This window comes from Malania oleifera, chromosome 5 (genome assembly GCF_029873635.1).
Source record: "Malania oleifera isolate guangnan ecotype guangnan chromosome 5, ASM2987363v1, whole genome shotgun sequence".
NCBI classification, from domain to species: Eukaryota; Viridiplantae; Streptophyta; class Magnoliopsida; order Santalales; family Ximeniaceae; genus Malania; species Malania oleifera.
This window is the reverse complement of record NC_080421.1, coordinates 108,394,916-108,539,094: the sequence shown is the minus strand read 5'-3', so window position 1 is coordinate 108,539,094 and position 144,179 is coordinate 108,394,916. Positions and strand designations below refer to the sequence as shown.

General features: G+C 37.7%; 2 protein-coding genes across 3 annotated transcripts; one reads left to right on the top strand and one right to left on the bottom strand.

Moving 5' to 3' along the window:
• The first annotated feature begins 32,801 nt into the window (after positions 1-32,801).
• Positions 32,802-107,278, top strand: LOC131156311 (flowering time control protein FCA-like). Its single transcript, XM_058109896.1, has 16 exons — positions 32,802-33,301; positions 49,024-49,094; positions 49,623-49,701; positions 52,658-52,740; positions 52,866-52,917; positions 62,208-62,305; positions 86,921-86,987; positions 87,375-87,454; positions 87,541-87,605; positions 88,669-88,728; positions 88,815-88,875; positions 104,260-104,526; positions 105,015-105,215; positions 105,314-105,451; positions 106,293-106,352; positions 107,002-107,278. Exons 7-15 carry the CDS (start codon positions 86,957-86,959, stop codon positions 106,350-106,352), a joined length of 963 nt encoding a protein of 320 aa, XP_057965879.1. The 5' UTR covers positions 32,802-33,301; positions 49,024-49,094; positions 49,623-49,701; positions 52,658-52,740; positions 52,866-52,917; positions 62,208-62,305; positions 86,921-86,956; the 3' UTR covers positions 107,002-107,278.
• Positions 107,279-109,262: 1,984 nt separating this feature from the next.
• Positions 109,263-111,224, bottom strand: LOC131156393 (WRKY transcription factor 23). 2 transcript variants are annotated; one of them, XM_058110045.1, is made up of 3 exons: positions 110,483-111,224; positions 110,067-110,210; positions 109,263-109,911 (listed from the first exon to the last, which is right to left on the bottom strand). In XM_058110045.1, exons 1-3 carry the CDS (start codon positions 110,941-110,943, stop codon positions 109,446-109,448), a joined length of 1,071 nt encoding a protein of 356 aa, XP_057966028.1. In that variant the 5' UTR covers positions 110,944-111,224; the 3' UTR covers positions 109,263-109,445. The 2 variants fall into 2 exon arrangements, with proteins under 2 accessions (XP_057966028.1, XP_057966027.1); XM_058110044.1 differs by having other exon boundaries at positions 110,067-110,213; positions 110,483-111,180.
• Between the last annotated feature and the right edge of the window lie 32,955 nt (positions 111,225-144,179).

The following is a 144,179-nucleotide window of genomic DNA, read 5'->3' as shown; positions in this document are numbered from 1 at the left end:
GTTTGGATTGCCTTCAGCTAGTTTTCTTTTTTAAATATCGTCTAAACAAGACTATCAAAGATTATCACTCATACGATTGTTGTCCAATCAAGACTTAGTCATGATTGAAATTTTAATTTTGTATCAAAAATTGAATTGAACCATAAGACTTAGTTCGAAATTCCAAATCAATTCTAAATGAGATGCATGTGTTGATATGTGAAGCAGCAAAGTAGTACAATTAAATATTCATAAATATTCATGCAATTAAATTTACACACATCCAATACTAATTATTTCGCAGAAATCCACGCATACATACATATAACAACCCATCCACACAGGATACACACACACTTCATTCACACCCACACAGGATCCATATCCACGTAGGAACAGTCCAAACATGACTCACATCCACACAGGAATACCGTCCACACAAATTTCACAACCACACAAGTAACTACACAAGCTTCCCAACCACGCAAAGTTACAAGTTTACACACACAACCCCGCTCATAGTAAATCGGTAAAACAAACTCCTCATTCCACTGCCAATGTTTTACGCCCTTAATATAAATGTTCATATAACGATCTTCTCATACCACTGCCAACGTTATATTTCAATTTACATGAACCATAGAACAACAAACATCCAATTCATGTAAACACATCAATGCATTCAAGTTCACAGTATTTATTCATCTAAACCGCATCACAACCAATTAGAATTTGCAACCCAGACAATAACCACAAGAAAATAATAATCGTAATCAAGTAGTACTTGCAACCATTTAATTATGAAAGTTATTTTCATACCACACAGTTTTTCTCAAATATGAAATATAATCAAAATCATTTTTTATCCAAATGCTTAAACCATTCAGAAAATTATAAATAAGCATATAGAATTGTATACTTGAATTTAATCGGTTTAAAATTAATAAAAAGTTGTTATAATGTATTCCCCTCACCTGCTCCTCAAGATTCTGCCTAAACCGAACGGAAAATGAGACCATGTATTCCAAAAATCCCAATTAAATCAATTCAACTCCAGAATACCTAATATTCTAATATTTCAAGTTCAAGCTGTCACATGGCTAATAAACCTTAAAATAACACCCTTATCCTAGTTTCCTCTACTATGCCTGCAGGGTTCCCAAAATTGTGTCTGCGGCGTTCACCCAAATCCTGTATTCCAAAAACCCTAACTTACTCAATTCAACCCCAGAATAATAACTATATTAATTCCTTCTAGGTCCACACACTCCAACATTAACTAATTGAACTCTTTAAAAAAAATAATTAACTATCAAATCCCTAGTTCAATCAACACATTCCCAGATAAATAATCTCTTTCACATTTCCAGGGCCCATAAACTCTAAATAAATAAATAAACTCCCAAAAATAAGAAATTCACCTAATTCCCAAAGCCTCACCCAAGCCTTAGAGCTATGCCTACGACAATCCTATGAAAAATCCGCTCCGCTAGACTTGTAGAGAATCATCCCTAAATCCTCGTGGTGGTATCTGGTCATCGATTTGGCTTACGAATGAAAGAGAAATCTAGAGAGAGAGTGGGAGAGCATGAGGAGAGAGAAAGAAATGGCCTGGCGTGGAGCTCTCTGGACTCCCTAAATTGAAATTGAATCTCAAATTCAATAGAAAGCTTTAGATTGAAATGTACATACATATATATCTATACACTTCAACAATTAAAAGAATATTATATTCCATCCACCAACTTAATCATAATAATATTATATTTCATCGACTAACTTAACAAAATAATATTACATTTCATCCACTAACTTAACATAATAATATTATATTATTTTATATTAACATTATATATATATATATAATTAAACCAATTCAACAATGTTTAATTAATTAATTAATAATATTATTATTTTATTTTATTTTATTTTTTCGGGTCACTACAATCTCCCCTCCTTCAGAAAATTTCATCCTTGAAATTCATTAATCACTCATTTTCACATACTTGGAAGTTAACTAACCACATTTTCCACATTTCAATCTATTCCAACATGTAAGTAATTACATCACGCAGAGTTAAATAAAACTTATTACCTATCTCAACATAAACACGTTAATGTGTAGTGTACCCCTCAGTCGAGGTAAGCATGTAGACACGCACCAAGCTGCCGCCGCCACCGCCGCCGCAAGGTAACGGGTTGTTCCTCCGATTATGATCTGATGCGGGTGCATTGTTCAGCGGTCCCCGACACTCCTTCAGCGGTCCCTGACACTCCTGGGCTATATGGCCATATCTATTGCACCTATAGCACACGATACCTCTACCCCAGCATTCTCCCCAATGCCTTTGATTGCATCTAGAATAGTGGGGGCATGATGAATCGTCCTGTCATCCTCAATCATTCCTTTCTGTCCTCTGACCCGCAATATATCTATCTTCCCTCCATAACCCTTATCTGACATTGCATGGGGGCTGGGAGACATAGGTCTCTTCCTCCGTTCTGACGCCTCTGTACCTCTTTGCATACTCGACTCTGCAACGGTGAAGTCCTGTATCTGCAAACATGTCATATGTTCATGAATCCTCTAATTTAGGCTCCTTTCAAACCATCTCACCTTTTGACTGAGACCATGAAAGGTGCAAAGCGGGAAAGTTCCAGGAACCTAACAACATACTGCTTAATAGTAAGGTGCCCCTAATTCAAGTTGAAAAATTCCTCCACCTTCGCATTCCTAGTAGTGGCGGGAAAATATTGGTCGTAGAAGATCTGCTTGAAATGACCGCAGGTCATCGCTTTACGTACTACTCGCTGCTCTTCCAACAGCTTCACTGCTTGCCACCACCATTCAGCTTCTCCGATCAACTTAAAGGTGGTGAAAAGAACCTTCTGCTCCTCAGTGCAATTTAGCACTGCCAATATTTTCTCCATCTCTTACATCTAAGTCTCGGCCATGATTGGATCAGTGCCACCCGCAAAAGCAGAGGGTTTCGGGGGGGTGAATTGATCAATCGAACAACCACAGTTCACAAGTGGGTAGCTCGTTCCCTCGAGGTCTCAACTCATCTCTTCCCTTACCTACTGAGATATTCCTTGCAGTAGTCTGGAGGTTTTAATCTCATCCCCGCTAACAGCCCCAGACTCGTTTTCCCCTCCAGCATCCACGCTTTTACCTCTGGAATCCATCATGAAGATAAGACAGAGGCAAATTTAAATTCTCCACATCTTAACATAACTACTATAGTTATAAAACAAGAAATCATATTAATATGCAAGTTCTCAATTAAACATCCAACATCTTATTAACGATAATCATCAAATCACAACAATTTAATTATCAAAATTATCTTTTAGAGGCTTATCCCTATAAATCATCCATCCTAACCTTCGAATTCTACTTCCAAGTTCTAGTCTCTCTGCTTGGAAACATCACCATAGATGGATTTATTATGGTTTTTTGTAACTGTCGACTGATTCAGAAAATTACAGAAGTCTATCAAGGGATTTCTGCCTCTAGGCTACAAAATAAAACTTAAATTTCCTATCAATACCTTAATCCACCCGTTCCTACCATCATCCAACTCAAACCTATACTCTAGTATTAATCTTTCTAAAGTCTATAGAATCTATAACCTAAAGCTCTGATACCACTTTGTAACGCCCCCAAACCCGCCAGGTGGGCTCGGGGGTGTGATGAGACCAATCACACGTCTCTAATACCATTCAGGCAGCATAACTAATTAAACAATCTCAAATAAAATAACAGAGTACTATACGCATATATACAAACCCATAAACGAGTATAACCAAATTCTCCATATTACATAATCGAAAAAAAAAAAAAACATAGAACTTTACATATATCTATTCTTTTAACCACTCACAAAACTAAACCCCGCCTTGGAGCTTTCTAAGCTCGATCACCTGAAGGACCTAAAAAGAATAATAAATCGTCGGGGTGAGACACCTCTCAGTAAGGAAGAAATAAACTATAACAGTGTGTGACAGAAGAGTTTTAATAATATATAAAATATGGTCATTTAATAATCAACAACCACCAATAAAATGCATACATACTGTAGTCACACAAACAAGACAAAATTTATAGCAAAAGTTCCCGAGGATTGGGGTGATTACCCGCCCATACAAGTAGCACCCCTCTACTTTGATACCGTTTGTAACCTTACCCTTTTATTTGGGTGCAACTACAACTGATATTGATCAAGACACTCACTTCTCAGTAAGGTCTCGTGCGGAGAGTGTTACTTTGCCATAAATATTCATGCAATTAAATTTACACACATCCAATGCTAATCATTTCATAGAGATCCACGTATACCCGCATATCACAACCCATCTACACAGGATACACACTTCATTCACACCCACACAGGGTCCATATCCACACAGAAAATACAGTCCACACAAGACTCACATCCACACAGGAATACCGTCCACACAAATCTCCCAACCACACAGGTTACAAATCCACACACACAACCCCGTTCATTGTAAATCGGTCAAACAAACTCCTCATTCCACTACCAATGTTTTACCCCCTTAATAAATATGCTCATATAACGACATCCTCATACCACTTCCAACGTTATATGGCGATTTATATCAAGTATGATATGACGACCTCCTCATACAACCGCCAACGCTATATTGCAATTTACATGAACCATAGAACAATGCACATCCAATTCATATAAACACATCAATGCATCAAAGTTCACAGTATTTATTCATCCAAACTGCATCACAACCAATCAGAATTTGCAACCCAAACAGTAACCACAAGAGAACAATAATCGTAATCAAGTAGTACTCACAACCATTTAATTATGAAAGTTTATTCTCATACCACACGATTTTTCCCAAATATGATATATAATCAAAATCATTTTTGATCCAAATGCCTAAACCATTCAGAAAATTATACATAAGTACATAGAATTGTGTACTCAAATTTAACCGGTTTAATCTTAATAAAAAGTTGTTATAACGTATTCCCCTTACCTGCTCCTCAAGATTCTGCCTAAACCGAACCAAAACCAGGCCCTGTATTCCAAATATCCCAATTAAATTAGTTAAACTCCACAATACTTAATATTCTAATATTTCCAAGTCAAGGCCATCACATGGTTAATAAACCTTAAAATAACACTCTTACCCTAGTTTCTTGTACCACGCCTGCAGGGTTCCCAAAGTTGTGTCTGCGGTGCTCACCTAAATCTTGTATTCCAAAAACCTTAACTTACTCAATTAAACCCCAGAATAATAACTATATTAATTTCTTCTAGGTCCACACGCTCCAATATTAACTAATTAAATAATAACTAACTATCAAATCCCTAGTTCAATCAACTCATTCCCAGCTAAATAATCTCATTCACATTTCCAAGACCCATAAACTCTAAATAAATAATTAAACTCCCAAAAATAACAAATTCACCTAATTCCCAAAACCTTATCTGAGCCTTGGAACTATGCCTACGACAACCCTATGAAAAATCTGTTCCGCTAGACTTGTAGAGAATCATCCCTAGATTCTCGTGATGGTGTCTGATCGTCAATTTAACCTACGAATGAAAGAGAATCTAGAGAGAGAATGGGAGAGCATGAGAAGAGAGAAAGAGATGGCCTCGCATGGAGCTCTCTGGACTCCCTAAATTGAAATTGAATCTCATATTCAATAGGAAGCTTTAGATTGAAATGTACATACATATATATCTATACACTTCAACAATTAAAAGAATATTATATTTCATCCATTAACTTAATCATAATAATATTACATTCCATCCACTAACTTAACAAAATAATATTATATTCCATCCACTAACTTAACATACTAATATTATATTATTTTGTCTAACATTATATATATATATATATATATATATATATAATTAAACCAATTCAATAATGTTTAATTAATTATTATTATTATTATTTTTTCCGAATCACTACATTTTTGAGTTAGTAGTCTTCAGAATACTTATACAAAAGGGTGCGCTACATTGATTTTTTAATTTAACATAACTTTTTTTTTTTGGCATTATATAAGGTTCGTGTATTAATAAGCCCAAGGTTAGGAGTAATTCAATGTGAAGATCTTTCATTGCCCCAATATACAATAAGGTATGTGCGTAACCCTAAGGCAATTTTATGCAACTTAAAGTTATAACTTCCATATCAACGGGGGCATTTAAAAGTCATATGGGCATTTAAGTTAGGAGCTCATCATGAAAGGGGAGGTTAAGAGAAGGCAAGAACTCTTTATGATACTATAAAATGACTATAATTATGTTTTTTTATGATTTTATTCTTCTTATGACTTAAGCTTCAAAGAAGACCATCGAATGCTCATAGGTTCCCCCAAGCTCTTTTATTTTCCTTTGTCATAATTAATTATCAATTATCTATAAAAGTGAATATCATTTATCAACTTTTGGCGCAATATGTTAATGTATCAAATACTACTTGTTGACATCGATTCGATTTGGGGTGGCGACAAAAGGGAAAAGGGGTCTACAAATGAGAAAGACAAAAAAGGTGAGTCATAAGATATGGAGTCATCACTTTTTATTTTTTACGAAGGAAAAAATAAAGAAAAATCTTTTAAAAAATGGGTCTGCGAAGATCTTTTTTTTTTTTTTTTTTGTGTTTAAGAGTGAAAGATTGTACAAACACGGTGTAGCAATCGATGCCTACGCCATTCTTTACATGTTTCATTTAAAAAATTGCAAAAACTATACAAGGAAGTTTTACATACAAGGAAAGACTTGATAAGCGTGACATATAAGGAAATTCTAGCTATAGACACATTCTAAATAAGGAAATACAATCATGAAAGGAAACTACGTGTTTGTTGGAGAGAAATTAGTCGAGTCAATCCCCACACGTTGATTGACCAATGATAGCTCCAATCTCACGTTGATTGACCGATGATAGCTCCAATCTCTGAGTTGCTTTATTTAACACTCCCCCGCAATTGAAAGGGGGGGTTCACGCACCATGAGCTTGGACTTGAGAAATTGGAAGCGATTCGAGGTGAGACCCTTAGTGAAAATGTCGTCAATCTGATCTTTGGATGGTATGTGGTGAAGGTTAACATCTTGATTGACCACCTGTTCACGAATAAAATGGTAGTCAACCTCGATGTGTTTTGTGCGTGCATGGAACACTAGATTAGCAACAAGAGCAGGTGCACTTTCATTGTCACATCATATAGCAGAAGCCTTAGGGAGAACAATTTGTAAATTACATAACATCATTCTAATTGCTTAACCTGCCACCCAAAATGCATTGCAAGTTTCAACACAATTCGGACTATAGCTAGCTTTATAACAAGATTGAATGTCTCAGAAAAATCAACCCTAAGAACTTGATGAAACCCCTTTGCCACTAGTATTGCCTTATACCGTTCAATTGGCCCATATAGAGTCTACTTAATCTTATATACCCAGCGCACTAGAGTCACCTTTCTATTCAGAGGTCGGGGAACCAACTCCCAGGTTTTGTTGTCCATCAACACCTGATACTCCTCCTGCATTGCCCTATGCCAGCGAAGGGTGCCTCAAGGTTGCGCGAACTGAAAAATGTGATTAAGTTTGATTTTCATGAAACAATGGTGTGATGGAGTCATCACTAACCTTTTGGAGTGTGGTTAGAACACTTGATTGCTACCCAATTAAGGGTAGAATCGGTCTACGTTACCAAAGTAGGGATCGGGAGTTCGATTACGTGAGGGGAAGGTATTAGCACCCCCTACACGCCCGTTCTATGAACATTACCTAATTAATTAGAAAATTATCCCACAAATTAAATTTAATAGTCTTTTAAAAAATACTCCCTTTGAAATTTTTCAAAAATGCACATGCAAATAGATAAATCACACATAGTATACAATATAAATATTTCCCTCATAACCAAGGCAATACAATACTCCGAAGAGCCATGCCCCTTTTTGAAATCATAGAGATAGGAAAATCGAGAAAATATTTTACAAAATACATTCCCCCAACTTTTTGAAATTTATAGGATTTTTCTAAGTATAAAAATATTATGTTAGAGGGTCTTTTGAATTCTTCTGGGATAGAAAATGATGATTTTCAAGACTCAAAGATATTTTTATCATTTTTTTCTCTAATTTTTATGATGTTTGTGATTTTTCCATATTTTTTTGAAATTTTTTAACTAAATAACAAAAAGACAATTAAGCAAAAATAATGAAAATCTAGTCAAAAATATTTTTAGAATTTTTTCTAATTTTATCTGAATTTTCTGTGATTTTTTTGAGTTTTTTTTTTTTTTTATAATTTGTTTCCTAATTTTTTAATGATTTTTATGAATTTTTGGTGAGTTATTAAATATCTAAATAATATAATAAATAAAATAGGGAAAACCGGGTGGGAGTTAGGTCAAGGGGAAACCAGTCAAATGTCATCTGGTCAGAGGGGATTGGGTAACCAGTTTAAGGTTAGGTCAGGGTCATGTCATGCGTCCAACATTGAGTGAGAGATCTGATAGACCTCGGATTGCTGATGTGTCATCATCGCGACCATTGAGAAGAAAATCAAATTGTATGGTGGGGAAGCAGCCATGTTGCGCCCGTTTCGTGTGGAGGTGGAGATGTCAAGTGTCATACGGCGAGTGGATGGAACAGACCCTAACATGACTCTAAGCATGGCATCATCGTGACTGTTGAGGTGGAGCAGGGATCTGACGACGGGGAGCGATTCCAGACAAATCGCTGACATGGAGCGATCACGTTCGTCTGATGAACAATGGTTCGGACAGCCAAGAGTTAGACACGTAACCCCTCGAATGAGCAACAGATGGAGTTCCACGTGTCATTATCCTACGATTCCTAAGCTTAAGATACTTAAACCAAAATTTTCCTCCTTTCGCCCACTTTCATTATCTTCTCTTTTTAGTATTCTCCCTTGAGCACTCTCTCTCTCTCTCTCCCTAGTCTCTCTTCTTCCCTTTCGTCTCTATTCTCCCCTTTTTCCTCTACGAAACCCTAGATCTCCAACATGCAACCCCTATCTTTGCAACTCCAACCATTTCCTACAACTCCCCATTACTCTCACTAATCTCCCTATTCTTTCAGTCAAAGCCCTATATCTCTCAATTCTTTCCTTCTTCTCTTCCCCTATTCTTTTTAGAGCTGACATGAAACGAAACCCTAATCCCATTCGCCCTTTGCTCTCTGTAACTCCCCTTCTCTCTCAGTCCTTTCTAGAAATCCGAAGCTCTCTGTTTGTGCATTCTCTCGCTCCATCCCTCTTCCTCTAACGGTCTGAAACCAAGTTTAGATCTTTAACCCCCCCCCCCCTCTGAAACCCTAATTGCCTGCCTTTCCTTCTCTCAATGAAACTCTCCTCTCGATTTCCTCTCGCAGCAGGGTTCCTCCCAAAAACCCTGGATCATAAACTGGCGTCCCTCTTAGTTTCTCATAGCAGGGACAAGGTTAATAGTTGTTATGTGGTTTGAATCATGCAAGGTTAAGTAAGGTAAGATTAAACAGAGACCAAAGTGGTCTGATGAAGATAAGTGTTGCCCCAACCCTTTCTCATTTTCTTTTTGTTCGATGTGCGATGTGTGCAATGTTGACTGAATACTAGTTTGATCTTGTGTTTGTGTGCGAGATTCAAGCGTTGGTGCTTGGATCTATTTCAGGCCAATTAGGGTTCAAGGACGAGTCAAACTCGTCTAAACCTGGTGAGTGGGTGTCAAGTTGACTCGCACAAGTCAATCCATGGAGAGTGTGTTGACTCGGGTAAACATGAGTTAGGCTTTGGGTCATTTTCAAAATCGAGCCCAATCTAATTTTTTAAAACAAAGCCTAGTTATCCATTTTTTTTTAAACAAGGCCAGGACTTTAGAAAAACGAGCCCAAATAGATTTTTTTTAAATAAACGGGCCTCAAATGGATTTTTTAAAAAAAGGCCCAATTTGAGTTTTGAAAACTGGTGGGCTTCGAGGTTGAGTTAAAATTGGGCTTGGTTTTAGGTTTTAAAAACAATATGGGCTTGGTTTAAAAAAAAACATGGGCCTCGGGTTTAAAAAATAGATGGGCTTGGTTTTTTTTTTTAAAACAATATAGGCCTCGGGTGAGCTTAAAATTGGTTAATGGGCCTAGTGTTTGAAAAAGAACCTAGGCCTAAAGATTCTAAAATTAAATTGGGCCTGGGTCTCAAGTAACTCAAAAGGGAATGTGGGCTTTGGTCTAACGGGTCTAGACTCAAGTCCGGATTTAGGCTCGAGTCTCTGGTTCGAGTCTGATGGGTGATTCAGATGTAGTGGTCTGAACATAAGTTTGGGTTTGGGTCTACTCCATGCTAAGTTGAAGTCCAGGTTCGAGTATAAACCTGAATCCTGAAAGGGATTATACCTGCATTCATACTCATATACAATTTATTATGTAAATTGAACAAAACAGGAGTGAGAGCTTTAAATTTTACCCTCCTCTTCTTCTCTCCTATGGTCTTCTTTTGTGCTTGTCTAGTTCGGCATTCTGGATATGTGGTGTGCCCTGAGTGTGTTTTGCTTCTTCTTATGAATTGCTCCGCTTCTACTTATGAATTACTATTCTACTTCTGTTTCAGAGGAACTTCTCTGTACTCCTCTGCCTCTGAATGCTCCTTTGTGCTCTGAATTCCAAAAAACTTTCTTCCTGGCTAATCCTCTCTCGCAATTTTTGCAGAGTTTCCTCTCTAAGTGCTTTTCAATTCTCACTTTTCTCTTTTAATTTATGCAAAATTTTCATTCTGCGATTTTCTAACGGTGTCTCTCAATTTCTGCAAGGCTTTTCCAGCTCTCTGCTCGTGTCCGACGCACTGTGCGAGCTTCCCTGTTTATAGGGAGGCTGGGGGTTGATTTGGTGCCAATTTGCTTCCCCTCTAGCGTGGCTTAACAGATTTCCCCTCTTTATTCCCTACGTTGACAAGGAATATTTTCTAATAGACTTGCTCACATGTGAATTGGTGTTTTGCACTTTATTTCATTTTTTTTGAATTTGGCTAACTACCCCTCTTAGTTGTTTCTTTTGGGCGCAAGTGGCTTGGGCGAGGAAGCTCTCGATTGTTCCAGTTGGCAATCCAGGAGTGGAGGGCTTCCCTGTATTTTATTTTTTTTGTAATTTTTTGCATGTATTTTGAATGTACCCATGTACCTCACTTCCTTGCAACATTTGTTTGTACCTACCAGTATGTTTTGATTGTATTTTTTGTAACTTTTTGCACACATCATTTTCGTATTTCTTATTGTATGTACTTGGCAACGAGTGCTATAACATTCTTGTAGTTAGGACACGTCCCCCCTTTTTTCCTTAATAAAAGTATGTGACCTGATGTACTTTTTAATTAGTTTTTGACCAGTTAAGCTCCAAAGAATGCCCGATAATTAAAATGTGACCTTAAGACTCAAACAAATACTCGATTTTGAAATTGAAAGACCCAATCTGAAAATTTAAAAGACTCGATTCAAAAATTTTGAAAGGCTCAAATTAAAATCTAAAAACTCAATTCAAAAGTTTGAATGACTCAATTTGAAAATTCCTAGACTCACATTAAAGAAATGGAAAACTCAATTTTCGAAATAAAAGGACTAAATTTTGAAACTCAAAGAACTCAACTAAAAGTTTGAAGAATTCAATTATGAGGACTCAATTTTTTAAAACCTAATAAAAGAAACCAATTTTGAAATTAACTAAAGTTAGAGAACCTTAGTTTAAAAGGACTCATTTTTTTTCAAAAATATAGGACTCAATTAAAAGAAAACGGTTCTAGGATTCTAATTTAAAACTTAGGACTCGAAAGGACTTAATTTTTGAAACTCGAGACTCAAAAACTTAATTTTGAAAAAGGGTTTGATTTAGGACTCAAAGTCACCTTTTATTTCATCAGGTCCTCTCAGGGAAGGCCTGGTTAAAATTGGGGTGCCTACAGTGAGTAGCAAGATGGTTCAGAAATTTTAAAGCACAGTGTGAAGGGCTTCTATGGGATGTTTGGAGGCATAGGATAGATGATAGTTTGTGTATTGCTTGGGACGAGAGGAGCCAATTTGGGATCTAGTGACTATACGTGGTTCAGGAGGCATGAGTTGTGACATAGGAAACGGGTCAGGCTAAGGGTTATTTTGTATAGGTGGGTTAAGTGGAGAGGGGAGTTCGTAAGGCTTAGGAGACGAGACAATGGGATTTAGATCTTGTAGACACCCCAAATTTAACCGGCTTTTCTCAAGAAGACCCGGTGTAATAAGATTTCTTTGAGTCTTGAATGGGCCCCTTTTTCCAAAATTGAGTCCCTGAGTCATTTGTTTCAAAAATTAATTCCCTTGAGTCTTGAGTTTTAAGATTGAGTCCCAATACCAGCCACTTTTAATAGGGTCCCTAAAATTAATTTTTCAAAATGAGTCCCTATATGGTGAATCAAGTCTTGTACCTCCAAAAATTGAGTCCTTGTGATTACAGTTTTAAACTGAGCTTTTATAACTTTAGTGGAGGTTTCTTTAATTGCAAAACTAATCTCTTTTCTTAATCCAAGGGTTGTGAAATAAGTCATATATTTTCAAAGTAGAGTCCAAGTATTGGTCACTTTTAATCGGACCCTTTGATTTCAAAATCAGTTTTATTTGTAAAAAATGAGTCCCGATACTTCGATTGGATTTTAATTTCAAAAACTGAGTTCTTTTAATTTTCAGTTGAATTCCTTAAATTTCAAAATTGAGTTCTTTTATCTTTTTCATTTGGAGAATGTGTTTTACAATTTTTAGTTTGAGTCTTAGAATTTTTAAAATTGAGTCTCACTAATTTTTGAATTTTTTAGATTAAGTCTTTCAATTTTTGAAGTGAGTCTTTCAAGTATAAGATTGTTTCTTTCAATTTCAAAACCACGTTTCTGTTTGAGAATTAAGGACAAAGTTTTACAGGCAGGTTTTCTTTGGGCAAGACTATTTAATTTTGACATGAGAGATTTCGGTCAAAATAAAAAAAGCACATGAGATCACACTTTTATTAAGAAGGGATAGGGTGCATGTCTAAAGTACAATGCAATTTCTAGAGAGATAGAGAGGATTTTTAGTTTTCTTAGTTGAGAAGAAATGAGAAAAATATATTTATAACTTCTTTAACCCGGCCATCCTCGTCGACGAATGGTGCCCTCGTGGACGAGGCCATGTAGTCAGCTCATCAACGAGACAATGGATTCGTCGACATATCTTGATATTACCGGTTTCCCAAAATCTCTCAGCTTCTCCTCGTCGACAAGCCTCTGAATTTCGTCAATGAGACTTACATGGACTTCGCCGACGAACTCTAGATTCATTGACGAAACCTGCTAAATTTCCAACTTTACCCCTTTATTATTTTAATTAAACCCACCTATCACGGTTCCGGTTCTTACAGTCTCCCCTCCTTACAAAAATTTCGTCCTCGAAATTTGTCATCTCTCATTCACAACTCATACATATAACTAATTACATACACATAACTCTAGAGAAAACTGACGACTACTACAGCGTAACCCCATTATACATATACATACACACCCTCACTTATGGTGGAGGAATACTGTAGTTACATAAACAACTGCCTCAGGAGTTCACAATATACACACTCCTGACGACTAACCACCTATCCCAACCCAAAGCAGGATAACGTACAAGTACTCAAAACAACTGTGGATACTTCTGACGTATCTCTATTTCCAGTTCCCAAGAAGCTTCCTCAACCTCATGGTTCCGCCACAATGTCTTCACTAACGGTATCTCTTTAGTACGAAGCTTCTGAACATTACGGTCCAGAACCTGAACAGGTATCTCCTCATACGCTAACGTATCGCCAATTTCCAACTCATCATAACTGATAACATGTGAGGGATCCAACACATATATCCTCAACATGTACACATGAAACACATCACGGACCCTCGAGAGTGCTGGGGGTAGTGCAATCCTGTAGCCTACCAGACCCACTCGCTTGAGAACCTCGAATGGTCCGATGTACCTCGGGCTCAGCTTGTCCTTTATCCCGAATCTCATCACCCCTTTCATCAGAGTGATACGCAGAAATATCTTACCCCCCACCTCGAACCCCAACTCACGGTGGCGAACATCTGCGTAACTCTTCTGCCGATTCTAAGCTGATTTAATCCTTTCCCGGATCAAACCCACCTTCTCAGATGCCTGCTGCACAAGTTCAGGTCCTAACACCTGATGTTCACCAACCTCATCCCAACATAAAGGATATCGACACCTTCGACCATATAGAGCCTCGAACGGTGTCATCTCGATACTAGTCTGAAAGCTGTTATTATAAGCGAACTCTACTAGTGGCATAAACTGTATCCAACTACCACCAAAATTTAACACACACGCTCTCAACATATCTTCCAAGATTTGTATCATCCTCTCCGACTGTCCATTAGTCTAGGGGTGGAACGCTGTACTAAAAGCAAGCTTCGTCCCCAACACTTCATGTAAGCTCGTCCAGAATCAAGAAGTAAACCTTGGGTCTTGATCTGACATAATGGAGACTGGTACCCCGTGCATTCTCACAATCTCATGCACATACATATCAGCTAGCCTACTCAAAGGATAGCCAACCTTCATCGGTATTAAATAAGTAGATTTCGTCAATCTATCCACGATCACCTAAATAGCATTCTGCCCGTGAAGTGCTGGTGGCAATCCGGTCACAAAATCCATGAAAATATACTCCCCCTTCCACACCGGAATAGGTAAAGGTTGCAATGGCCATGTCGGCCTTTGATGTTCAGCTCTCACCTGCTAACACGTCAGACACTGCTCCACGAACTGAGCAATCTGTCTCTTCATACCAGACCACCAGAAGGTCTCGCGCAAGTTCGATACATCTTTGTACTACCAGGATGTACCGTATACAAAGAGCGATGCGCTTCCTCTAGAATTGTCCTTCTGATCTCATTGTCGTTCGGAACACATAACTTGGTCCCAAACCTCAGCACACCTCCCTCAGAGATGTTAAACTCTGTAGTCAGTCCTTGCTATACCTTTTCCATAACCTTTGTTAACTTCGTATCACTACCCTACGCTACCTTTATACGCTCAAATAAGGTTGGCTAGATCACCAAGCTAGCAATGAAAGCCTGATGATCACTCGACACCAACTCTATACCCGAGCTCTCTAAATCCCGTTTGATGTGATACTGAGTTACAATTGCAGATATTGTCGTAGGTTTTGACTTCCGACTCAACACATCAGCCACCACATTAGCTTTCCCTGGGTGATAACTGATCGTGCAATCGTAGTCCTTGATCAATTCAAGCCACCGTATCTACCTCATATTCAACTCCTTCTGCGTGAAGAAATACCTGAGGCTTTTGTGATGAGTGAAGATCTCACACTGTACACCATACAAGTAGTGTCACCAGATCTTCAGCGCATATACAACAGTAGCCAACTCCAAATCATGCGTAAGATAATTCATTTCGTATTCTTTCAGTTGCCGAGAAGCATACGCTACTACCTTACCCTACTGCATAAGCACACATCCCAAACCTTTCAGAGACGCGTCGCTATAAATCATAAACTCACCATCCCCCCTAAGGAATGGTCAAAACTAAAGCAGTAACCAGTCGGTGCTTCAACTCCTGAAAGCACTACTCATAATCACTGGTTCACTCAAACTTCACCCCCTTCTTGGTCAAATGAGTCAGAGGTCCAGACAATTTAGAAAACCCCTCCACGAACTGACAATAATAACCCGACAGCCCTAGAAAACTCCGAACCTCCTGCACATTCTTCAGCCTCACCCAGTCAACCATAACTTCAATCTTGTTAGGATCAACTGATATACCGTTACTAGTCACCATATGGCCTAAGAATGTAATCTGACTCAACCAGTATTCACACTTATTCAGTTTAGCATACACCTTCTTCTCCTGCAGAATCTATAATACCAACCTCAGATAATTCTCATCGTCTTCCGAACTCCTCAAGTATACCAAAATATCGTTAATGAATACCATCGCGAATCGATTCAAGTACTCTTGGAAAACCTAGTTCATCAGATCTATGAACACCGTTAGAGCATTCGTCAACCCAAAAGGCATGACCAAAAACTCGTAGTGGCCATATCTGGTTTGGAAAGCAGTCTTCGCTACATCCTCAAATCTAACCCTCACCTGATGATATCCTGACTGCAAGTCGATCTTCAAAAAAGACCCGTGTCCTCTGCAACTGGTCAAAGAGATAATCTATACGAGGTAAAGGATAAAGATTCTTTACAGTTACCTTATTAATCTCATGGTAATCAATGCACATCTGCATCGACCCGTCCTTCTTTTTCACAAACAATACTGGAGCTCCCCAAGGTGAAACACTAGGTCGAATGAAACCCCTGTCTAGTAATTCCTACAACTAATCCTTCAACTCTCGAAATTTTGCTGGAGCCATCTGGTACGGAACTTTAGAGATTGGTGCCTTGTCAGGCAGCAACTCAATAGCAAACTCCACCTCATGATCCGGAGGTAAACCGGGTAAATCATCTGGAAACTCACTGACTACCCGAATATCCTAAAGTCTCAACTCATCTCGCGGCGGTTCCTTCACACAAGTTAGGTACCCTGACACCCATCCAAGAGTAACCTCCTCGCTTGTAGTGCCGATAGAATCTGTGACATCGAACGCACACACGATCCCACGAATTTGTACGCCTGCTCCCCAAAAGGCATGAACACTACTACCTTTCTACGACAGTCGATCACAGCATAACTGGACAACAACCAATCCATCCCCAAAATAACATCGAACCCCGACATGTTGTATACCACAAGACTCACCGATAGCAACTTCCCCTGGATTACCACTAGGCAGTCTACCAACATCTTCCTACAGAATGATACACTCCCAACTGGCGTAGTAACAGATAACACCCTGTTCATAACTTGGGTCTCAACCCCACATCGTCCAACAAAACTTACAGATATAAAAAAATGGGTTGTACCCGAATCAAACAAAACATAAGCCTTATTTGAAAGCAATAATAAGGTACCTGTCACTACGTTCCCTACATGCTCAACATCCGCTGGAGTAAGAGAGTATACTCTGGCCGGAGTTATATTCGTCTGAACGGTTCCCCGAGGTATTTGATTACTCCCCTAGTTCATACTAGACGCAGACATATCTCTTTTTAGTGCATGATAATCACGAAACATGTGACCTGGCTGGCCACAATTGTAGCTGTTACCCCCAAATGACCGACACTCACCCTCGTGCCATCTATGGCATCTGGTACAACGTACACTAGTCTAGCTCACCTGAGAACTCTGGCGCTCGGTATTCTGATGGTAACCTGAGCCCTTGTTCCTCTTCTTCCACGATCCCTGATGAGACCCTTACTGAGAACCAGAAGGTAATGTCCTCTTCCTCGATTCCTCATCCACCTCATCCTCTCGGATACCGATCTCAATCACCGTGGATTTATCCACCAACACCGAGAACTCGTGGATTTGAAGCATACGCACTAGTCTGCGAATATCCTTCCTCAAGCCCTTCTCAAACCTCCGAGTCTTCTCATACTCGGTCAAGATCAAACACGACACAAACCGAGATAGCTCTATGTATTGAGCTGAATACCCCTGCATCGTTATGCTCCCTTGAGTTAGAGCAGAAAACTCATCCGCCTTCGCATCACGTACGGAAGTTAGGAAGTATCTGTCAAAGAACACCTCCTTAAAATGACTCCATGACATCTCCTCAGAACCGCCCCTCTGCTTTTCCAACAGACTCACCGCAGTCGACCATTGACCCATCTCCCCAGATAACTGGAAGGTAGCATAAAGGACTCGCTGCCTATCCGTGCACTGCAGGACCTCAAAGATCCTCTCAGTATTCTCCACCTAGTCCTCTACTATCGTTGGGTCTGGTCCTCCAGAGAACGTCAGAGGATGCATGCGTGTGAACCTCTCAATGGTGCACCCCACAGCAGTAGGAGAGCGCTCGCGTCTCCTCACACTCCGCTCGATCTCCCATAAAACCTGCCTCGTCAATCCTCGAGGCACAAATGGAGACTCATCATTCATAGTCTCCTCGGAGCCATTTCCCAAATCATTATCCTTGGGCTCCATTCTGCAGCACAATAGGAATATATCAGTATCTCTAGAACACATACAAACGTATAGTTGACATAATTATCTAACCCCAATCATGTTAACTACTCTCTGCCAGGTCCAGGTTTGTCCTATCACACTGACATGAAAGTCATCAATGGTCTGCCCTACTTTTACTAAAATCATCACTCCAGGAAAAACACGGAATACCGTCGACAAGTCCTGGTTTAGCAACGGAACAACCCTAAACCAACTCTACCTATATCCAACATCATATACTCTGGTATGTACTCACAACTAAGCCTCACCAAATCTACAAAACCTAACAACCTGGTTAGCTCTAATACCAAGTTGTCATGCCCCGAACCCAAAAATGGGACCTAGGGGTGAGAATGTAACGTAACCTGTCCTTGTATCCAACAAAACATCCAAGGAATACAGTACAGAGGATGAGGGTCCGACCCCGTGGGGTTTCCAGGCACCCTATATACATCCAAACATAACAAAATATACGCAACGGAAAAAAAATCATTATATACATACATAGTACCATACTAGAGCCTATACAAGGACAGAATCAAGTTTCCATCAAATGTCGTACAAACAGGTGCCCAACATATCTCAAAACGTCGACCCACAAAATACAAGTCGTAGCACTTACCCAAGCGCTACCCGCAGTACACCGGCCACTACACTCCCAACACAAGGATGCTAGTTCCGGCTACTCGAAGGACTTGAAAAAAATGTACGTATAGTAGGGGTAAGACACCTCTTAGTAAGGAAGAACACGTGTTATATCGGTGTGTGGCATTTGAGTGTTATTATGATGTAATATACACGCAGGTAAATGCAGTTTCAGTACTAATTGCACAACAGTACATACATGCACACACACACATGATCAGAAATTCCGGTGTCGTCACACCCTTCAGTTCAAAGCTGGCCCGTGACATACGGCGTTGGCCTGTAGCCAACCCGCGAACACGGCGCCACCGACATATGGCTAGTTACCGACTTCCATGGCATCGTACCAGCGCTAAACTGGTAGATCCATACCCTTCGGTGATCAGCTGGGATAGGCTCATGCCCTCGGATATAGAGCCGGACACTCTGCCAACCTATGGCCAGTGATTTCATACGCCCTCGGTTATAGAGTCGGACACTCTCAGTACTTAGAACAAATTCAGAACCACGTTCCTACTAGCATTTCAACCAATCACACACACATGCATGCTCATATAACCAAACAAACCACACCCATTTGGTAATCTAAAATCATGGTTTTCCAAACACATACAGTTTAAACAAGTCAAGACATGACCATCCCTATAACACAGTATAAGTCAACATATACATTCGGTTTTCAACAAACCAGGGATGCAGCCCGTCATCTCCTCTTTCCCAAAATTGTAATTATGAAAAATCCATAGTTTTCCCTGTTAGATCCCCCTAAATGAGTAGCCAAAACATACACAGGACTGTGAACCATAGTTCTACAGAGCCCGATTTCGAAAATAACCGATATAAACACAATTCTCCTTACCTTTCCCCCAAATGGCAAATCCCGAACTCTAAGGCCCCTAAATAGCGAACTGAGTTCCAAAACCTACAATCAATAGTACAGAAGATACTCATAAGACCGTTCCTTACAAAACTATCAGATCAGAATTGAAAACCGAGACTTACCTTGATTTTTCGCCAAAACCCGAAAATGACCGAACTGAGAATTTAATCTGTAGAATTTGCAGAGAATCCTTCCACGATCCTCGTGGTAACTTCTGATTAACGATTCCAATGACGAATGACGAAGAAATCTAAAGAGATGGAGAGTAGGGAGAGTTTCTAGAGAGATAGAGAGGATTTTTAGTTTTCTTAGTTTAGAAGAAATGAGAAAAAAGATAGTTATAGCTCCTTTAACCCTGCCATCCTCATCGACGAATGGCGCTCTCGTCGATGAGGCCATGTAGTCAGATCGTCGACGAGATGATGGATTCGTCGACAAATCCTGCTATTATCGGTTTCCCAAAATCTCTCAGGTTCTCCTCGTCGACGAGCCTCTAAATTTCGTCGATGAGACTTACATGGACTTCGTCGACGAACTCTGGCTTCGTCGACGAAACCTGCTAAATTTCCAACTTTACCCCTCTATTATTTTAATTAAACCCACCTATCACGGTTCGGGTTCTTATAAAAACTATGATTTATAAGCAGTGCTCATCAAGTGGGCGTTTGAAGTATTTTATGAGTGGTGCTCATCAGATTGGCCATATTTTTGGCATGCAAATCTCTTTTATTGATGCCTCATGAGTCATGCTCATCATATGGGCATTTTAAGACCTCTTGAGCGGTGCTAATCAAAATGGACATATTTTTTGTGAGCAAAACTTGTTTCTTGATGCTTCATAAGTTGTGCTCATCAGATGCATATTTTTGGGTCTTATGAGTGATGCTCATTAAATGGGTCATTTTTTGGCAAGTAGAGCTTTTTTTTTTTTTTTTTAAATGCCTAATGAGCGATACTCATCATATGAGCATTTTTTAGCCTCATGAACATAGCTAATCAGATGGGTCAATATTTTAGTGAGTAGAACTCGTCTCTTATTACCTTATGAGTGATGTTCATCAGATGGACATTTTTGGGCCTCGTGAGCAATGTTAGCCTTGGTGCAATCCCAAGAGGGTGAATTGGGTATTTAAAATTTTGTCCTAGGTTCAACTAATCCAACAATTAGTATTACACAAACCTGGGTCTTTCTATGTAATCATACACCCAATCAAATATTCAAACAATAAACATAAACATACAAGTGTAGAAAGTAAATTGCAAAAAATAAAATTAACACCAGATATGTTATCAAGGTTTGGCCAATACTTCCTACGTCCCCACCTTGGCTCACCAGCACAAGGATTCCATTAATGCTCACTTAACGGGTGGAGCGGAACCGGTTACAACTAGGTCAATTAACGGGGCTGACCTCAACCTACAACCGCACCTTACCAAGATGGTGCAGCTAGCTTTTCTAACTGGGTCTAAGCCAATCCGAAACTATTCAATAAGGCTAGTCTCCCTCTTTAGGCCTATGCTTGGAATACAACATATATAAAAATTTGCATGCACGTAAATATACTTCTACATAAGCAGATATGTACTACAATACAGTATAGTATAATCACTGCACGCCAATGATGTAAGAACTATAAGCTCAATGATGTATGTGTGCAATCAACACTTAAGATAATGTCTATATTCAATCTAGTACAAGATTGTATCAATAAGCTAATCTTTGAAACTTTGTATTAAAATATATCTCAATAACAATCTACGGTTTCAAAGACTTCAATCAATAGCAATCAAAATATCTCAAGAATATTTTCTCAATGATCAAGTATAATAGATATTTGAAAATAGCTTGTGAAAAATATTTTGCACACATAACCTAAAAGCCTTAGGTGTCTTGCAATATGAATGCAAAGACCTACAAGCTCCTAAGTTTTTCCCACACAAGATTTATTAGATTAAATCAATGGGAAAACTTAATCTTAACTCTTAATATGAAAATCAAATAACAAATAATGCAGTGAGAGTTTTTGAGCAAGATTGAATGGATTATAATCACTCTAGGTACTCTCACAAGGCTTGGATTATCAAGAAGGTAGTAGTATGTGAGAGTATAGGCTTCGTATAAGAAAAAATTGCTCTAAAAAATACAAAGGATTTTTGGCTAATCCAAATCCCTAATCGTTGCTTAAACATGCAAATGAACTCATATATATAAAGAAGGGAAGGATTATGACCGTTTGGGACATAGGGGTAATTATTAAATTTGTTTTAAAACTGTTTAGAAAAATTAAACCCATTTAACCTTATTTACCTCGGTTAAAAATTGGACTAACCTGAGAGTTTCAGGTGCCTGAACTAGAATTTAGCCGCCTGAATAGATACAATAGGAAAAGTGATTTTTGAGGTTCGAGTGCTTGAATTTTGGTTCAGTTTTCTGAACCGAGGCGATTCTCCAAAAGACCACAATTCGATCACCCGATCTAAAGTTCGGTATGCCGAACTTGAATTTTCAGTCGCTCGAGGCATATTTGAACGTGGGAGTTCGGGCTGTCGAGTTGTTGGGAAAAGTCAGAATGGTGGTTCGGTTGCCCAAGGACGCTATGGTTATTTTTGATTCGGTCGCCTGAAGCCAAGTCAACTTTCTAACTGGTCAAAGGTTTAGTCGCCTGAGGTGTTTTGAACACCATAGTTCGGTCACCCGAACCTCATTCATTTAGCCCTTTACGTCCTATTTCAATTCAGTTGCTTCCGTTGATAGTATATGTGATATTGGGGACTATCTTACATATAAGTACAAGGACCTAGGGTCTTTCTAAGGTCTTTGAGTTAGTCCAAAAAACCTGGCATCGGTCGACCGAAGAGTGATCCCTAAGGTCACTCTATGGTCATAAGCTTATTAGTTCCTATTATGCATGATATGCGAATTATTATAGATCATTTCCTATATTACTATTACAGACCCGAATTAAACATAATATAAATTACAAATATGACTATTCTGGGTCTTTATTCTTCAAGTCACCTCATGCCATCATGTGATCTTGTCAATATTAACCTGCACACAAACTTAGCATGTAACACCCCAACCTCGAGGGGCCTGCGATATTAACTTTTTACTATTGATTTACAGCGGAAGCAAATAAACTCAATTTTTATTAAACCAGAGCACTAATTATCAATATTACAATCATTTATTTCAAAGAAGAAAAATTACACAAGCATAGATATCTGACATCATACTAATATTTCTAAACAAATCTTTATTTTTCTATCTCCACCCATATGCTTGCTAAGCCTGATTTCCAACATGCTCTTCAGAGTTATCTGAAATAAAAATATGATTGGAGTGAGACGACGCTCCGTAAGTAAATAAGATTATTATTAGTGTGTGGCCAAAATGAGTTTTAAAAAAATTTCGTAAAATAATATTAAAATACTATAACTTCAAAACTGCTTTTAGAATAAATATAAATTTAAAATTTACTACATAAAACTTTTACCATCAATTACAATAGTAAATTTTATAATCATATACTATAACTGTTAAATTAAACTTTTAACTTTAAAATTGTAAAAATATTTAATGATAAACATACATATACTTTTCCTTATACGTTTTCCTTAGATCGTCATTTAAGTACCAGAATGATCATTTTCATGTAAACTTACACTTTTCTTTCAAATCATCAGTAACTTTGTACACATGATTAAATATGTATAAACATATATTGTAAAAACCACCCTTAGGTCTGTTTGCCGTAAGTCATGTTTACCCCTATGACTGGGTTGTGCGGTCCGAAGACTGGACTTAGCTAGTTGACCGACCAAACTAAATCAATGTACGTAAACTTTAAGTGAGATTTTCCTTATTAAGTCCTGGTCCAGAACCAGGTGTGCACTCAGGAGAAATTCACTAACATAAATAACCACTCTATAAACAGTGTGGGTGCACTCTGATCCGTATAAACTTTAAGTTGCAGTACCGAGCATCTGTAACTTTGAACTTTCGTTGCCATAAGGGGTTTTAAAATCATCTTATTATAATTTATGCAATTTAAAATAATATCGTGAAAATCTCATCTTTACTCATATTTACATAAAAAATGTAACGTAAAAATAAACTCATGCCACACAATTTTTTGTGTTAAAAATATATATAATTTTATTTTTGAATAGAAAGAAATGCTGAAAATTTACTCGAGGGGATTAGAACATTTCTTAACCCAAAAATAGATGCAAGTATATTAAAGATAGAACTGGTATAATCAAATACGCGTAGAAATAAACTCATGGAAATTTTGTGGAACTAATTAACATAATTAAAATTTACTTATAAAATAAATTTGGGTATGAATTTTAAATAAAAAAAAACTAACATAATCAAAATTTACTTACTTTCTTCATTTCGAATACTGTAACTATCTATAAGAAATGAGATTGGAAAGAGTGGGTAATTGAGAACTTACTCAAAAATTCTCTCTCCACCACAATTTCTTTCACTCACTAATTCTTCTCTTCCTTGGATAATTGTTGTGAAAAATGAAGGTTGAGAGCTCCCTATTTATAGGAAAATTTTGGAAAAGAAATGAAATTTATAAAAGTGTGGGGAGATGGGTGAAATTATAATTTTTTAAAAATTAAAGAATGGGCAAGGGATGGGCAAGGTATGGGTTGAGTATGGGATGGGGATGGAGGCCATGTGGGAGTGCTTGCCACCATTCCCATTAAATAAATTTTTAATTAACCACTTACCTAATTAATTAATCAATTAGTTAATTAATTATTTTATTATTTTTCTTAATCATTATTATCATTATTATTATCATTGTTATTACTTTTAAACTATTTTTAGTATTTATTTATTTTATTATTTATTTTTGAACAAGAATTAAATTTAAATTTTGAAAACTCATGTGGGCCCAACATGGTCTTATGGGCCCCACACAACTTCGAGACCCGAATGGATCCTACGTAACTCGAATAACTCTTATACGATTTTATGCATCCTACATGGCTTTGAGACTTGTGTAAACCTCCATACGGTTTCGGGACTTATGTGGACCCCGCATAGGATACCTATATTATTATTATTTTATCATATATTTTTACAAATTATATCAGTCAAAACATTATTTTATGTACTTATTTACGTATATAAACAGTGTCTTGTGGCTCCGGGACTCATGTGGACCCCACATAGTCTTGTGGGCCCCACGTATGATGCCTATATTATTATCTTATCATGTATTTCTACAAATTATGTCTGTCAAAACACTATTTTATGTATATATACTTATTTACGTGTACAGACAGTGTCTATCCTGTTTATCCTATGAATTCCATTTTGACCAGGTCGACCTCCAAGGAGAGACTGAGCCGCAATGGTCTCTGAGCACTCGCTTAGACAAGGTCTTTCTTAGGCATCAAACATGAAATCAAGGATCTTACAGAAAAACACTTCTGTATTAATATTAACCCAATGACCATTTTTATTATTTTATTATTATTGTGCTTTAATCATATATATATATATTTTTGGGTCATCACATGGCAAACATTAAGTACCAAAGTTTTTGTCATAATCAAAATGAGATATGACCCATAAGGTCAACAAGCAATGCTTATAATATAGAGCAATATTTTGGTTAGTAGGACTCATTTCTTATTGCCTTATGAGTGGCGCTCATCAATTGGGCATTTAGTAAGTGGACCTATCTGTCCTGTTGAATCAATCTTGCAGTCCTTGTAGGCCATTACTTGCCTACATTCAAATATTAAAAAAAAATCTCATAATATTATAATAAAGTTTCATTGAGTTCATCTAATATAAATTGATTACAAACCTCCATCATATTTTTTCAAGATGATCATTTTTTTTTTCAAATTTATCAAATGCCAACAAGCATTGTTCATCAATGGCAACACTATTGGCATCCTCAAGACCATGCTTCTTCCTTATCGGATTCGAAATCTTTAAAGTTGATTTCCAATGCACTGGGGATTTACCTTTTAGTGACATATCAAAGGAAGCATTCCAAATTTTGTTCTAGATAATCCTTCTTCACTATAGGATTACTCCAAGTATTTCTTCCATCCTTTTATAGAAAACCAAACTTTGTTTCATTAGAACCCTTTGCCCCCATGGAGAAACATCAAATTGTGTTGATTGAATTGATAAAGGTTAGCGACCTTTGAAAGGATGATAGGTACCAAAATTATAAGAGGCAGTCACAATCGTTATTTGTTCAACTCTTCTAATATTTCCACACACGACGCCAGACTATTGCAGCCAAAAATTTGTCGGATTAACTGGATCGACCATGAGCTCGACCACTTGCAAAATCAAGAAAAAAAAATGCTTGAAGGACCTAGGGCGTACTCCGGGAGATCACTTTAATGTCTAAGTTAAGGAATCTGGTAGAATCGTATGCTTGCAACAGTAAAAGTATGGATGAGAATGAGACATCCTTACATCTTTTACAGAATCTCTTTTATAGGCACTAGGTGTTTGCCCTCATTAATTTATTTTTTAACATGTAGTTACTAGGAAGGTGAAAGTTATATTTCAACTATAAACATTTACTAGGTTAGTAGGAAAGTGAAAGTTACATTTTGACTAGGAACATTTCTTAAGGAATGTTAATGTTCGTTTCTCTTCTTTTTTGGTCTTTTGCACAAACTTATTGAGGCCCACTTGAGTTAGGAAATTTTAATTTCCTATTGTGGGCTCACATATTTTAAAAGCAATTATTTACTAAGCTATTTTAACATGTATTGGGTATGAGCTTTGTAATGTGTAGAAACCCAATACTAAGTTAATTTATGACTGATGCGCTTATAAAATAACCTAGTATATAAGGATAACCTAATAGGTCTATGATCCCAAAGTGAAATTAGAAATAGTTTCACGTTCTTTCTTTTCCCCATCTAAAAGGAATAACACAAGTGAGACACTTAAGAATTTGACTATGGAAGATCAAAACTCTCCGCTAAAGGCTATTAGACAATCAATCTAATCAGACACATCTATGGATCAAGGTAATTATTCAGCGTTTAGTTTTCTTAATTGAATAACATGATGATATTGGGTTATTAGATTTTATGGATCAAAGTTATTTCTAACAATGAGCACTACTCATAAGTTATAATATTACTTGACGAAAAGAGTTGTTCAATAAAAATGAATTAAAACTACTCAGTTAGAGGGTCCATGAGCATGGACGAAAAGAGCTACTCAACAAAAAGGCAAAGCAATTCGGCCAAAGGGCTTTTTTAGAAAAGCAGCTTGATCCAAGATCAACATAATCTTCGACTCAAATAACGCTGTTTACATGAGAAATTAGCTCAAATAAAATGCAACTTGGAAGAAGCCACCCATATTAAAAACATAACTTGAGTCATTAAATAAATAGCTCAATTAAAATCCATTTTCATTTATTGTGGCTTAGATGAAGCTGTGTGTATTGAGAATGTGGCTCGGATTAAGGAAAATGACTTGGTTGAAGCTGTTTATGTTGATTGTGGCTTCTATGATGCCATCTTCTTGAGAAGGTTGCTCGGGCCTTCAAAAACGACTTGGATGAAGCCATATAGTTGAGAGAAGGGCTTGGACTATTTGAAATTGACTCATACCAAAAACAAGTCACTTTTATGATATTGGATCAAAGTAAAAGAAGGTAACTCCTAACCCATTTCACCTTATTCGTCTAAATAAAGCCAAGAAAGCAACTCAAGTCAAATTTTACGATAGCTAAAGGACTTATTAAAAATATGATATACTGTCAAATCAAGAGATATTTCTAAGACTTGAGAGTAGGGGGATAACTGATATAGTATATAAAAAAAAGGTTTCACATTAACCTCAATAATATTGTTGTAACGACCTGAAGAATAATGATATTTAAAGAATAAAGAGGAAAAGAAATAGAAACAGAAATAGAAGGAGGCAGTTGACTTTTGGAGGTGATAATTCCAAGAAACTTCCCACGCCTTGTCGACGAACACAGGGGTTTCGTTGACGACGGTTCTTCAGGGTCTCGTTGACGAGGTCCCGTCTCGTCGACAAGAAGATACCAAAAGAGGATTTTTGGAAGTCTAAAATTCATCGACGAGGGTGCAGGTTTGTCGACGAACTTTCTACAGGACTCGTGGACGAGATGAAGTGGCTCGTCGACGAAGGCCATAGTATAAATAGTGCTAAACTCATTTTCTTGCTCAAAAATCTCACCGAAACCCTCTGCTCTCTCTTTCTCATACGGCTCCACCTCCATCTCTCTTCGATTTCAGCCCCATTAGTCTCTGGATCGACGATCTGAGGCCACCACGACGCTCCTGGCGGAGTTCTCTTCAAGTCTGCTGGGGCAGATCATCGGTGGGATCGAGTCGAATTTCTTCCTAGAATCAAGGTAAGACCTTTATAGTCAATTTTTGGCCTTCTGGCAGTTGTAGGAAATTATGTAGGCAAAGAAATATTAATATTTTGTTATGTGATTTATGGTTTTCAAGGTGTTGAGTGGAGAACCCTACGGGTGTAGAACCCGCTACAATAGGGGGATTTTAGCATAAAACAGGTAAGAGAAATATGTTATGCTAAACAAATTTAGTATGATTTACATTATAGTATATATATTTATACCAGATTATTATTCACAGTAGGAATTAATACAATTTATCCATTACGTTTAATATGTTTTAAATTACTGCGTGGCTTGAGAATATAGATGTAGTATAGAAGTATGTTTTACAGTATTTTCAAAGTATGTTTTACAGAATATACAGATAAAGGAAATATTTTATAGTAGTTACAGAATACCATGATTATATAATTGATACAGATACAATTTATAGTACCATGACATATAGTTTACAGTTTATTTTAGAAAATACAGTTGATACAAATACAGTTTATCACAACATCATGGTTTATACAATTGTTACAGAATCATGGTAAAACAAATAATTGTATATAGAGATATATTTTTTATAGTATTAGACCCTGTTGGGTCATTATAGATTACAGAGCACGGTATTGTAACTACATACAGTATATAGAGTGCAACCACCTATTCAGATAATATGTGGTATAAAGTTCGATCGTATAGAGTCCACGAGTGGACAGACTCCTCATTAGATATGGGTTGAGGAGAGCTGATCAAACCTATAGAGTATAGTGATTTATCTTGGATGGCCAATCAGGATAGATCCCGCCTACGAGCCGCACAACCCAGTTATGAGTAAGGGTGAGCATAATTTGGGGAAAATCGAATTAATCGACCGAAATTGGTCGGTTTGGTTCGGTTAAAAAAATTGGTTTGGTCGGTTCGGTTATGCATTCCAATATTTCGGGGAATCGGGTTTCGGTTCGGTGAATAGAAAACATTAATTCGGTAACCGATTAACCGAATTAATAATTAATTAAAATTTAAATTTAAATTAGTAAATGAAAATCTGTTAGTAAATGAAAATCCTGACTCTCAGTCTCACACTCAGTGCTCTCAGAAACTCAGAAGTTAGAAGGCCCTCCCTCATTGCCTCTCTCTCGCTCACCCGAGCTTAATCCACCACAGTTCGCACCACCATCTTCACGCAATGCTATCCGCCTGCGCCCATCGCCATCGTCGTCACTGGCCATCGTCACCAGCACACAAGCTCCCTCTCATTCTCATTTTTATTCTCTCATAGTCTCGCGCATAGAGCAATTCACCGAGAACCACCCTGGCTCCTCCTCACTGGCATCAAGCTCGCCCGAGCCCAATCGTCTCCCTAACCAACCACCTCTCCTCCACATCAATTTCCACTTCTCAGTTCTCTAGTTCTCCCTCTTCGCGAATCGCCTCTTCCTGGCTTCGCGGCTTAGCTTGAGCCCCTCTTCCAGTCTTCCCAATTCGTGACCCGTCCCGATCTCGAATCCTTCTTCGATCGGCTCTTCCCTCGCGTGGGCGTGGTGATGGATCTACACTCAGTGACTCAGGACATCAAGGCTTCAACCTTCCCCCACCTTCCCTCATTTCAGTTTGGATACACATACACATACACGAGTACACCTTGCCCCCTTCCTAGTTCCCTCGTTTCACGGTTAAAACCAGTTAACCGAATTACCCAAAAAATAAATTCGATCAGGTTCGGTTCGGTGAGGTCAAATGGTTCGGTTGGTTCGATTAACAGTATTCTTTAACCAAAATTTTCGGTTAATTCGGTTAATTAATCGAATTTGGTCGAACCGACCATTTGCTCAGCCCTAGTCATGAGGGGTTAAATCACGACACACAGTTATCCACAGGGAAGTTTACAGTTATTACTATGATTATACAGATTTACAGAAACAGAAAATATATGTATACATTAGAAGTATTTGGAGTATAAACCTAAAATACAGAAATGTTAAGCAATAGGAGAAAGGTGATGGTTTATATTACTGGTATTTTATTTTACAGATTCAGTGATATATGATTATATAGTAATAGATTTTCATAGTATTGTAACTCATTTGACACACATAAGCAATAACATATTTCTTCCTACTGAGCGTTGGCTCATCCCATTACTTTAACATTTTTCAAGTGATCCAGGTAGGCGAGCAGATCAGGCTCGCATATAGAAGGGCCTCAGTATTGCCCTAACAGTAGAATGAGTATTTTTGGCAGTATTTTTGTATAGCCCTAGCCAGTTGAGGGTATTTTGGGGAACAATCACATATGTATATTTTGGGAAACATGTTAGCACTCTAATATTGTATATAATTATATATGGTTATGTTTATTTGATTTCCGCTTCTCGCTGCTTAGGTTGATGGTTGAGTTTAATCCAGTTTGGTATCAAAGAATTGTAAATTTTACAGTGTAAAAAAAAAGAAGAAAAACCCAAGTTAAATAGCAGGTCGTTACAATTAACCCAAGTCAAATAGCAGGTCGTTACAATTGTGAAAAAAAAAAAATGATATTAACATTCTTTAGTAAATGTTCTTAGTTGAAATGTAACTTTCACCATCCTAGTAACTACCTAATGAAATATAAATCAATGAGGGCACACACACACACACACCCTTATTGGCTATAAAAGGGAATTTGTAAGAGAGGTAAGGACATCCCATTCCCATCCATACTTTTATTGTTGCAAACATACTATCCTTCCAAATCCCTTAACTTAGTCATTAGAGTGATCATTCGAATATGCCTCCAAGCCTTTTTTTTTTTTCTTGATTCTCATAGGTGATTGGGGTTGTGGTTGATTCAATTAATCCAACCAATTTTTGGCTACAACAAGTTTGATAAAATAAGGTTTTGTAGAGATTTTGCTAATGCCTCATAGAAGATGATTTCACATATACACTCATATAGGTATACTCCATTTAGTGCACCCTACAACCAAACACACACCTAATGTGACATGGATCTATTAAAGGTATTTTGCTCCACCTTACACCTTGTAAGAAGTAATATCGTGTTCACAAATCATAAAATTTATTAAAGTTCATAAAGTTTTAAACAACAAAAAATCACATAGAAAGCAATAAAAAAAAACAAAGTTCATAAAAATTCAAAGAACATAGATCATTTTAGGGAAAAATCATAAAATAAATGAAATAAAAAAAAATACATAGTAGATTTTGAAAATCCATAAAGATAAGAAGAACTCATAAAACCAATAACACAATAATTTTGTAAAATATTGGAAAGTATATAGTAATTTGGAAAATACCAAAAAATTTCCTACAGGTCAGCTAAATTTTAATAGAATTTATAAAAATTAGGGGCTTCCATAAAATTCAAGGATTCGTCCTCTAAGAATAATTTCATTTCCACTTGTAGTTTTTATGAAAATTACAACATGTCAACATATTTCTCAATTTTATGACATTTGTGTAAGAATGATAAGACATTTTTTTTTCCCATTTTCATATTCACATATAAATATTTTTAAAGGTAGGGAATAAAATAGCATATTTGTAATTTTTTTAAGTGAAAAAATAAACAATTGAACAAGTCTTAACAGTTTTACTATCTCTTGTTCAACATTTGTTTATCTATCAAATTCAAAATAATTTCTATAACTTTTTTTTTAATTATGACAAAAAAATGGGATTTTTTTTTCTTGTTCACCTTAAATTATCTTCTAAAACATATACTTTATGTTAATTCATATTTAAATTCATTTACATAAAATCCTATACTTTATCTACATGGCAATATTAATCAAGGTAGGCTTCTATTATTTTCAATTATCTTTTTTCATTCAATTGTATTTCTAACTATGCTCTCATTAATTTGCAAGTTATATTATAATTACAATACCTAGTCATGTGTATATAAGTGATTAGTTGTAAGCATGTGCATTGCACATAGATAAATTTACATGTAAAAAGGCAATAATAATATTTATAATCTAAATTGATTAACTTTTTTTTTTTCCTTTTGCATAAGAAAAATTATATACTTTACAAACTATCTGATTAATATTATTGTAAGTACGATAAGATATAAAACTCAATTATATTATAAGTTATAAAATAAAGTTCAAAACTAATATTATTTATCATCATCATAACAAATTTGTAAAATTTTTTATATCAAGGGAGTAACATATATTTTTGTAAAATTTCAAGAGAGGTCAATAGAATTTTCTTAAATGAAAAAAAAAAAAACACAAAAAAATGAGGAGGCAAATTCATAATTTCTCTGTGAAAATCAAGAGATAAAATTATCATTTAATATGTTAAAAAAATGTCAATCGTGAAAAAAAGGGAAAAAATATAAAAAAAATTCTCTAGTATTAGTTATTATTGTATGCATTAATCATCGAATCTATTTTAAGTTCTTCTAACATAGTGCAAGAATTGCATTTAGTCATATTAAATTTTTTTATTCTAAAAAAATAAACATATTAACTAATCAATGTTAAAAGTTTTAAATAATTATAATAACAACATAATGAGTCTAAATATTTTAACAAACTTCGAAAAGTAAGCTCCTTTTAAATGATTGAACCATAAATAATTTATTATTTGGTAATAGTTTTATAATTTATCACAACAAAAAAGTAATGTAATATCTAATTTTTTATTTCAAATAATTAATTTTTTGTTTAATAAATCATATAATGGCACATTACATGTAATTATATTTTTTATTGCTTTGATGGGGTTCGTTAAATCCCAAATTCAAGGCGATGGTGAAACTGAGTTCCCCTCTTCCCTTCCAAACACGGGCTGGACTGGACTTCGCCCTGTCTCGCTGTGTGTGCACGGCGACTCCGCTTCTTCATTTCTCCCATTTTACACGGTGACATCAGCGAAGCTGGAGAGCCACGAAGGAGAACACTTCGAGGATCAACCAAGCCACTCTGGTGGCGCCTCCTCGTATCACCACCACCGCCACCACCACCATCATGACGACGGACCATTCGATGATTACAAAGGCGGTTTCTCTGCCGACGCCCACCACAACCACCACTCTGACAACTATTACTCTAATCACAACCTCTCCAATCACGACTACCACCACAACTCCAATCACCATTATCACCATCAGCAGAACTACGGGTCCAATTACCGCCACCACAACTACCAGTTTGAGTCAAATGACCACGGTTCTGATCAGTCTGTGCCTCGCCCCGGACGGAAGCGAGGGTTTTTTCGCTCCGCTCAAGGATCATTTCCAGGTACCCTATTATTATCTTCTTAATGTTGTATATTTTTTATTTAAATAAAAGATTATTGATGTCCTTTCTATTCTCTGTTTGATTGTCAAGCCCGTGTGGAAAATTAAAAGAAATTTGATATACCCAAAATTAATAGGTACATTCATGAGAGCTGTAGTTATAAAAAAACTATCATCAATATCCTTACATAACTAATATACCGAAAGTCAACTGGCATATTCATGAAGGGTTTTGGTTACCAAATCACTATTAACACCCTTATGTAAATGCCCTTAAATAATCCATAACATCTCCCATAAATGTAATAGTATACCTATAAATACTAAATTAAAGAAGGATATTCCTCTACCACCATAAAAGGGTGCTCTGATAGGAGGTAAGCATTTCCTTTTCTTTCACTTTTCTCTTACAGTTGCAATGTAAGCCTCCCACAATTCCTAATTTAAGCATTGGAGTGATTCCGTACACCCCGGGTCCTTCAAGTCATCTATGTTTAGTTCTTTTTAGGTGGTTGCAGTGAAGGACAATTTATGAAAGCCATTTAATTTTTAGTAGTAACATTTGGCACCGTTTGTGGAAAATTTTGGGAGGTCTTTCTATCCTTGACCATGGCCGCATCGCATAACTCAAAGTCAGAACTTGCTGCGGGAAACCAGTCACCCCATTTAGTTCATTCTGCACCAATAAACAACCCCAGTGTACCACTGAATGTATTTATAGCCTTTCAGAAAAGGGTGGAAGACATGTTTACTATAATCTTGCACTAGATAAGGGATCATGGAGAACATGGTCCAGAGGCTAACCGAAGAGAAGCAGTGTCTGATGGGAAGGTCGTAGCCCCACCACAAATTGCTGTGAAGGCTTCAGATCCAACAAAAAAGGTAGAGGATGCAAATAGTGTGGGCATTTATGAGCAGTGGTCCCACGAGTTGGAGGAAAAATTAAAAAAAATTGATCAATTGGAAAATATGATGAAGGAAGTGCGCAACTATCCCTTTGTGGGGGAATCATCGGTCAAAGCTTTAGACGTTCCTTTTACTAAAGAGGTAATGGATATTCCTTTGCCGAACAAGTTTAAAATACCAAATATTGAAGGGTATGATGACTTGTCCGCTCCTGTTGATCAACTGGATACCTTTAGAGTGTTGATGCAATTGCAAGGTGTGCCCAATTCAATTATGCGTTGAGCAATGACAGCCACCCTAGATAGGAATGTCAGGGCATTGTATTGAACTCTAAAGCCCAACTCCATCAGGTACTTTTCTGAAATGGAGCAGCAGTTTATAGGACATTTTCTCAGCAGCCGGAAATTGGCAAAAGCCTCAGCTCATTTGATGAGTCTTGTCCAATGGGAAAAGAAAACACCGAAAGAGTTCATACACGCTTTGTCAACGCCATCTTAGAGATTTAAAACTTGGATCATGGGGTAGTGGTAGTGGCTTTGACGACAACTCTTCAACTGGGGAATTTCCTAAACTCGCTAGGGCAAAAACCCCCAATCAATATGGGAGAATTGATGACATGAGCACAGAAATATATCAATCTAGAAGAAGTTATGATCACAAGAAGGAGTTTGACCGATTTGAAAAGGAGAGAGACATAGATGAAGCAGCCAAAGTGGGGAAAAGACAAAAAAAGTAATAGACAATTCAGCAATCCTAGGGATGCGGGATCCACACCTAAGTTCAAATCCTATACCGGCTTGAATGTCTCTTGAATCAATGTGCTAATGCACATTAGGGAGAAAGGCTACATCTTCTAGTCAGAACCCATGCGCACATCATCGTACAAGAGGAGCACCTCAAAATTTTGCAAATTTCATAGGGATCATGGGCATGACATAGAAGAGTGCCTTCACTTGAAAAATGAAATTAAAGCTCTAATAAGAAGGGGCTACTTGTCAAAGTTTATAAAAAGAAGTGATTGCCAAGTCGAAGCATGTAGTCATAAAAAACTAAAGGTTGAGCAAAAAGAGGAGTAGGTTGTGGGAGAATTTGCCGTGATGTTCGAAGGACCAGTTGGTGGAGGGGATAGCGAAGGAGTAAGGAAGAGATGTGCAAAGCAGGTTTTTCTAGCCAAGGATCAAAGGCAGAATTAGAAAAAGCAGAAGCAGGAGGAGATCATCACCTTCACCGAGGAAGATGAGGAAGGTGTACAACAACCGCATGATGATGCTTTGGTGGTATCACTACTCGTTGCTGATAATCGGGTAAGAAGGGTACTGGTAGACAATGGAAGTTCGACCGACATTGTCTTCTAGTTAGTTCTACAAGAAATGAAGATGGGAGAGGAACGTTTGAAGCTTGTCTCAATGCCCTTAGTTGGATTTGGAGGGGACGTGGTTCATCTCTTGGGTACAATCACACTTTCGCTAACTATGGGGACACCCCCACAGCAAATCACCTTCATGACTAACTTCTTGGTGGTAGACCGTCCTTTCGTCTACAAATAATATTGGGACGCTCCACACTCAATGCAACTCAGGCCATAACTTCTACTTATCATTTGAAGGTTAAGTTTCCCACACCAAACAAAGTGCTAGAAATAAAAAGAGATCAGATGGCAGCTCGTAACTGCTATGTCATGATTTTAAAGGGAAAAACAAAAGGACGGAAGACTTTAACCATAGAAGACTGGAGGTGAGGGGTGAGTACTCTTATATCAACATGCTAGATGAGGAGCTAGTCAGCGTTCCAATAAAGAAAGACAATCAGGAAAAGTGCATCCAGATTGGGACCCAATTGTCAGACTCACTGAAAACAAAGCTTGTGAGATTGTTGGGTGAGTCTATAGACAACTTTGCTTGGTTAGTTGACGATATGCCGGGAATCGATCCCATGATCATCAAGCACAAATTACAAGTAGACCTTAGCCACCATCCAGTAAAATAGAAGAAGAGGAACTTTGCTTGAACAAATCAAGATAATCAACGAGGAGGTAACCAAGCTCTTGAAAGCTCATGAGGGAAGTTAATTACCCAAAATGACTCAACAATGAACTACTAGTAAAGAAGTCAAACAGCAAGTGACGAACCTGCATGGACTTCACGGATTTGACCAAAGCATGTCCTAAGGACAGCTTCCCTCTTCCACGAATTGATCAGCTGGTGGATTCCACATTTGGACATGAACTCCTAAGCTTCATGGATGCATATTCAGGCTACAATCAGATCCACATACACCTGCAAGATGAAGAGAAAACTGCCTTCATCACAGAAAGAGGGTTTTATTGCTACAGAGGGATGTCATTCGGTTTGAAAAATGCAGGAACAACTTACCAGCGGCTGGTGAATAAGACTTTCGAAGATTACCTGGGTAATACCATGGAGGCCTAGGCGGATGACATGATATTGAAGAGTTTAAAATATGATGATCATGTGGGGGATTTGGGAAGAACATTTGAGTTGCTACGTAAGTACGAGATGAGGTAGAATCTAGCCAAATGTGCATTTGGTGTTTTCGCAGGAAAATTCTTGGGATTCATGGTGACTCACAGGGGGATAAAGGCGAATCTCGATAAAATACAAGCTTTGATGGAGATGCGTGTCCCGAAGACCAAGAAAGAAGTGCAAATTCTAACAGGAAGGATTGCATCTTTGAGCAAGTTTGTCTCTTGCTCAGGAGATAAGTGTCTGCCATTCTTCAAGGCGTTACACAAGGCAGGGAAGTTTGAATGGGGTGAAGAGTAGGATAAAGCCTTTACACAACTTAAGAAGTACCTCAGTTCTCCACCCCTTCTGACCAAGGCAGGTGCTGGAAAATACTTGTACTTGTACCTAGTTTTTACGCGTTGTGTAATGAGTGCAGTCTTTGTGCGAGAAGAAAATAGGCAGAACAAGTTGATATACTACACTAGCAAGGTGTTACGGGGGGCAGAGATCAATTACTCACCAGTAGAGAAGGCTGCCTTTTCAGTCATTTGTGCAGCTAGGGAACTAAGGCCTTACCTCCAAGTGCACAAAATTACCGTGTTAACCAACATGCCTTTAAGACAAACCCTCCAGTGACCAGAGACATCGGGAAGGATGGTGAAGTGGTCAGTTGAGTTGGGATAATTTGACATCCATCATAAACCAAGGCCCGCAATCAAGGCCCAAGTTATAGCCAATTTTATCTCAAACAAACATTTGAAAAATTAGAAAATGTGGAAGTCTGGGTGCTCCATGTGGACGGGTCTTTTAATGGAAAAAGAGGGGGTGCAGACTTGATCCTTACAACCTCAGATGGATTTGAGGTGCAGTACGCATTGCTGTTGGAATTGGCAACGACGAATAATGATGCAGAGTATGAAGCCTTATTGGTAGGGTTGTGTCTCTTATGTCCCTTGAGGTGAGAAAGCGCCAAGTTTTAAGTGACTCCCAGCTGGTAGTAGAATAAGTGAGAGGTGATTTTGAAGCTAGAAAGCTAAAGATGGAAAGATATCTGGCAAATGTATTAGAATATACCAAGACATTTTTAGAATTTAACATTAAGCACATTCCCCAAATAGAGAATGCAAAAGTTGATGCACTTTCAAAGCTAGCCTCTGCCTCAAAGTCAGATTGGGAGAGTGCAATATACTTGGAGCGAGTAGGGAAACCAACTTACGAAGAAATCACTACAACAACAATAGAAGAAGAGGAAGATTGGATAACTGCGATGGTAAAATATCGCCAAGATGGATAATTACCTTACGATAGGAAGGAATCATTGAAGCTAAGGAAGAAGGCAGCAAGATATAAAATAGTAGGCAAGAAATTGTATCGATGATCTCTAACACTAACATACTTACCATGCTTGGGGAATAGAGAAGTAGAGTGTATTTTGAGAGAGATCCATGAAGGGGTCTGTGGTAACCACCTAGCCAGAAGAGCCCTGGCTCACAAAACTTTACGATAGGGATACTATTGGTCACCATGAGGAAAGATGCTCTAATTGGTAAAATAGTGTGACAGATGTCAAAGATGTGCTAACATATCCCACTCACTTGCCAGTACATTATCTCCCTCGACCAGCTCATGTCCCTTTGCACAATGGGGGCTCGACATATTGGGCCCATTGCCTCAAGTAGCGGGGCGACAGGAATTCTTGGTGGTTGCCATAGACTACTTCACAAAATGGGTGGAGGTTGAAGCATTATCTTACATCATGGAGCGGATTATCACCAAGTTCATTTGGACTTCTGTCATATGTAGATATGGAGTGCCTTGGGCAATATTGACAGACCATGGGAGACAATTCGATAACAATCGTTTTAAAGATTTTTGCTTTGATATGGGCATAAAGCTGCTCTTCGCGTCTATAATGCACTTGCAGAGCAATGGTCAGGTGTAGAATGTGAATCGTACCATTCTGCACGACTTGAAAACTTGCCTTGAATCAGTGCAAGGTTGGTGGCTGGGAGAAATCCCCTTAATCATATGGGCATACCATACCACCCAACGAACAGCCACGGGGGAGACTTCCTTCCTACTCGCCTTTGGAACAGAAGTTGTCATCTTGGTCGAGGTAGAAATCCCTTTGTGGCGAAGATAACACTTTGATGAAGAATGGAACAATGAGGAGCTCATAGCAGAATTAGATCTACTAGAAGAAAAGCGGGATTAGGCGCAAATCAAGATGGCAATGTACCCGCAGAGGGTGACAAAATACTACAATGCCTGGGTAAAAGCTCGAATGTTCAAATTGGGGGATTTGTTGTTGAGGAAAGTTTGAAACAATCCTGGCGATGTAGGACCTAGCAAGATGAAGCCCAACTGGGAAGGACCTTCTCAGATAACAACAGAGGTCAACCGGGAACATACATATTAAAATATTTAGCAGGGAAGGAGATTCAGATCACATGGAACTCAGAAATTTTAAAGAAATATTATCAATAATTTGTGTGTTCTTTGAATAAAAGTTCATTTGATGTAGTTACATAACAAGAGTTCTACAGATCAAAATCTTGTTCCTTATAATTGATCGGCAGATTCTGCCTCATCTTCTTCTTCATCCTCTTCCTCATTCCTCTCCCGAAGGGGGGCTCACATTTCCATACCCGGCAGAACAGATGCCAGATACATCAATATTGGGGTACTTCATCTTAAATTGCTCCCTGCACTTGTCGAAACCCGCATGATATGATTTGAATATGAATTTCTTCCTATCCTGTTAGAACTTTTTAAGAGTTCTAATAGTCAGTTATGGCGAAGTCAATAGCAGTCGGGATTTCCATATTTCAAATCTAGGCAATCTCCTCTTGAAGAGCTTTCTCCCGAGCGGCACTTGCGTTCAATTGCGTCTGTAAGTCGACCGCTTGCTGTTGAGATTCCAAGGACACCTTGTGCATTTCACTGACTTTATCCTCCAGGGTGAAATTTATTGCCGCAAGCTCAAAAAAAAAAAGGTAGGTAAGTAGGGAAAATGTGCAAACATATATATACACACCCGCAACATACCCAGTAGGCGGCGTGATGGGCGGCAGAGGTTAGGGTCTCAGGGAGCATCATTTTCAGCTCATAGGAATCCTCCGGGAGTATGGCATGCCGAAGGGCAGTATCGGAGACAACTAGATCATGTAAACTTAACCCTTAGAGTACAACAACTGAGGGTGGTGGTGCAGGAGCCTTGTTTGGAGCCTCAGGGGTATTATGCTCTTGGGAAGATTCTCCTTGGGAAGCCTTCTTCTTGGTGTTGCCTTTTCGTTTCTTCTTTTTGGCAATCATTTGCCTAAATTCAGTCTAGTCAATGTTTGCAAAAGGAGAAAAATGAGTTAGAAAGCATATATAAAGGGGAGTAAATCCCAACTGTGAAAGAGAAGGTGGCAAGACCAGATGGAACGGGGCTAAATCCACAGTGCACAAGATTTTCCTCCTTGAGTAGCTCAATTTAAGGGATGATTCCTTGACGAGCCCCGTGATGGAGCTCCTTAATAATAGCTTGCCCCATTGGTGATAAATTGGGGAGCAGGTGCTGTTGCGGATTGCAAAGGGGTAGGCTTAGATGCCAAGCAAGAGAGCAAAAATATAAGGTACGTAGGAGAGGAGATATCATTGTCAAGAGGAGTTAACCAAGTGCGAGGCCCGTGAAAGTTCATCTCCAGAAGCAAAAAAGAACGTGGACTTCAATTGGTGAATGGAAGAGGCGCCAGGAGTGAAGAACTTGAACTCTGGGAGGCAGTTAAAGTAGAAAACCTCATTTTCAAAAGAATGTTTTCTCATCTGATGACAGGATCGGAATAACCTGACTGTATGTTGGTGACCCTTTCGGATGAGCAGAGCCGCAGAGCAGACCAAGGTAAGATAGGAGTTGGTTGCCAGCTGGCTAGGAGATAGGTTGTAGAACCTCAAGATATTAGAGATGAAAGGGTGGAAGGGCAGCCTAAGCTTGGTCTCAAAGTAGTCAACATACAAGCAGACTTTATCTGGACCTAGTTGGAGGGCTGATTCTGAGTTGGTGGGTACCCTGAGGCGAATAGTGCTCGCGATAAAATACAAGTTGTGCAGACAAAATAGATCATTTGGGAAATGGCAAGATTTGACACTCCTTATACTAACTACCGTTGAAGATTGAGCCTCAAAAGTTTTTATACTTACAAGGCTCCTAGGTGAAGAAAAAAAAAAAACCCTTACTTGTTAGACAAGATCAAAAGGAGGAACACGTGAAGAACGTGAAGAACATGTGAATAACACGTGAAGAACACCAAGAAGAACATGAAAAAAATGGCCTGAAGAGCAATAAAAAATTATTAGCAAAAACTCAAACATGCTAATCATTTAAGGCATATGAAGGGGAAAAAGGGAGAAAAGGGAAGGAGACATACCTTCTACAAAAGCGGCTTCCTTCAAAGATGGTAGAAATGAGGAAGAGAGGAAGTTTACTTATAGATTCGCAATGGCGCGAATCACAACAACGCGAATCACGATAGCACAGATCACGATGGCTCGGATCTCAATGCTTTGATAAGACATGCCCATCTGATGAGCACAACTCATGAGCCAATCGAGGTGTGAGCACTGCTCACCAGCAATGACCCATCTGATGAGCACCACTTATGAGGCCCCAAAGACACGCTCATCTGATGAGCATAACTCATGAGGCAACCAAGGAGTGAGCCCTGCTCACTAGCAATGACCCATTTGATGATCATTGCTTATCAGGCCCTGAAGGCATGCTCATCTGACGAGCACAACTCATGAGGCAACCAAGTAGTGAGTCTTGCTCACTAGTAACGGCCTATCTGATGAGCACTGCTCATGAGGCTTCGAAGACATGCCCATCTGATAAGCACAACTCATGGGGCAACCAAGGAGTGAGCACTGCTCACCAATAACGGCCCTTCTGATGAGCATCGCTCATAAGGCCCCAAAGACATGCCCATCTAATGAGCACGACTCATGAGGCAACTAAGGAGTGAGCACTGCTCACCAGCAAAGGCTCATCTGATGAGCACTGCTCATGAGGCCCCAAAGACATGCTCATCTAATGAGCACAGCTCATGAGACAACCAAGGATTGAGCATTGCTCAACAGCAATTGCCTATTTGATTAGCACCGCTCACGAGGCCTCGAAGACACACCCACTTGATGAGCACAGCTCATGGGGCCACAAGAGAACTAGCTTAACAAAGGCTATTCGGTAGAAAGCCGCTCGAAAAAAGGCCCGATGTTGAATTAAAAGTTGGCCTTCGAGCATTTTCACTGGCTTAAATTGGGCTGTATAAGGAAATAATTGGCTCGGAATGGGTCGAATAGGAAAGCATTGGACTCAGATTGGGCCGAATGAGGAAGCAATTGTCTCAGATGGAGTTGAACAACCGGCTCAGTGTGGGTCAAACAGGAAGGCATTCCGCTTGGATTGTGCCAGACATTGAGAGAATCGGCCCAGATGGAGCCAAACAACTGGCTAGGACAGGGCCGAATAGAAAGGCATTTGGGTTGGATCCAACGGAACTTTAAGTGAACTAGCTCGGATGGATCCGAACAACCGAGTTGGATTAGGCCGGAGAGGAAATCATTCTGCTCATATTCAGCCGAACTTCATGAAAACTGACTCAGATGGAGCTAAACAATCGGCTCAGAGTGGGTCGGGTAGAAAATTATTCGGCTCAGATCCAACCGAACTTTATGAAAAATGGCTTGGATGGAGTCGAACAATCGGCTCGGAGTGGGCCGGATATGAAATCATTCGGCTCGAATTGAGCTAAACTTTGAGAGAATTGGCCAGGAGGGGGCCGAATAGGAAAGCATTCAACTTGGATTGAGTTGAGCTTTGAGAGAGCCGGCTCGGGTTGAGTTGAACAACCTACTCAGATTGAGTCAAACAACCGTTTCGAATTGAACCAAACAGGAAGGCACTCAGCTTGGATTGAGCTGAATTGTCCAGTAATCGGCTCAGATGTTGCCAAAGAGTAAGATAACTGGCTTGGCTTGAGCCAAATAACACCGTAACCGGCTCAGATTGAGCTAGAATTCTCAGTAACCGGCTCGGATTTAGTCGGGCACTCTGCAACTGGCTCGGATGATGTTAGAAGCTCCTTAAATTGGCTTTGACCCTGAAGCACTCTCTCGAATAAAAGAAGCTTACTTCAAAAATTCGAGAGTAGGGGGGGAGGCAATTGATATACCCAAAATTAATAGGTACATTCATGAGGGCTACGATTATAAAACCATAATCAATACCCCTACATAACTAATGTACCGAAATTCAATAGGCATAGTCATGAAGGGTTTTGGTTACCAAACCTCTATTAAAACCCTCGTGTAAATTCCCTTAAATCATCCATAACCTCCCCCATAAATGTAATAATATGCCCATAAATGCTAAATTAAAGGAGGACATTCCTCCACCACTATAAAAGGATGCTCCGATAGGAGGTAAACATCTCATTCTCACTCACTTTTTTTTTTTTTACTGTTAAAACATAAAGCCTCCCACAGTCCCTAACTTAAGCATTAGAGTGATCTCCTGGAGTACACCCCGGGTCCTCCAAGCCATCTATGTTTGGTTCTTTTTAGGTGGTCGTGGTCAAAGGACGATTTACGAAAGCTGTTCAATTTTTGGCAGCAACAAATTATAACGCTGTCTTCTCAAAGTTTATGGCTGTGATTGTTTGTGATCCGAGAGAGCAGAATTTGTGCATGTACTAGCTTAGTATTTTTTTTAATAATAAATATATTATTTGCAAACTAAAACAGAATGAAGATGAGTGTTAAAGTTTGTGATTTGAGAGAGCAGAATTTGTGCACATACTAGCTTAGTATTTTTTTTAAATAATAAATATATTATTTGAAAACTAAAATAGAATGAAGGTGAGTGTTAAAAGAACAAATTAAGAGATTTCATGGATTTTGCCCTAGCCTAGCATAGAGGACGTGTAGCTACCACACTCCAGGATACAACGTGGTGCACCCATGAACCTAGGATTGCATCACTGTATCTGGATTTTGAATATGATTTTTATGCACAACAACAATGTCTTAGGATTTTGAAATATGAATTTAACACCTGTGAAAGAGACTCCAAAAGGAAGCCTGATCAAAATAGCCATTGACATAGTGAATTCTCACCAAGGTTTCTGAATTGGTCGAGTGACATCCACGTTCCTGGAAGCAAAAGAGAATTTCATGACAGCCATGCTTTGGGATGGTGGAGTTCTAGGGCTAGTAATAGGGTGTCTCTTGAGCGTTCTGTTTAAGGTTAATCAAGTAGAATACTGGCTGAGATGAGTGTTGACTTTTCATTTTGTTTGGGATTAATTTGCCAAAATTTTTGGTTAATGCTTAATAATTTAGAAAAATAGGGAACAAAAAGTGAGTCAAAAGCAATTAAGGGTCTTCAATATTTTCCAGTGTTTTGGCACGCAGAGCATTTTCAAGCTTTAATATCATGTTTTAGGGCCTTTACTTGCACTTCATTGGAATGAGGGAATATCCCTCTAGACCGTTGAGCTTTTTTTTAATACATTGAAGATAGGGTAAGGGGATTGCCCAAACAGCCTTTTGGGATAAGGAAAGAATCCCTTTTGTTTTAATGGGGTATTTTTAGGAAGAGGGTGTATTAGGCAAAACCCAACCATTGCTCTATTTAAAGAGGTCCTGGAGGCTCTACAAAGAGGGGTGGATATGTTTAATATCTTGAGGGGGATTTCACACATTTTACCGAGGAGAGAGGGAGACATGTTTAAAAAAAAATTCTGAAGGTGGGGACTCATATTGAGATCTTGAAGAGAGATTTACGCTCAATACCTTGAGGGGTTTCATGTTGAAGCATAACAAAGAAAGGAGGCACACATAAAAGAGATTCAATAGAAAAATATCATATTATTTTTCGGCCTTTCTAAGCTTTATTGGGTTTTCTTGGTGTTTTGATTCTTGAAGGAGAAACAAGACCTCTAGTAGGAGAGAGTAAGAGATGGAGGAAGAAGAGAATATGAGCACATACATTGTTTGGCAAGGCAAGGCCATAAAAAAAAAAAAAAAAAGTTGATATCAATAGTAGAAAAATTTAGATATCAATAGCTAATTGTCTATTGTTTGGCAAGGCAAGCCACTGTGGGGAATTAAAAGAAATTATAACGCTGTTTTCTCAAAGTTTATGGCTGTGATTGTTTGTGATTCAAGAGGGCAGAATATGTGCATGTACTAGCTTAGTGTGTGTGTGTTATTTATTTTTATACCTTTTGTTATTTGCAAACTAAAACAGAAGGAAGGTGATTCTTAAAGAAAAAATTAAGAGACTTCATGGATTTTGCCCTGGTCTAGTGTAGAACATGTGCGGCCACCACACTTCAGGATACAACATAGTGCACCCATGAACTTAGGATAGCATCGGTGGCTCAGGGTTTCGAATACAACTTTAATGCTCAACCAATGTCTTAGGATTTTGAAATATGAATTTAACACTCAAAACTTATATATAGCCTCTAATGGCTATAGGAAAATTTTTATTCTTCCCAAATTTGGTTAATTTGGAGAGAGAATTGGATGTGCCAGAGGATGGTGGATAAATTTTTGATTATTTATTTTTATTGGGTTTGGTAAGAGGAAAGTTGATGTAACTTTTTGCAAGTGTGTCTGCAGTAATGTATGTGTTGTGTTTTTTTAAGTGCAGTGACTGTACCTCATTATTTCTGCACTGTTGACTTCATTGAGACATGTAGATGGATAGATTGGTTTATTTGAAGACGATTGGTGTGCCTGAAGTTGATGGATGAGTTATTGGTTATTTCTTTATAGGATTCGGGAAGAGGAAGGCCGGTGTAACTTTGTGCAAGTGTGTTCTCTTTGCAGTTATGTGTCTTGTGTGGCAAGTGTGTGCTCATTGAAGTTATGTGTCTTGTGTTTTGAGAGTTCAAATACCCTACCTCATCTTTTTCTGAAATGTAAATTTTCTTGGGGGCATGTAGAATGGATTGTTCAGTTAATTTGAAGATGATTGGGTATGCCTGAAGTTGATGGATAAGTTTTTGACTATTTCTTTAATTGGGTTTGGGAAGAGGAAAACTGCTGTAACTTTGTGAAAGTGTCTGCTCTTTGAGAGGTTATGTGGTTCTGGGTGGAACAAATTTTAATGTAAAGAAGTTGTCTTCAAATTTCCCAAAGGGTGGAGCAAATTTTAATGTAAAGAAGCTGTCTTCAAATTTTCTTTGGGAAAATATTTGGTATTTGGCATCTCTTTAGCCTTTTGCTGGCTATTTTAAGTGTTGATGTTTGAGGTTGTCCAGCGGGACTGGAAGGCTTTATTGTTTTGATTGTAGTCTTTATTTCTGATTTTGAGGATTTCTCAGCCTCCTCATTGTATAATCTTCTTTTCTATTTAATATAATTCTTTTCTCTATAAAACAAGTCCATTTTACCTCATAGTGACTTTCATGATCTCTTGATGATGATGCGGACCATAGCAGTCTAAATAATTCTGCACATTGATGGCAAGGTTATGATAAATTCATAGATGTGTTGTATTTGATTTCCTACCCTTTTATGTGAATTTCGAATATCTGTCGATCCCTTCCTAGAATTTGATATGTAAGTAGGTTTTGGGCATCTTAAATTACCTACTCAAACCCCAGAATATACGAAGTGTAGATCTTACTTTTTTTTTTTGAAAAAAAAAATCCAATTAAGCATTAATGGTCCTAATCTCTCAATATGATGATTGACTAGTCTTTTATTTCCTTCCATTTTATCATTCTAGTGGAAAGGTTTTTAGAACAACTATTGACCGAGGGTTTGTTTGGTACCATTTTTGTTTTCGTTTTGCGATTGTGAAGAAATAGATTAAGAATATGCATTTGTTTACATTGCTAGTTTTTTATTTCTGTTTTTGTTGTTAGTTTTTAGATGTTTCTGGAAAAATTGAAAACCAGATTTTATTGTTTTTAGCTATTTTGGCAACCTGCTGCCAAATACTTTTATATTCAGAATTAACTTTTGTGGATTAAATCATTCATTTTATGCAATTTTTAAAAATATAAATAAAATAAAATGACTAGTTCAATTTAAAAATATAATTAAAATAAAAATCTCCATAATTTTTTTTTAAAAAAAAAACAAAACCCATTTCATTTATTTATTTATTTTTCAATTGTCATGTACAATAAGGTTGTTTCTTGTAAAGTGAACTTTGAAACATAATAATTGTTAAGTAAAATAATCATAATAAATTTTTATTTTTTTATAATATTTTAATTTGTATTCTTTTTGCATTTTTATTATTTTAAAATCATATTTTTTTTTGAGGACAAAAAATGAGCATTTGTTCAATAAAAAATTTAATTTAATGTAGTAACGTAGTTTAAGAAATATTAACCAAACATGTAGCTCTTTTTCAGTTTTTTGTTTTTGTTTCTAGTTTTTAGTTTTCATTTTCATAACTGTTGATAGTGTTACAAATGGCCCTTCATGCTTTGTGTAGCAAGTTTTTTGTAGTTAGATTACCACTTTAACTAAAAGCTTAAGCTGTTAGGCTGTGGGCCAACAATGTATATCAAGCTTTTGACACTCCCCCTCACATGTAGACTGATTGCATATGGAGAGATAAACAAATGATAAATGACACCCACTATAGGGATTAAGATAATTTTTAAGACCTCCTAGCAACTATAACTCTGATGGACCGAGGGAGGGAGTGTTAAATGAATCAAGTGTAATTAAAAAAAGGAAAAGATTCTATAAATTACTGAATGAATGATTCATGATACGTACATTATGATTTTATCGAGTTTGTCATGCAGAACTCATCTTAATTCTGTAGGTCTTATTGTCATATTCATTTATTTTTTAAAAAAATTTATACTATTCTATTTTGTTAAGTTTGCTGAATCCTAGTTTTCCTAGATTATGCTGCCGGTGGCTCTTTTGCGAAGCTGTATGTTCTTTTGTTCAAAGAAGGCAACAAGACTAGAACCTAGGACCTCCTAGCGACCATAACTTTAATAACATATTAGATTACTATTTTACCTAAAAGCTTAAGGGCCCATTTGGTATCATTGTCAAAAATTATAGAAATGAAAACGAAAACCAAAAATCAGAAACAGAAACTAAAACCAAAAACCAGCAACTTGGTTAACATTTGTAAACTAAAACAAATTAAGAATTTAATAAAAAATGCTCTTTAAATCAAATAATATTATAAAAACATGATTAAAATAATAAATTTGCAAAATAATACACATTAAAAATATTATAATAAAAATAAAAATTGTTATGATTATTTTACTTAATTTTAATGTTTTCAAAATTTTTACTTTATAATTAAAATTTTATGGACATGACAATTGAAAAATAGAAAAAATATTTTGTAATTGGCTTTATTATTAGTTTTTTTTTGAAATTTATGTATATTTTTATTTTAATTATATTTAAATTCATATGATCATTTTATTTTTAAAGTGTATAAAATGAATAATTTAATTCAAAAGAACTATTTCTGGATATTAAAATTTCAGGCAACAGGTTGCCAAAACAACTGAAAACTATAAGATTCAGTTTTCAGTTTTTTTGTAGACAGTTGAAAACCAATAACAGAAATAGAAAACTGATAACATACAAACATGTTTTTATAATTTGTTTCTTCACTGTGCAGACACAAAAATAGAAAATAGAAAATAACAATACCAAACAAGCCCTAAGCTGTTAGGTTGTTGACCAACAATGTATATCAAGCTTTAACATCTTCTAGTTGGAAAAAAGTATTCATGTGCTTTCATTTCCTGCAGACAAACTAGAAGAGTTTGGTATATGATAAAATGTGTTTTTTCCCTTTTCCAAGTGTAGTTAGAATTTAGGTCAAATAAATTCTATTTCATGCTCCCTCTCTTACCTATCCCTCTCTTTGTGTGTGTGGATGCATATGTGTCTTTGGTTAACAGATGGTATTCAACTAAATATCCTTTCTATTTTACTCCTTGGGCCAAAATCTAAGTTTATGAGCTCTTCATAGAAATCCAACAAAAAATAAGCTGAGCTGCCTTTTGGTTCTCCCTAAAAACAACCTTCTTTTTTAGAATCTATTTTTAAAGAACAAGAGAGAGAGAGAGAGAGAGAGTAGTAGTAGTAGTAAAATAAATGAATCAAGTGAAGCTTACAAAGGAAAAGATTCTATAAATTACTGAATGATTCATCATATGCTCATTGTTGTTTTATTGGGTTTGTCATGAAGAACTCATCTTAATTCTGTTGGTCTTATTGTCATATTCATTTAAAAAATAAATAAATTTATACTATTCTCTTCCATAAGTTTGCTGAATCCTAGTTTTCCTAGATTATGCTGATGGAGGCTGTTTTGCGAAGCTGTATGTTGCTTTTGTTCCAAGAACAGCAATTGAAGAAGATGTAAGTTATTGTTTAATTTTGTCTTCAACATGTCTATAATATTTGGTTTCTGGGTCATAAGCAATGTAAATTATCTTTCTTGTCCATCGTCATTTACTATTCTTTGTCTCTCTTTTTCATTTTCTCCTCGTCGTCGTCCTCCTCCTCTCTCTCTCTCTCTCTCTCTCTCTCACACACACACGCCCACATATATTAGTCAAAGAGTCTAAATGTACATTCTAGTTCGTTTAGATTGTATGCTGGTTCAATATATTAAGTTGAAGCAGTACAAAATTCAAATCTCCAACTTCTTGCCATTTTTTAATTGAATGACCTCTAGAATCAGCTTGTTTGAGGACATGTCTACAATTTAATATCCTCATCCTTAAAATGATTGTTTCTGCCAAGAATTAATTTCTTTTCTATTTATTTCAGAGGTTTGCCTTGTCTACAGTTATAGTATCTTGTCACAGTTTTGATGATTGTAACTAATAATGCTTGTCGTAACCATCTTCTGTGATACCATCAAATTGTTTTTTTGGGTGTCAGATTCGCCCCTTATTTGAAGAATTTGGAAATATTGTTGAGGTTGTTTTAATCAAGGATAAGAGAACTGGCCATCAACAAGGTATATGAAATGCCATTTCTTATGATTTGCATGTGATAATGAACTGTTTCTCTTTTTGGGTCCTCTTATGTGCTTCTGGGAGGACCATTGTGCTTATGTTTCTTCTTGATGATTTTGATTACAGGTTCTTGATGTGGGTTTGGTTTGTCTCCTTTCTTTGATGCCCTAGCCTCAATAGCCTAAAAGTTAGCAAAGGAGTTGTGTCCCATGTCCAAAACAACCCAACAATAGACACACCTTCCACCCATATCCAACATTCCTGAAATGTCACTAACAATGGGAAACTTTTTATGAGTCCACAACAAGGAATAACTATTCCCAAAATTTTCCAAAATGTTCACTATATTCCATCTTAATCCAAGGAATAACTATTCCACGAACCAAACAACCTGTAAATTTAGAATAAAATTTCAATTTCTGACAAACAATCGGCTGAAACGCTGTTGGTATGCAGTGGGCACCAAGGGTTATTACTTTTAGTTGACAAAATTTGTGCAATTAAAAGGGCAAAAATGTAATTGCAAGTACATCCAATTTTTTTTGTTAATTTTTTTTTTTATTTTAAAATTTTAACTTGGGGCCAATTTTAGGCAGTACAACTGAGAATCAATGATAGCATTGAATGAGGTGTCTTCATGAATGTATGTCTATGTTCACTGTGCTGTGAATCAGCATAAATTCGATGCTGTTTTGATGATAAGCTACAATTTCTTACACTGGCTGGTGGCTACACTGGGATTTAGGACTTCTAAAAGATCATATTCAACATTATTGTCAGCCCGGGTGTGTGCCTAGAGGGGGGGGGGGGTGAATAGACGTTTTTCGCGGACAATAAGGATTGCTACAAAATAAAATTTTTGGCAAGAATCAAGTAAAAATATCACAATAAATGACAAAGCACCAAATGAAAAGATGAGAGAGAGAGAGAGGCTCAACACAATGATTTAACGTGGTTTGGCTCCAAGCCTACGTCCACGCCTTAGCACCAAGCCAAGGATTTTCAAATCCACTATGAATCTCCTTTCAAGCTGGAGAAGCCTTTACAACAAGGGTACACTACCTAGCTGCTCACCAAGAGCCTCAACCTAGGTGTTCACCAAGAACCACCTTAACGAATGCTCACCAAGAACCTTCAAGAATTACACTCAAAAAAAGATGTAAAGATTACAAGATGGTGCTCTTTCTTGAGCTGATAATACAAATAAAACCTCACACTACTCTCTTCTAGCAATTGATATATAACCAAGAATAAACAGTAAAAGAGCTTGAGCAAGTAACAACTAGAATGAATGCTTCACTAATTATCTCAACAACCAAATGCTTTAATCAATGTGTTCAATGAATGCTGAAGAGCCATATTAATAGCCAAAGGGACGAACTAGCCGTTGGGCATTTATTAGGGCAAGACAAATCGAAAACTAGCCGTTTTAAACACATTTAATGCAGTCTGCCTCTGCTAGAAACTGTCGACGGTTTTTCTGTGCTTTTCCAAACTGTCAACGGTTTTCTGTAGAACGGCCAAATTATGAACCAAACAATCGATGGTTTTCTGGGCTCTTCCCAAAGCGTCGACGGTTTTCTGTAGAACGGCCAAATTATGAACCAAACAGTCGACGGTTTTCTGGGCTCTTCCCAAACCGTCGATGGTTTTATGTAGGCCAGACCCTTTTCAGAAAACCATCTAAGCACCTGATTTGTTCCATTTTCTTTGGGTGCTTAACCGTTATTTAAACAAAATGGGGACCAAGTTTGTGAGATATTAGAACTCTAAACTTGTTAAAAACTTGTCCTTAAAAAATTTTTTTAAGTATGGGATATCTTGTAAACATCTGTTTGAAGACTTATTAAGTTTGTTAAAGATATTCTGTGAACCAATATGCAGATGCACTTGCTCAACTCTTGCTCAATATTCTTACCAATATCATGTCACAAGAGTTACAGGGATATACTACCTCTCACACAACCTGATACAAATAATACTAAAATGTGGACTTCGATTGGTTGTGCCTTGAGTACTCCTTGTGTATGCCATTGCTCATTACTTCATCAAGGTTCATCTAATTCTTATGCTTGCTTTAGAGTCCACCTGGTGATCTGAACTGAACTTGAGGAAAATTATTAGCAAACTAAAGAACCACTAATAGGTTGCTGTCATCAAAACAAACTGGAATGAGAACCCTTAGCCACTAGGGCTAACAACAATGTGTCTCTAGATTTCATCACTCAATTTCCTCCATTCTTTGCTTGTATATCTGTTTGAATAAACACAGTGGTGTTGTTGATTCTAACCATAACAATAACGACAACCACCACGGCCACCCAGCCTTAAGTCCCACCTGGTGCAGTTGGCTATAGTAATCCTTCTTTGTCATTCTACATGGCCATAGGAAATCATTCTGCAGGATCTAGAGCAATGCCCTTCATTGGAATGATGCCAAATCGTTATTAACTGCCTCATCCAAGTTATTATGGGTCTATCCCCCTCCTGTGCCTCTAACACTAGCCAGATTTCTTTTCAGCATCATTTGGTCTACATTGCAAGTGCCCTAACCATCTTGGTTGTCTTTCCCTTATCATTTCTTCGACAAGTTGGTTATTACCATGTATTCTCAAGTCTGGAAAGCAGTGTGAATTGTTGTGTATTTCATTAGAAGATAAGATTTATGCAGTGAGTGTCACCGATTTAGACACCATTATTTCGTTGAATTCTAACCCGTATATTTATTTTCTTATTTTTGGAAAATAAGGTATAACCCCAACGAAGGATGAATATTACTTTCTGCAAGTTCTATTGACTAGTCATTCTTTTTATTTATTTATTTATTTCAAAAAATGGACTGGACATTCTTTGTCTCAGTGTTGCTATGAATGCTTTCCTAGCAATTTGTACTGTTATAAAAGAACTATAGTAACAAAATGGAATTATTATTATTAGATGAACTGTTTGCTTCTGCAGGATCTTGTTTTGTAAAATATACTACTATAGAGGAAGCTGAAAGGGCCATTATAGCTTTAAACGAACGATATACTTTTCCTGGGGTGAGTTGTTTGGTCATTTCACTGGTTAAAAGGGGCTTGTCTTGCTGCTGTTGACCTAATGCGTAATGTTGCCTGACCATTTGATATTTTTGGGTTTTTTGAAATTTATTTATTTCTTTTGACAGGAAGTGACTCCAGTCAAAGTTAGATTTGCTGAGGGGGAACGAGAACGCCTAGGTAATTCTTACTCTTTTTACTAGGGCAGATCTTAACAAGAGTTACAAGCCTACTATGAGAATCTCATAAACCTTTAACAAATTTCCACTAGTTCATCTTTGCCATGTCCATATACTTATTTTTGTGATGGATGAAGGGTGTATGAAAAGCACTTTTGTTAAAACAATGAAAAATCTATGTACAATGTAGTTAACGCTTGGCTATAGACGCAGTAGAATGGATGCCAAGTTCATTCTGCGGTCCGAGAATTAAGCTATTCATGCAGTTCCTTGTTAGTAATAGATTATGTATTGAACACTCCTTAATGCAGGGCATGAATGGAAGAATGGTCTTGAAGGCTACTATGCAGGGTTATTTGAAGACCAATAAGGAAACCATGTGGAAGAATAGGGGGTTTGTAAGAGGTGTTTGTATAGGATTAGAATTGAATGAAGAAATCAAGGCTTAGGAGGAGGTTGTGTAAGATACTACCCTGGTATGAACTGTACCTTTAAATATGCCTTCCTGATTAATAATGTATAGATTTTGGGTCTAATTGGGGAAAAAATTGTTAGGGTTTGTTAGGATGAAAGACAATGGCTATTTATGGCTGTATTTAGATAAAAAATACAGAAAGTGAAAAAACAAAAACAGATAGGTTGGTGGTTGTGGAAATGAAGTTGTTAGACCCGGTGCTTGATGGAGAACAAATTGATCTCTTCAGAGTCACTGAATAGTGAATACTGTGGGGCTATAAGGGTTTTCATCTTCATGGAAGTGGATAGGATAGAATTGTTTCTCACCTCATGGGCCAACTTTTGAGCAAATAACAAACCTTCCTCCTGGATCAGGAGGAAGAGGAAGGGGGAGAAAAACCCTAATGCTCTGACTCAAAAAGGAACAGATTTGGCTGGTTCATAGCTCTGACAGATATTGACTTGGGTGGATGAATGTGTATTGCCTTTCCTGAAGGCTTTGGTTCCAAGGGGTAGCATAAGAATTCAACAATGCAGAAGAACTGAGTTGACAAACTGCTCCTAGTCCCAAGCAAAAATCTCATGAGCCTGTTCTCCAGCAGAGATCTATGGTTTTCTTGTCTGCTACAGTAACAATGAAGGTGCTTCCGTCCTGCGAAGAAGCCAAGAGCCAGAATTGCATGTGGACTGTTTTCCTTCCACACTGCATCCGCTGCAACAGCACCTCCCATAAGAAAAACCCTTACAAACAGTGAGCTTGAAGACTATTACTGTAACCACTTGCTCATTTGCACGCATGGTAGTATGGGACTCGGGCTTGTGCAGACAGCTGGATCCAAATTGGTTAAAAACAGAATACAGATGCTTTGAGGACTTTGTCCACACTATATTCGTAGGCCCAACACCTTCTTTCAGTCGACAAGCAAGACTCTTTGACTCCTTTAAAATTAAAGGCTGGGCAGAGCCTCCTGATCTTTCCCATGATCCTGGGCCCACCAAAATCCATGTTTCATCTGAGGAGGTTGGATGCTCATTGTCCAGCATCCCTAAGCCCTCTTCAACACAGAAGCTGCCCATCCTGACTCTTGCAAAATTGAGAGGGAGATGCCTGATTCTGATGCTTCTCCAAGGATCCTTTGGGATGATCTGGCAAGTTATGTGAACCCCTTTATAGAACAGCTCTACCACAACTTAGCCTTGATCCTGGTCAATGATGAGGCACTCTTGGGCTACAATCTAGTGGACATGCAGTCACCAAACTTTCAGGAAATAAGATGCCTTGACAGAGAAAGTGATCTGTTCAAAGATCAAGTTTCTTATTGATTCTTGGAAGATTAAAATGGTAAGCAAAGTTGTTGGATTCTCTTTTGATGGCTTTGAGGAAAAAGCTTTGGGTCTTTTTGAGGAAATAGAGAAAAATTAAAGATTGGAAGGCAAACAAATTCATTAAAAGGAATGTTAGTAGCAGTAAGAATGAAAGATAAGAGCAGGGCATTGAAGAGGTTGGAATTTTCGGTACACTATCACAGGAATGGGAGATTTCAGATCCGGAGGAGGCTGGTTGCAGCAAGGGTTATTTGCTGATTTATGATGTTAAAATTTCTTTCTTGGAATGTTATGGTCTTAATGATAAAGCTATAGGGTCTGCTGTGAATCATTTTGTGAAAGGATGGGAAGGGGAAGTAATCTACCTGCAGGAAACCAAGTTGGAAACTCTTGACTAGAGCTTCATCACCGTCATTTGGGGATTTACTTGAGGGCTGTCGGAAATGCTGGAGGGCTTTTGGCTATTTGGAAGAAAGATGCACTTGAATTAGTAGAGCACACAAATGAAGCCTTCTTTTGCCCTGCTCTTTCAGGTAGTTGGATGTCAGTTTTACTTAGCTTTTTACCAGTTAGGTGAAGGACCTTAGACATTTATTTTGGGTTGAACTTTTTGAAGCTAGAATAAATGGGAATGGGATGCTCCTTGGGTTATTGGAGGGAATTTGTACATGGTGCTTCCTCATGAAAGGAGTAGGTGAGCTTTGGAAAACGAAAGCATGAAAGAATTTTGGGACTCCCTTAATGCAAATGCTGTTATTGATCTCCCTCTCATTGGGGGTCTTTTACTTGGTCTAACTCACGAGTGACCCCATCTTTCTCAAGAATTGGTAGGTTTTTAATCTTGATGCTTTGGGAGGAATTCTTTCTCAAGTTAAATGCAAAAGCTCTCTCCTAGGCCTACTTTTGATTGCTTCCCCAATTTTCTGGATACTGGGAGATCAAATAAATATCAATTCCTTTATGCTTTGAAAATCTGTGGCTTAAACAAGAAGATTTTGGGAAGCTTATCAAGTAGTGTAGTCTATTTGCCACTTCAAAGGCTACGCAAGCTTTGTACTCACTTCCAAGTTGAAAGAGATCAAAGAAAAACTCAAATGGTGGAATAACCCACATCATAGCAGATAGAAAAGAGGAGCGAGTGGCTCTCGCGATGGTTTTCTATTTTGTGCAAAAGAATTTTGTATCGCTCATCTCACCTTTGCTTGGTGCGATGGTGCTGTAAATAATTGATGGTGGGGGTTTGTTTAGTTTTGATGAAAGGGAAATCCTATGATTTGGGATTGGATAAAATAGGGAAGGTTGGAGCTTTGTTCGTTCTTGAGAAGAATCACCATTGCAATCGGGTGGTATGACTTTCTTCACTTGTAGTAACATGGTTCTAACATGGTTTCTCGTCTTTCTAGAATGTTGAGAAAAGGTTTTCAAAGCTTCTAGATAGGTTATGTTGATTATTGGATGGTGATTCATACGACTAGGGTTGGGAAGTTCCTTGAATTAAGGCATGAATGAACAGGTAAAAGACTAAAAGGTATTCTATTTTTTTCCCAGAAGGATTAAATGGGGATGGGTTTGTCTCGATTTAGGGAAGAATTTGTTGCCCTAGTGAGCTCTTTTCGGTAGGCTCTGATTTAGGAGGTTGTAAGAAGATCTATATTGAGATTTTTGATTAAATGAATGACCTAATTCAAAGATAGGTCTCACCCTCTATTTATATTACATATCAAAGACATTCTAATGGCCATATTACTTTTCTAACTCTAACTGATTAACACAACACTAACACACTTAATAATACTAGAAAACTAAAATAACCATTAACACCTCCCCTCAAGTTGGAGCATAGATATCATATGCTCCTAGCTTGTTACAAATAAATTTAACATGAGCACCCCCCGAAGCTCTGGTAAACAAATCAGCAAGTTGCATATTGAACTTCATGTAAGTTGTAGCAATGAGCTTTTGCAAAAGTTTCTCCCGAACAAAATAGCAATCAACTTCAATGAGATTTGTTCGCTCATGGAAGACTAGGTTGGAGGCAATATGAAGAGCAACTTGATTATCACACATCAACTTCATAGACTAAAAATGTGGAAAATCCAATTCTTCCAACGTGTTCTTCAATTAAGCTTTCATACATAGTATGAGTCGTAGCCCTATACTTTGATTCAACACTTAACTTGGCCACCATAGTATGTTTCTTACTCTTCCAAGAAGCCAAATTACCACCAACCAAGACACAGTACCTAGTTGTGAATCTTCGGAAGGTGATCTGATCCAATCTGCATTTGTTTACCCATGAATATAAGTGTGACCCTGATCTTGATATAAGAGACCTCTCCTAGATGCACCTTTGAGATATCTTAAGACGCAAATTATTGAATCCCAATGACTTGTCCTCGAAGAATTTAGGAATTTACTCATGACACTTGTTGTGAAAGATATGTCTGACCAAGTGTCTATGAGATAATTCAAGCTTCCAACAAGCCTTCCGTATTGTCCAAGATTAGGCGACAAATCACACATATCCAACACTAACTTGCTGTTAGGATGTATGGGTGTATCAATCGGTTTGGATCCCAACAACCTAGTCTCATCCAACAAATCAAGAACATACTTCCTCTGTGGCAAATAGTTCTATACAAGATGTTGATACTTCTATACCCAAGAAGTATTTCAATGGTCCCAAATCTTTGGTTTAAAACTTAGTATGTAGAATATGTTTAAGGCTTTGAATACTTTAATCATCATCACCTCTGATTGCAATATTGGCCACATACACAATAAGAAGGGTCCTCTACCCAATGAAGTATGATGATAAAACAAAGAGTGATCCATTGCACACCGTTGAAAGCCAAGCTCAAGACTTCAACACTAAGTCAACCAAACCATCCTTTGGGAAATTGTTTAAGCCATATAGTGCCTTCGTAAGCGGACATACTGAGCTTGACTCCGCCTAATCAACAAGGCCAAGTGACTGCTCCATATAGACCTCTTTCGGCAAGATCACCATGCAACAAGGCATTCTTCACATCTAATTGATGTAGAGGCCGATGACAAGTGGTGACCAAGGAGATGAATGGACATACTGATGTAAGTTTGGCAGTCGGAGAATAAGTGTCAGGATAATCCAAACCATGCATGTGAGTATACCCCTTGGCAGCAAAGCGTGCCTTCAGACAAGCCAAAGAACCATTAGGGTTGACTTTCACGATGTATACAAAGCGACAACCATCCATAGATTTGTCAAGAGGAAGAGACACCAATTCTCAAGTATCATTCTCCTATAAAGCATTCATCTTTTCAACTATGGCACTTCTCCACCCAAAGTGGGCTAAGGCTTTTGAAATAGATTTAGGAAAGTCAACAAATGATAGAGTAGTAACAAAACAATAATAGGAGGGTGATAAGAAGTCATAGCAAACATAGTTGGAGATGGGATGTTGCGTGCATATGTGTTTACCTTTCTTGAAAACAATGTGAGGATCAACATAATGAGGAATATAATCATCGGACGAGGAAACCAAAGGCATTGTAGTAGAAGCTAGAGGGGACTCTCTTCCTTGGAGCCGTGTTGTGAATACACTTGCAAATTTGGACGATCGAGCAATGAGAAGGACTCAAACTACATGGAGACATAGGTGGTTGATTGAGTAAGGACAACAAACTATGTTAGATTACCACTTTACCTAAAAGCTTAAGTTATTGGGTTCTGGGCCAACAATATATCAAGCTTTAACACTTCCCCACACGTGCAGCCCGACAACACGTGGAGAGATTAACACACGACAAATAACGCCTATTATGGGGAGTAAATAATTATTTTTTAAAACACCACTTAGTAAACGCGAGCAACAAGACCAGAACCCGGGACTTTTAGGTAACCGGCTCTAATACCATGTTAGATGCCACTTTACCTAAAAGCTTAAGTTATTTGTCGTGCGCCAACAATGTATATCAAGACTGAGTTTGGGTTGGATCTTGCTCTGATACCATGTTGAGATTTTTGATTAAATGAATGATCTAACTCAATGATAGGTCGCTCCCTCTATTTATAATACATTTCAAATACATTCTAATGACCATAATATCCTTACTAATTCTCACTAATTAACATAACACTAACACAGTTAATATACTAAATAACGATTAATAGGGAAATCATAGATATTCGAGGCTTTGGTATTCAGCAATATAGGTGGTGTCTAGGCACCTGGATGGGTGGAAGGGAACTTTATTTTCTCTAGGTAGTATGTCACACTAATCCCTATTTATTTATTTATTTATTATTTTAGAATTCTAGTAGGTAGCTAGTAAATTTAAGAGACTTTTGAGGGATTTGCTTTGGTCTAAGGTTGGGGAGAAAGAGGGGCGTTTTGTTAGTTGGGAGGTTGTTTATAGGTCTAAAAAGGGAGTTTGATCTTGGTAAGTTGGTGCCTAAAAAATTGCCCGCTCTAATGGCTACGTGACTTTGCAATTTCCCTTAGAGGAGGACTTCATCTGGCACAAAGTTATTAAACTTTAAAATTAAGTTTGACATGTAGGTAAAAGGGTGTGATGCTAATTTGGGATTTCAATGATCTCAAAAGGAATTTGATGCTCTTTTGAGAGTCCTTGGGAGTGTGTTTCACAAATCTATTCTCTTTTTACTCTTGAAACAAAATTTGTCATGGGTAATGGCTCTTGCTTTCATTTTTGGGAAGATATTTGGGTTTATGAAAATTTGTATCGTCTTTCCTTGATGCATGATGGTTTTCTTTCTTCTTTCTTGAGTCTCAAATGGGCAAAAAGTTTCTATTGAGATACCTGTTTAGGATTCTTAATGATAGGGTGGCGGAGGAGCTCTTTCATTTTTTTTTGTTGTTGGAGGGCTGTTGTGCTTCCAGTAGGTGGGGGGGGGGGGGGGGTTGTTGGTCCACGGTTATTGGTTCTTTGGGGGTTTATTGGTTAAATTGTTCTTTGAGCATTTGACTTGTGCTGACATGCCCTTCCACAACAGTTTACCATCTTGAAGGCTAAAGTTCCCTCTAAGGTCGAGGCTTTTAATTGGTTTGTTGTTCTTAGGATGATTTTGCTCCCTTATTTTGGGGTAGATGTTTCCTTCTAAAAAGTTAAAGTTAGGTATAACACATTTGTTATACAACTTTTTCACCTTTTAATCCAACTTTTATCTGTTCTCTTTAGGAACTTCTAGAAGTTTCAGGTTTGGAGCTTTAAAAGATAAAAACTAGTGTTTTTTCTAGCAAATTATTCTATGGTGTCATGAGCCAAGCTTGTTTGGGGCATTATGGTTGCCCGTGACTGGTTGTCGTGTGTACGTTGGATAGGGAACCATAATGTAAATAGTAGTAAAGGTTTTATTCTTTTAGTAGGATGATGCCTCTGTGTAAAATTGAAATATGACTCCTCAATCAATTTATGTTTCCTAGTACCATTGCTAGAATAGCATAGAAAGGGGAGGGTGAGTGTTTGTCATTGTAAAACTCACTAGCTTTTGTATAAGTTTTTAGCCTATTGGTCTCCGTCACTAAACACATGTTGCCTAGGGAGGTTGTAATAATGAATTGCGTTGCTTTACAATTTACTGCATGACTGTTGTTTACTTGCATATTTGTTTACTGCTTCTGCTTAACATGTGGTGAAACGGTGGCATACATTCAGATGACTAGTTAAGCAAGAGTACTATAACTAGTGCCGCACAGCCCTTGACAAGATGTGAAGTGTTCCCCTTACACATGGATATCCTTAGTTTTTTTGCAAATATTAAAAAATTATATATGCTTTAATTATGTATCTTAAAATGACATCCATTTTGGTCATTCAAAACATTTTAGGCATTTCATAACTTTTTTGCCAGACATTTAGGATCAATTTGTTCTTCCAACAGTTTATATTTTTTCTGGCTTTTTTTGGGTATTTTGATGTTGAATGCTCAGTTGGGTTTTTCGTTCGATGGTGGATGTCTGTGTTTTTATTTTATTTTATTTTTTATTTTTATTTATTTTTTTATGGTTGCTTTGTTTTTCTTTGTGGCTTAACATTTGAAGGCCAGAAGATGTTAAGCAGTGGATTTATTAATGTTTATGATTAGTGAGTAGTGAGGGTTGAATCAAGGGTGAGCTTGACCCCCCTTTTTCCTCAACTTCCCCTTTTTAAAGGTAAAAGCTGGGTATAACGCGTTTGGTAATCAGCTTTTTTTCCTGCTTTTAAAAGGCAAGATTTTAGCTTTTTTAGGAGCTTTAATGAGTTATGAATTTTAATCTTTTAAAAGCTACAAGCTAGCTTTTTTCAGAGGATTCAGTTTCCAGGAGTTACAAAGAGATTGGAGGAACCTGTTGGCTTGTTGACCTTCTTTTTTTGTTCTTTTTAAGTTGTAGCATTTTTCTGGATTGTTCCAGGCCTTTTTCGGGAGATGCCTCATTCTCCCTTGTGTAAATCCTCTTCCTATCATTGAAATTTTCTTTTGCCATCTAAAGGAAAAACAAAAGAATACAAGCTAGTTTTTTCCCCACAAATTATTCTATTCTATTATTTTCTTTAGTTTTTAAAAATATTACAAAATTATCAATGCATCAATTACATTTCATAAATATATATATATATATATATATATATATATCCACTTTAGTCATTTTAAATACTTTTAGGCATTTTACAATTTTTTTACTAGACAATCAAAACCAGTTTTTTCTTTCTAACTACTCCTTTTTCACTGGAGGCCAAACTATTTTTACAATAATCTCAATCAGCTCCTTTTCATCATTTACTTTTTAGAAGGTTCTTATAAAAAATCACAGGAGGGAAAGCTAAACCCAAGTGGGCAAGTCAGGGTAGCAACATGTTGCACCAGCACCCTTCTAGCTGCCCAGGAGTGAGAGCAATGGATGCATGAAATCTTTTTGGTAAGAGATATTATTGTAAACAATTTATGGTCTTCATGGATTCAAATGTTGCATGTGGTTGCCAGTGGGGGTTAATGGTACACTGGTGGAAATGATGGTGCTGCAGTGCTAGTTTTGTTAACGGGTGATGGGGACCTTTGTGATGCACTATGGCTTGGATATGGTTAGACTTAAGTGATACACTGTACAAGAAAAAAAGACGAGGAAGACCAATAGTGAACAGCATCATTTTGTCAAGGATAAAAATGTCAAAATGTGCTTAGAGGACACTATTTCACTGTTGCTGCTGAAGAATTTGTAGTAATTTTTCAATCCAAGTGGAGATACCTGTAGTATTAACAACGTACAGGGGATGTTGTTGTAATTCAGCCAAGATGTTCTTAAGTCTCCATAATTAAGGTTTTGTACTTGTGGGGGTAATGATTTGCCTTTCTCAGCAATTTTCTTTGATGCATTTGGTCTTCACTCTGGTACCTATGTTGTCAAAAAGTACCAATATGTATATGCATTTTCTATGCTCATCAAATATATATTTCATTTTCACCCTTATTTATTTTCTATGCTCTCTCTCTCTCTCTCTCTCTCTCTCTCTCTCTCTCTCTCTCTACAGGCACCTCTCTCTCTCTCTCTCTCTCTACAGGCACACTTGAGCACAGATTGTATGTGGGTGGCTTTAACAAGCAAGCTTCAAGAAATGACATTGAGGAAGTATGCTCCATATCCTATGCAAATTTTAGTTTTCTTTAGCCTTACCCAATATTAGTCCCTTTTCCTTCTGTTTTTTAAATTTGTGGCATGTAAAGGGTATCACTTATATGGTGAACATAGATTGATTAAATGCCTGCACATTGTAGAATTTAAGTAAATAAATGGTGCGGCCATGCATGTGGTAGCAAGCACCCTTCAAAGATTGTACACTGAGACACGAGCCTAGCGGCATTGGATTTGTTGAGCTGTAAAACCTGGTTCCTGGTTTTCAAAAGGTCCTTTAGAAAATCACTGTAGGAGATTTCTGTATTTGACAGTGATCCAAGTATAAAAACTCGCCTGTCAATTGAACTGTTGCATAAGGGTACTCTTCTGTGTGGGGACTGATCAAAGTGTTAGCTGTCAACGGAACAGCAAACAGCAAAGCAAAAGATTTCTTTCCTTTCTTCAGCCCACAATTATTTCCTTATTTCTCAATTCATTATTTTGTACATTTAGCATATATTTAGTTTACATGTATAGGGCTTGACAGATTATAGTTTATATGTATAGGGCTAGAATCATGCTAGAACTTATCTACTTTCCATGTATAGCATTCTTGTAAAGTCTATATATAATATACAAAACTCAAGGCTAAGCCATTCGGCCATTCACACGACACTTTGACATGGTATCAGAGCCAGCCGACGGCTAAGTTTTTTTCTCCCCTTCGAATTTTTTTGTCTTCTTGGTTTTGAAGGTGTCTCGCGTTTCTGTGGCTGTTGTGGGTTTTTTTTTTTTCACTTCTGGAATTTTTTTTGTTCTCTGTTCTTTCGCTATTTCTGTGGCCAAGTGGCTGTCAGCACAGCAGGTTTTCTGGTTTGCCATTTATTTTAGTGCAGGCAACAGCTTTCTGTTACTGTTTCTGGTGCTTCTTTGTCTCGGCACAGCAGGTTTCTGTCCTTGTGATTCTCGGCACAGCAGGCAACAACTTTCTGTTGCTGTTTCTGGTGCTTCTCTGTCTCGGCACAGTAGGCAACCACTTTCTGTTGCTGTTTTTGGTGCTTCTCTGTCTCGGCACAGCAGGTTTCTGTCTTTGTGATTCTCGGTACAGCAGGTTTCTTGGTTCAAGATTTATATTTTAGTGCAGGAAGGTTGGTCTTGGTTCTCTCTGTTGCTGTTTCTGGTGCTTCTTTGTCCTTGTGATTCTCGGCACAGCAGGTTTTTTGGTTCAAGATTTAATTTTTAGTGCAGGCTGGTTGTTCTTGGTTTTCTTTGTACCTGCGTTGATTTATTTTTTGGGCTTCTAGATTTTCTGGTGGTCTTTTTCTTTCGGCATAGTTTGTTTTCTTTGGGCTTCTCGATTTTCTCCTTTATTTAGCATGGACTCTGCACCCATGTGTGCCAAGTTTACGGGCAACAATTATTCTACGTGGATTTTTCAATTTGAACTTTTCCTGAAGGGAAAAGATCTTTGGGGTCATATTAATGGCACGGATTGTGCACCCAATCTTGATAAATTCAAGGAGTCAGTAGCTTGTCCTTCATGGGCTGTGCTTGATGCCAAGGATTCAGCAGCTTGTCCTTCATGGGACGTGCTTGATGCTCGGATTATGTCTTGGCTTCTTGGCTCGGTTGAGCCACATATTGTCCCCAACTTGCAAACTTATCACACCGCTCAATCCATGTAGACTTATTTAAAAACAATATATCATCAATATAACGGTGCTCGTAGTTTTCAGCTAGAGCATGCGATTGCCATGTTTCAACATGACACTCGTTCCATCCAAGACTATTATATGGGGTTTCTGACTCTTTGGAACAAATTTTTTGATCTGGTTACTACGGATGTTCCTGTTGCCTCTTTTTCCATTATTCAATGTCTTCACGAGACTAGTCGTCGTGATAAGCTTCTTATGAAACTCCGTCTTGAGCATGAGTCAATTCGCTCATCTATGCTAAATCGCTCTCCTATTCCTTCTCTTGATGTTTGTTTTGGTGAGTTACTTTGTGAAGAACAATGGCTTAGTACTCAAGTTACTCTGGCACAATCTCATGGTAGTTCAGGGTCTGTTCCTGTGGCTTATGCTGCTCAACGACGAGGGCCGCATGCGCATTCTAGCACCTTGTAGTGTTTTTGTTGCAAAGAATTTGGGCATATCGCTACTAATTGTTCCAAAAAATTCTGCTCTTATTGCAAGAAGAAGGGTCACATTATCAAAGACTGTCGTATCCACCCACAGAATCGTGAGGCCAGGCATTACAGACTTCTATTATTGTACCCCCCACAGTGACTTTTGCAGCCCTGGCTCTTCTTCAGGTTACTCCTCTATTCCTGCACCTCCTACAACGAATCATTGCACACTCGAAATGCTGCAACATATGCTAATTTCGGCATTATCAGCAATGAGGCTCCAAGGTAACAATTCTACTAAACTTTGGTATGTGGACTCGAATGCCTCTAATCGCATGAAGAATAATCTGAGCACCCTGTGTCATGTTCGGCCCTACGCTGGACAATCTGCTATTCAGACTGCCAATGGTAGTTCTTTGCCAATAGCTGCTGTCGGAGATGCCTCTTCTAAGTTCATTGATTTGTTTCTTGCTGTTGTTGAATTTTGAATGTGTTTTAATTCGCAAGTGCACGAATCTAGAGTAGACTAGTGGTTACGAGGTCGATTCCACAGAGACTTGACAAAAAATTCAAGAGGACAATTTTTATGGGCTAATTACCTAATGCTAGTCTAAAAATTTTGAAATTTTCCTGAATTTAAAGTAAGCGGTAAATAATGAAAGCAAGTAGAATTAATAACAAACAATATATAAATGTGCTCCCAAATCCGAGAATCCACCTAATTAGTCAATCCCAACAGTTTACCCTTTCAATAATCTAGCGCATAATATCTAGAGGCTAATCTAGTATTATGGAATATATGACATTAAACTTCATTCAAGGTACTAAAAGCATGAATATCTAGGTTTTGTGTTATGAATTGCAATAATTCTTTATTAGACCTCTCAGTACATATAAAGAATAGAACAACCTAATTAGTTCATAATGCTTCTTTGTTAAACTTTTGGTAAACACAAAGAATAAAATAACCTAACTAGTCAAGAAATCAAAGTCATGCCAAGACATTCAATTTAAACAATAACTACATCAATTTTTATTGAATGGTGAAACAATTCAGGATTGAACCAATTTAGCCTTCATTTGGATCTGGGTACAATGAAATTAGCCGCTCATCATGAGGTTAAACATCACATATTTGGGAAGGGAAAACATTGAGAACAGGGGAAAAAAAATGCTGATGCACAGGTCTCTCTGTTCCGTGCGGCCCCCCGCTGCTCCTCTCTTTCTTTCCTAGCTTTGAACCCCTCCTTTTATAAAGCTTTGGTTGTCCTCCCTTCTTATCTCCCCAAAACAAGATCATCCAAATCCCCATATTTTCTTCCGTCGCCTTGATGTGCAATTTGCTCTATCAAGATCTTCCCATCTTCAAAAATCTTCAACACGAAAGTTGTGGGATTTTTTCTTGGCTTTTCGTGGATATCAAGATCGCCCTTTTTGGAGTTTTCAAGCAATAGTTATGCTCTAAATATTGAAGGGTGTTCCAGGAAATTCGGGAGAGGAATTTGAGTTTGAAAAGAACTCTTGATGAAGGGTATTTGAATTTGAAAAGGAAAGTTTTCTCCTTATCCCATGACTCCTTTAATTTATTTATTCCATTGCGATTAGTTTGATGAGCACTATCCAACGAGCCCAATATTGAATATTTTTGCAGCAACTTTTTCAAACCCAATTAGTTAGTTTAAGTTCCAAAATACTTGAAATATAAGATAAACCAAAAGTAACTAAAAAATATAATAAATATGCATTAATAGACCATAAAGCTCATCCTAGCAAACTTTAGCGGGCCTAAATATACATATTTAGGCGCACATCACACCCCCTAACTTACATTTTGCTAGTCCCCGAGCAAAACAAAATAAAAAAAAAATAAAAAATAAATCTCAACTACTTCCACTTCTGCGGGAAACACGATTTGGATTTACCATATGCAATTAGGCTTTAAACCCCTAGGTGGCCCTAGTGGATGTTATAGTCTTGTGAGGGCTTCTAGGGCGATAACCACAAACACCTACCATGATGAACAACCAATAAAGTGCAAGTCAAGTTCCTATCACATATCTAATCACACACATTATAGTGGCTAGAAAAGATCAAAAGAACGTGCTCAAAATAATGAATAAGATACAATGAAAGTTAACCAAGTGTAGCCCAAACATGCATACCACAACAACCCTACAATTGTGCAGAATATAAATAACCTTCAGTCATTCAAATATAAGTCCATAATATGCGTTAACATCATTATATGAAAGCTAGCATAAGAATAAAGTAGCAAGGCAAAGTGTATGATTGACCGCTTATAACTAAGATACCTCTCAAATCAGTTACAACCATCATCTCGGCTCAGCCTCACAGACATACACTCAAAATCACTCATGAGATTTTGTTCATTTTACCTCCATATGTGAGGAAGAATGTGAACAAACATCTCGCATATAAAAACAAAAGACAAAATTAAGCATGGAGTGAAGCTAGTCTCAAGAGAAAGAATCCAACCATATTAAAGGTGTCGGGTATTTCATCTTAGTGCCTTCTCATCTACTCGCCACATCCTACTAAGGCTCATCTAAATCAAGTAAGTCAAAGGTCCAAAAATGAAATGCCTCTAATGGAAATAAATGCTAAGAGTCTTCAACACACATAATGACATAACTAGAGTGGTGCTTTACATGACAAATTTGGCCATTCAATGAGCAAGATTTTTTATATATATATATATTGTTTTTTTCAAACAATGCTGATCTCTTTTTTTTCCTCAATATATATATATATATATATATATATTTTATTATAATTTTCCCGTAGCCATACAAGATAAAATAGCACCAACTCTTAGCCATAAAAAAAAATTTACATAGTCATCCTTGGCATTCTTTCTAGTACCACTTTGACTTATTGTCATCTCTAGACGCACCCTAGTGATTATATTTTGAATAGGCTACAAGACCTAGGTTTATATTTACCCACTAGATGTCACCTTTAGTTTAGCAAAAAGGCATACATGAGACTAGACTATATGGTACGCTGAAATGAAGATTGAGTTTCATCAACTCGGAGTTTATATATAAAACTCTCCAAAAAACAAGTAAAGGCTCAAAAACAATCTCACAAGGTTCATCATCGTCTCCACAATGCTTCTCAGTGACTAAAGAAAATATCTAAGCTATAATTGGTAATTTAAATAAATGTACATTGCCTTGTGATAAGGTTTAATGCTAGTGTTCATACAGCAGTATTAAAACTCATAGAACTCATATTCAAAAAACATCAAAGGCTCAAAATATTAACTGTAAGGCTATTCAAGTAATACATGCAGAAATAACACCAAGATTCCTATCATTGCAACTTAAAAGGATGCTAGCATGTAATCAAGTTATAAAATCCTCTGAGCAACATATGTGAAAAAGGCAACTAGACTCTGAAAGAACAATGAGTACAATAAAATATCCATCATATCATCAACTATTCTAATATGGTTTCAATTTTTACACCTATGATGAGAAAGCTTCCAATAATAAAAGAACTTATGGTTTGTCTTGAAATTCATTCTCTTCATTTGGAAACCAAACCAAAGAGGCTTTTATTAAAAGAAAAACTATGTGTTGATTTGTTAGTGTGCATGCAATAAATAGGTCAAAAGCGAAAATTTAGGTGAGCAAAAATTTAGGTTCAAACCTCACCCCCCAACTTAAAACAATCCTCAATAATGCTAAAGCATATCGAAACAATTATAATAAAGAAGGGAACGAGCACACTTGATATCCATGAATGAACATATTTCTAAAGAAAAAAAAAAAAAATCCCATAGCAAACTCCCCCCAGCTTGCTTTGAAACTTGTAGATCAAAAACACACTACCAAACACAAGTGTAATATTGAAGAAAAGAATAAAAAAAAAAAAAAATGAAACATAGTAAAATATAAAAAATTAAACAAAAGGAAGACTAACTAGATAAAAACTAAAAAAGTCAACCCTCACCTTCTCCCAGGCCACGAACAGTTTCAGATGGGGATGCCACCTATCTAGACTAAGGGTACAATAGTTATTCTGTTGCTGTCCTTAGCTATGGGGCTGCCATACACGAGAGTGTCACACAAAGTGTGAAGTTTTTCTTGACAATTGCTTGGGTTTGTAAACCAGAACACACTAACCAGAATTCGATGGGTCCATCAATCACCTCTACATTCATGGACTTTGGTACTACATACATAGTCTACAACTTTTGAGAAGGTAAAAAAAAAAAAAAAAAAACACTTGGAGAACCTAATTGATATACAAAATCCCCACTACTTGACACTCAATCCGAGTAGATCAGTTTGGTGAGAAGTAGGAGGTCAACCTCCTTCATCTCTAGCTCCAAGAATGGTTTCAATCTGGGGCCATTTACTTTAAATACTGAACCATCATTAGGATTCTCAATCTCTACTGCACCATGGGGGAAAATATGTTTCACTACATAAGGGCCACCATCTAGACCTAAGCTTGCCTTGAAAGAGATGAAGCCTAGTATTATAGAGAACACGCTTACCTATGGTAAAAGTTTTTCTAAGAATCAAAAGGTCATGCACTTGTTTCATTCTTGCTTTGTAAATTTTAGTATAATCATAGGCATCATTTCTAATCTCCTCCAACTCATTGAGTTGGAGCTTCCTAAGGCCACCTGTAGGTGTGAGCTCAAAATTAAAGTTCTTGATGGCCCAATATGCTCTATGCTCAAGCTTTACCGATAGGTGGCAAGCTTTACCATAAACAAGTGTATATGGTGACATACCGATAGGGGTCTTAAAAGCGTTCCTATAAGCCCACAATGCATCATTTAGTCTTAGAAACCAATCCTTTCTATTTGGATGTACTATTTTTTCCAAGATTCATTTAATCTCTCGATTAGATATATCTACTAGACCACTCGTTTGAGGATGGTAAGGTGTAGTTACTTTGTGTATAACCCCATATTTTTTCATTAGTTGCTCGAAAACCTTATTACAAAAGTGTTTCCCACCATCACTAATGATGGTGCGAGGGATGCCAAAACGTGAGAAAAATATGTTCTTTCACAAAGTTGTTAACAACTTTGTGATCATTTGATCTACATGGAATGGCTTCCACCCACTTGGAAACATAATCAACCGCAACAAGGATAGAGGTGTAATTATAGGAAGTAAGGAATGGACCCATAAAGTCGATGCCCCAAACATCAAATATTTCAACAATAAGGAAGGGATGTAAGGGCATTATAGCTAATCTAGAAAGACTCCCTAACCTCTGACATGTAGAGCAAGCAAGACAATTTGTATGAGAATCTCTAAAGAGTGAAGGTCAATACAAACTGGCCTAGAGAACCTTGAGAGCAGTCTTTCTGGAACTAAAGTGCTCCCAACAAACATGATCATGTCAAAATGAGAGAACACTTTTATGCTCTTCCTTTGGGATGCACCTCCTAATCAACTAATCAGGACAATATTTGAACAAATAGGGGTCATCCCAATAGAAATACTTTACCTGGGAAAGGAATTTGGACCTCTCTTGTTTCGACTAGTGCTGGGACATTTTTGTTCGTCACAAGTTCACAATATCAGCATGTCACGGAAACTGGGAGTCAATGAGCATGAGTTGCTCATCGGGAAATGACTCAGAGATAGGCAATGTTGATCCTGTATACTCAGTGATCATTCTAGACAAGTGGTCGGCTACTACATTTTCATCATCTTTTTTATCCCGAATATCTATATCAAACTCTTGCAACAAGAGAATCCATCAAATCAATCGGGGTTTAGCTTATTTCTTAGATAGAAGGTACTTCAATGCAGCATGATCAGAATATATAATGATTTTAGATCTTAGGAGATAGGATGTAAACTTGTCTAGTGTGAAAATAATAGCTACCAACTCTTTCTCTGTGATCAAATAGTTGAGTTGGGCTTCATTCAAAGTTTTGCTCACATAATAGATCACACGAGGTAATTTTTCTATACGTTGTCCTAAAACAGTTCCAATCGCATAATCAGACGCATCGCACATGATCTCGAAGGGTAGCAATCAATTAGGTGGTTGGATGATAGGGGCGGAGGTCAACTCGGGTTTTCAATGTATTAAAAGCATGGAGACATTCATCATTAAACACAAATGGAGTGTCCTTGGCAAGCAAGTTGCACAAGGGACAAGAAATTTTACTAAAATTTTTGATGAATCTCCTATAAAAACCGACATGGCCAAGAAAATACCTAATCTCCTTCACTATCCGTGGTGGCGGAAAATCTGAATAATGTCTATCTTGGCTTTGTCAACCTCAATCCCCTTTTGGGATATCATATGTCCTAGCACAATGCCACTTTTTACCATGAAATGACATTTCTCCTAGTTTAGTACTAGGTTATTCTTGTTGCATCTTACCAATACCTGAGTGAGGTGGTGGAAGCATTTATCAAATATGGAACCATAGACGGAGATGTCATCCATAAACACCTCTAAGAACCTCTCAACCATGTCAGAAAATACGCTCACCATGGCCCTCTGGAAAGTAGCAGGGGTGTTGCACAATCCAAAGGGCATGTAGTGATGGCGAAGGTCCTAAAAGGGCAGGTGAAGGTGGTCTTCTCATGATCCTCTGGTGCTATGGGAATTTGGTTGTAACCGGAATACCCATCAAGAAAGCAATAGTAAGCATGTTTGGCCAAGCTCTCTAGCATCTAATCAATGAATGGCAATTGGAAGTGGTCCGTCCTTGTCATTGCATTGAGTTTCCTGTAGTCAATACAAACTCGCCAACCTGTGCGGGTACGCGTTGGTACAAGCTCATCATGATCGTTCCTTCTGGACTACAGTGATGCCACTTTTTTTGGGTACAACTTGCACTGGGCTGACCCATCGACTATTAGAGATGGGATAAATGACACCAACATCTAATAGTTTGAGTATCTCTGCTCACACTACCTCTTGCATGGCACGGTTAAGTCTCTGTTGTGGCTCACGAGATGGGTGAGCATCAAGCTCCAAGTAAATCCTATGCATCACAACAGAAGGACTAAAGCCTCGAATTTCCGCGATGGACCACCCTATAGCTTCTATATGTTCTTGAAGTACTTTGATCACATTAGTGGCCTGTAAATCAGTCAAGTCTAAAGCTATAATTACTGGAAGTATGTCATTAGGACCCAAATAAGTATATCTAAGATTTTCAGGAAGTGCCTTGAGTTCTAACTTAGGTGGTTCCATGATAGAAGGACGAGGTGGGGATGGTGAAAGTGTCAATGGGAGAGCTTTAGGTTGCCATTTTTCAACATTCATTAAGGGAGCGGACTCTAGGATAGAGTTCATTTTCTCAAAAGAATGATCAATGTCAAGATCAGCCCCCATGTGGGCTAGGCATACTTCAAGTGGGTCATGCTCATAGGTTTCAGAAAGGTAGTCTTGAATCAATGTATCTATGAGTTGGACCTATCCCATATCATCCAAATCTTGGACTTCACTCTTAATATTGAAAATATTTATGTCCATAGTCGTGGTACCAAATGAAAATTTCAACATCTCATTTTGACAGTTTATTAAGGCATTAGCTGTTGCCAAGAAAGGGCGCCCTAAAATAATCGGAAGAGACCCACTAGGAGAAGGGTCAGGATGAGTGTCTAGGACTACAAAGTCCACAGGATAATAGAATGATTCAACCTTGACCAAAACATCCTCCACAACCCCTCTAGGAGGTTTTGTAGAACGATAAGCAAACTGAAGGGTCATGCGTGTGGGTCGCAACTCACCTAATCCCAATTGCAAGTAAATTGAATAGGGCATTAAGTTTACACTTGCGCCCAAGTCTGCCACGGCCCGTTCTATGAACTGGTCCCCAATCATGATAGAAATGGTGGGACAACTGGGGTCTTTGTACTTGGGAGGGGTTTTGAGCTGCACAATGGAACTAGCTTGTTCTGCTAGGAAGGCCTTCTTTTGTACACTCAAACACTGCTTGACTGTACAAAGGTCCTTCAGGAACTTGGCATAAGAAGGTATTTGCTATATGGCATCGAGAAAGGAAGATTGATTCGCATAGATTTAAAGACTTGTCTTATCTCATCATAGTTGTTCTTCTTAGCTGAGTTTAATCTCTGAGGAAAAGGAGCCCCAGGAGTGAAATCTCTAATAGGTGGAGTCTCAACCTGAAGGGGCTGTGTAGAAGGTGGACTATCACTATGAGGTGCATCCTCCTTGGAAGTATCATCAGGGAGCTGTACATGGTTGTCAACTCGCTTCCCGCTCCTAAGGGTAATAATGGATTTGACATTACCTTGCTCCTGGATGGAAGAAGGAGATGCCTCAATCATGTGCTGCCCTTTAGGGTTGGGAACGGGTTGACTAGGAAATTTACCCAACTCCCTCTCACGAACTTGCGTGGCCAATTGTCCAACTTGATGCTCAAGTTGTGTAATGGAATGAGAATGTAGTTGGACGGATGCCTTCACCTCTTGCATAGCTTGCTTATTCTCATTTATAGCTTGAGAGGTGGTTTGCATGAATTGCTGTGTGGTTAGTTGGAACTTCTTTAATGCCTCCTCCCAAGGAGCTTTCACAGGAATAGGCGGGGGAGGAGGAATATGTTGTGTAGGTGGAAATTGAGATGTAGGCGTTTCAGGATGCCCACCGACATTGATCTGAGACTGCACGGGAGGTCTCCAAGAGAAATTTGGGTGGTTTCTCAACCCAGGATGATAAGTGTTCCCCATAAAATTTCCATGAGTGTTTCCACCTTGCCCACGAAAGTTGTGCACAGCATTGGCCTGTGCATCGTATGCCTGGTAAGCATAGGGGCAGCAATAAGAACAAACGAAACAAACATCCTGAGTAGAAGAAGGAGCCACACCTTGCCTCGCAGAATTGGATTCCATGGACTTGCTAATAGACAAAGCCGCAACCTTTCGGTCTAGGGTATCAAGCTTCACTCGCATGTCCACGTCCTTCGAGACATGGTAGATACCATCTTTTTTAGGGGTGGCAGAACGAGCATAACTAGAGAAATCCCACTATTGAGAATTCTCGGCCACGGACTCTAAGAAGTCATAAGCATCAGTGTCACTCAACTGAAGAAAACACCCTTTGTTCATGGATTCAATGAGACTCCTTTTTGCTTGCGTGAGTCCATTGTATAAATATTAAACTAATCGCCAGACTTCAAAACCATGATAAGGACATATGATAAGGAGATTTTTAAAGCGGTCCCAACTCTCATAAAACAGTTCATTCTCCTCGTGGGAGAAATCAACAATTTCCCTACGAAGAGCATTTGTCCTAGCCATGGGTAAAAAAATATTTAGGAATTTAGAAACCATGATTTCCCAAGAGGTTATGGACTGAGTAGGAATAGAGTTTAGCCAAGCCTTGGCCTTTTCCTTGAGTGAAAAGGGAAAGAGCCTAAGCCTAACCGATTCATCATTAAAGTTTTGAAATTTGAACATCGAGCATATGTCTAGGAATTCCCTCACATGCAAGTAAGGGTCTTCCCGCTCGAGCCCATAGAAAGTTGGTAAAAGAGTGATGATTTGGGGCTTTAGTTCAAAGTGGGTTGCTGTATTGTTGGGCAACACAATGGAGGATGACAGATTGGTGATGGGAGAAAAAAAATCCTTAAAGGGCTTCGGTTCTTCATCGTGGCCAGCCATAGTGAATATGATGGGTTCACTATAGCGAAGGGGACTAGAATCTCTACTAGAGATTTTAAGAGGAGAAAAAGAGTTCCTAATGATGGGAGAAGGATAATTCCTACGAGGCGACTCTTTAGAACAAAGACGCTTTGTATGATCTTTAAAACTATGCAACCAATTGGGCATAAACTCAAGAAAGCAATAGGAAAACTAAGGAAACTAAACAAGACTCAACCTAGAAAAGATAAAATCTTTTTTGGTTTTTAAATTTTATGGAAAGCGATTTAAAGAGGCTAGTCAAAGGTAAGAGACTCCTAAGAAATTGTTAGATCTTGAATTATCTTGAACAAATCACCGGCAACGGTGCCAAAAACTTCTTGTTGAATTTTGAATGTGTTTTAACTTGCAAGTGCACGAATTTAGAGTAGACTAGTGGTTACGAGGTCGATCCCACTGAGACTTGACAGAAAATTCAAGAGGACAATTTTTATGGGCCAATTACCTAATGCTAGTCTAAGAATTTTGAATTTTTCTTGAATTTAAAGTAAGAGGTAAATAATGAAAGCAAGCATAATTAATAAAAAAAAAATATATAAATGTGCACCCAAATCCTAGAATCCACCTAATTAGTCAATCCCAATAGTTTATTCATTCAATAATCTGACACATAATACCTAGAGGCTAATCTAGTATTATGGAATATATGACATTAAAGTTCATTCAAGATAGTAAAAGCATGAATATCTAGGCATGATGTTATGAATTGCAATAATTCTTATTAGACCTCTGTAAATATAAAGAATAGAACAACCTAATTAGTTCATAATGATTTTTTGTTAAACTTTTGATAAACACAGAGAATAAAATAACCTAACTAGGCAAGAAATCAAAGTCATGCCAAGACATTCAATTTAAACAATAACTACATCAATTTTTATTGAATGGAGAAACAGTTTAGGATTGAACCAATTTAGGCTTCATCCGAATCCAAGTACAATGAAATTAGCTGCTCATCATGAGGTTAAACATGACATATTTGGTTAGGGAAAACATTGAGAAAAGGGAAAAAAACGCTGATGTGCAGCTCTCTCTGTTTCATGCAGTGCTCTGTGCGGCCCCCTGCTGCTCCTCTCTTTCTTTCCTAGCTTCGAATCCCCTCCTTTTATAAAGCTCTGGTTGTTCTCCCTTCTTATCTCCCCAAAACAAGATCATCCAAATCCCCTCGTTTTCTACTGACACCTTGATGTGCGATTTGCAGCATTTGCTCTATTGAGATCTTCCCATCTTCGAAAATCTTCAACATGAAAGTTGTGGGATTTTTTCTTAGCTTTTCGTAGATACCAAGATCGACCTTTTTGGAGTTTTCTAGCAAAAATTATGCTCCAAATACTGAAGGGTGTTTCAGGAAATTCGGGAGAGGAATTTGAGTTTGAAAAGAACTCTTGATGAAGGGAATTTGAATTTGAAAAGGAAAGTTTCCTCCTTATCCCATGACTCCTTTAATTTATTTATTCCGTTGCGATAAGCTCGACGAGCACTATCCAACGAGCCTAATATTGAATATTTTTGCAACCACTTTTCACACCCAATTATTTAGTTTAAGCTCCAAAATTCCTGAAATATAAGATATACCAAAAGTAACTCAAAAATATAATAAATATGCATTAATAAACCATAAAGCTCATCCTAGCAAACTAAGTTAGCGGGCCTAAATATACATATTTAGGTGCACATCATGTACTCCTCAGCTTTCCACGAATCTTATTTCTATTGGTCAATTAGTTGATAATAATTGTGCTGTTAATTTTCTGGTAATGGTTGTGTTGTGCAGGACTAGGTAACGGGATAGCCGATCACAAAGGGACCTAAAGTGGGGCGCTTGTTTCCACTACTTTTGCCTATTCCAGCACGTTCTTTAGTTTCTTCTATTAAGTCTTTTGCTTGTAATAATATTTCAAATCTTAGTATGGTGTGGCATTGTTGTTTAGGCCATCCCAATGCTCAGATCTTATCTCATGTATTGAACTCTGGTTACTTGGTAAAAAAGAACGTTCTTCTTTATCTCGAGTGTGCCTCTTCCAAACTTGGTAAAAGCAAAACTCTTCCCTTCCCTTTGCATGCTTGTAGAGCTTCTCAGTGCTTTGATCTTATCCATTGTGATGTTTGAGAACCTTCCCTAGTTAGTTCACATGAAAAATTTAAATACTATGTGACTTTCATTGATGATCATAGCAGTTTTACTTGGGTCTACTTTCTTCGCTCTAAATCTGAGGTTTTTCGTACTTTCACTTAGTTTTTAGCATATGTTGACAAACAATTTTTTGCTTTTATTAAGACATTGTGCACAAATTTCGGTGGTGAATATGTGTCTACTGAGTTCAGGCATTTTTGGCTTCTAAAAGTATTATTCATCAATGTTCATGTCCTGCTACTCCCCAACAGAATGGAGTAGCCAAACGGAAAAATCATCATCTCCTAGATGTGGTATGTATTCTCTTGCTGATATCCTCTGCTCCATCCTTGTTCTGGGTTGAGACTCTGAAAACTGCTAATTACTTGATTAATCGTTTACCTTCTCAAGTCCTACTCATGGAGTCTCCCTATTTCCGCTTATTTGCTAAGCCACCTCGTTACAATAATGTCCGTTCCTTTGGTTGTGTCTGTTTTGTTCATTTACCTCCTCATCAACAACAACAACAACAAAACCAAGTCTTAGTCCCATTAGGTGGGGTCGGTTATATGAATCCTTTTCCGCCAATTTATGCGATCGTGGACCATTTCTTTTGATAGATTCAAGAATATTAAATCCTTACTCACTATCTTCTCCTAAGTTATTTTAGGTCTACCCCTACCCCTTTTATTGCCCCCCACAGTAACTAAGTCACTCTTCCTCACAGGTGCACTATGTGACCTACGTTGCAAGTGTCCATACCATCTGAGTCGTCCCTCCCTTATCTTATCTTCTATAGGAGCTGCACCTAACTTACCACGAATATGTTCATTCTTTAATTTATCTTTCAATGTTATACCACTCATCCATCTAAGCATTCTTATCTCGGCAACTTTTACTTTTTGGATATTATGTTTTTTCGTAGCCCAACATTCCGATCCATATAGCGTTGTTGGTCTTATAGCTATACTATAAAACTTCCCTTTCAATTTTAAGGGTATTCTACGATCACAAAGCACACTTAAAGCACTTCTCCATTTTATCCAACCTGCTTTAACTCTATGCATTACATCATCTTCAATTTCTCCTTTAGCATGCATAATAGATCCAAGGTATCGAAATCTACAAGTGCTATTTATTTCTTCAACATTAAGTTTAACTTTGTCTCCAATATTCCTCCTATCATTACTAAAATTACATTTCATATATTCTCTTTTATTTCTACTTATCCTAAAGCCTCTAGATTCCAAAGCTTCTCTCCATAATTCTAACTTAGCCTATACTCCGTCCCTAGTTTCATCAATTAATATAATATCACCTGCAAACAACATACACCATGAAACCTCTTTTTGAATACTCTCAGTCAATTGGTCCATGACTAAAGCAAAAAGATAAGGACTCAAAGCAAATCCTTGATGCACACCTTTGGTGATTGGAAATTCTCTAGTTTCTCTATCTGTAGTCCTTACACTAGTCATTACTCCATCGTAAATATCCTTAGTGACATCGGTATACCTAACTACATGCATCATTTTTTTTTCTAAAACCCACCATAGAACTTCCTTAAGTATCCTATCATATGCTTTCTCAAGGTCAATAAAAATCATATGCAAGTCTCTCTTCTTTTCCCCAAACTTTTCTATTAATCTTCTTAAAAGATAAATAGCTTCTGTGGTAGATCTCCCAGGCATAAAACCAAATTGATTTTTTGAGACATTCGTTTCTAACCTTAATCTTTGTTCAACTATCCTTTCTCATAGTTTCATCGTATGACTCATAAGTTTAATTTCACGATAGTTATTAAAAATTTGAATATCTCATTCATTTTTGTATATAGGTATTAAAGTGCTTTTCCTCCATCCATCTGACATTTTCTTAGTTTTTACAATTGTATTAAATAAATTAGTTAACATATAATTCCGTTATCACCTAAGCATTTCCAAACTTCAATTGGGATGTTATCTGGTCCCATAGCTTTCCCATTTTTCATCTTTTTTAGTGCAACCTTAACTTCGTTAACTCTAATTTTGCGAATAAATCTCTAATTTTTAGTCTTTTCCTTATTTGACAATTCTAAGTTTAAGCCTTCTATTTGGTTTTCATTAAACAACTTACTAAAGTAACTTCGCCATCTTTCTTTAATGTCTTCGTCCTTAACCAAGACAATATCATCCTCACCTTTTATACATTTTATATTTCCTAAGTCCTTACTCTTCCTTTCTTTAACTTTAGCAAGTTTAAATATATCTCTTTCCCCTTCTTTTGTACCTAATTTATCATACAAACTATTAAATGATCTATATTTAGCTTCACTAACGGTCTTTTTTGCATCTTTTCTTGCCTCCTTATATTTTTCACAGTTATCTCTGTTTCTACATTTTTGCCACGTTTTATACCAAATTCTTTTTGTCTTTATGATTTCTTGTACATCTTTATCCCACCACCAACTCTTTGCTATTCGAGAATCTTCCCTTTAATTCACCTAAAATATCTTTGGCTATCTTTTTAATAGAGCTAGCTAATCTATTCCAAAGAGTATTTGTATCTATCCCATTCTCTATGGTCCAATCTCCATCTTTAATCATTTTATCTTTAAATTTTATTATATTTTCTCCTTTTAGGTTCCACCATCTAGTTCTCTTACACTGGTTTTTTTTATCATTCTTTTTCCATTTTTTAATACATATATCTAACACTAAGACTCTATGTTGTGTGGTTAGACTTTCAGCTGAAATAACTTTACAATCCCTGCATGATAAGCGATCTGCCCTCCTAGTTAAAAAAAATCTATTTGACTTCTATTTTATCTACTTTTAAAGGTTATTAAGTGTTCTTCTCTCTTCTTAAAGCAAGTATTCATTATACTAAAATCATATGACATAGCGAAGTCTAAGATCATCTCCTCAGACTCATTTTTCTCTCCATATCCATATCCTCTATGTATCCTCTTATAATTTTTATTATCTCTTCCAATGTGTCCATTCAGATCTCCTCCTATAAATATTTTCTTAGTCCCTGGTATGCCTTGTATAATACTATCCATATCTTCCCAAAATTATCTCTTAAGATTTTTTGCTAAGCCGACTTGAGGAGCATAAGCACTAATGATATTTATTCTCTCTTGTCCTAATACCATCTTGATTTTTATAATTCTATCCCCTACTCTAGTTACATCCACAAAGCTATCTTTTAAGTTTTTGTCTATAATAATGCCTACTCCATTCTTATGTTTTTCTTTTCCAGTGTAGCAAAGTTTAAATCCTGATTTATCAATTTCTCTAGCTTTTCCCCCCACCCACCTCGTTTTTTGAAGGCAAATTATACTAATTCTTCTTCTTATCATTGTATCCACAATTTCTATGCTTTTACCTGTAAGCGTCCCTATATTCCAAGTTGCTAATCTAATCCTAGTTTTTTGAACTAATGTCTTTACTTGCCCACGTCTAGAATGATGCAGGAACCCTCGCATATTTGACACTGTACCCGGGCGCCGACACGGTGCGTTGCTTCGTGGCGACGACCTAGCCCACTGTCACGGTCCGCCTTTTTCACACTGTTGTGAAGGGCCGTGCGGCGCTAGCTAAAGCACTCTTGCTTAACTAGCCAGCCTATTGTTTACCAACATTCATCCACGAAGCACTTTCATTAACATTCAATCAGATAGCAGCGGAAATAATAATCAATTCATGAAAGCTGTGGCAACCAAGCAGTAAATATTGAAGCAAACGTAATTCATTAACAAATCCTCCGTTGACATGTTGTACTTAGCGAGGGAGGCAAGTAGGCTAAGCACGTTGACAATTGCTAGTGAGTTTTACAATGACTGATGAACACTCACCCTCCCCTAAAGAGCTTTCTAGGCCATTCTCACTCTGGCACTAGGAAACATCAAAGTGACCGAGGAGTCATACTGCCTTATTTGGCTTACAATGAAATAAATACTAGAAAATAACCCTATACTAGTATTTACATGATGGAAACCCATCCCAAACACACGAGATAAGCGGTCATAGGCAAGCATAATGCCCTGTACAAGCTTAGCCCGTGACATTCTCCCCCACTTATGCGGTCGACGGCCTCGTAGACTTTTGGCGATAGGTACACTTCAACTTTGTCCACGAATGGCTTCAAATCTTCCATAGAAATCCAGCTGATTTCTTTGTCATCAAGGCACTTCCACTTCACTAGGAACTTCTGCCGCTTCTTCCTTGAGGATATGAACTTTCTGTCTGCAAGGATCTTTTCAACATCATGTCTGTCAGGTTGCACTGTCTTCAACTCTGCGCTGTTTGACTGACTTCTGCTTAGGTTGTTGGTGTTGGCGTTGAATGGCTTGAGGCATCTGACATGAAACTGCGGTCTTCTCCTCTTATCTGCCCACTTCTTCATCGGCTTAGAAGCTTTCTCCAGATAGGCTTGGGCAAATTCTGCATTCAGTCTCCATTCTCTGGTGAAGATGCACACCTTGGGACTCTTTTGTTTGTACGGCTCGCTCACTGTGTGAGGTAACAGTGGCAGCTGGCCTGTAACAAGCTCAAAAGGGCTCTTGTTGGTTGTTGAGCGCCTTTGGGCGTTGCCACAGAACGGAGCCACATCAAGTAGTTGCACGCCATTCTTCTGGTTGACATTGACCAAATGGCACAAGTACTCATCTAGCAGCTCTCTGAATCTCTTCATCTGTTCGTCTGTCTGTCGATGATAACTTGAAGAGATGTCAAGGTGTGACCTGAATATCCTGAAAAACTTTGTCAAGAAGTTGTCAGTGAACATTAAATCTTGGTCACAAATAATAACTTGGGGAACACCCCAATGTTTCACAACAGTCACAAGGAACAATTGTGTCGTCCCCTCTGCCGAACAATACTTTGGTGCGGCCATGAAAGTACCATACTTCTTCCGCTCCCCCTTGTCTTGTTGGCAAGTGAGACAAGTTTTGGTATAATCAACCACATCATCCCGCGTGTGCGGCCAATAATACCTCCCCAGTAGTCCTGACATTGGAGTCATTCTCCGCGAATACCCCTTAACGAACTTCCTGCAAAGTTTAGTAAGGCCAAGAAAGGAACGCAACTCCTTCACTGTTGTGGGGATCTTCCGTTCTTGAATCATCCTTACCTTCTCCATACCCCTCCGGATACGACCTTGTTCAACGACTTGACCAAGGAATTTGTTGCTCCGCCAAGCGAAAGAGAAATTCTCCTTCTTCACATTCAGGCTGTTTCCTTTCAGCCTGTCGAACACCTTCCGTAGATGCTCTTCATGTTTCCTCTGAAGCGACACCGATGCTCCCAACGGTGTTTTGGAAGGGCGAACACATCCCACTTCCACTTCATCAAGTTGCTTCCCCAACTCTACTATCTCTCTAGGCGCAATCCAACATGGCCCTTTAGCAGGTGGTTTCACTCCTGATAACAACTCGATCTCTTGCTCCACAGTCCGTCGTGAAGGCAAATTTTGAGGCAGCTTATCCGGCAACACTTCCTTATCCTCATCCAACACCGCTTGGATGGTCGTAGGCTCCAGCTCTTGGCCTACTTCTTTGTCTACCACCACTGTGGCTAGACGTGTCTGCTCACCCTTACCCAATCCTTCATTGAGTTGAATGGCTGAAAGGGACTTCCCTTCGTCTCCTTTCGTTGCAACGACTTGCACCATGCACGAGTGATCTCCCATCAGACACAGGGAACCAGCCGAAGGCATCAGCACTGCCCTCGTCCCCATTAGGAACTCCATTCCTAGAATGACTGGATAGTCATCCAATGGCACCACTGTGAAATTCGCATGACCTTCCCACTGTCCAAGCTTTATAACCACTTGTTTGGCTACTCCCAGAGTAGGCTAGGCTACAGAGTTAACTGCTTTCACGCGTCCTGTATCCTTCTCTAAGGATAAGTTGAGTCTCCCTGCTTCCAACTGCGAAACAAAATTATGAGTAGCTCCCGTATCCACCATAGCGCGAGTACTCTTCCCATTTATCCTCAAGTCCACAAACATTAACCCTTTTGCTTGTGTAACTTTTGGTGTTTTTGCCTATTTTTCCAATGCGTTCACCAACCGCACTGAACCCACCCTTGGGGCATCATCCTCTTCCCCATCGTCTTCCACTGCCTGTTCTACAATGGAAGCCTGTAAGGCATTAAGTGATGCTTTGTGAGGGCACTCAAAAACTCTATGAGGACCTCGACACAAGAAACACTCAATTTTACTCTTCCCCTTTCCATTGGGTGTGTTGAACCTTTGAGACGACGAAGCTTCCTGTGAGGTTGATGATTTAGAGTCGGTTCCCCCACTCTTGGGTTTGCCATTCTTGAAAGACTTTCCACCGTTTCCCTCTCCGCCAAACCGTTTGGACGAAGCAGTCTCATCACCAACGTAGTCTGTCAAGCGCTCTGCAGCCGCTTGTGCAGTTGACAAGTCTTGAACCCTTTGCCTATGAAGTTCAGTTCTTGCCCACGGTTTCATCCCCTCAAGAAAATAGAACAACTTGTCCTTCTCCGACATATCCCGAATATCCAACATTAAAGCAGAAACTTGTTTCACATATTCACTGATTGACCCCGTATGCTTGAGATCTCTTAGTTTTCTCCTTGCATTATAGTCAACGTTCTCAGGAAAGAATTGGGCCTTGAGCTCTCTCCTCAAGTCTGCCCAACTATCAATCACACAGTTTCCATTTTCAATTTCTCGGTACTTGGTACGCCACCACAGTTTGGCATCACCAACCAAGTACATGGTGGCAGTATCCACCTTTGCCTGTTCTGAGGCCATCCTCACAACGCGAAAGTACTGCTCCACATCAAACAAGAAGTTCTCTAACTCCTTGGCATCTCGGGCACCCCCATACGTCCTGGGTTCTGGCACCTTGGTCTTACTAACTCCCGGAGTGTTGGAGTTCCCCATAGCAAGAACCATCACATTCATCTTTGCATCCAGATCAGCCATCCGGGCCTGCAAAGCTTCCACTGTGTGGCGAAAGTCCTCTGACAAGTCGCCTATCAAACCTGCTTGATGTTTTTGTGATCCCCTCACTTCATCAACAAGTTCTCTCATCTGGGCCACCTCCGCGGCCATAGTGTTGGTTGTTTCCTCAACCTGTGCTTCCAGCACGCTGATCCTCTCAGCATTGTTTGGTGCCATGGTCACTTACCAAAGCTTCCCAAATCCAACAACGAAGGCAATCGAATTCACGTAGCAACTCAACCTTGGGCTCTCACCAAGTGTCACCGACTTGGGCTCTGATACCAAATGTCACGGTCCGCCTTTTTCACACCGTTGTGAAGGGCCGTGCGGCGCTAGCTAAAGCACTCTTGCTTAACTAGCCAGCCTATTGTTTACCAACATTCATCCACGAAGCACTTTCATTAACATTCAATCAGATAGCAGCGGAAATAATAATCAATTCATGAAAGCCGTGGCAACCAAGCAGTAAATATTGAAGCAAACGTAATTCATTAACAAATCCTCCGTTGACATGTTGTACTTAGCGAGGGAGGCAAGTAGGCTAAGCACGTTGACAATTGCTAGTGAGTTTTACAATGACTGATGAACACTCACCCTCCCCTAAAGAGCTTTCTAGGCCATTCTCATTCTGGCACTAGGAAACATCAAAGTGACCGAGGAGTCATACTGCCTTATTTGGCTTACAATGAAATAAATACTAGAAAATAACCCTACACTAGTATTTACATGATGGAAACCCATCCCAAACACACGAGATAAGCGGTCATAGGCAAGCATAATGCCCTGAACAAGCTTAGCCCGTGACACCCACCCTTGCACACTTTTTGCTACACTTAGGTGGTTCAATTGTGCAACGCGTCGCTCGTAGGGGACACCCCAGCAAATATTTGGTAAAGATTCATATCATAGTGATCTGACAAATTTTATGCTGGCTGTCAGCTGCCTAACGCAACCCTCCTCCTTTACCCGGGCTTGGGACCAACTGTGTGTGAAAAAATTAGGACATTAAGTGCATCCCAGGTGGAGTTTTCATTTACCTCCTCATGAGCGACATAAATTATATTCTCAATCTTTTCAATGTGCATTCTTGGGATATAATGTGTGTCAAAAGGGATTTGTTTGCTATGATCCTACATTACATCGTACATGCATTTTAGGAATGTTATTTTCTTTGAAAATCAACATTTCTTTCATGTGTCCTCTGTACTCTCCTCTTCTACTATGATTCTCCCCTCCTTTGAGGAGCACTTCTCGGATCCTAATCAAGTCAGTTCTCGTTTTAAACCAGGTATTGTGTATGCGTGACGCTCCTGCCCACAATCTCTTTCGGTAGTTCATCCGAAATCTAATCCTACCACGCTCTAGATTCAGCTAGTTGCAGAACCTCCAGAGCCTTTGGTACGTCGCTCTTCTTGAGTGTATGTACCTTCGGATAGGTATGAGTTTCCCTCTTCAAGTTCTGGCAATTCTGTTTCAGCTCTTACTGCTGCATTGTTCAATTTAGATATTCCCATATCCTACTTACACGCTGCCAAGCATGATTGTTGGCGACAAGCTATGTAGGAAGAAATTGCCACTTTAGAGGCCAATCACACCTAGGACATTGAGCCTTGTCCTCCCACCATTGTTCCTTTGGGTCGTAAATGGGTTTACTCAGTCAAGGTCCGATCTGATGGAAGTCTAGATCATTACAAAGCTTGTCTTGTTGCACTTGGGAATAATCAGGAATATGGTGTCAATTATGAAGAGACCTTTGTTCGTGTGGCTAAGATGACTACTGTTCTTATGATTCTGGTTATTGATGCTTCTAGTGATTGGCCACTACATCAAATGGATGTCAAGAATGCTTTTCTTCACGGGGATCTTAAAGAGTGTATTTATATGAAGCCAACTCGGGGCTTGTTTCCCTCTCCGACTTCACATGTGTGTAAGCTTTGGTGCTCTCTTTATGGTCTCAAACAAGCTCCGAGGGCCTGGTTTGATAAATTCTGCACCACTTTATTACAATTTTCATTCAAGTAGAGCAAGTATGACACTTCATTGTTTCTTTGGAAATCAGACATGGGTATTGTTCTTTTGGTTTATGTTGATGATATTGTGATTATTGGTTCCGATTCTGCTTTACTTGCTCAGCTCAAGACTCATCTCTCAGAGTCCTTTCATATGAAAGATCTTGGGTCTCTCACATATTTTCTTGGTCTTTAGGTGAATCGTAGTCCCTTTGGTATTTCACTCAATCAACATAAGTATGCTAGTGACTTGGTGGCCACAACTGGCCTTTAGAAGGGTACTTTTGTTGATACTCCCATGGAATTAAATGTCAAGCTTTGCAAAGAGGAGGGTGACTTACTTGCCGATCCCAATTTATACCGGAAGTTGGTGGGTAGTCTTGTCTATCTTACCATTACTAGACCAAACATTTCTTTTGCTGAACAGCAAGTCGGCCAGTTTCCTCAGACTCCTCGTCATCTTCATTTGGTTGCTTTCGATAGGATCATACGCTATGTTTAGGGCACTTTTTCCTGTGGTTTATTCTTCCCTATAAGCAATTCTACTCGCCTTGCTGCTTATAGCGATGCTGATTGGGTTGGTTGTGCGGATACACGTTGCTCCATCACTGGTTGGTGTGTGTTCTTAGGTGATGCATTGATCTCTTGGAAGAGTAAGAAGCAAGACAGAGTTTCCAAGTCATTGATGGAATCTGAATACCGGGCGATGTCTCTTGCTTGTTCTAAAATTATTTGGCTTTGAGGTTTGCTTGCTGAGCTAGATTTTTTTGAGACCGATCCTACACCTCTACATGCCGATAATACGAGTGCTATCCAGATCACAGCCAATCCTGTCTATCATGAGCGCACAAAGAATATTGAAGGCAATTGTCACTCCATCCATGAAGCATTTGAAGCTCGTGTTATCACTCTTCCACATATTTCGACTGAATTACAAATTGCGGATATCTTCACCAAGGCTCTCACTCGTCATCGGCATTGCTTCCTAAGTAGCAAATTGATGCTTGTTGATCAGCTCGCATCAATTTGAGGGGGGCTGTCAACGGAACAGCAAACAGCAAAGCAAAATATTTCTTTCCTTGCTTCAGCCCACAATTATTTCCTTACTTCTCAATTCATTATTTTGTACAGTTAGCATATATTCAGTTTACATGTATAGGACTTGACAGATTATAGTTTACATGTATAGGGCTAGAATCGTGCTAGAACTTATTTACTTTCTATGTATAGCATTCTTGTAAAGTCTATATATAATATACAGAACTTAAGGCCAAACCATTCGGCCATTTACACAATACTTTGACATTAGCTGCCATAGTTTATGAACTAGGATGGAAAGTCTGAGCACTCTAATCATAGAGTGCTTTTCATTTAGTGTCATGGTATAAGATCAATTGCTTAGGAGAAGCAAAAAAAAAAAAAAAAAAAAGAAAAAAAGAAAAAGAGGTTATTATATCACTGGAATGTGCATGTTACATGTGTGGTTCAAAAGCAACAGCACTGTGCAGAACCAAGGTATCTTATTTGGATGTTTATGTATATATTTTCAAAATTCTAGGGCCCTATTTTTATTTATTTATTTTTAAATTTTAAATTTCAAAATTCACATTGACTTTATGTGGATGCAAATTATCATATTCTCTCTCCAATATCAACTTCAGTTACTTTGTCTCTCATATTCTTTTAAGCTTAATTATGTTGATGAGTTATAAGATGATTTTTTTGTTTCAATTTCAGATATTTTCTCCCTATGGCTTTGTTGAAGATGTCTACATGGTGCGAGATGAAAGGAAACAAAATCGTGGTGTGTCATTTGTTCTTTTAGTTTAATTTTCATTCATACTTGCATAAAATGGATGGATGGGTTTGAAGTTAACTTCACCATAGTGTGGAGCTCTCATCTCAACATGTCTAGGTTGCTAGTTGACTTCATTTTAGAAGAGGTGGTTACATGTTACATAGTCTGTTGTGTTATTTACCTGTGTTGGCACATAATAGATGTGTTCCTATTTCCAAGACCTGTCTCCCATTTTTTGATGCATTGCTGGTACTCTGGTTGAATTGGCTGTTCTGTTTGCTTAGGTACAGCTGCAACTATTCTTTGTAAAAATTTGTTTAAAGATTTTATCATACCATGTGTTTGTATGTATTTTTTTCTTTTTTCCAAACATTTGCTTTTGTTGTTTTGAAGGATATGGATTTATAAAATTTTCCCATAGACATATGGCCTTGGCAGCAATCAGAGCATTACATGGAGCCCACACAATGAGAGTAAAGCTTTTCTATTATTGTTATCTATTACTCCTTTCCTTTCATTATTGAAGAGTTTTCAATTATTCTTGCCCTTGTGGTTTTAGGGTTGTGATCGGCCATTAATTGTTCGTTTTGCGGATCCTAAGAAGCCCAGGAATGCGGAATCAAGGTTTTGTCTTCCTTAATGCTGGTCTTTTTTCAGGGGGAAAAATCATCATAGTTACATATCTATGCTACCAATTATTGGAGAATTAGGAGTATAGTAAGTGAGCAATTTTGCTGGGTTATTGGGAACCCACCAGCAAGGGGTCGTTACAAAAATGGAAACGAAAATCGAAAACTAGTAACATAAACTAAAAACTAGAAACCAGCAACTTGTTTCATTAGTATTTATAAAATTAAAGCAAATTAAAAATTTAATTAAAAATTTCTCATTTTTGTATTTAAATAAAATAATATTGTAAAAATATAATTAAAATAATACACATTAAAAAAATACTATAATAAAAGTAAAATTATTATAATTATTTTACTTAATTGCTATACTTTCAAAACTTACTTTACAATACAAATTTTACTAGACATGTCAATTGAAAATTAGTAAAAATATTTTGCAATTGGCTTTATTATTATTTTTTGAATTTATGTATATTTTTATTTTAATTATATTTAAATTTATATGATCATTTTATTTTAATTTTTATTTAAAAGTACATACAATGAATGATTTAATCCAAAAAAAACTATTTCTAGATATTAAAATTTCTAGCAACAGGTTACCAAGATTGAACAATAAAATTTGGTTTTAAGTTTTTTCACAAACAATTGTATACCAACAACAAAAACTAGAAAACTAGCAACATAAACAAATGCGTTTTTGTAATATATTTCTTCACTGTCAGAAATCAAAATAGAAAATAGAAAACAGCAACGATACCAAACAGATCTTTGTTCTAGTATATGAATTCCCTATTGTTTGAGCTACTACTACAATATATTTGTTGTATACTATCCATGAAAGACTACAAGAAAGATGATTATTGAATTGGTTTGCTTGATCCTTGACGAGCAACATGATCCTTTAGGTGGAAGTTTCCCTTTCCCTTGCATGTATGGGGTCATCTTTGGTCACAGTTATGTAGTTAGAACTTTCTTTATAAATTAATTTTATTTTGGATTAATATTAACCTTTTTGTTATGACTTCAAAACTCTCTCTCTCTCTCTCTAAAAGGGATACTTCTTCATTTGGCCGGTCGAATCTTGGTCCCCATCCTCAAGAATTATTTGTTAGGTGCAGTTTGCAACTTTATCCTTCTCTTCCACTTCTCCGTTTCAAGTGTACTTGAGTTTCTTGTTCCTGGGTATTATGTGTTGCAGGTCAGCGCCTGATTTTAGTGACTTATCGGATAGAAATGTGCTGCCTAATATTTTTCATCCAGTAAGTTCATCTTTGCCAAGCTTCATGATTTCAGTTGGCACGTTAAGGCGGGCTAAGTTCATCATCTTTGCCAAGTATTGTGATTTAAATGGGCATGTTATGGTAGATTCTCTTTTCTTTTCTTTTCTCTCTCTTTTTTTTTAGGGGTTCATAGCCTGTGAGCAGTTGATCACATGATTTGATTCTCATTTGGGTCCCACTATGGAAATAGATTATCAAATACATAGAATTCACTACCAAAAAAAATCGTCACAGTTGAATCACAGATTTGTTGTAGTAAATAAATTCTTTGATTGGATCCTACTTGCAAATTGCATAACAATTGACTCGTGGAGAATATAGTGGTGGGTCTTGATGCACCTTCTGTTGTTTTCTTTGTCCTGATATATGCATATTGGTATCAGTTCACGCACAGAATACTGGGCACTTTGGTTAAAAATTTTCTGGTCTTGATTTATGAAAATTTTGATTTGAGGAAATAATCGAAACTAATTGTTATGGAAATTATGAAATTTTCAACTGGAAAATTGGGAAATGTTGATAGGATGGTTATGCAAAATCAAAACAAGTGTATGGATGACAAGTATAGAGTGGGTGAATCAATCTCTTGTGGCTATAAATCTTGCATCTCTCTCCCTCTCTCTCTCTCTCTCTCTCTCTCTCTCTCTCTCTGTTCTTTTGACGATTGCTTATAGAATGATTCTGGAACATAATGATGGGGAAGTCTGCGAAAACACTTTAAGATCGGAGGCTAGTCCTTTGATCTGGGACTGGAGAAGGTTAGTTGCGCAATTTGTATTCTCATTGGAGTGAAATCCTCAAGTTAATCATCAATGGGCTTTCATCACTGGCTGCTCGTTGGTTTGCTCAGTGCCTTTTGTTTGTTTGTGCCTTTGGAGAACTCTATTGTTGTAAGAGTTTTGGAATAGCTGCTATTGCATAGTGCTTTGATCACAAGTGGCAAGAGCTTGGAGATGTGGTGGAGTTTTAGAAGAAAGGATCATTCCATCTTTGTTCCTGGTGGGTTGGAGGGTTTCTTATAGAGAGATTTTATGGTGGTGTCAAAGTTGATTGCTGATTTGAAAACAGGGTTTGTGAGCAGATGTTTGGTGTTTTGTTAGAGGAGAATAAGAGATCTTGATGGAATGTAGTGGTAAAAGGTGAGCTCAGCTTCCAGTTATGAAGAAAAGTGGATTTTTGTGCTTATTGCGGCAGTGCTGTGTTGACACAGAAAAGAATTGGGTAGCTGGAGTGTTTGGGGCAGCTAGGTTTTCCAAGAGCAGCATCGTTAGGAGAAGATGGCTTGGTTGTTCTTGGGCTTGAAGCTATTGGTGCAGGTCAGGTACTTTATCTTTTGATTTCAACTTGGGCAACTGTTAGAACCTTTTACTGAGGCCCATGTTTGAAATGAGGAAAATGCTCATCAGTCTTTTGAAGGCCCGGAAGACTTCACACTCTGGTACGAGTAGTGGTGTTAAGGTGGGGAATTATTAAGAGGCAGGCCCAAAAATAAGGTGTGGGAGCAGAAAGGTCATTGTATCTTGTTAATAAGGCTTCTTCTCTGGCAGCAGCTTTCTCTCCAAAAGGAACTCTACAAACTTATTTGGGTGCAAGTGGAGTGAAAGCCCAGAAATCTTTGGGAGAAAGCAGCCTTCCAAGGAGCAGTTAGATCTGGTTACTTTTCTGCTCTGGTTAACTATTCTGAGCTGCAATTTGAAGAGGGATGATTGTGCTGTGGAATGGTCTAAAGATCATCTTGTGCTTAGGTGCAACATGGAGGAGAATATAAAGACTGTCACTCTATTAAAAAAAGTGTTAGGAAATTAAGAGCCTAATTCCTTTGTCAAACCCTAAGGTTACATTTGGTTGTGGAATGTCTATTCTAGGAATAGATTAGTTATAGTTAGTTACAATTATTTTGATAGAAGTTATATTTAGTTACAATTAGCTATACAAAAAAATATGTTGTTATCACAAAGCAAATAATAAACTTGAACTTTTTATGAACCCATAACAAGGAATGGACAAGGAATAATTATTCTCCAATTTCACCATGGGAATGCCTATTCTTTTCTTATTATATGTTGGATGAAATAATAAGAAATATGCAAGGAATAGCTATTCCCTCTATTCTAAGGTTTTCATTGTATTTCATCCTATTCCTAGGAATAGCTTTTCCACGAATCAAACATAACCTAAGACTCCTATAATTTTATATGAGCTTTATCACTTCTCTGAGATTTTTTCACATATCTTTGGAAGCTTAGAGATTTCCCCAGTTATCCAACCACAAAAACATTAACTCCAAAGCAGGGGAGTTTCATGAGACTAGCGTATGTTCTAAGTAGTCAAAATATAGCTACAATTTTGTTTGAAGTTCTCCAAGAGAGGACCCAATAGCTACAATTTTGTTTGAAGTGCTCCAAAAGAGGACCCAACAAGGTAAATACCCCATCATTTCAAGCCCTTATGTGAATTATTGTGTAATTGAATATCATGATTACGTTAATGATTTGCATATCGTTAGTGCAAACTTTTTCCAAACTCTTTAATGGGCCAAATCGCTAGTGATCCTTGCCATGGTTGATATTACTTTAGGTCAAAAACAAACCTTGACTTGTCACTAAACTTAGATGCTGTTAATGGTTATTTAGTCTTTTAGCATCATTATTATTATTGTGTTAAGAGTTTTGTTAGTAATAAGTGTGAGTTAGTAGGGGTATTATGGTCATTCCTGTTGTACTTACATATATTATAAATAGAGGGAGAGACCTATCATTGAGTTCAGGTCTTCCATTTTACTCAATTACTCAACATGGTGTTAGATCTGTTTTTTTGCTAAAAAATTCAACCTTTTCTGACTACGCAGTCGCGGCATTCCGTTAATGTTTGTTCAAGGCTTGTGAAGGCTTCTTTGTGAGTTTTTTGGAGCCATGGCAGCATTCATATGTTCAGTTGTGAGGCTGTGGCAGTGCTATATCCATCAGTGAGTTGTTCACCTCATCTGTGGCAGTGCGGCACCCAAGGAATGGTTGTTTGATGCTTCATGAAGCTGTTTATCAATTGTTAATGAGTTTATTGGGTCTGAAACAGTTGGATTTGCTGTGTTTTTTTGGTTCACTGTTCTAATTCCTTCCATATACCAAAATATCAAGCTGTTGGGCATGTGTTTTTTGCTCCAAGATCCAATCTTTGTTGCAACAATGCACTCATGGTAATTCGTTAGTTGTTGTTCGGTGTTAGTAACGATCATTGGTGACCTTCTTGGGGCAGTGGCAGTGCTCATAAGCTGTTTTTTTTTTTTTTTTTTGGGTGTGAGGCTGTGGCAGTGTTGTCTTAGTGGGGCTGCATCTGAGGTGGTTGGTGATTTTTTCATGGTAGTTTCGGTGGTTCACCTCTCCAATTGTTCCAGTGCTGAGTGTTGCTTTCTTGGGGCTGCGTGTGAGTTTCTTGGTGCAATGGCAGCCTTGTACTAATTTATTTGTAGCTTGTTCATGGTGGGTCACCTTATTCGTTTTGTTTCCAATTGTTCCAGAAATCGACCTTCTGATCATTGGTTTGAGTTTGTGAATGTTGGGATGGCGTTTGTGTGACTATTCCAGGTTTCTACAATATCAATTGTCTCAACAAGCATCTTATCACATTGTTTCTTTTGCCCAGAAAGGTAATCCTACAGTCTGCATGTCATTTGGTATCCTCCCTACTAGTCCTTCGATTATCGATTATGTTGCCACTGATCATACAACAGGTGCAACCTACTTCTTTTCTAATCTCCAATATCCTAAAAATCTACCTCAATTTACCCTTGTTGATGGGTCCACTATTGCTATTAAGAGGATAGTAACAGTAAATCCTACTTCTATTTTCTTTCTTCTCCTTTATACATTCCTAAATCCTAATCTTATATCGGTTAGTAAGCTTACAAAGTCACCAAATTGTTCTATCACGTTCCTTACTAATTTTGTGGTTATTTAGGATTTGAAGACGGGAAAGACAATTGGCACAGGACGTGAGACTCATGGACTTTACTACTTTGAGTCGCCTTCTCCACCAATGGCTAGCACAATCGCAGCTACACCACTTCAAATCCATTATCGTCTTGGTCATCTGTCCTTGGACAAGTTGAAACAACTAGTTCCTACATTGAGTTCTGTGTCTAATCTTGAGTGTGAGTCTTGTCAATTGGGCAAGCATCATCGTGTTCCCTTTGCTCTACGGGTCGACAAACAGGTGGTTAGTTCTTTCATGCTTGTCCATTTTGATATTTGGGGTCCTAGTTGTGTGACATCAAAGTTGGGATTTTGGTACTTTGTTAAACTTGTTGATGACTACTCTAGGATGAATTGGTTATATTTAATGAAAGATCGTTCCGTGTTGTTTGATGCCTTTTGTGCTTCCTGTTCCCAAATAAAGACTCATTTTGACATGCCAGTCAGGATACTTTGCAGTGATAATGCTAAGGAGTACTTCAATACTGAATTTAGTATTTATCTGACTAACTTTGGTATGATCCATTAGTCCTCTTGTGCCCACACTCCACAACAAAGTGGATTTGCAGAGCGGAAAAATAGACATATTCTTGAAGTCACTCTTACCCTATTGTATCAAATGAATGTCCCCAAAGTCCTTTGGAGTGATGTTGTGCTCATAGCTTGCTCCCTCATCAATAAAATGCCATCCTCTGTCCTTGGTGGTAAAATGCCATATTCAGTTATCTTTATTAATGCTCCTTTGTTCTCTCTTCCTCCTCGTATATTTGGTTGTGTCCTTCGTCCATCAGTTTCTCCAGGAATGGATAAGTTGGATCCTTGTGGTATCAAATGTATTTTTTTGGTCTATTCCTACACTCAAAAGGGATATCGATGTTATAGTCTTATTTACATCAATTTTTTGTCTCTATTGACGTCACTTTTTTTTGAGCTTACACCATACTACTATGATTCCTTAAGTTTCATTGACCTTGATAAGTCCCTTCCTATGCCTTGCCTTCCATTTCGAAACCTAGTATTTGTGCCCAATACTCCTACATCTTCATCTAGTTTGAGTCCTTCTCGTTGCTTGAATCATCCCAATTTGCAGGTATGCACATGGCGACTCAAAGGGGAAGTGCCTCCTCTAGCTTCAACTACTGTGCGTCTAGTTCCCTTATTGGATGATCTTATTTCTCGTGATGTTAATTGTCCAATAGCTATTCGAAAAGGTAAACGCACTTGTACTTAACATCCAATCTCTAATTTTGTTTGTTATGATTTCTTGTTACCCTCATATTATTGTTTTGTTAGTACTTTGTCTTCTATTGCTTTCCCAAAATCTATTTCTGAAGCCTTGTCCCATTCTAGGTGGAGGAATGCAATGATTGAAGAGATGCATGCACCACAGGATAGTGATACTTGGGACTTGGTACCTCTACATCCTAATAGGTCTGTTGTTGGTTGTCGTTGGGTGTATACTTAAAGGTCAATCAAGATGGTTTTGTGGCTCGATTGAAGTTTTTCCTTATTGCTAAGGGATATACTCAAGTGTATGGTTTTAATTATTCAGACACATTCTCTTCGGTCGCTAAACTTGCTTTAGTATGTTTATTCATCTCTTTAGCCACTACCTGTCATTGGCCTCTACATCAGTTAGATGCGAAGAATACTTTCCTACATCAGATCTTCAAGAGGAGGGCTATATGGAGTAACTATCTGGGTTTGTTGCTCAAGAGGAGTCAGTTTAGTATGTTGGCTTAAGAAATTGTTATACGATTTAAAACAGTCTTCGAAAGCATGGTTTGGTCGATTTAGTGTTGTCATACTTGAGTTTGACCTCCAATGGTGTGTAGTGAATCACTTTGTATTTTATTGTCATACTACATTTGGTAGGATTTTGCTTATTGTGTATGTGGATGATATTGTGATTACTAGAGATGATGATCAAGACATTTAGGATCTAAAGCTTTTCCTACAGACTAAATTTTAGACCAAGGATTTGGGACCATTGAAGTACTTATTAGGTATAGAAGTATTGAGACTTTGTACAGGAACAGTCTTGTCACAGAAAAATTATGTTCTTGATCTTTTAGATGAAACTGGATTGTTGGGATTCAAACCTATTGGTACACCCATGGATCTCAACAGTAAGTTAGTGTTATATATGGGTGATTTGTTGCCTAACCCAGGACAATACCTTAGACTTGTTAAAAAGTTGCATTATCTCACAATTACTCGATTGGATATATCTTTTGCAACATGTATTGTGAGTCAGCTTCTTGATTCTCCAATAACAAGTCACTGGATGCAGTAATTCGCATTTTGAGATATCTCGAAAGTTGCACCAAGAGAGGTCTCTTATATTAGTATTAGGGTCACACTCATATTCAGGGATATATACTGATGCATATTGGGCCGAATCGCCTTTTGATCAAAGATCCATAATTTGGTTTCTTGGAAGAGTAAAAAACAAACTTACGTGATTTGGTTGAGTGTGAGAGTATGGGGTTATGACTCACACTATATGTGAACTTGTTTGGTTGAAGAACATGTTGGAAGAACCGGGTTTTCCACAATCTTAGCTTATGGAGTTGATGTGTGATAATTGAGCTGCTATCCATATTGGCTCCAACCTGGTCTTGTATAAGCAGACAAAGCACGTTGAAGTTGATTGCCACTTTGTTTGGGGGAAACTTGTACAAAAACTCACTAAAGCCACTTTGTGAAGTTTGATTTTCGACTTGTTGATTTGTTCACCAAAACTTTGGGAGGTGCTTGTGTGAAATTCATTTGTAAGCTAGGAGCATATGATATATATGCTCCAGCTTGAAGGGGAGTGTTAATGGTTATTTGGTCATTTAGCATTATTAGTATGTGTTAAGAGTTATGTGAGTAAGTGTGAGTTAGTAAGGATATTATGGTCATTGGTATTTGTTGAAACTGTAATAATACTGTAGAGAATGAGAATGAATCAATTGTATATTCAATTGTGTATTCTTTACATGCTTGGGTCCCTATTTAACACATACATAGAGAATAAAATATGGAAACAACAGAAGAGGACACAACTTGCAGTTGAGTTATATTTAGCTTCAGTGGGGGGGGTCTCAATTTATAGCCTTTGGCTTGTGGCAAGATGTCATGGTAGGTAGCGGTGGCTCACCTACCATGGTAGGTGGCCGTCATTCACCAACCGTGGCCGTCGTTCACACTACTGGCTGTCATTCATTAACTGTGGCCGCCGTTCACACTGGTGGCCGTCATTCCACACTCCCCCTCAAGTTGGATCATGGATATTGATCATATGCAACTTGCCAATGAAATCCTCAAAGAGTTGTCGAGGTAGTCCCGTGGTGAATGTGTCCCCAATCTGCTCCTTAGTAGGGACATGTGTCATGCAAATAGTTCATTCTTCCACCTTTTCTTTAATGAAGTGTTTGTCAACTTCCACAGGTTTGGTTCTGTCATGCTGGATATGGTTGAGAGAGATACGATAGCTGCCTTATTATCATAGTACAACTTGATAGGTAACTCTAACTCATCATGTAGTTCTTCCAATAGCCTCCCCAGCCTTAATCCTTCACATATTCCCTGAGCAACAACTCTGAATTCTGCTTCTGCACTGCTCCTTGCTACAACATTTTGTTTCTTGCTTCTCCAAGTGACTAGATTTCCCCATACAAAGGTGCAGTATCCAGTTGTGGATCTTCTATCCTCTTTAGAGCCAACCCAATCAGCATTAGTGAATATTGCCACTTCCTTTTGTTCACTTCGCTTGAACAATAAGCCTTTCCTTGGATATCCCTTTAGATATCTTAGGATCCTGAAGGCTGCTTCCTGGTGTGCTTCTTTTGGAGATTGCATATGCTGACTTGCTACACTTACTGCGAAAGCTTTGTCATGTCTGGTATGTGATAGGTAGATTAGTTTTCCGACTAATCTTTGATATTTCTTCCTATCTACTGGCTTCCCAACATCTTTTGTTCTTTTTCGAACTTCAATAGGTGTGTCGCTTGGTTTGCAACCTAGCGTGCCTGTTTCGGTTAGAAGGTCAAGGGTGTATTTTTGTTGTGAAACACTAATTCCCTTCTTTGATCTAGCTACCTCCATCCCTATAAAGTATCGCATTTGCCCCATATCCTTCACTTCGAATTCTGTGGCTAGAGCTTTCTTCAATCTTCCCATTTCCTCAATGTCATCTCTGGTGAGGATAATGTCGTCTACATACACAATCAGAATAGTAATCTTCCCATTTTTTTGTTTGAGAAACATAGTATGGTCGGACTATCCTTGGCAGCATCCCTCTCCTTTTATCACCTTTGTAAATCTATCAAACCATGCCTTGGGAGATTGTTCGAGTCCATATAAGGACTTTCTCAGTTTACAGACTTTGTTTTCCTCGCCCTTTTTACTTAATCCAGGGGGCAATGTCATGTACACTTCTTCTTCCAGCTCACCATTTAGGAATGCATTTTTAATGTTGAGTTGTTGAAGTGGCCAGTCTAGATTGGCTGCCAGGGATAGGAGCACTCGGATAGTGTTCAATTTTGCCACGGGTGGCTGTTAGAACAGCATCACCCCAAAACATTGTAGGCATGTAGGTAGTGAACATTGAGGCTCGTGCTACCTCAAGAATGTGTCTATTTTTGCGTTCGGCAACCCCATTTTGTGAGGGGTGTCAATGCATGAGCTTTGATGAATTATCCCTTTTTCTTGAAGGAAGAGACCCAAGGTGCTGTTGAAATATTCCGTGCCATTGTTGGTACGCAAGATTTGAATCTTGGTGTGAAATTGTGTTTGGACCATGGCATAAAAGTTAGTAAACACCGACCGTACTTCAGACTTATCTTTTAACAAGTAGACCCAACAAGTACGAGTGTGATCATCAATGAATGTCACAAACCATTTGGTGTGAGTGCGATTAGAAAGCCGGGAAGGTCCCCATACATCACTATGAATGATTGTGAAAGGTTTTTTGGGTTTGTATTTGGATTTTGGGAATGAAGTTCTTTGGTGTTTTGCGATTTTACACACTTCACATTGAACATCAAGAGACATTTTATTCAACCATAGCAAAGGAAATAAATGACACATGTACTGAAAATTGGGGTGATCCAACTGAGAGTGCCATAACATTGGGTCACTATTCCTAGGGATAGAGACAGGATTACTTTGACACTGATCACTCATTTTGGCTTCCTCGAAGTAGTAGATTCCCTCATACTCCTTAGCATTGCCAATCGTCATCCCCAATGATAGGTCTTGAAAAACACAATGGGATGAAATAAATTTAGCAGAACACTTAGAGTGTTTAGTGAGTTGGCTGATAGAAAAAAGATTACTAGATAATTTGGAACATGAAGAATTGACTCTAAAGTAATCGAGTCAGAAATCCGAATACTCCCTTTGCCGACAACAGGAGCAAGAGATCCATCGGAAATTTTGACTTTTAGATTACCAGCACATGGGGTATATGATAAGAAAAGGTGATAAGAGTTTGTCATATGGTCAGAGGCTCCAGAATCTATAATCCAGGGTGTATGGTTACAAAAGGTGTTTAGGGCTTGTGAGAAATTACCTCTGTGTGCCAAATTACCAGATGGAGTATGTTTTGGTGACTGACCTGAGACTTGGATAGCAGATAGCATCTCCATGATTTTTTGTAGTTGGTCATGGCTAGAGGTGCTGCTGCTGCCACTGTCAAAATGGTTGCTCGCCACTTGTTGCCTCTTGGGTTGAGTCTCAGAACAAGCTTAATAGCCTCTGGTTTTGGTGCTCTGCCGTGGTTTCCAATTAGCTGGCTTGCCATGGATCTCCCAACAATTATCCTTGGAATGGCTAGGCTTTCGGCAATGTTCACAACAGAGGCGGCCCTTTGGTTGCTTGGTATTTGGCGCACTGTAGGTCCCCCGGGATACAAATGTTGAGCCCTCTGGTACCATGGTTGTAGCTTCCTTCAACATGACTTTGCGCCATGATGTAATCAAGGAATTCTTCGATCTCCATTGCTGGAGTGCCACTGCATTTGTTGAATCAGGTTTCTTTGTGTCGTCGGTAAGATACCCGAGCTTTCCTCTGCTGTCGACTATGAGTTTCACAGATTGGGCCCATTCTCAAAAATTCTTCCTGTTGAGTTTTTCTACCAATAGTTGGACGGAAGAGCCATCTAGTCCATTCGAACTGATGATGGCATTGGTTCGACTTGTTTGGGTCTCTGAGGTTGTCGAATCTCAACTGTTGATGGAGTCTTCCCCCGTAAGTTAGCTTGGTTTAGGAAAAAAACCAGCTCTGATACCATGTTGAAACTGTAAGAATACTGTAGAGAATGAGAATGAATCAATTGTATATTCAATTGTGTATTCTTTACATACTCAGGTCCCTTTTTAACATGTACACAGAGAATAAAATATGGAAAAAACAGAAGAAGACACAATTTGCAATTGAGTTATATTTAGCTTCGGTGGGGGGTCTCAATTTATAGCCTCTGGCTTGTGGCAAGATTTCATGGTAGGTGGTGGCGGCTCACCCACCATGGTAGGTGGCTGTGGTTCACCTACCTTGGTAGGTGGCCATCATTCACCAACCGTGGTCGTCGTTCACACTACTGGCCGTCATTCACCAACTGTGGTCATCGTTCACACTGCTGGCCGTCATTCACCAATCGTGGCCGCCGTTTACACTGGTAGCCGTCATTCCACAGTATTGTATTTGACATATATTATAAATAGAGAGAGAGAGACCTATCATTGAGGTTAGGTATTCCATTTTTCCTAATTATTTTCAACAAATCTAGATAGGCTCAATACTAATGATTTGCTGCAAATGAGGAGATCTTACCAGGCCATAAGCTTGAATATTTGTCATGAAGTTGGAAGTGAGCAAGATTACTGATAATTTGTTTCCCCATTTTAGGAGGGTGCTAGGCAGCTTTGGGCTTTTCTCTTCTCGGTTTATGAGGAGGCTTTGGTGCTTCCTTAAGCTGATGATGTTTTTTTTTTTCCCTAATGGCATGCTGCAAAAGCTTTGGGAGGAGTAATAGGGGATCAAAATTATGAAGATGTGCTATTTTTGGCATTTTATGGACTTTTTGGACTGAAACGAATGCAAGGATCTTCAATGGAAAAACATATTTTGTGCATTTTCTTGAAAGGAATGCAAGCTTCCCTTTTGACTCGTTCTTTGGGTTTCTTTTCAAAGAATGTTGCCAGATCTTCGGAGGGATTGGAAAGGGTTTTATTGTGACTGATTAATGTGTTTCTTTTCTTACTTTTGTATAAGGAGGATATCTTATCCTCTTTTCAATATAATTCTCTCTCCTATAACACAACAACAACAACAACAACAACAAAACCAAGCACCTTGATGCGTTTTGGGCATAAAATGCCCTAAGGCGTAAGTTAAAAGGCGAGACTCCTAAAATGCATTCGCCTCAAGGGCTGATGTTTTTGCCTCAAGCCAAAAGGCTTGCTTTTTATGCCGCAAATGGGAGTGTATATGCCTTTTGGGAATAGACATGATAATATTTAAAATATATGAAAAAATAAATTAAAAAGGTCTGATAGGGCTTGACGAGCGTCAACCCCCCGTTTTGATGGATCTTGTGCAGAGGTATTCTCTCCCACGTTTTGTCTATCTTCGACGACTCTCTCTAGCCTCTCATCTTTCTCCGACAACCCTTTCTGACCTTTCATCTCTCTCCAATGACAACACTTTTCGACTTTTCATCTCTCTTTGACGACCACTTCCGACCTTTGGTCTCTCTTTGGTGACCCCCTACAGCCTCGCGTCTCTCTCCGCAACCCCCTACAACCTATTGTGACCTCATCTCTCTTTGGAAGCCTCCTCTAGTGTGCCCGTCTCACAGAGTGTCGCTCTCTGCTTCAAGGTCTCTTTCGATTGAGGTCTCTTCTCTAATCGAGATCTCTTCTCTAACTGACTCTCTCTCTCTCTCTCTCTCTAGTCTTGTTCGTCTTAGGAGACTTTGCCTTTTTCTGCCTCAAATGGGAATGCATATGCCTTTTGGGAATAGACATAATAATATTTAAAATATATATAAAAAAAACAAATAAGAAGATCTAATAGGGCTTGACGAGCGTCAACCCCCCCTTCTTTGATGGATCTTGCGTAGAGGTCTTCTCTCTTCCAAGTTTTGTTTGTCTTTGACGACTTTCTCTCGCCCTCATCTCTCTCCGACAACCCCTTCCGATCTCTCGTCTCTCTTTGGTGACCCCTTACAGCCTCTCGTCTCTCTCCGCAACCCCCTACAGCCTCTTGTAACCTCATCTCTCTTTGGCAACCTCCTCTAGTGTTCCTATCTCACAAAGTGTCTCTCTTTGCTTCAAGGTCTCTTCTTCGATTGAGGTCTCTTCTCAAATTGATATCTCTTCTCCAATTGATTCGATTCTCTATCCCTCTCTCTCTAGTCTTGTTCGTATTAGGAGACTCTTTGTCAGTGTGTCAAATCTATCTCATTCTCAAGTCTCAATTGAACTCTAAAAGTCAAGGTGAGTTGCACTTGCTGATTTAAGAGCTGCTGCTCCAAATTTCAAATTTCAATTTTCAGTTACCGCTGTTTGAGCTTTGTTTCAATTTTTCACTTTTCAATTTTTCAATTTGTTAATTTAGATTTAGATTCTTAGAATCTTGGATGTTGAGACATTGTGATGCCCTAATTTGGCCTTTTCTCTTCTTTTTGTTATGTTTATTTAAGAGTTTAAACTTTAAAGCATGAAAATGGTGTCCCATTTGTAATGTTATGGCTCATGCTTATCTTTTAACATGCATTTTTGAGTTTGTTAGCTAAAATTGGCCTATATGATACTTAAGAATTATGTTTTTATTTTTTTGTCCATTCTAATTTTTTTTTTTCATTTTTATACTACATATAAATTTATTTTATTTTTGAATTATTTTAAAAAATAGATTCATAAAAGGCTTACTCCTTAATGCCTTGAGGCTTACGGCTCGCCTCGCGATGGGTAAAATGCTTCGCCTTACACCTTCGCCTTTTAAAAAATTGAGTGGTATCAAAGCAGACTTTGATCCAACATGACTACAAATGTTATTTGACAAGATTCATGATTTTAACTTAAATTGCCTTGCATTATCCCCATATTTTTGCCACCATCCTCATCACTGAGCACAACTACCTATCTCTAAATGTTCCCCTTTGACCTTTTTCATTTGTAGCTATTTTTTTTAAAAAAAAAAATTGAATTGCTGTGACCAAATCGAGACCTAATGCCCACTTGTGACCTCTAAAAGGACAATGACCTCACTCCTCAGTGCTCTCTCCATCTATGAAAGCAAGCCTCTATCTTCGGAAGTTTCCATCATCTTTTTTGGTAGCTTCACTGGAACTCAACTTCGTTGGAATCAAATATTGTCCAGTTGGGCCTAACTCTTGTGAGGTATTGTCCTCTTTGGTCCATTGGCCTCACGAGTTTGTCCTATAAAAGGTGCCTCACATGATTTGAGCCCAAACCATCCTCGTAAGCCCAAGATCTACCTAGTACACATCCGATGTGGGACTATGACAGGCTCTCCTGTCCAATCTCTAATGGCCTCGTCAGAGTGATTTTCCTAGTATACATCCGATGTGAGACCATGACAAGCTCTCCCGTTCAATCTCTGACATCCTTGTTAGAGTGGTTTCTACCTCTGTGTAGGATCCACTCACATGATGGTACCCCCAAGGTGGCTCTGTTACCAAATGTAACGGTCTTGGGCCCAATTCGGGTGAGGTATTGTTCGCTTTGGCCCATTGACTTCACGTGTTTGTCCTATAAAAGGCGCCTTACATAATTAGAGCCCAAACCATCCTTATAAGCCCAAGATTTTGCTAGTACACATCCGATGTGGGACCGTGACATCCAATCACGGTCCTTCACGCTAACAATTTCACCTTAGTTCTTCATCGTCAAAGCTTAAACCACCCTTAACTGGTCTTCATTGGCGCCTTGCTGTCATTGTTCATCCATGCCATAATCATTGAAAACCCCTCATGCTTCCAGCACCATCAACTTAGATCTGCTGAGGAGCAAGCCCTAGCCACCACTTGCTCGGCCTTCCCTTTCTTGACGAAGACCAGAGGCATGACATGCTCTACTCGAACAAGAAATAAACTTTAAAAGATATGTTGAATAGATTCGCCTATCAAATCAAAATTTGTTCACTCAGACCAGATTGAACTGGTTCATCAAGACTAGATCAAATAGGCCGGACAAAATAAAAATGATGCTTGAATTGGCCTTAAAAAATAAACGAGATTGATTCTACGCTTTGCATCCTTGTATTGTTCTTTGATCCTAGGCATCATGAATTTGAACAGAAGCCTTCCTTTTCACACATTCAAGAAGAGGTCATCTGGTAAGATGTGGTAGTTAGGAAGTTGCTGCTGAAATAGTGGAGTCTCACTATTGGGAGCCCAAGGCCCAACATGTTGAGGAGGAAACTACTATAGAGATTAACGAATTAGTGCCTTGGGAGCATAAACTCCACCTTGTTGAATTATTGTTCCGAGTAACTTTGCCAGCTACAACTCTAGGAGGTTTTCCATTGTACAATATTATTTCATTTTGAAACTGACAAATTGCCTTCGTCTACTTCTAGCTTATTTGCAGTCTTTATTCTTAACTCTTTGGATTTTTAAAACTTAAGGTCAAATTCTTTGTCGTTAGGGGACAATGATGCATCATGCAATCAAGATCTAATTTAATTTCCTAATTTTTATTGTATTTTAGTTTGTTTTATTTATGGTAATTTTATTAGGCTCATAGTTTCAAGATTTAGGATATTTTTCTTTAGGAAGCAAGATTCTAGGTTTTATAGTTAAGATTCTAAGTTATTATTCAGAAAGCTAGGATTTTAGTTTATTGAAGTTCTTGAAATTAGTTTGCTCATCTTTCAAGCATTTTAACCCAATATAAATAGGCTCTTATGTATTAGTTTTAGGGGAATGCCATTGAGAATTAAAGTTGTTGAATGTTGATTCTGCACCCCCACTTCATTCTTATTTGCACTTGCCACCTTGCCTGGGCTATCTGACAAACATTGGATTTTTACCTGGACACAAATAATTTCTAGGTTTCATTGTTGCAACTAAGTCAGTTGGAAAGATATGCCTTGAAAATTTCATGTTTGGACCAACATGTATTTTTCAAAGCAAGCTTACATGCCATTAATGTTGTTCTTCAGTCAGTGGCAACTGGCAAAGCCTCACTGAAAGTTTCCTAAATTAAGTGATCTTACGATAATGGCCTTTTGTGTATCACCATGTCTCTGATGAAGTGATGGTCCCTTTGATATTGCCTTCTGTTTAATTTTTAAGCTGAATTTTGGTGAAATGCTATAATACCCTTGCAATACTTCCAAATCTCTGCCTTTTAGAGCAAACCTCTGTGCTTTGGTGCAGCAAATTTCCACAAGCTCACAAGCAGAAGCGGTTCCCCAAAGTCAAAACCAGCAGCCAGCTGCTCCTTCTGTCATGCAAAAGCCATTTCATCTGCTAGAAAAGTCCCCTTCAGAGTTGCCTCAGGTGCCATCTAAACAGTTGCAGTTTCTTCAGGAAAGCTCTCAGTCACAAGCTGTTCCTGAGATGCAGACACAGTTGCATCTGATTCAACCATCCACTGAAAGCTCTGAGCAGCAGCAGGACTCCCAGGTTACCATGAAAAAACAGGTACTACAACTACAAATTTAGTTATAGAAGTCTTATGGGAGAGATTCAGTGGTAAGGGTTCTCTTAAGCAGCAATATTTAATAGATAGCCCTTCGGCAGAAAGAGTGGTGATGCATTGGCAGCTTTAGCAGTAGGGATTTTAGGTGGCAGCAATGATAGCCTCTGGCTCCACTTAAATTATTGTCTTAAGGATCGCAATGCAGTTTTTTGAAACTGGCACATATCGGTAAACATTCAATCCTGCAGAATGCACTAGGGTTGCCAAATTGTGGTTCTTGTAATGTGTGCATCAGTAGTAATGTGGAATTAAAAGTTCATTGTCATTAAGTAGTACAGATTTTCCAGAATTATTTAATGATGATAGCATAAGATTCATAATTTTGTTACTTTTAGTTTTTATAAATTATAATTATGATATTCTTCTGTTCCGCATCTGCTTCCTGGTCCATGCTAGTGCTTTTGAGGACTTATTTTCAATTTTCCTATAGTCTCCACAGATTGGAAGCAACTCTCAGGCAGTTTTTCGAGATTCTACTCCATCAGCAGTGGTTGCGTCTTCAACCACTGCTGTTGCTTCTGCAGTACTTGAAAAGGCTCTGACAGTGGATCCTCCAGATTGTGATTGGAGTGAGCACATATGCCCTGACGGTTACAAATACTACTATAATTGTGTAACTTGTGAAAGCAGGGTAAGTTGCCTGTTCTTAATTTTCTTTTATGCCCAACCCCGCTTGCATTTTTGTACCTCCAAAGAGAATGGGTAATGGCTGTGAAAATTGTCCTGCAGTGGGAGAAGCCTGAGGAGTTTGTCTTATTTGAACAAAAATTACAGAAACTGCAGCATTTGCTAAAGCCTCCTAGTCAACAACTTGAATCCCTGCCTCATCCGCCGAGCCATTTCATTCCGCAAGTTTCTCGAACTCAGGTGGGGATTCATAGGCAGATTTCCCTACTTGAAGTTGAGCAGCAGTCAGTGTACCCCTTAGAATTTTATGCTCTCAAAATTTGTTTATTGCCATATCAGGCATCTCGTGAAGAGTTTGTGCGTATTGTATATTGGAACAGGTTCTTGAGAAATAGTTCACTGATTTATTCTGAGAGGCCATATAGCCAGCTGAAGCTGTGGCATAGTTAGTTGACTCTGTTTACCATGCAGATTAACACCAGTATCTATGAATTGCCTTAGACAAGAAAAAATAAAACCACCTTTGACCCAGTTATATTTTTGAAACAACAGTTTTATAGTATTTTTCTTTTTTGTTCATGTTCATGCTCCCTTAAAAATCTTGGATGGAGAAGTTCTGGACAGCTGACCAGTTCTGGTAGCGGAAATAGTTCATAATTTGGATGGGTCTGAAATCCTTCAGTAGTTACGTCGCTTGACTGCATTATTTAATAGTCTTAAGCATAAGTTTTGTTATGCAATTCTCTGCTTTGCTGCCTTTCTTGTTCCAAAAAAATGAAATGAGAATGTGGTAATTTTTTTTCCCTCATAAGTAATTGGCTAAAATTCTTAGGTATGATTTGGATTTCATTTATAGCCCTGTATTGCAATTTCTCACCTGCTTGTGAGTCATAAAGTAGTTGGATGTGGATTTGAAAAATCTTTAAGCAAATCTTTTGCACCAGAGATATTGGTTCTATATGTTGTTGAGCTTGTGCGAACAAAATATGCATATAGCACTTGTGTGATGGGAGTGCATATACAGATTCGTTATGTATCTTATTGAATAGTTTAATGGTCTCTTGGAATGTGATTTTTGTAGGAATTTGTGCGAGGACCGGCCACAGCAACCCCAATTATTGATCCAGCTTGTGTCCATTAGGTATTGGGAATTAATCTTTCTAATTAATCAAGTTATGTTTTAAGACAAATCTCTTTTGACTGCAATTATTATGGGGTTCTTATATGTTGATATTGAGAGATGTGCATCCTAGTTTTTGGCCATTTCTTTTATTGTTGCAGAATTTAATTGTGCTTGAATTTGCTTTGGATTTATTTGTAATCTACATAGTTGGAGATTCAAGGTTGGAGAGGTGATGCTATTTAAAAAAAACAAAGAAGATAAATCCCTCCTAGGATAAAAGATAACCACGATTAACCAGTGAATTACCACAAACTTTCTTTTATTGGCACTTTGTCCAGTATGATAGTTAAATAATTAGTAGGAATTCAATGCTTATGGGTAGATTCTGAATACACAACTAGGCTTGCAAAGTTGATCATGGTCAAAAGTGTTTTGTGGGTTGTCTCAAACGTTGCAAAATATTTTGAGATTCTTACAGACGAAGGGTTGACTTGTTTCTATACCGATGCTATTATGCAGTTCTTCTGTGTATATTAGCAGTCTGCGTACATTTGCTAAAGTTGGATGAACTTGTCATAGGCATATGTTATTGCACTGAAAAGGAGAGTCATAATATACTTCTGAAGACACATTTCTAATCCAAATGTTTATGGTATTTGACTTGCAGGGGAATAGGCATTTGGCCTGGTATTCCAGTAGAGTGTGAGAAGCTTAGGTTAGCATTAATTAAGCTCGGGTGGTGGAAAGTGGCCAGCATTCCTCTCTTAACAAAATTTCCCAGGTGGGGTTGTGTAATGGAAATGTTAGTTGCCTCTTCTCATGCTGCTCCTTTTTGGTTTACTATACAATAATTCTTATTGTAATGGGTCGGGAAATTAGTATACTATTGTTAATAATAGGGTTAATTTTATGTTAATATTAATTAATTCCTTGTTTGTGGCATAGAACTTGGATTTGCCTTTCCTCTCTTTTTATTGATCTCCCCACTTTGGAGGCGCTATCAGAATTGTTCAACATATTTATTGCTTTATTTGCACAAACACAAGGAGGGAGAAGAAGGTGAGGGGTCTGAATGGGAGCTGTTGAAGAACTCCTCTCGTTGAAATTCTTCTTATGATTCAAGGCTTCCATGGGCATTGCACCTTAATGAGCCACTCTGTTGGGCATTATTAATGATTTATTTGTCTGAAACTCGGAAAATATGATATGAAGGAATTTATTTATTTTGGTCTAGTCTGGTTGTTAGAAAAAAAAAAAAAAAAAGTTAATTAATAAATGATTTTATATTTTTCAGTCTCTTAGCCTTTGTTTTTTTGTTTTTTTTGTTTTTTTTAAATTAATCTTTAAAAATATTTAAATAATTTTAAAATTGCGATAATGTTTAGTCCGAGTGAGATTTGATTTTTTAAATACCTATTTCTTTATTGATTTCCCCCCTCGAAATCTTGATCCAAAGGGAAGGAAAAATCGTAGACTTGAGCAGCACGGCGGACCGAAGAGAAACCAAATTAAAATGAAAGAACATTAGGCCCCAGGCTGAAATTTTAATCAGACTATCAAATGCAGGTATGCATGATTTTTATTTTTACTTTTTGAAAATTAAAGAATAATTTATGCATCACTGTATAAAACAATATGTCGATAAAGTTTCTCCTACAGTCGCATGTTTTCTTATAATGCTACAGCTGCACAAAATATGAATTGTAGGCCATTCGTTTTATAAAATAAAAAGCACAAAGTTCATTTCCATATCCCTGTAAAGATCTCATACGCCCATCATCTGAACAAAGAAAGAATCACAATCCACCGCCACCTACACCTCTCTTTTTCATTCATGCTCCCTTTTAAGATCATCTCCACTATCTATTTATGGATCAAACCCACAAGGGCATGCATAATTGAAATTATTTCTCTAATTAAAGGCCTGGTGAGAAAGGAAATTAAAAAAAAAAATGAATTAATTTTGACAAGTTGGGGTGAGTGCTTGCTTGATTATTCTGTTTTTTCATATCCACACGTCACATTAATTTCACTGAAAAAGTAATCCATCACTTGATGTTTCTCTTTTCACTAGAAATGGATTTTGTGGGTTCCTGCACACACCGAAAAGCTGGAACCCTTTCCTGTGCTAAGCCGTCCATGGTGAAACCCTAGCCTCATCATTTTGAGTGCACCATGCACCTAGCTATGTACTACTATCTACCTATCGATCCCCATCCAAATCAATGCACTTTCTTTGGCAACACAAACAAGGATGTAGGACAAATTAAGGGTCACAAGAATTAAGTTAGCCCAAAACAAAAAAAAGCAAAAAAGTAAATAAATAAAACTCTTATTGGTTAGTTTGAAAGCATAGAATTCAAGTTATCAAGAAATGGATTCACATGAAACTTGAAGAAACTTTTGGCAAAATTCAATACAATTTTGTACAGTTTTTATTAAATTTAGGCAATTTTAAATTCAAAGTTTGAAATCTGTGTCTGCGTTCAAACGCATGCTTCCAAACTCATTAAAGTTAAAGTTTAAGCGCAGATAATGTGTAGAAAGTAAGAAAGAGCCAATTAATATAAGACGACAAACTTTATTTGTTTTCAATTACAACGGCCATAAATGCCAATTAATATTATAAATTGACACAAAAAAGTTTGAAAGACGATCGATGATCCCTATGAACTGGTTCGTTCTTCTGCAACAACATTTTCCAGTTATCGATAGCTACATTTGATTATTTAATTGAGAAAAAACATAATTTTATTTTTTCACTTTAAATTTTAAAAAATTTTAAAAATATATATCATAATTTTTTTTATTATTCTAACATTTACATGAAGCATTGAATTTTTTTTTAAAAAAAAGTGAAAATTTTTATAATTTTTGTTTTTGACAACCAAGTATCCCAATGCAAGAAGATAGAATTCAAGCAGCAAGTAGCGACTAATTAAGATTTTTTTTTTTTTTTTTGAGTAATGGGGCTTTCATCTACATGCAGTTAGCTTGCTAGCTCATCGTCTCACACTCTTAATTAGTCAGCAAAACAGAAACAACATACATACATACATTTATATGAAGCTCAGTAGTACTAAAAATGTTCTTCTTCTTCTTCTTCTTCATCTAGCCTTCCTTCCTCATGTTAGTAGGGACAATGTCCTGAAGAAGCCCATGATCTCTGAGCAAATCCGACGTAGTTGTCGGAACACTGGTGCCGGCCAAACTACCATTCCTCCAAGCAAAACTACTCAACAACGGCAAGTTACCATTGAAGTACATCATTTGTTGTTGTTGTTGTTGTTGTTGATGCTTCAGCTGTAAATATTGGTTAATTTGGTCATCGGAATAGGGCAGCGCTCTCACTTGCACCCCCGGTGCCGCCGCCATAGCGTAGGCTGCGGCGGGGGAGATGCCGGAGCTCAGCCGTGGCGGCGGAAATCCCGCGGCGGCAGAGCGAGGCATCCCGGTCGGGCTCACTGGGTGGGTGTGTTGCCCTTCGTAGGTGGTGACAACAATGCTTGGATCACTGAATGACCTCTCCACCCTCTTCTTCACATTACATGTTGCAGTGGTGCACCTGTAGTAACTCCTACTCGATCCCCACATCCCCCCCAAAAAGACAATTAATTATACATGCATATGTAATTATTTATTAACCCTTCAAAATAATTAATTAATTGAACAAGAAGAAAATCTTAAAATTAAATTTTAAAAAAGTAAGATAGATTATATATATATGTATACCTAGGGAAAGGGCTGTTCTTAACAGCCTTCTGGCCATACTTTCTCCATCTGTAGCCGTCTTCAAGCTGATCAATCTCACTTTTAGTCATGAAAGCGAATCTCGGCTCTCTCTGCCTTTTCTGGTTCATCTTCTTTGATTTCAATCTGCTTTCACACACACACATATACATATTTATAAGACCTAAACGAAATTAATTAATACCCAAAAGAAAAGAAAAAGAAAAAGAAATTAATCCATCCTTTTTTATTTTTTAAAATGGTCTCTTGACTTGTTCTTAAATGGGTCGTTGTTTGATTTGGATCTCTTCCAGCAAGTGCAATCTCAGATTAACATTTAAAGCAAAAGCATTTAGCTTTTTTATGTTAATTAGTTTAATCTAATTTCTCAAATGGAGTAAACTGAATTATTGACTCACTGTTTGTTAGTGACCTTCTCTGCTTGCTCTCCTTCTTCATAGTCATGATCATGGTGAGCTGCCTTAGCCCGCGGATCGCGATCATTGCTGGAGGCCGATGATATCGAGGAAGAGTTCGGCGTGGCCGGGAGATTGAGGACCTCGGACGACGACTCCGGGGCGGTGGAGGTGGGAGTGGGCGCAGAGGGAACAACAGCCGTCTGATCATGATGATGATGGTAGTGATGGTGATCAGGAAGGAGCGGTGGTGGCTGAAGCAAATCAAAGAGGGAAGGAGTGGTGTAGTCTTGAACACCGAGTAGTTCCATAAACCCTAGTGATGATGAAGGGCCGATCTTCTCTTCTCCCTCGCAAAAGTCAAACACCTCTGACGGTAATGGGCTGCAGCTGGCCGGAACCTGATCGGAAAATGTCAAAGATCCGATTGGACCCTCCATTTTCGCAGCCTCTGTCTTCTCCATGAGATGATCACTACTGCAAATTCTTCATCAAAACCCTTGCCCACACACACACACACACACACACAGAAAGAGAGAGAAAGCTAGAGAGAGAGTGCGTATTTGGAATTCTCAAGATGAGGCATGAGCTGAGAAAGTGATTTAGAGAGAGAGAGAGAGAGAATAGGGTTTGTTTGGTATAAAAAAGAGAGAGAGAGAGAGAGAGAGAGAGAGAGAGGGTTTGTTTGGTTAAATAATAAAGTAAGCTTGGGGAGTGAACAGGGAAGCATGGAGTTTTTGAAGATGGGAAGTGCAGTGGGCGGGGGTGTGGGGGTTATTTTTTTCAGTGACTGGAAATTGTCGGTCATTTTGTACGGACATGCACAGTGCCGGTGTCATTTACTGCAGGGGCCAGAGCTGGTCAGAGGAGTGGTCGACGCTTTCAGACTTGAGCTTTGACCGGGTAACCGGTTGAGTTCTTGAGTGTGAACGAGAACCGGCTACACGTGAGATGATTACGGCGAAAAGGCTCCTAAATCTCGCTCGTGTGCATGTGAATCCCTCCAAAGATATTCCATTTTTTTTTTTTGACCTTTTCCTTTTTAATTTCTTTTTTTTTTTTCTTTTTCCCTAATATTTTTTTTAAAATTTTAATATAAATAAAAAATGCTGATAGATTTTGTGCTGGGCCAGGATGATGCATGATCAGTTTAATTTGCTTGTCATCAAAGTAATAATATATCAAGGGTGGTTCTGAAGGCTTGAACAGATATTATGTTTATATTACCATACATTAATCTCATTCTATAATAATCTTATTTAATTTCCTGATATTTAATATTTCTGAAACAAATATCTCCTAACTCTCAATTAAAGCGATATTTTGATAAGTCTAGCTTCTATATTTCATGATAGCTACGCTCCCGAGTCGAGGAAGAATCTCTTTATGCGTATGGTTTGGTCAAAGCCATTCATTCTCAAGCTTTACATTTTTCAAAATCCAAAAATAGTATTTGAAAGAATGAATTTTGGGTCTTAAATTTGAATTTCTGTCGTTTTGGATGAAAGTGATAAAATTTTGTGTTTTGTATTCAAACTCCTAAAAATAAGAAAAATGTTTGGTGTATAAAATAGAATGGATTGATTAATATAATTGTACACATTTATAGTATACCATTTCATCTCCAATCCATTTTAATTGAACCCTGACCTATAATAATTAATAAGTTAGCGTTTGGCTCGACTCTCAACCTATGTAAAATTTGTTCTTCTTTTATTCGTCAACATCTACCTAACTTAATTACAAGGTTGCCAACCATTTAAATTGGAGTTAAGTTGCATAATCCAAAATTACGTAATTTGCACGAAGTCATTTTTAGTATGACAGACTTTCCTCCTCAAAAGCTTTATTTTCAAATATCAAAGATTATTAACTTTAAACTATAATCCTCGCATGCTTCATTGAAAAAAAAAATCTTATAATTAATTCCTTGAAATTAGTGGGCTTATTTTTGTACTTTGAAACATGTTGCAAAATTAAAATATGTTGAATATTTATTTCTTCAATGAAATATATAATTTGTTATTCTGTAGTCCAACATTACCTTTGGTATGCAAATGAAAAGAAACTATATTGTATGTTTAAATGTTGAGTTTTGGATGAAATACAAAAAACTTGTTAGTCTATAGTTGAATATTAAATTTGGTATGCATATAGGAAGGAATGAAAAAGAAAAGAAAAAGGGTAAGTGGAAAATCTTTCACGCTGGATGTAACACCCCGACCCCGAGGGGCCTGGGATATTAACTTTTTACTACTGATTTACAGCGGAAGCAAATAAACTCAATTTTTATTAAACCAGAGTACTAATATTCCATATTACAATCATTTATTTCAAAAGAAGACAAATTACACAAATATAAATATCTGAAACCATACTAATATTTCTAATAAATCTTCATTTTTTCTAATCCCCACCCGCATGCTTGCTAAGCCTGATTTCTGACATATCCTTCAGAGTTATCTGAAATAAAATATGATTGGGGTGAGACGACGCTCAGTAAGTAAATAAGATTATTATTAGTGTGTGGCCAAAATGAGTTTTTAAAGAATTTCGTAAAACAATAATGAATACTATAACTTCAAGACTGCTTTTAGAATAAACATAAATTTAAAAATTTCTGCATAAAACTTTTGTCATCAATTTCAACAGTAAATTTTTAAATCATATACTATAACTGTTAAATTAAACTTTTAACTTTAAAACTGTAAAAATATTTAATGATAAACATACATATACTTTTCCTTATACGTTTTCCTTAGATCGTCATATAAGCACCAAAATGATCCTTTTCACGTAAACTTACACTTTTCCTTCAAATTATCAGTAACTTTGTACACGTAATTAAATATGTATAAACATATATTGTAAAAACCCACCCTTAGGCCTGTTTGCCGTAAGTCATGTTTACCCCCATGACTGGGTTGTGCGGTCCGAAGACTGGACTTAGCTGGCTGGCCGACCAAACTAAATCAACGTACGTAAACTTTAAGTGAGATTTTCCTTATTAAGTCCTGGTCCGGAACCAGGTGTGCACTCAGGAGAAATCCACTAACATAAATAACCACTCTGTAAACAGTGTGGGTGCACTCTGATCCGTATAAACTTTAAGCTGTGGTACCGAGCATCTGTAACTTTGAACTTTCGTTGCCATAAGGGGTTTTAAAATCATCTTATTATAATTTATGCAATTTAAAAATAATATCATGAAAATCTCATCTTTACTCATATTTTCATAAAAATGCAACGTAAAAATAAACTCATGCCACACAATTTTTGTGTTAAAAATATATATAATTTTATTTTTGAATAGAAAGAAATGCTGAAAATTTACCCGAGGGGATTGGAACATTTTTTAACCCAAAAATAGATGCAAGTATATTAAAGATAGAACTGGTATAATTAAATATGCGTAAAAATAAACTCATGGAAATTTTGTGGAACTAAGTAAGATAATTAAAATTTACGTACAAAATAAACTTGGGTATGAATTTAAAATAAAAAGAAACTAACATAATCAAAATTTACTTACCTTCTTCTTTTACCGTGTGCTACGAACACAATAACTATCTTTAAGATATGAGATCGGAAAGAGTGGGTGAGTGAGAACTTACTCAAAATTCTCTCTCCACCACAAATTCTTTCACTCACTAATCCTTCTCTTCCTTAGAAAATTGTTGTGAAAAATGAAGGTTGAGAGCTCCCTATTTATAGGAAAATTTTGGAGAAGAAATAGAATTTATAAAAGTGTGGGGAGATGGGTGAAATTATAATTTTTTAAAATTAAAGAATGGGCAAGGTATGAGTTGAGTATGGGATGGGGATGGAGGCCATGTGGGAGTGCTTGCCACCATTCCCATTAAATAAATTTTTAATTAACTACTTACCTAATTAATTAATCAATTAGTTAATTAATTATTTTATTATTTTATTATTTTTCTTAATCATTATTATCATTGTTATTACTTTTAAACCATTTTTAGTATTTATTTATTTTATTATTTATTTTTGAACAAGAATTAAATTTAAAATTTGAAAACTCATGTGGGCCCCACATGGTCTTGTGGGCCCCACACAACTTCGAGACCCGAATGAATCCTACATAACTCGAATAACTCTTATACGATTTTATGCATCCTACATAACTTTGAGACTCGTGTAAACCTCCATACGGCTTCGGGACTCATGTGGGCCCCACACAGTCTTGTGGGCCCCGCATATGATACTTATATTATTATTATTTTATCATATATTTCTACAAATTGTGTCAGTCAAAACATTATTTTATGTACTTATTTACGTATATAAACAGTGTCTACCTTGTTTATCCTATGAAATTCCATTTTGACTAGGCCGACCTCCAGGGAGCGACTAAGCCGCAATGGTCTCTAAGCACTCGCTTAGACAAGGTCTTTCTTAGGCATCAAACATGGAATCAAGGATCCTAACAGAGAAACACTTTCTTTTTTAATACTAACTATTATTATTATTATTCATTTTTTTTTTCTTGGGTTATTACACTGGATCATTCGATCGTAATCTCATAAGAAAAATTTTTTCTTAATCCTAAACTAATAAGTGTAGGATTTTTAAGTCCTCCTTATATCTATCATCATAACTAACAGAGTCTTTGTTTGTATACATTTCAGTTAAAGGTTTTATCTTGAAATTTGTATTTTTTAGACTATGTCATCATATACTAACTTTGAAAATTGTCTTATGATTCATGCGGGATATTATTTATTTTAACTTGCAAGCCTCTCAAATTTGCCTTTAAGAGGCATCTTAAGTGAGTAGAATGAGCCCTGATCATATAAGTTAGAATTTTCTTTTGACTCTCAACCAATGTTATTTTTAGGTGTTCATTCTATAAATCATCTTTTATCTAATTTATTTTAAACTAAGTATCAAATTACTCATCACTTAATTCTAAATTGATTTGTCTTGTTCAAACTTTTCAATTCATATCCCTCATTTTTACAATTTCATCCGAAGTCATAAATTTCCATTCCAAAAGTCATATTTGAACCATCACTTATTGTTTTCTTTTTCTTAAGAGGCAAAACAGAAAGTAACAAAAAATTGGTTTTTAGTAACGAAAGTATTAGTGACGGTTTGAATTTCATAACTAAAAGTTCAATATTAGTGACGGTTGACGGTTTTTAAAAACCGTCACTAATACATAAACTTTTAGTGATGAAATTTAAATAGTCCATATTACTGCACTTTTAGTGACGAAATTTAAATCGTCACTAATACTTTCGTCACTATAAACTAGTTTTCCCGCTCAAACTATCGCAGGAAACCACTTTTTGCGCTCAAACTATTGCGGAAAAATATTAACGACGTTTGTTGGGGTATTAATGACAACTCTGAAGTGTCACTAATAATTGACTATTAGTTACGAATTAGTAAAACCATCACTAATAGTCTTGTATTAGTGACGGTTTAAGAATCGTCACTAATAATGTATTTGTTGACTAGGAAAAAGGTCAACAATATTAGTGACGGTTGATGAGAACCTACTAATAGTCTATTATTAGTGACATTATATGAAAACTGTCAATAATAGTCCATTATTAGTAACGGTTCTTATAAACTGTCACTAATAGGCTTGTACTAGTGACGGTTTATAAAACCGTCACTAATAATGCATTTGTTGACTTTGAAAAAGGTCAATAATATTAGTGACGGTTCTCATAAACCGTCACTAACAAATCTGTATTAGTGAAGGTTTGTAGAATCGTTACTAATAATGCATCTGTTAACGGGGAAAAAAGTCAACAATATTAATGATGGTTCTCATAAACCGTCACTAATGGTATTTTATTTATTTAAAAAATATATAATTTTTTTATAATTATTAGTGATTGTTTGTTAGAGTAGTAGTGATGGTTTGAAATTGTCACTAATACTCTAAAATGTTAAATCCCTAGCCCACGTGGATTTTCCCCATTTTTTCACCAAAAACTCTCCTCTCCCTACTTTCCTCCTCCTCCTTGCACGCGTCATCTCTGGCCACCCCTCACCATTCTTTTTTCTTGCCACCGTCGCAGCCTAGCTTCCCTCTTAGCTCCCAGGTTCTTCTTCTTTCTTTTCTTCTTCTTCTTCTGCAAATGGCCGTGTGAGTTGCTCTCGTGTGTGTGTGTGTGAGTGTGTGACAATGTGTCTGTGTCTAAGTGTGTGTGTGTGTGGTTCTATTTTCTTGTTTTGTTCTTATCTTTGAGTTGTTTGGGTTGAACTACATTCTAGAGATAGTTCAATTTATCATTTCCTTTAATAATTAGTATAATAATGCTCTTTAATATTTTGCTAGTATGAGATGGTTATACATTCCCTTATATATGCTTGTTTGTGTTGGTATATAATGTTGAATAATTTCTGAGATTTGTAAAAATAATACTCTTGTTGTTGTGAACTTGAATTCTCACAATATAGAAGCTTGCTTTTTCTTTTTCTTTTTCTTTTTCTTTCTTTCTTTCTTTTTTTTTTACCCATGAATTTGTTGGGTTATTTCCTTCCATGTGGAGGAAAGCCCAAGTGGGATTTTATTAAAAGCCCAAAGCCCAGCCCTTTTAGTGTGAAAAAATCTAAAGGAAGTTATAAAAAGAGAGGGGAGAAGAGAGGAGCCATCACTTCTCAAAAGAAAGAGAGAAAAACGTGATTTTTCTCATGCTGCCCATATTTCATTAAGACTCCAATCCCGCTTCGTCTGTGGTCCGATCGAGTTGAAATTTGGAGGAGAGGTTCAAGAATCAAGGAGCTACAATCTGAATGGTGGAGATCGGATTTGGATTGGGAGTTGGGGTTTTTGCCCGTGAACAGTAACCGCGAATTTGGTATATTCACTCCAATTCTCTTTGTATTTGCCAAGATTGTTGATATCTTGATGAGAGATATTTATATCCTATAATTACGATTAGAGAAGACTTTATGTACCAATTATTTGATTGATAATGGAGATTTTAACTGGACTAGGTCCCATGGTTTTTCTTCCTCACACTAGGGAAGTTTTCCACATAAAAAATTGATTGTGTTCTTGTGGCTTGGTGTGATTGATTATTTTTCTTATTATTTCCAGCATGTATAAAAGTAGAGATACACTATATTTGCTTGCATATAGGGAGAAGAATTATTCCGCTGTGGTTGTTTATTGATATCTCTCCTAACAAAGTGGTATTAGAGCCCGGTTAACAGATTGTCAGGTTGGCAGTTTGAGTTATGGAAGCAAATACTAGTAGAATGATTAATCTTAATGGTTTAAATTATCACATATGGAAAGGAAAAATGGAGGATCTTCTTTATGTGAAAGATTATTACCTACCGGTATTTAGTGTTGAAAAACAAAAAAAAAAAAGTCTGATGTGGAATGTACTTTGTTACATCGACAGGTGTGTGGGTATATCAGGCAATGAGTAGATGATAATATTTTGAACCATATTAGTGGAGAAACAAATGCACGTTCTCTATGGAATAAGGTTGAACAGTTATATGCTAGAAAGATTGGAAATAATAAGTTGTTTCTGATTAAACAACTGATGGCTTTGAGGTACCAAGATGGGACTCCTTTATCTGATCACTTGAATACATTCCATGGAGTTATTAATCAGTTGGTTGGAATGAGTATTAGGTTTAATGATGAGATACAAGGGTTATGGTTGCTTGGTTCATTACCGGACTCGTGGGAGACGCTTAGAGCTTCATTGTCTAACTCTGCTCCAGAAGGTGTAATCACAATGGATATGGCCAAGAGCTGTTTGCTAAATGAAGAGATGAGAAGAAAAATACAGGGGTCCTCTTCACAGTTAGAGATCTTGGTTACAGAAAAGAGGGGGAGAAGTAAGAGCAGAGGTCCGAAGAACAGAGATAACAGCAGAAGCAAGTCCAACAAGTTTGCAACTGTTGAGTGTCATCATTGCGGGAAAAAAAGACACATCAAGAAATATTGCAAGCAATTGAAGAGAGAAAACAAGAATGAGAAAGGGAAGGGAACGAAGAATGGAGATGACAAAGATGGTGATGATAGAGTTGCTACTACCACTCCTGCAAAATTCCTCATTGTTTATGATGATGAGATGATAAATGTTGCATATCATGAGACCAGTTGGGTGATTGACAGTGGTGCCTCTATTCATGCTACATCTTGGAAGGATTTCTTTACATCCTATAGATCTGGTGACTTTGGAATAGTAAAGATGGGAAATGTTGGCTTGGTTGAAGTCATTGGAATTGGGGAAGTGTATTTGAAGACAAATAATGACACGAGTTTAGTTCTTAGAGATGTGAAGCATATTCCTGACATTTGTTTGAATTTGATTTCTACAGGTAAACTTGATGACGAAAGTGATGACCAGGGGAAGCTCACCAAGGGTGCTATGGTTGTGGCTCGAGGCATGAAACACTTTACATTGTACATTCTGCAAACAAAGATCTCCAACGACATTATTAATGCGATGGAGGATAATGGTATAGCAGAGTTGTATCACAAGAGACTGACTCACATGAGTGAGAAAGGATTAGCTCTACTAGAGAAGAAAAGTCTACTATGTGGACTAAAAAGTAAACTTCTGAAAAGGTGTACTCATTGTTTGTTAGGGAAGCAGAGTGGAGTTTCCTTCAAGAATTCCCCTCATTTGAGAAAGTCAGAGATACTAGATTTAGTACATTCGGATGTGTGTGACCCTATGAAGACGAGAACACTTGGTGGCTCTAGATACTTTGTATCATTCAAGGAAGTTGTGGGTATATATCATGAAGTCAAAAGACCAAGTGTTGGCTGAGTTCAAGAAATTTCAAGCCCTAGTTGAGAGACAGACTAGGAAGAAACTGAGGTGCATCCGAACTGACAACGGTGGAGAGTATTTTGGTCCATTTGATGAGTATTGTAGATAGTAGGGTATTCGGCATCAAAATACTCCTCCGAAAACTCCTCAATTGAATGACATAGCAGAAATGACGAATAGAACACTGCTTGAGAGAATGAGATGTTTGCTTTCACAAGCTCGGTTGCCAAAATCCTTTAGGGGGGAGGCATTGAGCACTGTTGTTCATGTGTTGAATCTTACACCCTGTGTTCCTCTACAGTTTGATGTGCCAGACCAAGTTTGGACAGGTAAGAATGTTTCCTATAATCATTTGCGTGTTTTTGGGTGCAAAGCATTTGTGCATATTCCCAAAGATGAAAGGTCCAAACTTGATGAGAAAACGCGACAGTGTATATTCCTTGGCCATGGTCAAGATGAATTTGGATACAAGCATTATGATCCAGTTGAGAAGAAAATTGTGAGAAGCAGAGATGTCGTGTTTGTTGAAGATTAGACAATTCAGGATATTGAGAAGGTAGAGAAATCTATGTCTCAACAGGGTGACAGTTTGATTGATGTGGATCTAGTTCCTTTGAAGAATTTTTCATCTCAGGTTAAGAATGATGTTCAGGATGACCACCAGGGTAGAGGTGATATGGATGTTCCCTTACAAGTTCAGGGAGATGTTGAGACCGATGAGCAGTTGACAGTGCCAGAGATTCCACCAGAGATTCCATCCAGGAGGTCAGCTAGAGACCGACATCCTTCCACTCGGTATTCAGCAGAACAATATGTGTTATTGACTGACGAGGGAAAGCCCCAGTGTTTTGCAGAAGCCATGGAATATGAACACAAGACAGAGTGGGTTGAGGCCATGCAAGATGAGATGCAATCATTGTATGATAACCACACCTTTGAGTTAGTGAAGCTACCTAAAGGAAAAAGAGCTTTGGAGAACAAGTGGATTTACAAGAAGAAGTCAAATGAGTTCTCTTCATGACCACGATACAAAGCTAGATTGGTTGTAAAAGGGTTCAGTTAGAGAAAAGGTATTGATTTTGATGAGATCTTCTCTCCAATTGTAAAGATGTCATCGATCCGTATAGTACTCGGTTTAGCAGCTAGTCTTGACTTGGAAGTTGAGCAGATGGATGTGAAAACTGCCTTTGTTCATGGTGATTTGGAGGAAGAGATTTATATGAAGCAGCCAGAGGGTTTCAAGTGAAAGGGAAAGAGGATTATGTGTGCAAGCTGAAGAAAAACCTATATGGTTTGATACAAGCACCGAGACAGTGGTATAAGAAGTTTGAGTCTGTTATGGGGGAGCAAGGCTACAAGAAGATAACTTCAAATCACTGTGTATTTGTTCAAAAATTCTCTGATGATGATTTTATTTTCTTACTGCTTTATGTGGATGACATGTTAATTTTTGGCAGGAATGCTTCAAGGATTGACCAATTGAAGAAGCAATTGAGTAAGTCATTTGGTATGAAGGATTTGGGGCCAGCAAAGAAAATTCTTGGCATAAGAATCAGTCGTGACAGGAGTGCCAAGAAATTATATTTATCACATGAGGAGTACATTGAAAAAGTGCTTCAGAGGTTTAATATGGACAAAGCTAAAGTGGTTAGCTCTCCTCTTCCTACCCACTTCAGACTAAGTACAAAGGAATGTACTTCTACAGATAAGGAAAAGGAAGACATGGAAAGAGTTCCTTACGCCTCAGTAGTAGGAAGTTTGATGTATGCAATGGTTTGCACAAGATCAGATATAGCCTACGCAGTTGGTGTAGTTAGCCGGTTCTTGTCAAATCCGGGAAGAGAGCACTAGAATGCAGTGAAGTGGATCATGAGGTATCTTCGAGGCACTTCTATTTTGAGACTTGGTTTGCGAAACGGACAACCATTGTTAGTTGGCTACACAGATGCAGATATGGTTGAGGATGTGGACACTCATAAGTCTACTTCGGGTTATTTGATAACTTTTGCAGGTGGGGCTATAGCTTGGCAATCGAGACTTCATAAGTGCATTTCTCTTTCTACGACAGAGGCAGAGTTCATTGTAGCAACGGAAGCGACTAAAGAGTTGTTATGGGCAAAGACGTTCTTGAGAGAACTTGATTTCGAGCAGCAGATGTATGTGTTGTTTTGTGATTGCCAGAGTGCTATTCATCTTACTAACAATTTCAGTTTCCATGCAAGATCAAAGCACATTGATGTACGATAACATTGGATCAGAGATGCATTGAACGATAAGTTATTGGAACTTGAGAAGGTTCACATTGATGATAATGATTTTGATATGTTGACAAAGACACTACCAAGGGAGAAGCTTGAAGTTTGTTGTTCGATCGCTGGGATGGCGATTCCCTCCACATAGTTGGAAAGGGGGAGATTTCCCTACAAAAGAAAAATGAGCAATTAAGCAGACCAGCATGATCAATTGTTATAGTCGAATGCGGTTGGACTGGCTGGTCTAGCCTGGGTTTCATTGTTAGAACAGAATGCCTAACGTTGCAAGGGTATAAACTTTAAATCTACCATACCATCTTGAAAACAAGATTTTAAATTGACAAATTTTAATCATGCAATTGTCCTGTTCGTGGGTAGTAAATCCCAACCTTCTTCTACTTTGATTTTGCATCAAAAATAAGAAATCAAAAGGATTTCTTGCAGATTTTTTTTTTGGTATTTGAAGATACAACCTCCCATTGGTTTTTTTTCCCCCCTGTTTTCTTTAATTTGGAGTAAACACCACCTGATCTACAAAATTTTTTCACTATTAATCTAAAAGCAATTAATTCCTATTTTTTAGATTTATTTTTTATTTTTTCATTTTTTTCCAAAATAATTTATAGTAAATAACAGTAAATTATATTTAGTTAGTTACTAAATATGTAGTTAAAGTAAACTATATGTAGTTAGTTACTAAATATTTTTTACTCATTTTTAGCTAAAATATACATATTTGCTAATACTAAAAACTTATATATTCTTTTTACTGACTAATGATGTAGTAAACTAGTCATCAAAAACTATTTTTTCTTAAACATTATTTAAAGATAAATATTAACTAAATTTATTTTTTACTAACTAAGCCTTTTGCTAAGTTGCCAAAATTAAATTTACTAATGATCATATTGCAACGAATACACATACCAGAGTACTAACATCCATATATACAAGTCAACCACAAAAACTTTAGGGGAATCTATCGGCTTTGGTGTATTCCCAGGAGGGGGGTGAATTGGGTATTTAAAATTTTGTCCTAGGTCAAACTAATCCAACAACTAGTATTACACAAACCTAGGGTTTGTCTATGCAGTTCCAATATGCACAAATAAATATAACATGTGGAAATTAAATCATGCGCAGCATTCACAATATAACATACACGTGCGGAAATATAAATTGTAGTAATATAAACAAACACAATATATGTTATCGGGGTACGACCAAAACTGCCTATGTCCCCGCCTAGGCACATACACACAAGGATTACACTATATGCTCACTTAACGGGTGGAGCGGCACCGGCTACAACCTGGTCAATTAGTGGGGCAGACCTCAGCCTACACCTTGTCAAGATGGTGCATCTAGCTTTCCTAACCAAGTCTAAGCCAATCCGGAACTATTCAATAGAGCTAGTCTCCCTCTTCAGGCCCACGCCTGGAATACAACAAATATAAAATTTACGTACACGAAAATGCTTCTTACACAAGCTAATATGTACCACTAAGCACAATTGCAAATCAATGCATACCAAACATGTAAGAACGATAAGCTCAGTGGTGTATATGTGCAATCTACACTCAATACAATGATAATCTTAAGTATGCACAAGAGTGTTCAAACAAACTAATCTTTGAAAGCAAAGTATATCAAATTTCAATATCAGATTAGTGTTTCAAAGATGTTAGCAATAATATTCAAACGAACTCAAAAAAATATTTTCTCAAATTGTATCACGTATAAGAGTTGTTTGAAATCAAGATTTATAAAATATTTTGCACACAAAAATTATTACTTAAGGAATCTTGCAATGACAATGCAAAGATCCTCAAGCTAATGAGTTTTCCTAACACTAGATTTATCAAGTTAAATATGTGGGAAGAACCCTAGCCAAACTCTCAATACAAAAATCAAACAATACAAATTTCAATGAGAGCATAGGGCTATTTAGAATGAAGCACTAATAATCTAAACACTCTCTCTAAGCTTGGATGATCAAAGAAAATGAAGTAGGAGAGTATTTGGGATAGTATTTGACAAAATAGGCTTTTTAAGTTTGAGAGGATTTCTTGCTAATGATTTTTGCTAATGTGTTCTTAATTTTCACAAATAAGCCCCTATATATAGAAAAGGTGAATATTAGAACCGTTGGGGACATATATGACATTTTTGAAAAATTTTAAGTGAGGTTAATAATATTTAACAGTGTTTTAACCTCGGTAATTTCGGACAACTCGAGAGGACTAGTCGATTGTCTTAAGAGTTCGGTTGTTCGAAGTGCTAAGTTTGGTCGACCAGGGACAATTTGAACTATGTGTTCGGTCGGCCATTCATAAGGCGATTCCTAAACCTCCGAGGTTTGGTCGACCGTACTGGGTTCAGTTGACCGAACTGTACAAACTTTGGTTGACCAAGTTCTTTTGAACTTGGAGGTTCAGTCAACCAGACTGTTGGGACATCCCCCGAGGTGGTTCGGTCAACCAGAGCGTTGTAGTTCATTTTTAGTTGGTCGATTGAAGAGTCTACTTGTTGACCCTAGGGAGGTTCGGTCGACTAGGACATTGGAGTAAATTTTTGGTCGGTTGACTAAAGGGTAAAAAATGTTGACCCGATAAAGGTTCGGTTGACTGAATGCTTCTGTGCATTACAGTTCGGTCGACCAAACATGCTTTTTTTGAGCATTTCGGTCCTAGTCCCTTTATAAAATTATCCCTATTCATATGATGATTAAATTTAATTCAATAGGGCATATTTTAATGCAATCATAAGGGTCCTAAGGTCAGTCTAGGTCTTTTTGAGCTTATTAGAACTTACATGCATGATATGTAGGGATTATTACAGACCTTTTTCTTATGTTACTATTACAGACCCAATAATAGGAATTACAATAAACAACTATGCCGAGGTCTTCATTCTTCTTCAAGTTGTCGCATGCCATCAATATGATCCTGCACACAAACTTGAAAGCCATCAAATACAAAGAGTATTTGTTATTATCAAAATTGGGTATGACCCATAGGGTCAACAATCTCTCTCTTTTTTATGATGACAAATACTTACCTACTTCTCCCCCTTTTGCAAAAAAACAAAAAAGGTCTAGATAAACATTTAAGTATATATAGGCAAATAAAAGGAGAATATCATTCATATACAAGATATGGTTTGGAAAAATTTTAAGAAAATTCGGAAGCATGTTGTTTAAAACTGGAGCATTTTCCAAAAACATGTCTCTATACCAGTGACTTGATTGAGTAATATATTGACAATATATCCACGACTACTTACTTAAACAGTCCAGTATTTGTCAAAACATAAAACAAAAGTATTATTTGCAGCATCCAAAAAGATAATATGATCATACAATGCACAGTGAATGACAAAGTATGAAGTATGAAGTATAGCAATTGAGCATACCAACAATATAACTAGTCATTTAAAGATTTAAATAACATGAAAACAAAATTAGACCATAAATATGCCCAAACCATTGAAATTGAACATATCATAAGACCCATGAAAGATATGAGTTTAAAGCACACGACATATGATGGCAAATAGTTGGTTTGAATACAAACACAGTCTAACTAGTTCGCATGCATTTTCATATGAAGTTACTGAACCAGTTATGCAAATTTAGAAAATATATATGTATATAATAAATATATATCTCCCTTATGATGTTTGCAAAAAGGTACTAGGGGTAGCTCACTGAAAAGAGATCTTTTAAAATAAGGCACAAGCAAGCATCAATGTTCATGACTCACTCTAAAAATGAGCAGTTTGGAAGCCATCCCAAGTATAGGAGTTCTGTTGTATAATATTTAACCCAAAGGCTCGATCGTCTCCTCAGGGAATGTAGTTTAATCTCAAATTTTACGTAATTCCAATAAAAAAAAAAAGAAACAAAAGGTATTGAACACAGTTCAGATTCGGCTTTCTAGATTGTTTGAGATTTCTTTTGATAAATTAAATGAACATGCAATTTAAATCCTAATTCCTAACACGCACTGAATTTAATAATGAGAAACAAAAAACCTATGTTAACATCCGAACAAGAATTGAAACACGCATTGAACTTCAGAATAAAACTAAAGATGATAACTTTCCTACATAATTAAAACATGCAATAATAAAAACTCAATCGAACACAAACGCGAATAAGAAAAACCAAACTTTTAACAAAATCAAGAACCTGAATCAAGATAAAAAATTAAATGCAAACAAGAATTTGATCAAAAATTAAAGCTTTAATAACTTAAACAATAACTAAACACGATAAAAATGGGAACTTCAATAAGATTAAACCTAAACTAAATCGAACTTCAACAAAAAAAATTTAAAATTTAAGGAAAACTATTAATTCAACTTCTAATTTTTTTTTATTTTATTCTTTTTTTTTCTGGAAACAAAACCGAGCCTTAATCAAATAACAAAAATGAGGTCAAGCAACACTCAAATCTAAATAACTTGAGCAATAATTAAATCTAAAGCAAAATTTAATTGAGCGAGAAAGAAAAATAAATAAATAAGCTTTAATAATAATAATACCCAAACAAAGATTCAAAGTTTAAAACTTTAACTAAAATCAATTTAAAGTTAACAATACTCAATTAAATATTTAAATCAAGAATAAGACAAAAACTAAATAAAAGAAAAAGAAAGAAAAAAAAAAAGAAGGGGAAAAGAGAGAGAGAGAGAGAGAGAGATGCTCGGCTATGGCAGCAGCCAAGTTGTTGCTGGTTCGTGAGGTTGAATTGTAGGCAGCAAGGGGGCTGGAGTTGCAGGTGGCTGGCCACAGGGAAGACTGGCCGCAGGGAGGCTAGAATTGAAGGTGGCTAGTCGTAAGGGAGCTAGGAGGCTTCAACAACGAGCAACAATAGCACAGCAGAGGGCTCGTCTCTCTTCTTCAGCACGGCAGCCGGGCATAGGAGCAGACTTTGGGTCCTTGGAGCAGTAGTAGCAGAAAGCTCCTCGGCTGGCAGTAAGGGAGCTTTAGCTGGACAGCAACAAGGAAGAAGGAGCAAGAAGGCCTCTTGGCAAAGCAGAACAGTAGTGGGTGGATGGCCGTAGCATAGGAGAGCTCGGCTGAGGGAAAATGAGCAGCAAGGATAGGGTAGCTTTGGGTTGTAGCTAGAAGGAAAGAAAAAAAGAAAAGAGAAGAGAAAAGGGAGAGAATGGAAGAGAGGAGAATAGAGGAGAAAGAGGATAGAAAGAGAGAGAGAGTTGAGGAAAGGGAGAAGAGAGTTAGAGGGCATGAGGGAGCTAGGGTCGAGAGAAAGGGAAAAGGAAGAGAAGGGAAGAAGAATTAGAAGAGGGAGTTGAGGCTCCTCCAAAGAAGAGAAAGAAATTAATATATAGAGGGAGAGGGGGGAATGCCCTACGCCAACCCAGCAAGGGATCCAGACTTGGCTGCATGGCCGGGTCACATCAAGGTAAATTTTATATATATTTCTTTTGCTTCTCATTTTCTTCTTTATTTTGTTTCCCAGTGAACGAGGGCAATTTTGAATGTCTTAGAGCTTGAATCGCTCAAAGCTTAAAACATGGAAGTTGTAGATAATTTTCTCATATTTCTTTATAATTTCGTATCATCTCGATTGAAGTTTGGACGAAAAAAATTATGTGCAAATTATGAAATGGTGCTTGTTTTAGTTCCCGATAATTGCCTTGCAATAAAAAAATACCAAAAATTCATAAATTACTCAATAAGACGCAGATATTATAAATAGGACACCGTACTAAAATATTGAGAGCAATTAGGTATTTAATTAAAAATATAAGCCTCAATACATAAATTAAAGTACCTAATTACATAGTTTAAGCGTGTAATCACACCCCCAACTAATGTTTTGCTAGTTTTTAGAAAATTATGTGAATGAATTCCAAGGCGGTATCCACAACCATACCGTTTCACATACATGAATATAACCAAATTTCACACTAGCTCGTTCATATTCAATGCACGCAACTCCGAAGCACATCGCTCATGCAAGTTTCATCATTATATAGTAATTAATAACAGTATGCTCACATGAAGTTAACTAGTGGTACATTTTAAAGTTAATGCGGTCATATAAGTTCGAGTATAAACATGTGAAATCTCGAGGAATGTGTGATGTGTGTGACTCATTACAATTAGGATACCAGTGGACACCTATAGAACGGTCGTTTTGACTCGGCCTAACTAGTATACCCTAAAAAACACTCAAAAAAGATAGGTTCACTCATCATATGTGAGGAGGAGTGTCGCGATCAAACATCCCACATATTGCAAGGAACAAATGCTAAATGTATGGAATGGACTAGTTTGAAAAGGATCTAACCTATTCGTGAGGTGTCGGGTCCTTCACCCTAGCATCTTCTCACCTACTCGCCATATCCAACCAAGACCACCCTAGATCAACTTATTCAAAAACCAGGCGTGAGTACATCTGAGGCATTAAGCGATTGAAGAATCTTCATATGTGGAGAATATGTGTCATGTCCTTGACTTTCTATAGTATTTATGTGGAGTAGGTATTAGCCTTTCATTTCACGTGCATTTCTATTTTACTTATTCTTTCTTCTGCTCATTCTTCATTTTTTGTCTTTTCTTGGTCAATTAGGACAATCATTACACTTCTTTTATTGTCTTCATACCACCAATGAGAATTAAGTTCGAACAGTAGTTCATGAACTAAGTCTATTTCTAGGGGTGACTTAGCCTTCACATCTTGAGTAGGCTACAAGACCTAGGTTTCTATCTCCTCACTAGATGTCACCTCTAGGCTAGCAAATCAAAAACATAGACTAGTGTACAAAGAGTATCCAGAAAAAAAGGAAAGTTGAGTTTCATGAACTCTGAACTGATGTCAAAAACTCAAAAGAACAATAAATGGCTCAATAGTACCTCACAAGGTGTCATAGTCGCCATGGGCGCTCTCTCAGTGCTCACAAGGAACCCTAAGTGCTACAAGTCACGTGAACGTGTATTTTTGGCCTCATGAAAAATCATGTAAATACAATAGTTTATATAGCCAGATTAACACGAGTGTACTACTAGTCAACTTACATAAAGTTACAATATTATATAAAGAGAAACTACACATAAATGACTCGAGTGTGTAATTCTTAGGTTATATACAAGTATGTGAAGGGTATATGTCAATGTTAATTATGACATAAGTCAGTGTAATTCCTTAATACTCTTTCTTTCTTTTTTTTTTTTATTTTTTTTATTATTAATTAATATAAAATCCAACAAGTAGACGTGCATAGTGTCACATGCAAATTATCACCCCCCAACTAAAGTGGAACATTGTCCTCAATATGAAAGTATAGGGGAGATAAAAAAGATGTGCATGGGAGAAGTAGAGCGTACCTGGGTAGAAAAGTAATAAAAAAAAATGAAACTACAAAAAAATATACCTGAAAATTAACTAAAAATAAAATAAAGTAAAATAAAATGAAAAAAAAGGGAAAGAAAAACATCACAGTTGTCTGGTGGAGGCTTTGGAGGAATTTCGTCTGGTGGGTGCAGGTTTATAAATTGAACTAGCGGGTCTCCAAATTTGAGCCACCACAAAGAATCAGTCTTAATACATGCACGAAAGTCAGCCTCAAATGAATTAATACTCTTCAAAATATCAGACAATACATGTGCATATTGACTTTCTTGTTTTAACAAGAAAGGATCTTTATTCAGTATGTTTTCTAGGAAATTTACTTCTTTACGAATTGATTTTTGAGGAAAAGTTATTGGAACAGTTACCTTTAGTTATTCAGAAGCATTAGCAGTAAAAGTTTTACTTAGTTCCTTGAAAGTTAAATTCTCACCATTCTGCTCACCCTCTTTATCGGGTGTACCAATCATCTCACCACTGCGGGGATTTGCTTTAGCATTGGACTCCTTGACATTTATTCTAGTCGGGAGTGACGGTTCCATGGCTGCCAAGCTCTGATGATAGGGTATCACAGGTTGGCACTCCTTATTAATCTCAGCCTCCTCATTAACTGACTTCTTCACTTCTAGGCCCACTTCTTCTGATTTTTCTTTGACTTCATCTGTCTCAGCAATAAATTTAGGTGCCGAGACAACTGGTTGTTTGTCAATGAGCATCTCAGGTTGGGAAACTTCTTTCCCACTTATCAAAGTAATAACGGCCTTCGCTATCTCAAGAGAAATATTATGTATTTGTTGCTGTTACTGCTAGTATTCTTAAGGACTAGGTTGAGGTTCTACCAAAAATTCTTCTTTTTCTAAGATATCCAACTGCGTGCTCATCGCATTAGCGGTATCCCATAATTCATTTATGGCCTGAGTATACTGATTGTTAGTTGTGATTTGAATATGCATGAACTACTGAAAAGCATCCTCAAGTGACATCTCCGGTGGAGCAGGTGCTGTATTAGATTGAAATACTGACAGCACATAGCTCTAAGGGATTTGTTGCGCTGATACTGAAGCGGAAGACTGTTTGGATAATATATTGGCTTATATTTATCTCCACTATTGATTGCGCTGATAGGTTGTACTATCATGGGTGCCTGATTTTATCGTGTAGTCCATTGTTGGACACTTTCAGCTAAGTAATCAAAGAATGATAGTGCTTGATCTAGTTCCTTGCTCAAGAGTTTTCCATTGCACATGGTCTGGACAAAGTGTTTGCAATCACGAGTAAGAGCTGTATAGAAATAATTAACTAACCTCCATGATTGAAACCCATGATGTAGACAAGTACTTATAAAATCCTTGAACCTCTCCTAGCAAGCCCGAAAAGTCTCATCACCCTTCTGCATTAACTGAATGATCTATTCCTGCGAAAATTGAGTTCTCTGTAAGGGAAAAAACTTATACAGAAATTCACGCTCCATATCAGCCCAATTAGAGATAGACTGAGGTCTCAAAGAATTAAACCACATCTTCGCCCTATCCTTCAAAGAGGCAAGAAATAAACGAAGTCAAGTAAATTCATCAGTTCTGGCACGAGAAAAAAAAATATTGCAAGTCAACTCAAACTCCGTTAGGTGCCGATAAGGACACTCAGATTCCATCCTGTAGAACTGAGGTATCAATGACGTCCTCCCGCGTTGCATCATGAAATGAAGTTCGTCATTAGGTAAAACAGTGTAAGATGGTGCAGTGGTGTATGTAAGCTACAAAAAATCCATAAGCGTGCGTGGTGTAGATGCAGCCACATTTTCTTCAAAGCTCAATTTTTTTTTTATTTCTTTCTTTTCATGAGAAAAATTAAAATGACAAGAAAAATACTAATTTGAGACTAAGACTGACATTCCCCGATAACGGCGCCAAAATCTTGACTCATTCTAAAAATGAGCAGCTCGAAAGCTATCCCAAGTATAGGAGTTTTGTTGTATAATATTTAGCCCAAAGGTTAGATCGTCTCCTCAGGGAATGTAGTTTAATCTCAAATTTTACGTAATTCCAATCAGAAAATAAGAAACAAAAAGTACTAAACACAGTTCAGATTCGACTTTGGATTGTTTGGGATTTGTTTTGATAAATTAAACGAACATGCAATTTAAATCCTAATTCCTATCACGCATTGGATTTAATAACGAGAAACGGAAAACCTACATTAACAACCGAACAAGAATTGAAACACGCATTGAACTTCGGAATAAAACTAAAGATGATAACTTTCCTACGTAATTAAAACATGCAATAATAAAAACTCAATCAAACACAAGCGCGAACAAGAAAAACCAAATTTTTAACAAAATCAAGAACCCGAATCAAGATAAAAAATTAAATGCAAACAAGAACTTAAACAAAAATTAAAGCTTTAATAACTTAAACAATAACTAAACACGATAAAAATGAGAACTTCAATAAGATTAAACCTAAACTAAATCGAGCTTCAACAAAAAAAATTTAAAATTTAAGGAAAATTATTAATTTAACTTCTAAAAAAAATTATTTTTTTTCTTTTTGTATTTTATTCTTTTTTTTTTTTTCTAGAAACAGAACCGAGCCTTAATCAAATAACAAAAATTAGGTCAAGCAACACTCAAATCTAAATAACTCGAGCATTAATTAAATCTAATGCTAAATTTAATTGAGCGAGAAAGAAAAATAAATAAATAAGCTTCAATAATAATAATAATACCCAAATAAAGATTCAAAGTTTAAAACTTTAATTAAAATCAATTTAAAGTTAACAATACTCAATTAAATATTTAAATCAAGAATAAGACAAAAACTAAATAAAAGAAAAGGAAAAAAAAAAAAAAAAAGAAAGAAGGGGAAAAGAGAGAGATATGCTCGGATATGGCAGCAGCCAAGCTACTACTAGTTCGTGACGTTGAACCGTAGGCAGCAGGGGGGCTAGAGTTGCAGTTGGCTGGCCACAGGGGAGATTGGCCGTAGGGAGGCTGGAGTTGCAGGTGGCTAGCCGTTAGGGAGCTGGAAGGCTTCAGCAATGAGTGGCAACAACACAACAAAGGGCTTGTCTCCCTCCTTCAGCACGGCAGCCGGACACAGGAGCGGACTTCGGGTCCTTGGAGCAGTAGCGGCTGAAAGCTCCTCGGCTGGTAGCAAGGGAGCTTCGTCTAGACAACAATAAGGAAAAAGGAGCAGGTAGGCCTCTCGGCAAAGCAGCACAGTAGTGAGTGGATGGCCGCAGCACAAGAGAGCTCGGCTGGAGGAAGAGGAGCAGCAAGGATAGGGTAGCTTCGGGTTGCAGCTAAAAGGAAAGAAGAGCAACAAAGAAAAGAAGAAAAAAGAAGAGAAAAGGGAGAGAAGGGAAGAAAGGAGAGTAGAGGAGAATAGAGGAGAAAGAGGATAGGGAGAGAGAGAGTTGAGGAAAGGAAGAAGAGAGTTAGAGAGCGTGAGGGAGCTGGGTCGAGAGAAAGGGAAAATGAAGAGAAGGGAAGAAGAATCAGAAGAGGGAGCTAGGGCTCCTCCAAAGAAGAGAAATAAATTAATATATAAAGGGAGAGGGGGGAATGCCCTATGCCAACCCAGCAAGGGATTCGGACCCGGTTGCATGGCCGGGTCACATCAAGGTAAATTATATATGTGACAACCCGAAGAATAATAGTATTTAATTAATAATGAGGGAGAGAAATGGAAATAGAAATAGAAGGAGGCAGTAGGCTTCGTCGATGAACGCTTCGCGTTTGTCGACGACATTGCATTTTTAGGATCTTGTCGACGAGGTCCCTTTTTGTCGATGAGAAAATACCGAGCAAAGGATTTAGGCTACTCTGAATTTCATCGACGAAGGGTAAGTTTCATCGACGAATTTACTGAAGGACTCATCGACGAGGTGACGTGTCTCGTGGACGAATCTGACCCTTTAAATAGTGCAAACTCGAATTTTTATCACACTTTCAGTGCTCTCTCTCTCTCTCTCTCTCTCTCTCTCTCTCTCTCTCTCTCTCCTTTCTTTCTCCTATGGTCTCTCTCCATTCTCTCTTTGATTTTGGCCCCGCCAGTCGTTGGATCGATGATTTGAAGCCACCACTTCTCTGCAAGTCTGCCGGAGCGGATCGTTGGTGAAACGAAGTTGGATTTCATCCCAAATTCAGGGTAATGCCTTTTAGTCCATTTTTGGCCTTATGACAGTTATAGGAAATGATGTAGGCAAGGAAATACTGATATTTTGTTCTGGCAAACGTTGTTTTCAAGATGTTGTGTAGGAAACCCTGCGGGTGTTAGTCCAGTATACCATAGGGGCTTTCCAGTAGTTAGGTGAGGGAAATATGCTATGTTAGGTGATTTTAAAATATTAAACAGTTTATTAAATTATGAATATTATGTATTAAAGTATGGTGTGGCTTGAGAATATGACTATAGTATGGAGATATGTTTTACGAATCTCAGTAGCATAATTATACGAATTTCAGTATTATGATTATGTAGTTTTCAGTGTTATGATTATACAGTTATCAGTACCATGACGTATGTATTACAGTTACAGTTTATTCAGTATCATGGTTATTACAGTTATTTCAGAATTATAGTAAATCAGATAGTAGTATATAGAAATATATTATATAATATCAGACCCTGTTGGACTATGCAGTTACAGAGCACGGTACTGTTGCTACAGATATTTATGTTATGAGTGCAACCACCTATTTAGATAATACGTGGTAGTAGGTCGATCTCCTAGGCCCTTGATGTGGACAGGCTCCCCATCAGATATGGGTTGAGGTGGGCAGATCAGACCAATGGAGTATAGTGATTTACCTTGGTCGGCCAGCCAGTGTAGATCCTGCCTACGGGCCGCACAACCCTGTCATGAGGGGTTAAATCATGACACACAGTTATCCACAGGGAAAGTTTTCAGTTACTATTACGTATATACAGATTTACAGAAGCCGGGAATATATTTATATACATTAGAAGTATTTTGAATAGTAACCTACAATATTGTTATGTTAAGCAACATGGAAAGGGTGGTGGATTTTATCACTTGTACTTTATTTACATATTCAGTTATACATGATTATATGAAAACATATTTTCATAATATTGTAACTCAATTGCCACACACTAGTAATAACATATTTCGTCTTACTGAGCATTGGTTCATCCCAGTGTTGAATCATTTTTCAGGTGATCCAGGTAGGCGAGCAGACTAGGCTCGCAGATAGAGGGACTTCTGTACTGCCCTGTCAGTAGATAGTGGGTATGTTTCTAGTGAATTTTTGTATATCCCAGCATAGTTGAGGGTATTTTGGGAAATATGTAGTACTTTGGTATTGTATGGTATTGTATTGTATATATTTTCATATGGTTATGTTTATGTGATTTTTGCTTCTCACTGCTTAGGTTGATGATTGGGTTTAACCCAGTATGGTATCAGAGTATGTTAAATGTCATAGAAAAAAAATATGAAAATTAAGCAGGTCGTTACAATTTTGTATTAGAGCCTAGGTTGTTAGGTTCTGTAGACTTTAGAGTGCAGCAGAAGCAATACCAGAGTATAGGAAAAGGATTTGGGATTTGTTCAGTGTCTGGATACAGGATTTCCGTGGTGGTTTCTGTGCTTTTCCTGGGGTGACGATTTCAGGAAAACAATAGTAAACTATCGTTGGGTCATGTGTCTAGGTGACAGAACTAGATATTGAGTTAAGATTAGGGAAGGTAATTAATTTTGAGTTGGTACAGGATAAGTACGTATAGAAGATAAAGTGCTTAAGTGTGTTTCTTGTTTTCAGGATGGACCCAGGAAGTAGTGGCACGAATGCTGGGGAGGATAGTCTAGGACCTTCCAGCATAGGTGTAGGAGATACAGATGCGGTATTGCGTAGCGTCACTCAGTAGGTGATGGCTGAGATGGCCAAGAGCTCTAGGGAGCGTGACCGTTCGATTGAGCAATTTACGTGATGAAGCCCCCATCCCTTGCTGGAGGTGATGACCCGATTGTAGCTGAGAATTGGGTCTAGGATATCAAAGAAACATTGGCAGTGCTTCCATGTACAGATGAGCAGACGGTAGCATTTGCAGCATTTAAGTTGACAAGGGAGGCGAAGCGCTGGTGGAGAGCAGCACGTCTGATAGAGGAGCAGAGGTCGGTTCCAATTCCAGTGACATGGGACTAATTCAAGGATCTGTTCTTCGAACAGTATTTCCCTGCTCTCGTTCGGAGTGTGAAGGTAGCAGAGTTTTTGCATTTGGTACAGGGGCAGATAATTGTATCCCAGTATGCGGCTCGGTTTGTCGAGTTGTCACATTTTGCTCCACATCTAGCACCTGTTGAAGAGAAAAAGGCAAGGAAGTTTGAAGAAGGACTGAGGCAAAATTTGTTTGAGCAGGTGATTGGTTTTAGGGCTCAGACATTCACGGAGGTTGTAGATAGAGCTGCAATTATCGAGAGTGGCATTCAGAGGGGTGTAGCAGCTCAGAGTCAAAGGAAAAGGCCTGCACCTCTAGGTTTCCAGGTTGGCACCAGTAGGGGTCCATGGAGAGGGGGTCGCGATAGGGGAGACCAGAGGCAGATGACAGGACCTCGTGAGAACCAGGGTGCGCTGACTTACTCGGTGTGTCAGACGTGCGGGAGACACCATTTGGGGGAGTGCCGGGTAGGTAGAAGTGTATGTTACCATTGTGGGAGACTTGGTCACGTGGTACGTGAATGCCCAAGTCAGCCAGACTAGGTCCCAGCTCCCAGGCCCTATCAGGGAGGACATCAGGCAGCTCGGGGAGGATACCAGGTACCTCATGGTGGCCAGCAAAGGAATGTGGCCCCAGCGCTAGTTTATGCCCTGACGCCAGGTGATGCAGAGGCTGCTACGGATGTGGTGATAGGTACATTTACTGTTTTATCACATCCAATCATTGTTCTTTTTGACTCGGGTTCTACTCATTCTTTCATTTATGCACTGTTGGTAGCTACACCATCAGGATTAGTGATCAGATGTTAGAGGGTACTTAGGGGCTATCCGATAGAAATTCAGGGGAAAGTGCTACCAGCAGATCTGATTGTGTTTGATATGTGTGGGTTTGATATAATATTGGGCATGGATTGGTTGACTGTCAATCACGCCAGCATTGATTGTTTCTAAAAGGAAGTAATTTTCAGACCTCCTAGAGAGCAGGAATTCAGATTCGTTGGTCCACGAGTACGTTCTCCAACGCAGTTGGTATCAGCTGTGCAAGCGAGCATATTACTCTTGGACGGAGGTCAGGGGTTTATAGAATTTGTGAAAGAAGTATCTAAAAATGAATTGAAGATTGATAGCACTCCAGTAGTACAAGAATTTCTAGATGTTTTTCCAGAGGAGTTACCTGGATTGCCTCCGGTACGTGAGGTAGATTTTCCTATAGATTTACCTTCAGGGACTGCACTGATCTCTAAGGTCCCGTATCGTATGGCTCCAGCCGAGTTAGGAGAATTAAAGGAACAGTTGCAAGACTTGCTGAACAAGGGCTTTATACGACCCAGTGTATCGCCATGGGGAGCTCGAGTGTTGTTCGTAAAGAAGAAAGACGGGTCTATAAGGATGTGTATTGATTACAATGAGATAAATAAAGTTACTATTAAGAATAAATATCCTCTACCCCGTATAGACGATCTATTTGATCAGCTCCAGGGTACACGGGTATATTCCAAGAATGACTTCAGATCCGGGTATCATCAAGTGACAGTAAAAGTGGAGGACGTCGCGATAACAACCTTCAGGACTAGGTACGAGCACTATGAATTTCTCATTATGCCGTTTGGTTTGACGAATGCCCCGACCGTGTTTATGGACTTGATGAACAGAGTTTTTCACTAGTATCTAGATTAGTTTGTAGTAGTTTTCATTGATGATATACTGGTATACTCGAGGAGTTTTGAGGAGCATAAGGTGCATTTGAGGCAGGTGTTGCAAACACTTAGAGAGGAGAAGCTTTACGCCAAGTTTAGCAAGTGTGAGTTCTGGCTTGAGAAAGTTGCATTTTTAGGCCATGTGATCTCAAGAGACGGTATAGCAGTGGATCCTAGCAAGATTGACGTGGTGGTGAATTGGGCCAGGCCGAGGAATGTGTAGGAAGTTAGGAGTTTCTTAGGACTGACAGGTTATTACCATCGTTTTGTTTAGGGGTTTCCAGCTTTGTCAGGTCCTCTCACGCGGTTGACTAGGAAAAATGCCAGATTTGTGTGGGATGAAGAATGTGAGCAGAGCTTCCAGGAATTGAAGCAGCGGATTGTCACTGCACCAGTTCTGATGATTCCATCGGGAGGCGATGGTTATGTTATTTACAGTGACGCGTCTTTGAAAGGGCTTGGTTGTGTGCTGATGCAGCATGGTAGGGTGATAGCATATGCGTCTAGGCAGTTGAAAGAATATGAAAAGAACTACCCTACTCACGATCTAGAATTGGTTGCGGTTGTACATGCACTAAAGATCTGGATACATTATTTATATGGTGAGAGGTGTGAGATATTTTCTGATCATAAGAGCCTAAAGTACTTCTTTACACAAAAAGAGTTGAACATGCGACAGAGGAGATGGTTGGAACTTATCAAGGATTACGACTGTACCATCAGTTACCATCCAGGTAAAGTAAATGTGGTAGCCGATGCACTGAGCCGTAAATCAGGAGACACAGCACAGCTAGTAATGGTAGTTTAGGATCCGATTCAGATGGGCTTAGAGAGACTCGGTGTGGAATTAGTGGAAGATGATCCTCAAGTGTTTATTGCTAGTTTGATTGTACAACCTACACTTTATGAGAAAATTAAACCTGCTCAGAGGGATGATCTGAAATTGGCAGAAGTAATAGCCAGAGTACAGGATGGTTAGGGGGAAGAATTCAATATTTCTGATGATGGGACTTTGAGATTTCACATCAGATTGTGTTTGCCTACAGATGACAGCATCAGGAGGACGATTTTAAGAAGGCACACAGATCTCTATACATTGTTCATCATAGCAGTACGAAAATGTATATGGATTTGTGAGAGTATTTTTGGTGGAGTGACATGAAAAGAGAGATAGTAGAGTTTGTGCAGCAGTGTTTGACGTGCTAGTAGGTTAAGGCTGAGCACCAGAGGCTGGCTGGTCAGTTGCAGCCACTATTCATTCTCGAGTGGAAGTGGGATCATGTATCTATGAATTTTGTTATTGGGCTGCCGCCAGCGTCGCATGGTCAGAATGCTATCTGGGTAATAGTTGATAGATTGACGAAGACAGCGCATTTTCTGCCCATTAAAGTTAGCTACCCTATGAATCGGTTAGCAGAGATTTACATACAGGAGATTGTTTGATCCCATGGAGTGCCAGTATCCATAGTCTCGGACTGTGATCCACGTTTCACATCGCGGTTCTTGAGGAGTCTACAGGAGGTACTAGGGACTCAGCTAGCATTCAGCACAGCTTTCCACCCTCAGACCGATGGTCTGACTGAGAGAACAATCCAGGTATTAGAAGATATGTTTCGTGCTTGTGTGCTAGACTTTGGAGGCAGCTGGATTCAGTTTTTTCCGCTAGTTGAATTTGCTTATAATAACAATTGTTAGACTAGCATCGGCATGACACCCTACGAGGCATTATATGGTAGGAGATGCCGATCTTCTCTTTTCTAGGATGAAGTAGGTGAAAGACGAGTTTGGGGTCCAGAGATAATTCAACAGGCGTGTGATAAAGTCCGATTTATTCGAAATAGGATCAGTGCAGCGCAGAGTTGGCAAAAAAGCTACGCGGATACTCGCCGCCGAGAACTGGAATTTGAAGTGGGTGATCATGTATTTCTGAGAATAACTCCATTGAAGGGGATCTTGAGATTTGGGAAGAAGGGTAAATTGAGCCCTTGGTTTATTGGCCCCTTTGAGATATTTGAGAAGATTGGGCCAGTAGCCTATCGGCTAGCTTTACCGCCATCTCTATTTCAAGTTCATGATGTATTTCATGTTTCTATGCTAAGGAAATACGTCCTAGATCCTTCCCATATCATCAGCCATGCGGAATTAGAAGTTAGTGAGACTTTAGCATATGAAGAAGCTCTAGTACAGATCTTAGATAGGAAAGAACAAGAATTGCACAACAAGAAGATACCACTAGTAAAAGTTCTATGGAGAAACCACGCGATTGAAGAAGCCTCATGGGAGCTTGAAGATGAAATCAGATGGAAATATCCCTATTTATTTGATAAATTATAGTATTGATGTGTATGCTAAGATGGTAATTTTATTTTGTTGAGTCCAATGTAATTGTAATGTAGAACATAGGTTAGGTAGTATTTTGGTTTTGGGGGAAATTTTCATTTATGGTTGTAATATCCCAGAACTACCTATGTAACCACAATATTCCTCCGCTATAAGTGAGGGCAGGTAATAAAATAAGTAGACCCTTTTCCTTTTACTGAATGATGGAGAGTATAGATAAAGATACAGATAGTAAATTTCGAGGAAGAAATTTTATAAGGAAGGGAGAATGTGACGATCAGAAGAATAATAGTATTTAATTAATAATGAGGGAAAGAAATAAAAACAGAAATAGAAGGAGGCAGTAGAAGCGTTCGTCGACGACATTGCATTTTTGGAGATAAAAATTTCAAGAATTTCAAGGTTTCATCAACGAATATAGGGATTCGTCGACGAAGGTCTTCAGGATCTCATCGACGAGGTCCCATTTAGTCGACGAGAAAATACCGAGCGAAGGATTTGGGCTACTCTGAATTTCGTCGACAAAGGGTAAGTTTCGTCGATGAATTTACTGAAGGACTCGTCGACGAGGTGACGTGTCTCGTCAACGAATCTGGCCCTATAAATAGTGCAAACTCGGATTTTTATCACATTTTCAGTGCTCTCTCTCTCTCTCTCTCTCTCTCTCTCTCTATCTCTCTCTCTCTCTCTCTCTCTCTCTCTCTCTCTCCCCTACGGTCTCTTTCCCTTCTTTCTTTGAATTCGGCCCCACCAGTCGCCGGATCGACAATTTGAAGCCACCACGACACTCCTGGTGAAGTTCTCTGTAAGTCTGCCGGAGCGAATCGTTGGTGAAACAAAGTTGGATTTCATCTCAAATTCAGGGTAATGTCTTTTAGTCCATTTTTTGCCTTATGAAAGTTATAAGAAATGATATAGGCGAAAAAATACTAATATTTTGTTCTGAAAAACGTTGTTTTCAGTTATCGGTTTGTATATGTCATGAACGATCCTGGTATGTATATTTTATGTTTTCCGCATTATAGATTATACACGTATGTAAAGATCATGATGATGAAGATCATGTGTTTAGCTAATAGCAGCATATAGATTTTTTACATATGAGAATTAAGGAAAGCCTCCTTAGTACAAAAAGTATAAATGTCTAATTTTCATTCCATGATTTTGGAAATAGAAAGGGGCAAAAGAAGTAAAACTAACTAGAAAGTCTTTTTATCTTTGGCACTATAGTAAATAAAGCCTAAAAAAGTAAAAGTAAAATAGTTCTTCTCTCCTACTTAAAATCATTTCCTTTAAAAATGGGAGAAAAATGGATATGATTGAAGAAAGTCATCTACCATTAACTATTGAATTATAATTATTAGTTTTTTTTCCTTCACTTTTCCTTTCCTTTCCTTTTCGTTCGATCATATAAAAAGAGGAAATCAAAAAATAAAATTCATTTCACTTCTTTTTTTTCCTATTGTTTCTTGTCCTCATTTTCTTTTTTTCCAAACATAACTTTAGGCTAGACGTAAAATGATAATGTGCAAAATTATTTTTCATTTTTCAAAAAAAAATCACCGATAGAAATCATCTAATACAAGCTAGCCCTAACTTCAATGAGATCTAGAGCAATGAGAAATTATTACATGTACCATGTGTATACATCGTAATATGATTTCGCCATATATATAATATGTATGTATTTTAATTAAATAAGACTTTTTTAATATGTAGTAAAATCATATTAGATTTGGTATATACACTCGGCGTACCTAATACTTTCTCCTAAAATATTACATGGGGATAATGTTCCTCTTTATCGAATGAACTGATGTTGCTTTGGAGAGTATGAATTTTAGAATTTATATTTGGATTTGAGTGGATTTTGGATAAATTTAAATATAATTTTATATTAAATCTTATCTAAACCCAATACAACTCCAAATTCAAGACTTCTCCAAACATAGGATGAAAGTAATTTCGAATGAACAAATAAATTAACGTACAAAATATTGAAATTAATTAATTATGTTAAAATTTTAACTTAATTAATTATCGATATTAATGAATAAAATGAAACTTCATGGGAGAAAGAGAGAAAGTTAGGCAGTCACCTTCAAGGATTACTTCTTTTAATTTGTGGATAAGTTTTGCTTAACTTGTATGTGGAAAAACATGTGACTAATGGAATGTAACTACAAATGGAAAAGCCATGCCTGGTTGGCTCAAGTGATAACGTCAACTTGTGACTTTGGCGAACCTAAGATCACGGGTTTGATTCTCCCTTGAAAGTTTACCACGATAAATTACCAGGGATGCGTCAATGGGTGAATGACTTTCAACCCCCGGATTTGGTGTCGCACCATAGTGGCCGAAGTGGTGCGATGGTGGCTGGAGTCCCGAGTTATCAAAAAAAAAAAAAAAAAAAAGAATTGCAAATGAAAAAAATTGATTAATTAATTAATTAAATTAAATTAAAAATTACTTAATTATGATTTTGATGGGGGAATAAAACGTGACAAGTGTGCACCTAAGCTAAAATGACTCACATGACATGAGATATGGTCTTCAACTTCTGTCAAAGCTATTATTTTGTTTTTTTGAATTGCATATACTAACAAATGTGAATCACACAATTGCTTTAATGATCTCCTCCCATGTTTCTTTAATTATTCGTATATTGCTATCATTGTATAGTGTGATGTTTAGGCTTTGATTTTGTGATGCGTCAAATATTTCAAAGGGAGAAAAATGAGATTGGAGAAAGGAATTAAGGTCCATCAGTATTTAGACTAGTTGTCATTTTTGAAGCATATAAAAAAATAAGGTATGTATGTATGTATGTATGTATGTATATTATATTGTGGATGTGTCATTGTATTTACAAGAAATAAAAATAAAAACAAAAAATCAAAGGAAGAAGGAAAGAAGTAATTAGAGATTAACTTTTGAAAATTTTTTTTTTATAACCTGGGGACTCTAGTCATTATCGTGCCACTTTGGATACTATGGTGTGACACCAAATTTAGGAAGAAGGGGGGTAAAAGTCGTCTGCCTATTTACGCACCCCTAGTAATTCATTAGGGTAAACTCTCAAAATAGTATAAAAATATGGTGCAACACCAAATCTGGGGGGAAGGGGGGTAAAAGTCGTCTGCCCATTTACGCACCCTTGGTAATTCATTAGGGTAAACTCTCAAGGTAGGAAGAAGGGGGGTAAAAGTCGTCTGCCTATTTACGCATCCCTAGTAATTCATTAGGGTAAACTCTCAAGATAGTATAAAAATATGGTGCGACACCAAATCTGGGGGGAAGGGGGGGGGGTAAAAGTTGTCTGCCCATTTACGCACCCCTGGTAATTCATTAGGATACACTCTCAAGGGAGAATCGAGCCCATGAGCTTGAGGTCACCAAAGTCACAAGACGCACCCCTAATAATTGGGATTCATATTTTTATACTATCTCCGCATATCCCTTACCTATTGGGTTGATCTGTTTATTTATGCACAGATCTAGCTTAAAGTATTTGGAAAAAATGAATATTTTTTTTCTTACTATTTATATATACAATAGGATCTTAATCGAATAAGTGTATATTGAATCAATTTTATTTCATTTTTACGTGATAATTAAAATGTGAATGGACTATTATGCTCTAAAATACTCTAAAAATGAAAAATAATATGAATCCACACTTAACAAATGAACATTGTTGGTTTATGGTATAATCATAATGCACGGAGCCCCAATCTTATGGGTCCCGTGTGAACCCGCTTTTGTGTTTTTCCCCATTAAATAATCAAAATCTATGGCGATACCTTTCATCCTTAAATAATCTCGTAGAGCCATTTACAAATTTTAAGTGACTTTCTTTACTTCTAGTTTCTTTTCGGGATTACATGATGTAATTTTTTTTAAAGAAAAATGCTTTGTTTTATTTCTTTTTTAGAAAGTAAAGATGCTAATTGTCAATTAGCATGTGGGCTGCCAAAATTTAGGGAGGAAAGTCATCTGAAAAAGCATATTGATTCTTCAATTTGAACCAAAAGGATGAGCACAATTATGTACTCACATATTATGCATACACATGCTATTATTGACGCACCCCTAATAATTCATCGGGGTAAACTCTTAAGGAGGAATCAAACTCATGACCTTAAGGTTTCCAAGGTCACAAGTTGCCCCTACCAGTTAAGTCAATCTGACATAATTGTTAAATTTATGAATTTATTGAAATTGGAAATTTTTAAATTTTCACTTTAAATAATATTTCATTGTGAATGAATACCACATTTGTTTTGTGTGGGCGTATGTGTTGCTAAGGTATTCAGACTATGTTGGACCAGATTAATTAGGTTATGATTACTATATATAGTCTATCAATTGGGAGTCCTATATTAAATTTGGGCTACAGAAAGAGAAATAGTTCATCTCTTATTCCATCTATGATCACTTTCCACATCTTGAAGATTCCAATTGGAATCCTGTAACAAATATATTTTAAGTTTTTACTACTATATCTTGAGAGATCGAAATGATATCATAATATATAAGGCAAGCAAAAATATGTCATGTCCAAGCAAGTGCTAAGTCTAATTTATGTGTTACACACGGAAAAAAAAAGAAAAAAAGAAGTCTAATTAATATGTTGTACTGAAGTATCTCTTCAAAGAATATGACTATTTTAAATTTAAATTTATAGTTAATTCTAGTAGTTTGCAATTAATCCTTATTATAATATTTTATGTTTTCCACATTATAGATTATACATGTGTATGAAGATCATGATGATGAAGATCCTGTGTTTAGCTAATAGCAACATACGGATTTTTTACATATGAGAATTAAGGAAAGCCTCCTTAGTACAAAGGTATAAATGTTTAATTTCCATTCCATGATTTTGGAAAGAGAAAGGGGGAAAAAAAGAAGTAAAACTAACTAGAAAGTCCTTTTATCTTTGGCACTATAGTAAGTAAAGCCTAAGAAAAGTAGAAGTAAAATAGTTTTTCTCTCCTACTTAAAATCATTTCCTTTAAAAATGGGAGAAAAATGGATATGATTGAAGAAAGTCATCTAC

What these genes read in the sequence shown, in the direction of transcription:
- LOC131156311 (XM_058109896.1), top strand. Translation starts at nt 86,957, where the DNA reads ATGGTGCGAGATGAAAGGAAACAAAATCGTG. An exon ending in CCTCAAGAATTATTTGTTAG is followed by an intron (nt 88,729 to 88,814) that starts GTGCAGTTTGCA and finishes TATGTGTTGCAG; the next exon opens with GTCAGCGCCTGATTTTAGTG. An exon ending in GTGTAACTTGTGAAAGCAGG is followed by an intron (nt 105,216 to 105,313) that starts GTAAGTTGCCTG and finishes ATTGTCCTGCAG; the next exon opens with TGGGAGAAGCCTGAGGAGTT.
- LOC131156393 (XM_058110044.1), bottom strand. Translation starts at nt 110,943, where the DNA reads ATGGAGAAGACAGAGGCTGCGAAAATGGAGGGTCCAATCGGATCTTTG. An exon ending in GAGAAGGTCACTAACAAACA is followed by an intron (nt 110,214 to 110,482) that starts GTGAGTCAATAA and finishes TGTGTGTGAAAG; the next exon opens with CAGATTGAAATCAAAGAAGA. An exon ending in AAGAACAGCCCTTTCCCTAG is followed by an intron (nt 109,912 to 110,066) that starts GTATACATATAT and finishes GGGATCGAGTAG; the next exon opens with GAGTTACTACAGGTGCACCA.